General features: G+C 38.3%; 3 protein-coding genes and 2 long non-coding RNA genes across 9 annotated transcripts in view; all 5 read right to left on the bottom strand.

Moving 5' to 3' along the window:
- Positions 1-25,042, bottom strand: part of LOC112557061 (cubilin-like) — an 87,338-nt gene extending 62,296 nt beyond the window's left edge. The window contains exons 1-3 of the mRNA XM_025226686.1: positions 24,810-25,042; positions 24,254-24,337; positions 23,477-23,661 (exon numbers count right to left, since the gene is read on the bottom strand). Of these exons, the coding sequence (XP_025082471.1) occupies positions 23,477-23,661; positions 24,254-24,329 (261 nt within the window). The 5' untranslated portion in view covers positions 24,330-24,337; positions 24,810-25,042. The remainder of the gene's footprint in view (positions 1-23,476; positions 23,662-24,253; positions 24,338-24,809) is intronic.
- Positions 25,043-37,505: 12,463 nt separating this feature from the next.
- Positions 37,506-47,672, bottom strand: LOC112557909 (cubilin-like). Its single transcript, XM_025228043.1, has 7 exons — positions 47,423-47,672; positions 41,642-41,725; positions 40,909-41,090; positions 40,163-40,304; positions 39,301-39,523; positions 38,370-38,497; positions 37,506-37,783 (listed from the first exon to the last, which is right to left on the bottom strand). The coding sequence occupies exons 2-7, from the start codon at positions 41,703-41,705 to the stop codon at positions 37,506-37,508; spliced, it is 1,017 nt and encodes a 338-aa protein (XP_025083828.1). The 5' UTR covers positions 41,706-41,725; positions 47,423-47,672.
- Positions 47,673-64,623: 16,951 nt separating this feature from the next.
- On the bottom strand, positions 64,624-68,205 carry LOC112557077. 2 transcript variants are annotated; one of them, XR_003097886.1, is made up of 3 exons: positions 68,031-68,205; positions 65,264-65,347; positions 64,624-64,793 (listed from the first exon to the last, which is right to left on the bottom strand). It is a non-coding gene; the product is annotated as an uncharacterized LOC112557077 (long non-coding RNA). The 2 variants fall into 2 exon arrangements; XR_003097885.1 differs by lacking the exon at positions 68,031-68,205 and adding an exon at positions 65,595-65,664.
- An 8,104-nt stretch (positions 68,206-76,309) lies between these two features.
- Positions 76,310-78,256, bottom strand: LOC112557076. Its single transcript, XR_003097884.1, has 3 exons — positions 77,974-78,256; positions 77,361-77,563; positions 76,310-76,564 (listed from the first exon to the last, which is right to left on the bottom strand). It is a non-coding gene; the product is annotated as an uncharacterized LOC112557076 (long non-coding RNA).
- A 2,175-nt stretch (positions 78,257-80,431) lies between these two features.
- On the bottom strand, positions 80,432-130,303 carry LOC112557064 (cubilin-like). 4 transcript variants are annotated; one of them, XM_025226690.1, is made up of 17 exons: positions 129,176-130,303; positions 128,199-128,303; positions 127,490-127,598; positions 126,999-127,137; positions 126,608-126,691; positions 125,944-126,128; positions 124,648-124,789; positions 120,687-120,909; positions 120,043-120,161; positions 119,275-119,524; positions 118,891-119,036; positions 118,144-118,337; positions 115,450-115,600; positions 114,066-114,265; positions 82,570-82,747; positions 81,872-82,124; positions 80,432-81,215 (listed from the first exon to the last, which is right to left on the bottom strand). In XM_025226690.1, the coding sequence occupies exons 4-17, from the start codon at positions 127,012-127,014 to the stop codon at positions 81,026-81,028; spliced, it is 2,331 nt and encodes a 776-aa protein (XP_025082475.1). In that variant the 5' UTR covers positions 127,015-127,137; positions 127,490-127,598; positions 128,199-128,303; positions 129,176-130,303; the 3' UTR covers positions 80,432-81,025. The 4 variants fall into 4 exon arrangements, with proteins under 4 accessions (XP_025082475.1, XP_025082474.1, XP_025082476.1 ...); XM_025226689.1 differs by lacking the exon at positions 128,199-128,303; XM_025226692.1 differs by lacking the exons at positions 80,432-81,215; positions 81,872-82,124; positions 82,570-82,747; positions 128,199-128,303 and adding exons at positions 109,716-111,471; positions 112,126-112,378; positions 112,810-112,987 and having other exon boundaries at positions 129,176-130,302.
- Between the last annotated feature and the right edge of the window lie 2,156 nt (positions 130,304-132,459).

The raw sequence follows: 132,459 nt of genomic DNA, 5'->3' as shown, positions 1-132,459 counted from the left end.
GCGACCGTCCGTGGGCCGTTCTAGGAGCTCGACACACCAGCACGGCCGTTCTCCGGCGTGCTGCGGCGCCAAAAGGCCGTGAAGACCGTGGCGTTGGTCTAGTCGTGCCGTGTCTCGTCTCCGGCCAGTCCTGTGCGACCTTGCAGGCGTACCATTGGTTCCCGTAAGTCAATTCACTGAGACATGATGTACTCACCCGAACCATTGAAAGTGTAGTCGCCTCCATCCAACGTTTTTATGTGAGGGGTACCCCAGGTGAAAGCTGACGAACAGATTGGAAATGATTAGTGTCCCTACTTTAGAACATTGGATAAGTTTCTACTTTTTCCATAGTCTGATTTACTTTGTTGAGTTTGATATATAGTATAAATCGTTTTGGCCAGTTGACATATCAACCCTCAAAATTAGCGCTAAGACTGATTGTATTGTAAATTCAGTAAATAAACTTTAGAAAACAGATTTTATAAGCAATATGGCCGGAATAAATTCTTACAAAAGCTGAAACGGGCATCCTGCGTGGTGCATGTTCGTACATGGTCGAGCTCGTAGTACAGTTTGGCAGTACTCTGGTGAGCGTATGTTGTAGCAGCAAATGTCAAGTTGGGCCCTCCTGTCTTCTCGCTGTAGTCGGCGCGCAGTGACCTAGAAGACAGGGTCAGGAGCTACCTGCCGATGAAGCTGTACCGTTGGATGGACCAGTCCGCCCAGTCCACCCAGTTCCATCCCACCTGTACAGCACTCCTGTGGCCGGAGGTGGGGATGAGACTGGGCGTTAGTGCAAATGTAATCGGACAACGCACGATCCGGGGCTTATTTGGTGCGTGTTTGTTTTGGTGGTTTGTAGTTTCCTCCAGTCTTGGTATGCGTCGGTTGTTTCATGATCATATGTGGTTGTTTAGTATTACGCTTTTAATATAGAATATTAATTTTCTGTTTGCTTCTAAGGATGTCCTCTTTGTCTTTTAGTATTTTGATTAAATTTTTTAATAATTCTGTCTCATGTGGAGTATTTGTTCTACTGTTTTTAGTTATCGAATAATAGTGGTGTTTATGTCATAGTCAAGTTGAGTAGTTGGCGAAAATATAAGCATTTAGCTTTGAGGAGAAGAGATTTCGTTTTGCTGCTTGTTGATTAGTGTCGGATGAAGCAATTGATTGTAAACTATCGTTTGTTATTGCCTTGGAATGGCTATTGTTCTGTGTGTTAATTCGGTTTATTGTTTATATCTTATGTGGCGTTTGTACAAGGGAAATTCTATGGTATGGGGTGGTGCGTGCTTTAGCGCGGTGTAGTAGTTATCATACATCTTTGGACTTATTTTTTTTTCTTTGTGGCTATCATCAACACAACGCTGAGGCCTATATTCGAGTATATATAGGTGAGTTATCTTTATGGCTAAATATTGTTTTTAAATATGTCAGTATTTTATGATAGTTTTGTGCAATTATAGATTTTATTGGGATATATTGTTGACATGTTTTTGTTCCTATAAACAGACGAGCGCATTTCCAAAGCAAGTACTCACTAGGTAAGGCTCATTCAAAGTAACTGGAAGAGATCATACATTAACGGAATAGAAGAGACATGAAAACGCCTTTTATAATAAAAACTCGTCACAAACTTATAGAATGCTAACAATGGAATCATTTATATATTATTTTTTTTATTCCGTATCCTATTTAGTGGATGACATTCGGTATCGAAGACCGTGCCGAGATCATCCGTTTTTGCATTAATTACTTGTGATATTGTCCGTTGGAAGTTAGTTTGTATGACCTAGATCCATTTCCAGATAGAGTTCTCATATGGCGAGGGAACAACTGAGTAGTAGCGGCTTGAAGCCCTTTGGTGGCGCTCTGCGTTCCAGGGCGGTTGCGGGTCGTACAATCCCTGACAGACCCTGGTGTGTGCTGTATTCCTGTCCACCCAGCTGTCGTAGATTCTGCATGGCCGTACGACCTTGCACCCGGACCCCTTTTGTGAATCTATTTGTATTAACTTCATGGTACGGTCAGTATGGCAACACGAGCACATTATCATGATAGTACGTAGGGGGTGGTTGTTGTGGGACTTGACTTAAAGTTAGATGAGAGATGCTATCTCGGGGAATTGTCTCTAATGCAGTTGGGTAGCGTTTGGACTATAGTTTACTTATATTCACTACTTCTTAATTAAGATACGCGCAGAATCGGGACTTACATTTAAAACCTCACTCAGTAGGTGTATTTGCGATACTGTATTATATATTCACAGTTCTAGTCATTTGATACTGTGCTGTGGCGGATAGTATTATGTTTTATCGCTAGAGGACACTGGATGATTTATGCCTATTAGTTCTGGTTGAAGCTAGATGATTAATCTAATACTTTATGCTTTGGTTGAGATATCATGAAAGACAACATGTTTTCATCGATTATTTGTGTAGATGTCTGTCATTATCACATATGTCAATATTGTGACTGACAATCTTGTTTTTTGTACAGTTTTCTTCTTTATTGGGTAATCAACTTAATTCAACAGGGAAGGGAATGGTTAGTACTGAATGCTAAGGAACGCTGTCGTTTTTCGATGGTTTGTAGTTGCATGGTGCGGCCGCGCGTGAAGTCCGAGGTGGCCTCTTAGTTATTGGAATACGTGTGGCCGACAAAATGGCTTTCATCTGGGTGTCTGGTGTTTCCATTTGTTATCACCCCGATGATTAACTTGTTCCATTATTCCCGTGTTGTTCACTTCAGTTTGCCTCTCATTCTTGATAGATAGATTGACGTAGTCCTAAACGTCTCTGTCTGCCATTGTGATATTAATGGGGGTCGGACGTGGTGAAGTTGGCTTGGCTTGCTGCCTGAACGAAAAAGCACATCAACAAAGATGAATAAGAACAGGAACAATAATATTCAGATGAGGAATTGTGGAGTGTGTTACCTGCTTGCTAAGTGAGAGTGATGTGATCACTATGATATTCTCGGTAGATATATCGGACGTGAAGGTGTCTTTGTGTTGTCCGTGCTAAGTAGTTGTCATATACTATGTGAGTTGGCTTGACTGATAATGATTGATTAGTTATTATGTACAACATTAGTGTATGTCTTGGTAATGCGGAATCTCTGCATTTCTATAGGTGGTGGGACGACATATGATAGGCATATCAATGTCAAAACTTGACGAGTCTCTCGCACAGACCGAATGAGCAGAAGGGGGTACAGCTTGATTCTGCATTGATAGCAAGATAGAGGCCACTGGAGCGACTTGAGCTTGGAGGCTGTCGTCACGGAGAGAGGCCAGGTGAAGGCTGCTTGAGTTGTGGTGTACATGCGGTCATGAAGAAGTGAATAGCAGGCAGAAAGTACTTGTTTAAAAGCGACGCATATGACAGGGACACGGTAGTCGTCCTTTGCCATGTCGGTTATGTTTTAAGTTGACCAGAACTGTTAATTTTCTGCTTTGCATATGAGTTCTCAAGATGGCATCGGACTGTCCAGGCCTTGCCTTTTGAGTCCGTTCTGACATTTTTCATACTCTGCCTTCTGCAGGTGTGGACTGTCGCATTTTTTCTGAATTAAATGGACGTCGTTCCGAATGGACGCTATAGACAGGGGATATTAGGATGGGACTGTTGTGATCAGATTGCGTGGTGTATCGATATCGCATGACAGTCACTGTCATATCACAATAATTGGACCGATCTCTACAAGTCGTTTACATTGGCTTCCTAATACAGTAACGCATAGTAACGGCTTTGGTCTTTAACATCTTAACATTGTATTTTCGTTTCGAATATTTTTCATCACGCCCTTTTTGCAAAATTTCTTATTCTTATTTATGTGTTAACTGTCTACAGCGGAGGGCCAATGTTTATATAGCCGCGGTTCCAGTAAATTCGCGAATTCGTCGCCGCGCAAAATGCTTGATCACAACTGTTGACCACTATGGAGCATAGGGTGACAATGGCTATCTCAAAACACTTCCAGACAGCTGTCATGTTGTCATTAACAACAGTCCGTGCTTGACATTCATATCACTATCGGATTTAAGACATTTAAATGCTTGCTTATAACGTTCAAAGAGGTATTTACAGAAATGATCTTTTATAGATCAATAAACAGTAAAATAACTTGCAATGAATCAACGATGAGTGTCATCTTAGAATCAGGCGCCTGTCATTGTATCTCCGTATAACATACCTTACAATGCTACAATAGTTTATTCCGTAGTAAATCCCAAAAATTGACTCGTAGGGGTATTGAGTCAACACTAAACTGCGCGCGGATATATCAAAATGAAAGCAAATTAAGAACATTTCTTGAATGCAGTTTGAAATGAACACGTAACTTAAGAACACAAGACACTCAGGAACAGTAAGAGATTCAGAATTAGATCAAAGCAACTTTTATACTTACTTAAAATGTTTGCTGAAACGTTATTGATCATCCATAGTCTCTAACTATAAAAAATATTCAACAAATGAGCATAAGCATCAAGAGTTTCTTACAGTTGTTTCGCTTGTTCGTTGGAAAACTCCTTGCCACGGCGACGAGAACGAGGCTGGCTGTGTAGTCCTTGTATTGTGAGAATCTCTGACCTCAGCGCTGGCGCTTACCAGGACTGTGTTGTTGTTTGTTTTGGGTCAGACAGTTAAAACATCCGCTAGAACGAAGTTACGTACATGTGTCATAGGTGTTTGAGCCGTTGGTACAGAAGACGAAAGAGAACATTGAAGTATTTGATTAATTGAAGTAAAAGTAGTTAGATCAAGGCGCTTGCGATGAAAGATGAAGAGATAGAATTTGAATGGAGGGGTGAGTTGTCTCTTTATAAATGTGAAAATAGTTCTCATTAGAATATGCGTGTGGCTTGGAGCGTGTTGTTGTGTTTTCGCGTCCTTATTCTGAGGTTGGTTTACTGCAGTCGTGCCAGTGGAAACGCAGAATCTATATCTGTCTTCTTCAGTTCATCTGGTTCTTGGGCTTGTTCCGAAACTTAATCAGTTTTTGTTCCTTATTTTGCAGACACCGGTTCCGTCACGTAATAAGAAACTTATAAAAGTCAGTTTTGCTAAATGGATAATACATTTGTGACTGCTAAACGGTCGCCATCATTTAAAGTATACAACTTGTCAAACACAATTATTTTTTCATCTGTAAACCCTTACAAGCCATATGGCGATGCGATAAATAAATATAAAGCAAACGATAATCTACTCACAAGGCTTTAACTGAAGTGTTGAAAGGAAACCCTGTTTTGTAGAACTGGTGCAACACTGTCCTTTTCTTTTTCGATACTGTCTTCAACCATTGGCCTCCCCATAGTGGATACAGGATCTGTGTTCCACAACATTTACATATCGAATGAGAGCGAGTGAAGTGTTAGAAAGAAGAAGTGAGAGAGCATGACGGTCTGGAGAGTAAACAATTTAATAAACAGAAAGTTGCGGAGCCGAGCTTTTCTTTACAACTGGATATTGTACAGAGGCGCAGATGAGAGAGGAGATAAATAGGAAGCATGAGAAGCACGTCTATTTGAAGAACTACAGCACACACCCGCGAACACATGCTAAAGCACAGAAATAATAAAAGCAATTATCCCCACCGCTACCCCCCCCCCCCACACACACACACAAATAACAAGAATTACTCCGACGTAATCCTTGTAGGTCACACATGCTTCATTCAAAATCAAGTAGTACATACTTACCATAATTGTTCTTTTTGCTCGTCTGTAACAAATAAATGATCGTTGTTGATCGTATCACTTATTTTCTGTCAAATCTCGTGTAAACAATTACAACTACACTATGGATATTCTGTCAATAGTGGCAACATTTCAGTATCTTTAGTTGTATTGTTTACCGACTACACAGAAACTAGTATGTCACGATCTTTTGCACAATAGATGATATTGGTTTGCACTTTGTTTTGAACAAAATGTCAAAATGACTAAAATTCTATAACAACCTGAGTTCATGTTTTTTGTGAGTAAGCAGAAAAAGCCCTGATATATCACGATCCAGTCTGTGTGAAAGTACAACTGTCTGACATTGGTTTCTGTTGTGATGGCTGATGGATCGCTGAGCCGCAAAACCTGAAGTAGTCAATCACATGACATGAGCTTAGTAATTAGTAAAATTTGAAAAAAATCCTCAAAAATGATATCCCCGAAAGTCAACACTTTTACAAGGTGTATAAATGCAGCATATCAGTTTTCACCTATTCCGGATTTTCTAAGCAAGAAAATACTATTGTTATGTATGAATGTTTGCTTACGTGTTCAAAAGCTTGTCTCCGTCATAAACTTTGACCCAGTCCCAAGGACACCCTGTCCACCCTTCCAGCTGAAACGAGGTGAAGGTCAGAGTAACGACTTCGTTTGGCACACCCTTGATCAACCAGGTGCACTCCACGTTGTTAGGGTAGACGTTAGGAAAGTTAGGGCTTGTGACAACCCCTTGTTTCTCTGTCAGCGTTTTCGAAGGGCAAGCTATAAAAAGGTAAAAATATGTAATTAGCATGAAAGAAGTATGTTAATTTTATAAAACAATTAAAGAATCGCTCAGCAAACCCCCAAATCAGGATGATTGAGCCACAACAGTAATGAAACGTACACTACGCGTATATGATTTTAACAAGTTGCATTCAAAGGTGTCCATTGTGAACATCTGATCATGTTATTTCTAGCAATGGTAATACAAAATAACCCATATCTACTTATAAGAAACCAAATACGTTTCACCTACAAGGTGTGCCTATCTTGAAAGTTGCTCTGAAGCCTTTGTTGGTCGAGGATCCGTCGTGACAAACCGTATCCACATGAGCTTTGTGAGGACGTCAAGACAGGCGGTAATCTCCTCCACAGTACGTGATCGAGCAGCGGGAGTTCAAGGCCCCCATCTCGTACCTATAAATACAAATAGTGGTTTGGGCCAGTTCTTGGCAACCATTTGAGTGCGATAAGTTTTCTGTGGTTCTTTTGCAATAGAAATATTTACTTAATATAGCATGTACATAATACAAACCCCTCACCTCCACATAATTCTTTGCTGCAGCTGCCTCTGACGTCGCCAAGACTAAAGTTGGTGAACTCAAGCTCAACACTAGCGCTCCCTCTGTTCAATGAAGTAGTGCATTGTTGCGTCGTGGGTAACTGTTAGATACGATGGCGATTGGATGATTCCTTCTGTAGTTCTGTAATGTCTCCTCACAGACTATGTTTAAAAAAGGGAAATATAGAATGAAACTCATCTTTGAAGCCGCGGGAGCAATATGAGCAGGAAAGAGAATACGATTTCCTGAGATTAAGTGTCGATTATATAAGTGTGTTTGTTCTTTAACTTTGATTTGCCTAGTCTGGAAATAAATCTTGGCAATGCCCATGTGCTGTTTTGTTTTATCTTTAATGCTTTTCTTCATTTGTGTTTGATACATAATCTGTGCGAATATTTTTTGCAAAATTTGTGTCCAATTGATAGCGGCTTTAAACTATCATCACGACGTGAATTAATTTCAAAGCATTCGAAGAATGTCATTCGCAAAGTGAAAATTAATTTGCATAATATATTTCTGATAAGGAGAGTTTTGGCAAAGGAACCCATACTCAGGTTTTTTAAAAGTGGCAAAATAACCCAGCACAATCGTGACAGATAGTTTTAGTCATTGTGGTTAAAATAAAAAAATATGAACATTTACCATATATGTGAAATAAAAACATTTTAAGAAAAGCTGGAACCCAGAATACTAAGATTTCCATAACAATATAGTGTCAGGCGGCAGTGAGTCTGTAGTGAAGGTTCAAGTAGCACAAGCATCCATTTAAAACATCTACCTAAAGAACTAACTGCGAATCATGTCGTACGATCTTGAAGTTTATTTTCTTCCTGGCCCCTACTCAACAGAGAAACTCCTTCAGATGGGATCAAAATACAAACAAGTGTGTTAGTGATAGCAATAAAGTATATCAATGAATCACATTAACGCAATAAATATTATCGTTTCTAAATGTTCGTTAACAATTGCTTCAACTGAATATTTGAAATTAAATTTACAGTGTATTTCGAATTCTTTATAAACGATGTAGTGAAGATTGCAAAAAAAAATCTAACCTGATGTCCAAGATGCTTTGAATCCTCTATACGTCATTTCTCCATCTGGAACGAATCTGACTAACATTGTGTTGCCAGTCGACGTAACTTCCTAGTGAATTGCGTTCACCACACACTCTTCCAGGCGAGGGGAGTACAACGCTGCTCCATCTCGCATCTAAAAATAAAACAAGTACAAGTACTCTCCAGACATAGCACTCATTGTTGTTTAATTCTATTTTCTTTAATGAATTCTCGTATATGGATTTAACAGCAAAAAATATACAATAAATGTAGTTTTTAAATCCACTGACTACACAATATGCAAAAAAAAAAACAAACAGGTCTATCACGTATTTTCATTACCTATTGTTGATTCTGTAGGACTTTTTTTAAAAAAAGGTTAAAAAAAGGAAATCCATAAGCTTCCCAACAAAACTTCATAATCTGCATCTCTCTCTACAGAACAATATACTGTTAAAACTAATTATTTCCTCGGATATTTCAAGTAGAAGATTGCATTATTTCACGTTTTCTTCGAAGATCAATGATGATTATAAAGACTATTTGGCACTCACCTCTAGTGGAGTCAGTTGACACGACATGGTGTCCTGAAGGTGGAAGTCCATAAAGCACAGTCTGACCCTATCTCCCGTATCCCCGGTGATACCACTCGCACACAGCGTTAGCCGGGTAAAGGTCCGGGTATCTACGGGGAATTATTTCCCCGTTGTTCCATTCAGTTGTCCCCCACAGTCTCTAAAAGCTGAATTTTATAAAACCCATTGAAAGAGAAATATTCTTAATATAACTACCACGGTTGGCCAGTATTGCTAAAAAAAATTATGAATTACTAAACAGATAAATTAAGGAGTACTGAGAACCCCTTGTTAAATCCTCAAACCTTACACTAAGATATAAAAGCTAAGACAATATAAAGTCTTTAAAAGTAAGAAAGTAAACACAATAATAGAAATTAAGCCCGGTTCTGTTGTCTTCTGGGTTAATGAAAAAGTAGTAAACAGGTACGGAAAAGTGAAAGTGTGAAAGAAAAAGACGCGGAGCAAGTACAATGAAAATTCTCAAAACAACAAGATCTCCCCCAACTAAATAGTCTGTTGGAGTGGGAGTCGGTGAAAATGTGCCCATGTCCTGTCTGCCAATTTTGTCAAAGGGACATGATAAGGCCTGTGGAGAATATTCATAAAATCACATGTAACGATATTTAAAGAAGTCAAATATTGGAAACCTTTACATTACGTGAGTTGTCAAGGGCAACATTAATTCTCGATAGACAAAAAATAAACAGATAAGACGCAGCAAATCTTAGCTTAGGATAACCTCTCATACAGACCACAAGAGATCAATACTGCCGGGTCAATGCTAAAGTCGATATGTATGTTCGTTGAACCCAGTAGCATGATAGTTATAGTTATATCTGAAGATGAGGGTCAGCTCATTGCTGGTCGACGTGATAGGCTGGGGCGATGAGTACCCACAATATCTGTCAAAAGATGCAATGTGCATATTCTGTACATAATCGATACTATTTACTATTATAGTTCTAAAACACAAACACTATTCTTTAAATGGCATAACAATAAGCCGGGTATCCCTAAAATATCGATGATTAACAGACTGAGTACACTGCGTCAAGGCACACAGACTTAGACACAGGGAATGAAACGTGTTCGTTCTCTCCACATAAAACAAACTTCTGCCAGTAGAACTCCCATAATGAGTATTGAAAAGGGTTCTGGTCTTAAGCGGAGTTATCGCTTCTTTTATTTTGCTTATTTCCTTACTTTTGCTTGTTAAATATTTGCTTCATATAATGAAAACAGAACATGGTATTACCCCATACTCCACACGCACACACAACGTAGATAATGATAAGTCTCCCCTACAAGTAAGAAAATAATTTTAAAGCACAAGGATAGCTATGATACACGCTTCTCAGGTTCTAGGCCCTGTGGACCAAAGTCACAACACAGTGTTTTGTTTCATTCCGAGGATAAAAAGTTTTTTTTTTTGGTCCTTGGAATTGGGTCCGTAGTTTATTTCAATTTCTCAGTCAGTTGTGCGACACGCCGAGGAATTCTTCAACCAGCGAGGGTTACTTCTCCATTTCGTTGCTTTTTTTTTTTTTTGTTCTCCCGAGGAGTAACCTTCCGCCCTCGCCGAGGGTAGTCCACTGGGTACCTTGATACCCGATACTAGGAGATTCCTCACGAATCTTCTGATGTGCACACGACTGTCCACTAGCGTAGTCTCCTACGGCAGTTTGGAGTCAGCAGATGGTCTGAACAGGGAGAAAATCTTGTTACGAGACGATATCTTGATCCACCTCAAAGAGTTTCAGTGCCTCTCGCCAACATCCTGCACGCCTGGGCTGCAGAAATTTCACTTCCTTCCCCTAATTCCTAATTCATCTGTAATAATTCAATACATACTTTTTCCTTCTCGTTCTCTCTACACTCAGCTATCTCGATCTCACGCACCAGTTAACTTTGCCAACTACGTCTTATCGATTCACAGATTTCTTCACACATTAAATCGTTGAAAATGTCAAAAATAAAACATAGAAGTAGAATAAAATGAGTAGCGAATAGGTTTACGAATGTTACCTTGGATAAGCAAGGAATTATTTCTTAAACGCTGACTTGTGAACTTATAAACACACGTCAGCTTCCTTCAATTGTCGTCTGCTTCTTTTATTTCGCGAGAGTGATCTCCCCTTGAGCAATGTTTATTTCTACTTCCACGCTATATAACAGCATGCGCTCGCATACGCACCTAAACTGCATTCCTCGCAGAGTTAGACGCAAAAAAAACAAACCAAAAAACAAAAACGGAAAAATATGAATGCACACTTCCGTGTGGCAAAGTTTTCTAGAATTGTTTTGCTTTAAACCGTTGCCTAACTTGATAAACGCCCTCAATATTTGTCAGGTTAACAACTGCTTTAAGCTCAGAAACAACACGAGGCGTTCATAACGAGAACTGATAGCTGTGAATGGTTGTTTGACAGGGCGGCTACATGCAGTAAGTGTGCACACATTCAAGTAACACTGTTAATGATACACAACTAGATACATTGATGAGAATAATTGTGACAATTTTGTAATTTTCAAGGAAACATTAAAAACTGTAGCTAGCTCGTCCTTTGACTGGAATAAAATACTTGCTGGTGCCAAGAGACACTATAGGCCTGCCAGCTGCTTTCTCAAAAATACTATAAAGTCTGTATATTGTTTTGTATTTACTCTTCGTGAGCGTTAATCGGGAATTCCCAAAGCAACTTTTGTATAAATTATTGTCTGATCAACGGGAACTGAATTATTAAGTGGATATCATTGTATCATTGCATTGCTTTAGCACATTAACTTTTTACAGGATAGATAAGTTCAGTGTTTACAATCCTCCTCAACCATATTAGGTGATATGTTTATTAGTCATGCATTAACATTATTCTAAAAATAATACTTTTTATCAAATCAAATCAGACTTTATTGTCTGTCGAGGAGACCCAATACAGAAATGTTTCTTTTGCTCACAAGGGCAGGCATCCATACTCATACAGACATTTAACACACACAGTTATATTTGTTTATATTTACTTGACAGTCAAAACTCCACTGGTATCTGTATCATCGTCTGTTTACGAAAGAGATTAAAAATACTTACGTTCCAATCAAAACTGATCGTGATGAAATTCTATCATAGACTTCCAAGACACCTCCAGGAAACCACCAACAGTTACTTCCATTTACGTTTGCCAGATAGTCGCCCAAGAAAAATGACTGGAAGCTTAAAGTGATGTTGTTTCCAGGTTCTACCCGTATGGTAGTCGTACAGTTAAGATGTTCAGGAAATGTCCCTGGGTAGTTAGGACTAGTGACAAAACCTTTCTCTCCCATGTACAAGCTTGCGCCGCACCCTGGAATAAAAAATAAAATAATTAAATGTTTGCTTGATAGACTATAATCGATGTCGCCGCAACTGAAACTTCAGCTTGTCGAGGACAGGCAACAATTCTTGACTTCTTTTCTTAAATGGGCATGATGTTATATTCGTTTTATTGGTTTTTAAAGTCAACGATCTTGCGGCAAAAATTAACTGTAGTATAATCCAATCTGTTTCATGCAAAGCGGGGCAATATTACCCTCCATAAACTATTCTCGCCTCTTCCCAGACAATTGCTGGAGAGGTAATGGTGAGATAACTAGTCTAAGGTAGACACGTTTAATGAAATGCTCATGACTGTGTCATTTTCTGACATGATGAGTTAAAATTGTTTCTGTTTGATCTGTCTGTGAACTTTTGATATAAACGTCTAAGTTAATTAGTGTTTACTGTGATATGAACCTGACCGGAAATTTGTATTTCCTGCAATAAACAGAAAAATATTTTTACCAGCCATTGTCTGTATAAAGGAGATGTTGAAGCCACCCTTAGTTATACTGCCGTCCGTGACAAAGCGTAGGGTGGTTGGAAAGTAGGTGGTCAAGCTTTGCGCTGGTCCTCTTCCACAGAACTCTTTAGCGTCCGGAGGTATGAAGTATCCGGAGCTATAAGATGGAACTTGCACTAGCTTAAAATACAGTAGGTAGTTTTGGATCATCATCATCATCATCATCATCATCATCATCATCATCATCATCATCATCATCATCATCATCATCATCATCATCATCATCATCCGAATTTTAATAACAATCAACAAAAGAAGCCCTTAATGTCCCATGAGATCTTTTCCATCGCAAATGCCTGCAGCATATCTATTCCAACGTGACTGCAAACAATGTATCATGATTGTCAATTATTACAACAAGGTGCTTGATGGATCCCTCCTGTAGGCTACGCAAATGATTGAAGTCAACCTGGCAATGAAATCTCAGTTTGCACGTTATGGTATCCGCTGAGAGCTCGTGTCAGACAATGGACCTCAGTTCAGTGCAGAGTTCACCAAGTTCCCCAACGATTGGGGATTTCAGCACACGTTTTGCAGTCTAATGGCCTATCATAGCGTAGTATACAGAACATAAAAACATTTTGAAGAAACCAAAGGCGTCAGGCTAAGGCCTACACATTGCCATCCTACGTAAGTACCCCGCTACCAAACGATGTGTCACCAGCACAAATGCTGTCTCAGAACCAGACTGTCAGATAAAAACGTCTACCTAATACCAAGCATTTCCACAATCGTTGTAATCTTGACAAGATATTGATTGATTGGTTATTGTAAATTTTTATTTGTATGTTTTTTATTTTGTCCTTAAAAAGAAATATGTAATACTAATAGGTTATGATCAGAGTTAAGCTGAATTAATTAAAACTGACATAGCGGAACAATGTCACTCGCGCTGACCTAAGGGAGAAGACATTAAAAATATGGAAGCAAGATTAGAATAAAGAGGCTGACCTACAGTGGTGACCTCAGTGCGCCAAGAGCGACTTGCCCACTCTACAGACCACCAAGGGAGTGGTTAGCTCGAGTGGCATTGCCAATTTTCCTTCGCAGTGCGAAAAACGCACGGGGGCATGCCAGAGTTTGTTCTCGGCATCCGCGGCCATTGACAAAGGGACAAGTGGATACCGTTGGACCTAAGTCCCGCGAACTAACTTGATCCGGCTCGTCAAGATTTCAGTAAATCGATCATTTTTTTCGTTTATTGAAGTAAATAATAACATTAGCGTAAATTTTGAGGGAAACGCAAGTAAAGTCTATAATGGGATAAACAGGACACAAACAAGTATATATCGGGACATGCACACATGCTTCTAGTCGGATGTCCACGACCTATATATCGACGATTTTGGAGAATTATACATGCATGTGACCTTTACTCAAAGCCGAGGGTAGACAATTTCCAGTTTGATGTCGGCTGTAGATACGCGTAGCGTTCTTCGACCATGTCGGATCATACAGTAAGTATGTAACATGTGTGTAAACACTTTGTAAATGTCACGACATGGTATGCGTGTATTATTATTATTATTATTATTATTATTATTATTATTATTATTATTATTATCCATAGCCACAAAGAGAAAATTGTGCATTAGAAAAGAAAGGTTTTGTTACTCTATACTGCCTCTTCTGGAAACTTTATAATTGTAATCATATTTCAGATTCCAAACAGTTTCGTCACCGTGCCTTTCATGGTAATTTTTACGAACCGAACTACCAAAAGGCTGATTATAGTGATTTCAAGGACAGTAGTCTCAGGCAGGCTGGGATTATACACGGTGCAAGAGAATTAGAGAGCATGCTAATTTAAGTAAATAATTTATGTTACAAACATCATAATGGCCCTGAGAGGGTAAAAGTTTCCCACTCCTGGACTAAAGGAGGGACTTATGTAGATGAATGTGAATTTGATAATACTTTATTGATCAGAGACGGCAGTTTGAGGTAGCTCGATATACAAGTACAAAACAATACCAAAAACTATTCATATCCGCCAAACAAACTCATACATTCATGTTTCAGACAGCTACATTCATTTACACACACTAACATTCAGAAGTCGCACGGCCAAAACAACTAAAGACAGCCTCAGTCTGTTGTTCCTTCATACAGATATACAGAATAGGCGGCCTGATGTGAGATGGAAAAATAAAACCATATAATTGCTGTTGTAACCGTGTTGTCCGCTGACTGCGCACATGAATGAAAGAAATCCCCTGTGGACAGGGTGCGCACGTGCGAAGCGGCTCAAGGGTGAAAGATTGATGTAAGGCGAACTACCAGTAGAAGTTATCTACCTTTAAAACACCATCAGAAGGGTTTGACTTGTTGTCAACGAGGATATCTATGAGCTATCAACTGATCAAGTGGAGTGCTTCAGAATTTGCCATGAAACACCATGAAGTTTGCATTAGTCGATGGAGTGATCGAAGCGAAATAAATTCATATGTAACGCATGTATCGTGACATTGTAATGACATAGAAGTTAAAGTTTAAGTAATTATTACATAAATTTTATGAAGATTCAGCCTACTTGTCTTACCTCCAAATAATCGTATATGCAGGATCCTTTGGAATCAGGCTCTTGTAGGTCAAAGCTGTTGAAAGTGAAGGAAGTGAAGTAGCCAGCTTGGTAATTAGGTGTCTGTATGACATACGAACAGTTCAAATTGTTCGGGTACCCGGTAGGAAACCTTGGTGACTTAATCCAGCCGTTTGAAGTCTGCAGTATCATGTTACATGCTGGAATTATAAAAGGTGTCCACGAGTATTGTATCATATACTGACATGATAGCACAGCAACTATACTGAAGGCATGACACAGTTATATGAAAAGAGTTAAAATTTCACGAAATGTGTGCACCCTGTTCAAACTCTCCCTAATCTTTGGTCCTTCAATTTCTCTGCAAATTATAATATATATATATATGTGTATCAGCTGATATAATTAATAATAATAGAGTACTAAATGAGCAATAATTTCTAACTCAACTATCGCTATGTGAGATTTATTTTAAAATATGACGCCTTAGTAAAAAAATCAAATTTATAAAAACAATTAGAAACAAGTACAGTGGAACCTCGGTTAACGAACTTAATCCGTTCTGGAAAGCTGTTCGTTATCCGAAATGTTCGTTATCCGAAACAATTTTTTCCATAAGAAATAAAGGAAATAGATTTAATTGGTTCCCAGCCCCTGTTGACTCGCCAATATTTGAAAGTTACAGGCTATATAGGTAGGTTTTAATGAGAACAGTTATAATGAAATATAAATGGAATTAAATATACATAAAAAAAACATTAACGAAAGCATTTAAACATCAGAAAACTCGCCGTTTTGACGGCGTGGGTGGATGGAGGTGTGGGGAGGAAGGGGTGGAATTACTGATTCCACCTCCATGAGCACGTGACATTGTAAAATCGGGGGTAACCTTTTTCTGTAGCTTTGAGGTTAAAGGAAAAAAACTTGTCCAGTGTCTGTTCCTTCTGCCTTTTTTGTGAAACTCTTCGGTAATATGACAACTCATATCCGACAGACGCATGCCACCTTCATACTTTGAAATCATTTCCTTTTTCAATTCATTTGTTGGCCGCTTCCTTGTCATTACCTCAATACTATTAATTGCTCTTAATCTTCTCTGAAGCCATGATTGAGGATTATCTTATTAAAATAAAGCACAAAAATCCCTAAATAAGAAGAATGCGCACAGGTAAGGAACGACTGATCGTAACTTTGTCTCGAGCGCGAATGATGACATGCTGGTCGGTCACGTGTGGTTCACGTGGCTGTTCGTTATCCGAAATTTTGTTCGCTATCCGAGACAAATTTTTAACGAAATTTTTGTTCGTTAACCGGAAAATTCGCTATCCGAGGCGTTCGCTAACCGAGGTTCCACTGTATACCACAAACAGGTATTAGGTAAGTTTCAAAGAATAAAAATAAAAAAGCATTTATTCATTCTTTTAATATTTCTTGAGAAGTTATTTCGTGTTGTAATCCTCAATGCTACCAAATGTTGAGTAGCGTTTTTTTTAAAAACCTTTCTAACAAAATTATTTGCCTGCAATGATTAATAATGTATTGAAAATATTAATCAGGAACGGTGTTCGACTACCCTTAGCGGTATAAAATATGTTAATGATCAAAAATATGAATGTAATTGTAATGAATAACAGGTCTGATAAAAAAGTTACACTGGGCTATGTACACTGATCATACGTAACTCTACATTTTGTAAAACTTATTAATTAAAACTGCATAATAAGAAGTAAATGTATCGATTTTACGAAATAATAGACTAATAATGTAACAAGCAAACAATCCGATTTTATTCTCAGGATCAGCAAAGAAAGTGCCCCAACCGCATCTTTATTGTGAAGATTAGAATGTAGGCAAATTAAGCCTATTAGTGACCTACACAAAGTCACAGACTGACCTCTCTGTTGACAGGCCAGAACTTAAATGTTTGCATCTTTTAAAAGATAATTCAAAATGTGTCAGTAAATGTTACCTTTTCTCCACGACGCATTGAACCCTCGTCCATTATTCTCCCAGTCAGAGACAAATCATTCGTCAAACTGTTGTTTGTAGAATATATCGGAGGTCCACTGTAGTAGCCAAATATGTTCACATACTCGGCTAGTACGGGCCCTGTCTGTAGCCAAATGGGATATTCCCTGAATAGACGTAAAGAAAAATGAAAAACAATATAAATAATTCATTATTAATTTAATTTTTTTTTTTAGTGCTGAAGTGAGAGGTCTACCAAAATCACGATGACGACTTGGAGTTCAGTTTCGACACCTTTAACAGCAATGATCCTAAATATCATCATTGGAAATTGCAACGGCAACTACTGACTGTTGTGTAGATGAATTGTGTCGTGCTGCTGTGTGTAAGCGCCAACAACGGATTAATAATTTTATTAAAGAGTACATAAAAGCTTAAATATATTGGCGTTAAGTGGCAACGATAGCTCATAGAGAGATAGATAAATATAGGATAAATATAATATTGCCAGATATGTTTAAGATTCATGTAAATATCGCAGTTTCAATATAACATATACAACTAAGAGGTTTGTTCTCCTAGCGCATAGATTTCCGCTTGTCGATTGAGTAACGGATGTCAACGTCCTGATATATCTCTAATCATATTTGTCCAGTCTTCCTTCTCCTCTAACTCTGCCAGATGCTGACTCGCCCGCCGTGTTATATGTTACGTGTTGGATCGTAGTGAACGACACTGGTTACACCCTTGGTCCACTGGTGAAAGGTCCCGCACAATCCCTCAAATGTTGAGATATTTAGTCCTCTTTAAATTTTCTAATGTGTTTTAATTTTGACTATTTATGTCTATATACTTACAGAGTAGATTGACAGTTGCTCTTTTTGCTATGGGTATCTGCTGATCGTCTGTGTAGCAGGAAAACATAGTGGACTAATTTTTAGTCCACATTGTTCTTTGCCATAAGGTCGGTATGTGAAAACTATAAACAATCAATCTTTGGAAAGATTTCTTACTGGCAGAGTTATTAAGACTTGTAATGAGCTGTAAAAGAAGCATAAGTGAAGCCAACTTCTTCGTCGAGTGTCAGCACAACCACAAGGCGCCGGGTCTTAGATGTAATCAGGAACAGCGGATCATAACTGCAGGCTCTGCAGTTCGAACATTAATTGCTTTTGTTAAATATGCACAATTAATTGTGTGCGAGCACACACACAAACACTAACACTAACACATTATTTTTGTATAGCGAATACATGTAGTGATTTGCATTCTTTATTTTGCTAATAAAACTGATATAACCTTTCTTAACAAAACATTAATTTATTAAAAGAAATGAAATAAGCCTTAGGAATAATTGTTTCCATTCCACCTGAAATATTTAAGTCTAGAGATATGAATATTGAAAGTGTTCATAAACTCGTACCGAACAAGTAAACGGTCTTCCATTTGTGATCCATCGTAAATTTCTAGATAACTGCGGGCAGAGTCATTACATCGGAGTATTGCAAATTGGATGTAAAACTCTGTAACTTCGAGCTGAATGACTTCGCCCTCTTGAGCTTCAATAGTCCAGGCGCAGATTCCGTTCCTGTGGTATCCGTTGATGTTTGAAAGTCCATTTGTGTATAGATCGATGACGCCTTCCACAGAACTGTTATATGTCGCTGAACCACACGTGGCTGTGAAAGGAAATAAAATTAATTATATATATGCGCACTATTTAGGTCCACTAATGTGTTTTCATTTTCGCATTTATTAGGTAAAATTTAACTTTACAGCTGGTGCAGAGAAAGGCTTCAAACAATAAATATGATGTAGAGAACATTAGTTTGCAAAGTGTGACTGGAGCTTCTTTCCTTCATACTTCTGCAAACAAAACCGTGTACCATTCACACTGTGTAGAACTGTAGCTGATGTCTTCCGGTGGTATTTAAAGACGATTTTTGCAGCAAACAGTTAGCTTGATCATAGCTATCAGCAGGTCACACAAAATGTGAATAGCTTCATAGTTACAACACAAACATATGTATCCAAAAGGAAATAGCAATTGATCTCTGTAGTTCTTTGTAAGAAATACATACAGTTCTGTGTGCGGTTGTAAGCCATGAAAGCCACTGACACATAAAAATAAGAAGCTCCATTGGCAATGTACTCAATCAGTATGATGTTGGATGCCTCATCGATAGCAATCTCGTTGTATCTGGATTTACTTCAACAAGACAAATAAAATGTTTAACAGATTGTTTATTAAATAAATGGCTTTCTAAATATAATTTAAGGAAATTCGCTGGCAATAATTTCAGATTTTCATTTTGGTAAAATGTCTATGTCGTCCCTCAAAATCTGCGTAATGTATCAGGCTGTCATAATACAGCCCTGACCATATTTCTTAATCAAATAATTAATTATTTCTCTGTATTTTAAAATATTCCTTGACGACTTAGATTTAGCAATGACTTGAATAAGAGCCGTTCTCGGTATAAACGATAAACTAGTCTGTTCAGTTACTTTCAGGTTTGTCATTTCGGAGTTATTTTCGCTTTGTTGATCAATTACTCAGACTACAAGAACATAGTGTTAAGTGGCAGTTCTTGTAAGTTACATCTTATTACTTCATAAATGTTTCTATGTAGTCTTCGGTGAGCATGAACCTATTAAGACATCAACTCTTCTTTCTAAACACGGAAACTCTAATTGCAACTCACACTGTGATCAAAGAACTGTTATCTTTGGTTCTTCCTCTGTACATTTTAAATTGTTGATTTACGTTTATTTCATTGTAGCTGATGTAACCAATCATCAGGATGGACAGTCCCTGGTCTGCAGTTAGTGTCCATTCACATCTTCCTTGCACTGGCTCGTACTGTTCATAGTTCATTTGAAATGGACTATTCTCTTGCAGACGTATGTCTGTACTTCCACATTCTGGAAAATCAGAGTAAATGATGATGATGATGAAGAAGAGGAGGAGGAGGAGGATGTGCACTAATATAGAGGTCTGTCCCAGCCCTATGGGTATTCTCGTAGCGATTTACTCCTGTTAATGGTAATAATATATCAACGCTACAAAACTATTCTAGTCATAGAATAGATCATATAGGTGCGAGCCATTCTTTTCTTGTTTATAGTTGTGCAGATTGCTTCTTTGAAAAACTATAGTAAGTTCAGGAACCATAGAAACGGAAGCAGCTCAAAAACCCTTGATATAATTCTGTTGACAGAAAGTTGCAGATCCATCTAACTTATTAACTCTTTCCGTCTACGGCGGCGAAAATTCCTGCACTCAAAGCATAATCCTGACGCCAGAGTAAAAGCTACAAAGCCTGAAATTTCCAGGACACTTTTGACTCGGTTCCAGGATGACACCGATAAATTTAATCACAGGTTAGTAACAAGATAAGACCTGAATTCATCTCTTAGAATTTTTATCAAAGATGGCACATGGGGGAGGACCAAACAGAGACCAATGCTTACGTGTTCTAAAGAATCCTGTCTTGTGGATGTGTGGTTGCCGCTTACCAAACTTAGCCCAACGACAGTACATGATGAGTTACATTGAAACAAATGCAAATATTGTGTGTGTCGCGCCTCAGTAAAAAAAACGACCGCGCACCCTCTCCTCCTACTACAGATGAGGGGAAAATAACGAACAGTGCCCTTTACAACTGCAGACCCGAACTCCCTTAAAGACGATCTGGTCATGGAAAATGAACTCAAAGACCAGTGAGGAGGTTGATAAAGTCATCAATGGTAGAGAATGGGAAGTCTCCAATGGTCGGAAACGTCCCAGCACTGGTTGCTCAAGTGTGGTGGGGAAGAAACAGTAAAGGTAATTACTGATCTGTGTCGCAACATTTAGGAGACCATAAAGTGGCAGACAGAATAGACACAATCGCTGGTCACATCCCTGTCGAAAAAGACGTGACCGAGGAAGTTGCAGAACTACAGCACAATGCTAAGGGAAGTGCAGAATCGGCTCACACAAATGAGGTGAAGGAGCAATGTGGATTCCGGGCAGACAGAAGCGCTGCTGACAAAATATTCTACAGCCGCATTCAGATTGAAAAAAAAGCAACTTCAGTATAGTGAAGCTCTGTTCCCTAACTTATCTGACTTCAAGAAGGCTTTTGACACGAGTCTGGCACGCGGGGCTGTGGCACGTGATCGAAAAGTCAAAATACGTCTGTTCTTGGAGCTCTGTTATAAACTTCCTTATGTCAGTGGATGCCGTCAATATGCATTGGTATTCAATATTTAACTGGAAAGAATAATGTCCTATATGATATACTATATGAACACCACACCTGTGTGCCCATAGGAGAAATACCGTTAAGCATCCTTCGCTTTCCTGATGACACCGATCTGATGTCAGGCAGTAATTATGAGTTGCGGGATGTTACAGATAGACTTGTAATCAGTTTAGTGGACATCAGTGCACACAAGAGGTGAAAACCTTTTGATAAGAAAAGGAGATATTTATCTGAATGGAGTGCAACTTGAAAAGGTACAGAATTTAAGTACCCGTGGGCGACGCTCGGAAAGGCAGTTGCTGGCGGATTTTAGTCATAGAATCACAACAGCAACGTCAGCAATAGTGAAGCTGAAACAGGTGTGGGGCAGTAGGAGTATAAGCTTTGCAACTCAACCGCTGCTTACCAAGCGACTGGTCACAGTCAAGGAGAGAATATAAATAGTTTATTTTATTAGACATTTAGCCCGTTGAAAAAGATTGATATGGAACTTATTATAGGGAAAATATAAACTACGAAATAGATGAAGAATATTTTTAGCGTAGAAGAATATTTATCTCCTCTGTGGTTAGACACACAAACTTGTAAAGGTCACACATTATTAACATTTTGTTGACATCAGCATGAGTAGTTTAAAGTTATCAGATATACTGTAATACTATAACGAAATGAAACTTTTTCGTAGGTCAATCAGACACCGACAGTATAATAAAAAAGGAAAGTCATCTTCTTCATCGAAATGACACATTGGGCACGTCTTATATTATTGTCGGAATTTCTTAAGGCATGTGAAACAAATCCAAGTCTCATCAGTGCATTTCTAGCTAATGTAGTATGATCTAACTTAAAACTGTCCTTGTGTTCCCCATATTGTCAGATGACTTCCTAGCTACGCCATAATCGAGCATTAATAATGTTGATAAAGTACACCAACATCTCAAGGAGCCAAGTAGCACTGTTAATGCGAGACCTATGTAAACAATATTTTCTAATAGTCATTGAGTCTTGCTGAACAGACAGCATGCATTTTAAAGTGGTGCCCAGACCCTACTGGTGTTCTTACACCCCTGGGTCCCTAGTCACAAAGCAGTGTCAAAGATATCCTGAGGTAGAGAAACACAAAGTAGTGTCCGCAGGTTGTAGCAATCACAGTATAACTATGAAAACAAAACGTTTTGCTATGTTCCATGCGGAAACGACTTACTTTCTCTTTATAACTATAATCCCTGGTCACTAAACAGTTTGTCTTTAATAAAGAGAGGGTTTTGCTGTCTTGGGTTCAACTCTCGTCTCGGGCAACTGTTTTGTTTTTGTTTTTGTTTTTTTGTTTTTTGACATGAGGCATTTGCCTGAAGGCCTGGCTGCTTTACCGTGATATAACTTCAGTTGCTGGCTCTAAAAACTCTAATTCCCCTTCCTCCTCACTGACTTACAAAGCTCCCTGTACACTAATGTTCACTTACTTGCTACTTTGCTCACACGAGCCTGGAACCCAAAGCCTGCGGAGGCGTTTATGCTGGAGACAAAGCGAAGTGTGTAGATGTCTCTCAGTTCAGGAGGTGTCGAGTTGTAGCAATACCTTTGATACTGCGAATTGTTGTACACCTGAAATTAATTTCAGTAAAACCTTTAAACAAGTACTGGCATACGACTGTATACGCAAAGGATATGTCCTCAAACATAAAATCTGTTCAGGTATGATTTTAGGTGTCTGAAGATTTTTTTATTTGTTACGTGCTTAAAATAGAACACGAAACAAATCAAAACAAAACCAAACAAAAATACGGACACATACAAGGAGAGAGGTCACACACACACACACATTCACGTGCACACAACAGACATTCACGAACATATTCATGTATACATACAACACGCACCTACACAATATCTTATGAGCGTAAAACGCACTCAGGAACAAACAAGAATAAGCTGTCTTTTAAACTTGCAACTACAGTACAGAATATACTATTGTGACACAATTTATGCTGAATAGCAGATATCAGGTTTCTTTTGAGAAAACTGTTTCGTTGCCATTTTGACTTTCTCATCCTTGATCGAACTTATAAAAGGGAAACAATTGAACAGATGATTGAAAAATTATTTCCAGTTGGTCTCTAATTATCACAAGAGCCTGTCAATGTAATGCAGTTGTCCAGGGGAGACGTACCTGGATGTAATCACTGTCACATGATGTGTTCGGCAGGTGAAAGTAGGTGAAATTGATTTGCCAGGTGCTATAAGGACTCCAGGAATAGAAGGTGTACGAACAGTTCTGGTCCCCGTAGTATTCATTTGGAAATCCTGGCGACTCGATGGTCCCATTATAGCGTGATGATATTACTGTGTCGCACACTAAGTGCAGTTACAAGAAAATCAAATCATTTATTAGTGTAGATCAATCATGGGGAATCTGGCACTTTGTTTTGTTTTGTTTTGTTTTGTTTTGTTTTGTTGTAATGTTGAGATCACCTCAGAAATCATCTCTTTTAATTGGAAGCTTGAATATTTGGTTAACATAATCAACTGTCAATAATAAATTCATTTAAAATCTAAACAAAAATATAATTAATCAAATACCATCAACTAACACTAACTTTAAAATACATTTTGATATCAACAATACAACAAATTTAATGGAGCTGTTTTTCTTACTTAAATTTTAATATTTTGAAGTATGCTGTCAGATTTTCAGCGATCAAAGGACATGCCCTGAACAGTATATCGTTTTTCTCTGTTGTTTAGCAGCTCATTTTTGTTCCTTTTTAAGTGAAAAAATTCTATCCCGTAGACCGTAGGGGTCTAATGTCTTTGTCCACTCACAAAGGCAACAGATATAAGTTCGTGTGATAAGGAATGGAAGTTAACAACATAAATATAACTTTACACTTCATCCTGTTGCTGACTACAGAATAGGAAGAACACATGTCAACAAAGCACCACTTACTCTGGCTTGTGGACCTTGATACTATAGTCAGGTGAAGAAAGAAGAGGAACCAAAGGTTAGCCATTGGCTTCGCCATCCCTCCACCTAGTCATTAAAAAACAGAATAAGAAATGAGATATCTTCCATGTTTACCCGGGTTTTTCATCGGTGGAGTTTTGTTGCTTACTCTTCCAATTGGGAGCGTCTGATATGTTTCTTAATTGGACTCAGTCTTATTCATGAACCGCTGAGAGGTAGCCAAGTTTTGCCCAATAATAGGACAACAAAATGTCTTGTAAACATTTGCACGCAAGTAACTCCTGCTCGCTGTTACAGATTCGTCGTACTTTCATCGAAGTACTACTAATACTAGCATTTGTAAAGCGTATTTCTCCGTGTAGGTGCAAACTTAAAGCGCTGCACACGAACAGACATCAGACAATACATAAATTACAAGCCTCAGCAATAGGATGCCATCATGACAAACTAAGTGCACAAGTGCATGCACAGACACCATTATACTACACGAGGTAGCATACAATACATAACAACTATTATCAGTACAACAGTCTCTCACCCGCCAGAGGTCCCGTGATTTTCACGTAAAACCTTGTAACTTGTACAATGTGTGTAGAAATGTCGCCTCAATGTAAAGTCACTTTTGTGGGGAGTGCGATCACCTGTCTGGAGAGTACGATGTCTGGTAGAAGTGAGCTGTATTATCTAGTTTTTGTGTTAGGACTTGCAGTGACGTCCAATCAGTTCACATTTCACGGAGGCCTGACTGTAAATAGTACAGGTTATGCTATTGGTTACAGAAATGTTTTTCCTGCTTGCATACACCCACCTCCCACTCACCCTACCTTTATTACTTTCACGGAAAAAGAACTTTCGTCCTCAGGAATCGGTGTCCCAGTATCGTCCCTGGCATGCTGCCAGACACTCGAATTGCAATCTTGTTCACCCTACTCCGATCTCTGCAAGACCTTCTAAGTAATTGGATGCCAGTCCTTGACACGCCATGCCAGTTCTATTTGAATATTTTAATAGGACTGGGGTTACCCTCCCACAGGCTTTTCAATAAACATTTTAAAGCATATTATCCTACACCACACCCACAATACGATTTTGCTCTGTGCATGCAGAATTTTGACAACATACTGCTCTGTTGCTATCAACAAACAACACAAGAGGCATTAAACGCTGTAATGGTGTTAATGTTTCTTTTTCGCAAGCAAGAAGAGCTACCCCTTTGTCTTAGTTGATTTTGTTGTTGTTGTTGTTGTTATTGTTGTTGTTGTTGTTCATCTTGTTTTGACGAGTGGTGCATTTAAATTTGAATATTTTAAATAGCGCTGGAATTACCTTATCACGACGTTTTAAAAAAGAAACTTCCAGAGAATATTTTCTAGAGTATACCCATCATGCGATCTTTCTTAGTGCACGCAGATATCAACAAAAAGCCTGTTTCTAACAGACTGATCTGTTGCTATCAACAAAGAACAAAAGAGACATTTAACACTGCAGTGGTATTTATGTTCCTTTCACACAAACAAGTATGGCTACCCGTTGGTCTGGGTTGACTTTTCTCGCTTTTTTGTCCATCTGTGATTTATGACCAGTATTTTACATCCACTATTTCATTGGATTTAATCTTAGCTCAGTAAATGCGTGGTGTCAATCTTGTGAAACAGTGAATCTCATGTTCTCTTGCACTTACTGCAACTTTGATGTTCATTCTAGGCCTTATGAGCTGCCTCGTCTATCCATGAGCTTTACCAAGCGACAAGCACTAGTCAAGGGACAGATGACTGAGGCAGTCAGCGCTCATCGTCTCATGATCAGCACACACACACACAAACCATTTTAGCCAGGATCCGACAAATAATGTGAATTTTCTTAGGCAGCAGCCAGAACCAACAAACACACAAACACGTCTTCACACTTCGTCTTCAAACAAAGTAATGACAAAGTAGAGTGAGTTTTTTCCTGTAGTCCAAAAAATGTGCCAGTCGTGAGCAAAACTAGACAGTCACAACACACGATAAATGTACTTTAACTAGTTGAAAGCGTTACATGTGTCAAATGTATAGTGTTTATAAATTATCATAAGCCAAACTAAATGACGAAGTATTAAATTGTAAGATGCACGCACGAACATGCTGAAGACCGAGGTCGTGTTTGTGAATAAATTAATCTTGGGCTGTAGAAACAGTCGGCATCATCCGTGCTACACTTCAGGAGCTCTATGTCAGTGTGTATCTACACCTGATCACAGTCTGGCAGACCTACTTAGATATTCCAGGTGTTGAAGCTTTCCTTGGAACCGCTTTTGTCCTTTCAAGCGTGGTCTACACATTTCAGGCTGGATAGGAACAGTGTGTACACAATACTTACAGCGTATATTGGATCCGGCAGCTTGAATGCTTGAATAAAGGTCCCTGTTCAAACCGACAGCCCCATTGGGAATTGAATAGAATCCCTGCAAGAGGAATTTTCACTTCAGCACGATACATTGCACACCGCAACCAGGGTCATCTCTTGACCTCCAGGGAACAACCTTGATTTCCAAAGGTCTTGAGAAGGTTCAGGGTAAAGCTTTCATCCTTGTGCAGTGATATTTCAAAGGATTTAGAAGTTGTGAATTGCATTGAAGGTTCAACAAATCATGGTTTTGTGAATATTTGGAGACTGAGATATAATAACAGATTCAACTGAAAATTTTTAAAAAAGCAGATTATCTTTGTGTCCTTTTTGTTTCTTTAAATTCTGGTGAGAATTATTTTTGACATAAAAATAAAATCTAAATTAAATAAGTAGTTAACTAGAGGAAAGTTAAAAACAAAAACAACTTGCCAATACCTGTCTATCACTGTTTGCAATATAGTAATGTCTTATGTCATGGGAGAAAGTCTGCCTTGTGTCTTCCCTGGTCACAATGGCAATGACAGTGACAATGACCAGCTTTAAAAATCCCAGCCGGCAAATATTTTCGAAAAGTGTGCATAGATATAAAATGAATAAAACAATAAACAATTTTATATATCATGTAGTTTGTTTTCTCTTCTGTCTCACTGCTTTGTTTATTTTCATTATTGTGTTTTCCGTGAATTAAAACCTCAGTAAATTGCTTTGTAGGAAAGATAATTTTAAGCAGTAGAAGCCTTGTATTCTCTCTTCAATTGTATATCACCAGTCTCTGCCCCAAGGAATCTTGGAGGGTGTTGGTATCTTGTTCCAAACAACTTGCTAAACCTTTATGACCCACAATGGGTTGGAGCGGACAAAATTAATCGGAGCCAAGCAATTGGTGTGAGTGTGAGAGAGAGAGACAGTGGGAGAGAGAAATTTCTTAAGAGACAGCATACAACTTGGTAAAGTAAAAGTAGATCACCTGTAGCGTGTCCTGCACACCACCAGAGAGAAACAAACATTAGTAGCTAGGGACGCCTGAGCCAAGAGCTGGCTCATTAAAATGTCTTTAACGGTAGTCACCAGGAGTGAGATCATGACACGTGTTCTCTACACCAGCTTCACATACCCGCTTTCCATTAATTTCACTCAGGGTGGGAACCTTTTCTTTGACGAGGTTCATGTTTGATAGTTATAAAGTATTTCGAGTGCCATCCAAAATAATCAACTTAAAACTAAGATTGCAATATTTGGTAAAGCAGTAGTTTGTCCAAAATGTATTATATATAAATAACAAGGATGACAGTTCGTAAATATTTTTACCGCCCTATGGAGGGACGATACAGCATTCACACTGAACAAACAGAATGGCCAGCATCTCTGCGGTCTTTGAGTACCTCTCACTAACCCCTGGTGTGCAGTGGAGGCAGTTTAAACTTGTTTTTTATCTAAGCTTGGCATAGTCGTGTAGTCGAAAACTTGAAGTAGTTATTCCCTCCTGCTGGTTTTGAGGGTTAGTAAATGCAAATTAAATGTCTGTGAACATACCGCGTGATGTTTTCACACCTTCGTCACGTTAATGCATGTTTGAACCCGCGAGGAGTTCAGAGCCGACTGGGTGAGTAAATCTTGCCTGCGATTGAGAATGACAAGGTCGGGCTAAATAAACATAGAAAACCCTCCTAAACATTTTAGAATACACTACATCTAGGACAGTAATATTATGGAACTTCCTGAAGACTTGTTCCAGCGTGAAACCTGTTTCAGTGCACACAAACATGGCTGTCGAGAGGTCGCGTGAACACAAAGGCAGAGACAAAAAATTTAATGGAGCATGAAGTGGTTCGGCAATGCGGATGTCCAAGGATATGATCTCTGGCATCTAAAACTGGAGGGTTGCCAGGTTGGAATATCGTGTGGTGCAATGAGCTTACCATAGTCGACTCCTTGGACTCTGAGAGCTGGTGAAGGCTAGGCAGCGAGAGGGAGAGAAGGGTACTACCCTTCATCCCCAAACATAAAGGGTTGCTCCAAGAAAAACAGTCTTTAAGGCCTCACTCCTCAACAATCGAAAAAGCTTAGGGATTAATTTTATCCTGTACTGCTGCTTAAAGGAGGTTGGATATATTTTGTCTACGATAGGCACTTGCTGAAGTAGAGAATATATTAAGCAAAAACAATTTCTAATAGCGACACACTTCCAGCAAAGATATTTTATTGGGGATGTAGTCTATAAAATTAATTGCATTAATGCATTAATATTGTAAAGAGTGAAAATGGTAGTACTGTATTTTTTTTCTTTTTTAGCTTTTGCAACATGAGGTGTTCCACACTCTCGTAACAGCCTTATGTGAGAGCGATGCCCATCCCCTTTCACTCCCTTCCTTACGATAACCCAAAGTTCTGAAGGATAAGGTGCACAGTGCAGGCGAAATTCTTCCAGTATTTTAAAGACTAACCTGAATGCTTTGTGTTTTGTGCATATATCGGTAGATACAGGCGATATAAACCTAGCCTGTAAATTTCAGCCTCCTAAACCGATCCGTTAATTAATTATCCGCTTGCAAAGTAAGCGACTGGTACCTGCTATCAACGAGCGCCACTAACAGTGTAATACGTCACGTTCGTACACCATTCGCAACATTGCCAGCTGTCAACACCAATCACAGCGACAGTTCGGGTTATTCGGACGTTGTTAGTCTGCATTTCTTGTGCTAAAGTAACAGTTTTTTCAGAACCACGAGAAATGCAGACTGTCAGCATCCGAATAATCCAAACTGTCGCTAATTCTGTGTGTGTGTTTGGTGTTGACTGCAGGCAATGTTGTGAATGGTGTACTAACGTGACGTAGTACACTTTGTGGTGTTGACTGCTGGCAAGGTTGTGTATAGTGCACTATTGTAATGTAGTACAATGTTATCAGCGCTCATTTATCGCAGGTGCGAATCGTAGCAGATAATTGATTAACGGATCGCTTTCAGAGGCTGAAATTTACAGGTTAGGTTTACATCGCCTATATCTACTGATATCTGGAAAAAAAACCGCAAACGTTCCTGTTGGTCTTTAAATCAAGTCCAGTGGGAAGCAGTCGTGTTGTCCTTCACGCTTAATTAAATTGTGAGCAGATTGTTATTATTTTTTTTATCTCTGACTCTGTAGGAGAGGTTTTTGTTTTTAACTACATATGTGTACATGTTTGTACATCTATGACCGCTCAGAAGCCGAAAACATCCATCAGTCGTCGTACACCGATTAAAGGCCATTCCAGTAAACTAACAAGTTAAACATGATAGACACCGATGTGCTGAAATTGTTTCCCTTTCAAATTCCTATGCCTTAAGAAAACTGCTTATTTACAAAAGCTCTCGGCTAGAGGCTATCATGCTTTGTTGTTGGGCGACATCATCGATACCTTATGACACAGGTGTTCACTTTAATTCTCCTAAGGTCGGGTGTCAAAGCGCAGGCATCCTGGATTTGGAGGTCATGCAGTTAAATTTTGAATGAAAGTATCGATGAAAAGGTGAGCGAGTGAGAGAATACTGACAGGACAGAGGGTCGGGTACAGACAGTAACACAGAATTTCAATGTTGCCGCTGCATCCATCGTTATGACAGTCGTCGCCGTTCCCTATAAGTGAAAAAAAAATGCTATTCAGCAACATGAAATAGAGGAATGCCTCTTCCTTCTTCCACACCTTTTCGCTAGTCTGATAATAAAGGCAGGTAAAACTGACGTAGGTCAAATTATTAACATTTTTGAAAATTGCAATGTTACTTTTGTACCTTAAACATTTGGCTAGACTGGTCGTGGCCCATGTCCCCTGTCGGTATGTATTGGTAAATACCTTGTACATTACAACAATGGTAATTTGTTTTTCGGAAAAGGACTTCATGTGCTTTGACGGGGTATTTTTTCCTAACTAAATTTAACATGTAATAGCCTCATACATACGTTTTAATTAAAGTGGTGTTGCGAGACGTCCACTAAACACTCGTTGGCACACCTCTCTCACTGACATGTGATCTCCCGGATGTCTCGGGTTGTCCTCACACTGTAAAGCGAGGCTCCCGCTGGGTTGACAGGACCGTTTGAACCCCCTAGGTGATGACGTTGTGCGCTGGGGGTCACTGGGGGGTGATATCACATTACGAAGGTTCAGGACGAACCGAGGACCTAATCGGCACCGGGACAGGTGACAAAAACAGCATTGTTAATCAGATATAGCTGATGACCTCAGCCCGCTTTTTAAGGGATGGGGGTAGCGAATTTACTCCTCAAAACGAGAATTATATAGGGAACAGAAAAGAAATAAGTGCAGAGGTAAATGTCATTTTAAAACTTTGTATTTAACACCCTTTTCTGTCCTCGAAGGTCTAATCTTTCTAAGTAAAATGTTATGGATCTCTTTAGCCTCATTACGATGATATTCTTTCCTCCTGGACATAATTCTTTGAATATTTAGCCGTTCACAGGATGATTTCTAGGGTTACTGTAGTGTTGAAATTACAAAGGAATATAAAAGTCAGATTTAATTTTTACTTAATTCCTACTTGCCAAAAAGTAACTAGGTAAAAACTAAAAGAGATCACTCTTTGGATTAAATAGGTTTCGTACTAGCAAATTTACTGACAAACTTGTAACCAGCTCTACAAGAAGCTGTTTTTAAGCCAAAGTCTTTATCGAATGTCAACACAACCACAAGAGGCCGGATCTTAGATGTTACCGGGAGTAGGTCAGTACAACTACACGATCTGCATTGAGCATTTATTAGCTTTTGTAAAGGTATAACAACACACAGTCGCGTAACGCGATCAGGCGTCGCGAGACTTGCTCTCACAGGCACAGAGGCAGACTCTCACACGCGAGCAGCGAAGCCAATCGCTCCCCAGGGGAGAGATAAACACACACACGTAGGGACAGTACAAAATACAAGTTTATTTGCGGTCACAAGGTGGGACCCACCTGCTCAAAAGGAAAAAAGAAAGAAAAAAAGATTATAAATCAGATTAAAAAAAAAAGAAAACCCCTCGGCCAGTGAAAATGTTAAAGAACACACATACAAGTAAATACTCCAGCAAAACAAATAAACTAATGGGTGTCCACGTAGTCCGGCACCGCACACGGGACTTAACTAAACTCAGCAGAAGACAACCGCCCTCCCAGGCACCACACTGTTGGCCGGAACACTGAGTCACAGAATCAGACAACCGTCCATCGTCTTCTGTGGTCAGCAGCAGAAAGAAGAGTCCGGCGAAAGCGAAGTCCGTCCTGTCAAGTGTGTCCTTACAAAGTCCCGCTAGCAGCGTCGTCTTCTACGACTGACACAAAACTCTGTGTGGACACAGCAATCTCCCTAACACCCTCAAGCTTAGTCACTAACATCAATCATCACATTAAAATTCAAAACCCCACATCACAAAAATTTAACAACTAAGTCTCTCACCGCTCTGTACAGACATATTGTTAACTTCTTTTTTTATCACAGCTGTTCTCTTGCCTTTTTACCAAAAGATTCATCAGAAGACAAAAAGCAAACCATAAAAGAAACTCCTCCTCGTATAGAGGGCCTGTAGGCCGGCGTTTCTTGTTAGTTTTTAGCGGGGCCGGCGGATGATTGTTGTTGTTGTTGTTGGCGGTACCTGCTGAACCATCACGAAAGAGAATACTCGGCAGTGAGTGCCTGGGGTTAAAGCTGCTAATTGCCCAGGTCGTATAGGAGCATCGCTGGAAATTGAGCCTTCCGTGAGGTATGTAAAGGTAGAGCTGAGACGAAACGAGAGAGCAGCCGTGGCCATTGTACAAGCCCGTGTATTAAAGGGTCGCACACCTGCTGACTGTTCCTGCCTTTGTTCGAGTGTGTGAAGGTTGTTGTCGTCACATCACAACCCCCACCACTCGGCTACACTCGATTGCTTTTTTCACACAAGGTGTAAATATTTAAGTAAACGTACAGATATGAGAAGCGCCGTACCGGATAAGCAAACTGTTTCAGTTTGTGATCCATCGTAAACCTCCAGATAACTGTGTGGGTATTCGTTACAACAGGTACTTTCAATTTGGATTTTAAATTCTTTAATGACGAGATGAATAATTTCGCCCTCTTTAAGCTGCAATAATGCAGGTGCAGATTCCATTCCTGCAGTACCTGTTGATGTAATTAGCGCCGTCTGTGCTGACTGATGTCTTTTCCGGTTCTGGCATTTGTTGCTGAACCTCATGCGTCTGTGAAAACAAACATATATATTTTATGGCTGTTGATACATGCACTTTTGCTCACTATATAAAATAATTAATTGTTCTTTTGATATTTTAATAAGTGAATTTTAACTCTATAGATTAATAATTTATGTTTAATAATTCTTTAAGTCAATTTCTAATATTTATTGAGAAGATTCTATACAATTTTATGTTTGGTGAAACGTTCGGGGATTTTATATATCTATAGTCCCTTAAAACCTGATTACTTTAAAAACTAAATCAACTTATTTTTGGTTTTTTATAATACGGTCCTTGTCGTATATGTTATAAAAATAAATCACTTTTTTTGGTTACGATAATTCTTGTAATTAACAGAAACAAACATAATGCAGAAATGCAAAACACAACCATTCATCTTCAATATACTAATGAGATTGGGAAGTCGTAGCGATACTAATATGTTGAGTCATTCAAGAGACATTTCAGCAGACGAGTGACTCTAGTGTACCCGTGTTAATGCATGAAAACGGGTGAAGACGACAGGTAGACACATGGTTGTCCAAGTGTGGCGATCTCATAAACTGCTGGTAGATGTGTCACATCATCAGTCAACACCAGTGCAACACAGTCCACAAGGTATCTGAATGTTTCAGTCTACACTGATGATACACGTGGATCCAAGGTACACGTTTTGTTACAATAAAGAAGATATATTCAGTTCACATAGAAATTAGTTCACTTTAGGATTTCATGTAGAAAAGTATGATTAATTTAGTTCCAAAGCAATGAGCCATATGCAAATTCCTACCACAAACCCTTCCAGTGCCATGTACCAAAATATTTAATTAATGCTGAAAGAAATATTCTTCAACTGATTGGTGGATTTCCTTCGTTGACAGCCATGGCAGCCTCGGCTCTCCAATTGCCGACCTGAAACTAAAATCTTTCAGTAGTGAAACATTACAATTTAATGTGTGAGTTCATAAGCAGCATAGTGTGCGATATTAAGCATTTAACTCTTCCAAGATTAAGTAGTGGGCTTTTAATTTTTTTGAAAATGGGACGAAAAATATCTTCATCATCCTCATCATGATCCTCCTCTTCCTCCTCTTCATCATCATCATTGAAAAATTCTACTACTTCAGTAAACAGTGTAATTACGTCCCCTTAATGTCTCTTAACCCTAATTTTGTATCGATACAAAGAAAGTGTATTTGCATTTCAGAAAAAAAACTTGGTTCTGCGGGAAAGGTGGGGGAATACCCTCAGTGTCACTTCCTGGATGTCATGAACACCTCTGATTGCCACCTGGTGGCGCTCGGCTGTAGGTAATTGTCTACCCCTCTGGGCTGGCACATACTCCCCACCCCCTTCTTGCGGTCCTTGGCTAGACAACAAGCCACACTAGACCCTAGGTGGGACATTGTACGTCCCTTTTAATGTGACTATAATTATGTGCCTTCTGCTGAAATAAGGGGTCGCCTTTATTAATACTTTATTTAGATGGACTTTTATGATAACATCGGGAAAAAACGTAACCTGAGCGCTTTTGTCTGTGGAATACATTCACAATTATTGGAATGTTGCGGTCGCTGATACATGTCATTATATGTACAACTTATATTTTGCTTCTAGAAATATTTATACATAGAATTGATACATGTTTTATTCTGACAAAACGGTAAACTTACCAGTTTTACATATAAATAAATGCACTTTATATTTCTACGCAGTAAAGATATTGTCGTGTCAAAGCAATAAACCATAAGTAAATTTCCACAATACTCACTTTTGATTGCCTTTTACTGAAGTATTCTCTAAATACTGAAAAGAAAAGAGGTTTTACCTGATTGGTAGATTACCTTCTTTCACAGCGATGGCAACCTCGGCTCTCGTATTTCAGACCTGAAGCTAAAATCTTTCAGAAATAAAACATCAATGTTTAATTGGATAACCAGATTCGAACACTATATCATTAATTAAACTCTTCATATATTAAGTAATCATTTTTATTTCTTTTAAAATGGCACAACAAAGTTAAAACTTATGAAAACTAATGTTAATGAAAAAGCATAGTAATTGAATAAAATATATACATATCTAGCTCCTCTAAACAAACTCGTTGAACTATTTTTAATATTTGGATGAATACAGTCGAGATGCAGTGGTGTTTAAAAAAAAATACTTGTTCTTTTAACTTCCCAACATTTGAACTTCCAGAGAGTTGAATCAAATATTTTGTTAGACTTAATTACTTAGTCAAATTAAACATCAAGTGACAAATCGTAAAACATATTGAACTTCATTCTTCACTTTCAAAAGTATCACAGCTTCCTGCCACTTAATAATGCAACGAGAAATCTTAAACGTGTGTAAGTAAATAGTCAAAATGATATATCTTAACAAGAAATAATACGATAAAACAAGAAGTTGATGATAAACACCGAAACCGTAAGACGATGAAGCGAAGAAAATAAAAAAGATATTAATCCTTCAAAACAATGAAATCATAACCAGTTTTAATCATATATATATAAAAGAGAGAGGTATGCTTAGTAACAGAACACATTGTAATTGAAACAATAAGAGAACAAGTAAAACACACTTACTCATATTTACACAGACATACCCGTATGAAAAAGCGTAAACGCGTATAAAAGTAATCGTTTAATACTTTCAATGTAAGCCTTTGGCGTATTTATAAATATACATATTTGAAAGTATTTAATCATATATGTGTGTGCACACCTATTGAACATATTCAGATCATGCATGCAAATAAGCAGCATAATTGTTTACAAAAAAATTAAACATGTATAATTGCTCAATGTAAATTGAAAGATATTCATACACGGACATCCACAAATAATCATGAATATATTCAGCCCATATCTGTGTAGTACATCTATAGCATTCTATAGATAGACATGGTTATGGGTAGCACATTGACAGTGGCTCACATTCACACCAAATATTTCACTTTCAATAATAATGAGAGACGGTGAGGTTGAGGCTATTCTCTGTCATCTGGTCTGTTGGTGGGAAGCTAGTATTTCTGAAGTTCTCTTGCCTGGGTCAGATGTACAATATAACTAATATGGCTACAATCACATCTCGTCAAGGTATCGTAAGGGAGATTATTGATATTGTTGTCTGTTGTTTTGCCATAGATACGCATATTTCGGTTAGAATCCGGTTCATAGCAGTCATCTGTAAATAATAACAACACCACAAGAAGAAAGAGATAAAACAATTCGCTAAATACTAACCATAATAGTGACAAGTAGTCGATCTACAGAGTACACATAACAAAGCTGTCACTGTGCGAAGTTGATTTTGTGTTACTAGACCCTACATGGGGGCATAATATTCTAAAACAATAATAGACGACAATATATATTGAATTGTTTCTAAATGATTTATAGTGGGAAATCTTACCTCAGTGTGAGCGCAATGTCTCCATGAACTGCCTGAATTTGGACCGTGAATACAAGATCGCTGACACTCGTTCATAAACCGCGATTTCTTGATTACTCAAAGATGGTGGTTGCCTCAAGCGATACCAAATTCATAATAATACCGTAAGCAACCTCTACTCTAGATGACAATAGAATTTGATGACGTTACTGCCATGAAGGATATGACATTTACAGAAAGAAGATATAAAACATGTGTTCATTACAATGAAGGATATGACATTTACAGACAGATATAAAACATGTATTCATTATTTAGCGTGATTACACACCAACATATATTTATGGTTTTAAGTGTTATCGATGTATTTTTTTCGTTAACTGCTCTTTCTTTTGCCTTTGCTAATGTCGTGTTTGCCGTAGATGAAAAAAGTGCATGAAAGAGAGCAATATAAAAAATATAAAACAAACGAAACAGTTATAAAAAGTAGAAAAAGAAAATAACTAAACAAATGAGTCAAACATCCTTTTAAATTTTGGCAGCTGTTCTAAAAACTGTATTTTTGCGTTTGAGTAATGTTCATTTCCAAATCTAAAATGTTTTGAAGGTATGGATATCGCTAGCTTCATTACGGTGATAGTCCTTGTGCTTGGAGATAATTATATTAATTTTTAGTATTCACGTGATAATTTCAAGATATTTGTTTTTGTAAAGAGATCTGCTTTTGAAGAAGACACATAGCATTTAAGCTTAAATTTGACTTACTTTGGTCCTTACCTTAAATTCACAATGGGAAAGCCCACTACAAACAATCACTTTTTAAATAAAAAGGGTTCCTTACTGGCAGTTTTATTGACAGACTTGTAACGAGCTGTAAACCAAGCCGTAGTAAAGCCGAACTCTTCGTCGAGTGTCAGCACAACCACAAGACGTCGGGTCGTAGATGTTACAGGGAGCAGCGCATCAAGACTGCATTCTCTGCAGACATTTCATTGTTTTTGTCAACTAATAAAGGTCGTCCCATGACTTTTTAATGTCGTTAGGGTTCAACTTTAAATTAGGGCAGTGCCCATCTCTTCACCCCAGTTGCCTTATCTTTCCCAACCCTCTAATGAGTCAGCTGCTATAACTATCACCTCTCTTACCAGAAGACCCGTTGAAAAACATAAAAAAAAAACCCTCAGGCATAATCACCTGTTTTCTTAAAAGTGTATGTACTGAAGTAAATCTATAGATACGAGTATTATGTTTTTATAAGTTTGTACCGAACAAGTAAGCTGCTGGCTGCTTGTGATCCATCGTAAATCTCCAGATAACTCCGGGCCGAGTCGTTACATCCGGGTATTTCAGTTAGGATTCTAAACTCTGTAACGACGAGCTGAATGACTTCGTTCTCTTCAGCTTCAATAGTCCACGCGCAGATTCTGTTCCTGTACATTCCTTCAATGTATTGAAGTTCATTTGCAATCAAACCGATGTCTCCTTCTCCATTTTCGGCATATATCTCTGAACCACATGTTGCTGTAAAAGCAAAAAAAAAAAAAAAAAAGGAAAAAAAAAGAAAAGAAACAAATCCATTATTTCCATTATATATATAGAGAGAGCCGTATGTGTATCAATACACGATTACTATTTAAGTCCATTTTTCATTTTAACTTTTAATAAGTGCGTTTTAACTTTACAGCTGCTGCAGAGAGAAAAGAATCAAGCTATAGATGTGATGTAGAGAACATTAGTTTGCACACCGGGATAGGAGCTTATTTTCCTCCAAACTACAGCAAACATTGTCTAGAGCCGCAGCTTGTGTATTTCGTTGATATTTAAATAGTTTTTTTCTGGCAAAAAGTAATAATTGTATCATAAGCAACCATTAGTTAAAACAAAAATGTAAATAGTTGCATAGTCACAACAGGATTCGTTTACACATTTGCACTTTCATGTGTAAAAGTATTTATATATATATTCCTTTCTTACGTGGTGACATGTCCAACTTTCTGAATAATTTCCGTTAGGTTATATTAAAATTGTTAGTGTGTGTGTATATATATATATACAAAAAGAGATGAATACCAGCTGATTACTGTAGGATCCTGTCTGGAGTACTTACAGTTCTGTGAGGCTTTGTACGCCCTGAACGTCACTCTCAACTCGAAGTAAAAAGTGACGTCGGCGATGTACTCGATGAGTATGGTGTTGGATGCCTCATCTACAGCAAACTCGTTGTTTTTGGTCTGACTTTAATCAATCACAAAAAAATTACTCCAATCAGGCAATCGTTAAGTCGAACAAAATACGAATCTTATAAATCAACATATGAATTGACTCGATATTTTCATCATCACTGTGACATGGTTTAGACAGCAAGCATGTGTGTGGATCCAACTCCAGTGGGGAACTGCCTGAAATTATTTCCCAGCCCTACATGGTGGGAGGGCGCTTTTGTTATAATCTATAGATTATTACTACACAGTACCGTTCTTTTACAACTTCTTTATCGTTCGAACATACGTCTTTTGAATTTGTACAGGTCTCTTTGCCGGGTCCCTGCGCCTGCTATGAATCTGTAGACTCCCAATGTGTGTCAAGAAAGAAGTTACAACCTCTGCCTTTCTATTATAATTTCATAGCCTGCTGTATTACAGCAACACGCTTAAAAAAAAACCAAAACAAAACAAAAAAACCCCACTATTTGGAGATAATAATGTGTAAGTCTCAACCAGACACTGTAAAAATATCAGAAATGCTGCCCACTTTGCGATTCTTTTAGTCCGATTCGCAGCCAACTCACAGAAGAGATCGACCTTATGACCAGTTAGTATAGTCAGACGATGTTTCTCAAGATCTCCCGTCAGACTACTACTGCATACTGATTGAAAATTCTTGTCATCGGCGCCAGTTTTTAAACCCATTACCTCTTTATGCAATACTGATATACTAACACTCAAAGCACAACTGCACAGATTGCTCCATCCTTCGGTAAGTTAAAACTAATATATTATCTTTTCTCGCTATAAACAGTAACTTTGACTGCAACTCACAAATTGATCAAAGAACTTTGGTCTTTGGTTGTTCCTTTGTAAATTTTAAATTTCGATTTTATGAACTCGTAGTCATTGGAGTTTGTGTTGCCTATCATCATGATGGACAGCCCCTGGTCTGCCGTTACTCTCCATTCACACCTTCCTTCCACTGGCTCGAGGTAATTATAGTACAAGAATAATGGAATATTTTCTTGGAGACGTATGTCTGTCATTCCACATTCTGCAAAAAAGGAGACCAAACAATCATAATAATTGACAATAATATCAATAACAAGGTACACTTACATAACACTGTATTCCAATGGTAAAAGATGGTTTGAACCAGGAATCTTTTGACCGGTCGCACATTTTCTTTTCCAAAAGGAAGATTATACAAGGACCCTATTTGAGCCTTTTGATTGGCCACCTGGCTCAAGGACTTAAGCTTGCATCCAGGAAGAGTCGCCGCTGCTGCTGAGCTTCTGTTGCGGTTCAGTAAAGGGGACTAACTCTGTAGACGTGCATCAGAGATAATAAAACTGCAATTTCCTTGATCACAATTATGCAACGCTTGTTCCTCAGTGTGCGCTTAATTATCTATTTTGTACAGATATGGATGAAACAGAGCCTCATTTAATGTTTATATATTCCAGGTATACTGTTCTTTGTGAGAAATATATACCTTTGAAATTTTATAGACATCCTTTACGTTTAAATGATAGTTGCTACTCAGCAGCAGTAGTAGGACAATAATTTGTAATTGTGCGCTCTACATCTGTAAGGCTTGAGAAATCCGAAATAATTCTTTGCAATTATATGGAAGTTTATAAAAATATTATGTCTATTTTTTGTATGTGTTTAAACACTAGGGCTCACTTACCTAGCGCCATGCTCACACGAGCCTGGAACCCATAGCCTGCGGACGCGTTAAAGCTGGAAACGAACCGAAACTGGTAGATGTTTGTCAGGTTAGGGGGCGGCGAGTTGTGACAATACCTTTGCTGAGACAAATTATAGTCCACCTGAAATCAATTTAAAGAACAGCTTTCAAAGGTATTCACAAACGATTAAATGCAAAAATCGTCCCAAAACTTCAAGAAAAGAAGATTAAATCTTTTTCTCTGTGATTTTACGTGCCTGTGGATTTTTCTTTGTTGCATAAAGATAATTCTTTTTAACACATTTGTCTGCACAAATGAAATATCAATGCGTTTAAAATATAACACGGAGCTAACAAAGGGTCAGACACATACATTCACGAACAAAACACACACACACACACACAAACACACAAAAAACACACACACCACAGACATACACATGAAAGCACACAACACGAACGCAAGTCACGCAGAAAAGGGAAGTGGTAAAAGGAGTTGTGTTTTATTATTTAACCTACTATAAATATTTTTGAAAAAACCTAAACAATATTATAAATCTATTTTCCCTGTCTGCATATCTCATGATACCGGTTAGTTTTGACAAAACTGTTTATCCACTATTGTTTTATCATTCTGATCGTAAATCCAATTGTTAAAAGGCAATATTTCATAAAGCAATTAAAATAACATTTCCAATTTACTCCTTGTATTTACAGGTGTCTGTCAATGGAATGCAATCGTCTACCTCCAAGTAGTCAGTGTCACATGATGTGTTTGGAAGGTTAAAGAAGGTGAAGTTGATGTGCCAGATGCCCAGAGAACTGAACTGCAAACTGTACGAGCAGTTCTGGTCCCCATAGTATTCATCTGGAAATCCTGGCGACTCGATGGTCCCATTGTAGTTGATTGGGATGGATATGTCACACGCTAATCAGTTTAAAAACAAATGATCACGTGTGGGATTTCTGGCCACAGAGTTTTACTTTCTGTGTAATTCTAAAAGCACCAAGAAAACTTCTTTCAGTTGTAAACTTGAATAGTTGATAAACCATGTGAAGGGTAAAACAAATATATTCGCAAAAGTCCAGAAAAGATCATTTTAAAACCAAATACCATGTAGTGAGGATAAATTAAGTAAAAAACACATTTTGATGTCAACAATATAACGAATCAATATTTTCTGCAATTTCATTTTAATCTTGATATTTTGCACTCTGATCGGTTTTGTGATAAAAGTAGGTGCCTTTAACATTGATTTCTTCATTTCATTGCTACTCATTTAGTTTTTAATTAAAAATGTCTTTTATCCTGTTGACCCTTAAGCTTTCTTGTCTTCTGAACTTTGTTCCCTACTCCATATAACCACTCTGAGTTATTTGTTAGATTATTATTAAATTACAGCAATAACCCAGCTATGACTATACACCTTGTCCTGTCTCTGACTATAGAAGTAGGAAATCCGTCTATGTGCCACTTACTGGTACTTGTAGTCCTGGATACAGCAGTGAGGAGAAGTAGCAGGAAGAAACAAAGGTTAGCCATTGGTTTGGTGACCCTTCCACCTAGTCAACAAATACAGAAAGCAATTATCAGGTGTGTTTTTATGGGTTATTTATGTAACTAATTAGGATGTCAGGCTTCACCTGGATTGATTTCTGCCGCTAAACTCTTCCAGTTGTGATGTTGCTGTCAAAATTTGATCAAACTCTTTGATTCAAACTTATACACGCACCACTGAGAGGTTGTCATCGTGTATTCGGTAACAGGACAACAAAGTTCAAAACAACAGAGATAGAGGTTGTTGTAGCGCCATCCGCACGCAAATCTTTCTCTCTCTCTTCGGTACCATTGCAAATTTTCTTTTTCTCATAGTACAGTTTTGGGTAGTACAGGTATGTCGCATTTTCTTCGGTTTAACACGTTTAACCGGTAAAATTTTTAAACGGATAAAAACAAACATAAAAAATTAATGATTGCCATGGAGCAACTTACAGCTTTCGTCTGGGTCATAATTGAAACCAGTTTTCCTGACAAGATTTTATTAGGTTTTAATTGCCATCCACCCACCATATACATTGACAGGCACTGTTTCATTTATAAAATGTCATAGACAAAAAAGTTATAAAGACTTTTGTAAAAATTCAGGATGTACTGGCAAGAGGGAAAAAGTCTTAAAAACCCAGACAGCGTTTGATGTTACAGAACTCTGTTAGAAATCATTTTTAAACAATAACATTCTGCACTTTCTTTGCAATAGGCTTTTGAAAAACGTGGACAGGCTATAACATCGAATACTTTTGTCATTTTAAATGGTGAATGACTTACAAGTTTTTTTCTCTTGGTTATCTTATTTCTAAACACACTTGACTTTAATTGAGAGAAATGATAATATTAATAGAATTTGTAAATCGCATTTCTCCGTGTAGATGAATGCACACAAAAGAATGCAAACCGAGAGTTGGAAGAATCAGTAATGTACGATCACCTTTGATAAAGAAAGTACGAAGATGTGTGCACACACCATCATGCTACACTAAGGTAAAAACTGTTGTCACAGTATCTCACTGCTACAGGTCACATAAACTCCACACCAAAGCTTGAAACTCATTCATATTCACTGAATATTGCTATCGTTGGTGATGGTTGGTTTATTTAGTAGGAAAGTCCTTCCACTTCAGGTGATTTCGTATATGTAGGAGAGGGCATGGAGAGGAAACCGAGTACCAGAAAAAGCCAGACAAGTGTCAGTACAGAGTGTCCCCAAACGAGATTTGAACCCTGCATTTCTCACTAAAAAGCGATGACAAGCGAATGTTTTAACTCTTTGGCTGCGTAAGGTTTCTACTAGGTCTTTTACCCTATGCGCATGTAAATTGACCACTTTCAAAAAATCATAAAAAAAAAACTATAATAGATAGAACAAAATGTTAATGATAATAAGAGATAAACTTAGTAAAAAAAAATATTCCTACTGAATGCTGCATGAATAAGTCACTTTTTAGGTAATCCCAAGCAAATCAGGTAGTGAAATTGAATTTTTAAAAAAATTTTACCACAGGTTGGTACAGGTTCATCATGCTGGCACAAGTTACACATCAGGAATCACATTTTGATGACTGAATATCAAGTTGAAATGAACAAACATTGTTCTTGTTGAAGAAAAAGTCAGATTGTGCATGTAAAGGCTCCAGAATAATGAAACCATGGTTGCAAATTCTGCTCACTGTCGGGATGTGTATACTCTCATGGGTAGGCTTGCAAACTCATAATCTCAAAACTGAGCAAAATAATATTGTGTAATGATCATACTATGTTAGCAAATGATTTACTTTTTATATTCTTACATAACTGTTGCTTTAGGTCTCAGTATAGGAATATATCAACACTTGTTCACATTGTTTACACTACACCACAGAGTTTGCAACCCAAGTGACCTCACTAAAACATCAGGTACTTGCAGTTACATTTCCTGAAGTAAAAGAAGTAAGACATCCCCTTGACATCACATAGGCTGCCAGATACATTTTGCACTGCACACTGAGAAGTCATAGGCATGTCATGGGGAGGTCAACGTTTGACCTCGGAATTTTGTCTGCATCCAGGAGATGCACCTGCAACACTTATCAAAACATACTGTTAAAAACTGCCACTTGATAAATTATTGAAGCATTTACATAGCATGTAAAGTTTATTTATACTTTTTTTTTTTACTTTTTGTTTTTTTTTACTTTTTTTTTTTTGTTACTTTTTGTTTTTTTTTTACTTTTTTTTTTTTTAATATATAAACACACTACCACATAAAACAATTTGGATGAATAAATCAAATACAAGTATCCTGGCAATGGGTAAATTTATACTTACGTCCTGTGGGGTTCAGAGTACTTCTTCTTTGTATGGTAGACCTCCATGCAGGGAATTGCACACAATGGCTTCTTTTTTTCTGCACAGCTTGCATCATACTTGTCTTCTTGGTATGCCCCCTTCTGTACTTGGCATCTGTACCTTGTTCTTTCAGCCGTTCATAGCAAACAAGACATTGTTTTCTGCCTTTAAGGAGACCCAGAAAATGCCTGCCACTGTCATATAGACGAAGTTGTTCAGGTTGCTGGGGTACAGCAGCTCCTGTTAGTTTGCCATTTTCTGGAATGCTCATCAAATCTGTACCAACAGAAATCACAAAATCTTCAAAAGACATACCTGGCTTACCAATCATTTTTCTGACTTTTAAATATAGACAGTGCGATTGCACCATGGTAAGTGACAGAAGATGAAATGCAAGCTTCTTCCACCACTTCATCGTTTTCCTATGAAAAGGATTGTATGAAATCATCTGATCGCTATGATCAACGCCACCCATGTGCTTGCTGTACTCCATGATAGCTGTGGGCTTCTTCTTTTCTCCACGGAAAGTCGGTACAGTTCCCATCTGGGGCTTATGAATGGTGGAAATGACAGAGACTTCCTTCTTGTCCCTCCACCGGAGTACCATCAGGTTCTTGTGGCGCCTAAAGTCGCTTCACCGATGTCCAACTTCTTTTGCATGAATTCCTTTGGCAGGCCCACTCTATTGCACATCACTGTTCCTGTGAAGCCGGTGTTGCAGGAGGCCAGGTCCTCAGCAAGGGCTACACTCGTATAATATCTGTCTGTGTACACGCAGTAGCCGAGAGACTTCAGGGGCTCCAGAAGGCGTTGAACAACATCGTAGGGTCTGTTGCTCAGGCCAGGCTTGCCGCAGAGGACTTCAAATCGCCAGACATACCCAGACCGGCTTTCACATAGCTCGTACAGCTTTAGCCCCCACTTTGTTGGCTTGTCCTTCATGTAGACCTTGAAGCCCAGCTACCTTCCATGGACACATGGCTCGTCAATGCTTAGGTGTTGCTCTGGGATGTATGTTGTCTGAAAAATCTGAAGAATAAGTGTTATTGGTTATTTATACAGTGCTAAATGGGGGGGGCGTGGCACTCTTGTATTCTAAATGCAAACCACTTCAAAATCAAAACAGCTGTTATTTACTACTTAGTAGTGCTTTTGAAAGTTATTTATATATTGTGTAAAATTGTTAATTTTATAATTTTATATATGATAATAAATAATACAACATGTACACTTACAATGACAATAAGTGGGCGTGGCATGTATTTATCAACACAACCATATTTGTCTCTTCAATAAAAATATAAAGAACATAACTGTACCTAAAACATGTATATCACATGACATTACTATCATAAAAGTATGTAAACAAATAAAAATAAATAAGTTTTCTCAACTACTTACATGGTTCAAATGGTCAACAAAGGGTCTCACTTTATGCAGTGGATCAAAACCAGATTCCCCCCTTGGCACTGCTGAAGAATTGTCATTTAGATGGAAAAAGGCTAAAATATTAGTAAACCTCTCTCGCTTCATAAGCTTTGAAGCAAATGTTGTTTGTAAGATGGGGTGTTTTGCCCAGTAATCCTGGATTTTGGGCTTCTTGACAAGACTCATGTGTATGATTATTGCTAAAAAGTTCTCTATTTCCTTTATTGTTACACCTTTCCATTTGTTTATCATAGACCTAGCTGGAATATTAGCATTCGACCTTTTGTACTTATTTATTTTCTCAGTAGCATATGCATTTGTTTCTGCTTTCATCTTTCGTATCTGTTCTTTAGTAATAAAAAGCCTAAAGAAATCAATGGGCTTACAATCTGCCCAGGGGGGGAGATTGAGTGGGCCCTGCAAACCTGGCGTGGCGATGAAGTCTGGCTTCATCGGAAAATCTTGAAGGTTCTTGCACCATACTTCGTTGAAATCCAGGTTGTCTGAACCAGAAATATCCTCCAGCAGGTTGTTGTTGCTGGTATTTTCTGCCTCCGAAGTAAGAGGCGCAGGATGGCTCTCGATTTCGTCGTCGTCGTCGTCACTTCCCACCATGTGGTTGTCATCTAATGTCTCATTGTCAGTGTTCATTACATACGTGTCGTCACCTTCCTCGTTCGTTGCCTCGTATTCTATGTCACAGTCGTCACTGTCGTCACTGTCGTCACTTACCACCTCCATTTCATCTTCCGAGCTGTCCATGACAAAGTCGCAGGCCTCGCGCACCGTGAACCACCTCGCCATGTTTCCGAACGGAAAAGAACGGGCAGTATGGGAAATCTCTGGGAATTCCCGTAAACGCACTTCCTTTCACATGAAAGGGAGATAATTTTGTTCAGAAATGATTATTCTAGCTGAATTATGCGTTTTTTCTCGTAAATTATGAGTTGTACATGTCTTTAAAAAATACAACAATGCGTGTACCACCTGTGGGCGACGCGCAAGCCTAAGGAGCCGTTTGTGCGCCCACCGCTGGGCGACGCGAAGAGAATGTCTTAACCGCTACACTACCGGGTTCCCCTGTTATTGTTTGCAAAATAATATCATGCCTAAAATATATATAGTTTTTTATTTTAGAACTTGCAGAGTGACGAGTCCTACCACTACACATGTTACATAGCTCTTATAGTGAAAAAGTAGATGTTTTGCAAATATCTAATACAGCACAACACCGTTTTTTTTTTTTTTTTTTTTTGTTTGCTCCAACACCGCCAGGATTTTTCCCATAATGCTTTGGGGGAAGATGTCAAGATGTCCTTGAGAATAAGTAAACAGTTTCGTCTGTGGAATGTTTCCTGACCCCTAGCCATTGATAGTATTGTTTACCTTTCTCTGCTCTCTGCAATACTAGAAAATTTTCCCCCAAAAAATTTAAGTAAATAACAAGCCAGACCTTTTGAATGCCTGGCTGTTTTTAAATGCCGTGGCACTTAAATGTGAAAGCAATGAGGCTAAGGTTACCTTCTCACATCCTTGTAAGACACTTTCAAAGGATGTTTTCCATAGCCTATTCCCTATGCGATCTTGTTTTGCACGCAGGATGTTATCGAAAGGACTGCTGTGCCTAAACTAAATTTGCAAAACTAAATTCTCTCTCATGGGTTAATCAAAGTTGTAAATATTCCTGGTCTCAACTTTAACAATATCTTAAGCAAAGAGGTCAATGAATTCATTAACATTTACAGGCAAGCAACTTCTAAACACTCTACTTTCATTCCCTTGTTCTACCACCAAAGCGATTTCGTAAAGAAAACGAGTCATGTCTGTAACCTGAGCTTCCTTTGTTTCAACTGATATGTGTGGTCATCATGCAATCATGAGCAGCATAATGTCAGAGTTGAGACTAAGCGACCATGGCAGTAGATTTTACAAAAGGTAATTTTACTTACAGAAGGTCACAGGTACTTTAGGTGTAGGCTCGAGCTTCCTGTTCAGTACACGGCAAAGTGGAAAAGAAAGGTGAAAAATGCTTTGGCAGGCCCCACTCGCTGACGACTGATCTGATGTAGGTCTCAGTTCGCTGTCACACGGGTAGACGTGACTCCCATTGGGTGGGGAGGATCCTTAAAATGCGCCAAATGTTGATAGGGTACCCTGGGGTCGCTGAAGGTAACGTACCCGACGTAGACAGAAAATCCACTTTCTATTGTTGACGACCGTGGCAGGTGACAAAGAGAACGTTGTCGAATCAGAACGGAGGACACGCAGGCGAACTCCACTCGGAGTCATTGAGACTAGTTATAAATAGTAATCTATAGATAATTATAAATAGCGGCGAGGAGCACGAGGAACCTGAAACACATTGCGATTTAGTAAACAATTCTGTCGTTCTTAAGCTACACTCGTCCCATACGAGCATGAAGCTAATGACCACAAAGTTTCATGTTCTTAACTATGAGGTTAAAACATTTTTACAGAACGGAAATGATCGAGTATGTCTTTTAAGTTAATACAAATGTTATCTGACAAACCATACATAATCACAACTCTCATCCACGCCTCTCTACGGAACAATACAATTCGTTTACCTTGATTAGATGATCTACCCACCTTAGTCCACGACCAGTCTTTGCCTGATTCATAAGCAGTGGATTACAAAGCACAGTAATTAACTGATCAGCTTGCAGTTAAAGAAATGCACTGAATTAAACTGATTAGTGTGTATTGGCAGAAACCTACACCAATTAACTGATGATTATAGTGTGCATTGGAAAAAACGATAGTCATTAACTAATTAGTGTACAGTGCAAGTAAACCAAAATAATAAAATGCGTCATTTCTCTTTAGTTAGTACCAATGTTAACCCTACTGAAAAGGAAGAAAATAAGAAATATTTTCATTATTTTCGTTGGGAGACTTTATCTCTGCTCACTTGACTACTTACTTATGAGACAACTTAACTCTAACCTGTATGAGGCGGTTTGCCCATCAACCTCCATGAGGTGCCGTGAGTGCTCTTGCTCTAACCACTCCCATAAAGACTCTGAGACAGCTTGGCCACCAATCTATGAGACAACCCGATCACTAACCTAAGAGACTGACCATTCACCTATAAAAGAGCCTAACTGTCAGTTTATGAGACAATCTGACCAGTAATTTAGCCTCACTGCTAGACGTGACTGACCTTTGCGTCTCGTGGTCAGCACACGTTTTAGCCAGGATCCGACAAACTAGTTTGCATAATGGAAACTGGACTTCTTTTTCTCCATACTGGTGTAAACAAAAATCTTTTCTTTTTCTTTTCATTGTCTAGAACTGTAGCATATGCATTCCCTTAGCAAATAACAACGATTTTTGTACCATACTAATAATTTTTTTTGCTAGCTTATCATTAGCTCAAACAATCAATAAATATAGTTAGATGTATCAGGACTCTTTAAGACAATTTCATTGTCACGTGTAGAAGACAAAGCATTCCCTCGTTACATTTAAAAATATTTTCCTTAATAATTTCTATTTTATTTATATGAAATGCAGCTATACATCGAGAACTGAATAGCTAATGATTTCTATAGTATCCTGTCTGGAATACTTACAGTTCTGTGTAGCCAGGAACGTCATTGAGAGAGAAAAGTTAGATGTGTAGTTGGCGATGTATTCGATGAGCATGGTGTTGGATGCCTCATCTACTGCAATCTTGTTATATTTGGATTTACTTCAATCAGAATATTGAAATGTTTAACAGAATAATAAATCTAAAAATTAAATTTAGAATAAAGTTTAAGAAGATTCCTTGACAGTAATGACTGATTTTAGTAAAATTGCTAACATGTTCGGGAATTGTTTATATGTACTAGTAGTCTCCCAAATATGCCCAATGAGAACGAAATCAACTTAGCGATATGTATAAGGGTCTTCAAATATAGTCCTGACCAAAGATTTCAGACAAATAATTAATTTTTTCTATCTTTTAATGTTAACATATTTCACAATCACTACTGACCTTTAAAGTTTGTGTCTTCATTGCAGTGTGCCTTTGAGTAAGAGACGCTTCCGGTATGAACGAACTAGTTATTCTATTCAATTATTGTCAGGCTTGTCATTTTGCAGTTACTTTCCCTTTTTTATCAATCACTGAGACTACAAGAGAATACTCTTCAATTTCAGTACCTGCAGGTTACATCTGATTATTTTGTATTTAGTTTTAGGTAAGAATAAAAACTGTTGAAGTATCAGTTCTTCTTGCTAAAAATAGAAACTCTGATTGCAACTCACACTGCGATCAAAGAACTTTGATCTTTAGTTGTTCCTTTGTACATTTTAAATTGTTGATTTATCTGTTCGTAGTCATCACAGCAAAAGTAACCCATCATCATGATGGCTAGTCCCTGGTCTGCAGTCAACGCCCATTCACACCTTCCTTGCATTGTCTGATAGTGTTGAAAGTTGAAGGAATATGGAATATTTTCTTGGAGGCGTATGCTTGTATTTCCACAGTCTACAAAAGCAGAGCAGATGATGATGATGGTGATGATCATATCGATATAAAGAGTGCGCCGTTTTCCAACTTTATGGGTAAGAACATTAACAGTAGGTTAGAATAAATATAGTAGTTGTATGTGTACATTATGTATGTGTAAATTATGTAAATAAGTCTATGCCTTTGAATCTATTTACCTGTGTGAACGTGTCAGTCCGAACGAATGCTAGCATGTCGTACCTATGTCCTCGTCGTGTGAAATAAATGAACGTGTATCACTAGCGCGAGAGATTTGTGTTGTCCGTGTAGTTGTGATACAGAAGCAGCGAGAATGCACACTATTATAACTCTACACTTCATCCCGTCACCATCTGTAAATACAATAAAGCACTACTTACTCTGGCTTGTAGTCACTGCTAAACCAGTGAGGTGAAGCAGCAAGAGGAAACAAAGATTAGCCATTGGTTTCACCATCCTTTCACCTAGTCATTAAAAATAAATATAAAAAATAATTAGATTTTCTTTCAACGAGCTATCTAACTAGCCAGCAGACCTCCATCACCTGGGTTGATGTTTGCCACTAACTCTTGCAGATGTGATGCTGTTGCTTTATTTGCTGTTGGTTTATTTCTCACCTAGTCTTAAGTCAAGCGTTTCATACGCCACTAAGAATATGTCTGGTAATACACTGTAGTAGCACAAAATAGTGTAGGTTCTAGAAGGGGCGTATTTATCAAGAACGAGCGTTGAAAGGATTGAATTCTTCTATTGACTTATCATTGGCCGTTAGGGGAAGAGGAGAATAAGAAAGAAGTTGTCGGAAGTGTATGACAATAAGATGTACTACATGGAAGTTATAAAAAAAACTAACCTTTTAGAGCCAAACTTGACTCTAGCAAGTAGGGGTTCCTGATACCCAAAGAGTTTGGCAACCATACTTTCTTTTTAAATCCTTGCCATCTGACCTCCGCCAATCCCCAAAACAGACACTTTTCCAGCCAACTTCGCTGGAATGGTGTCATGTGCAGACGTTTCACGTACCAGTAGATGTTCCTTTTCACAATTTTGTACATGATTTTGTTCCCGTAGAACTTTTTTGTATCCCCTGCCGGAATGATGAGCGGTTGCTGTTGCTCCGGGCCTCAACTAATCCAGAATTATTTTATTTTGCGGCAAAAGGCGCTTGCCTTGTCGCTAGGCTTGCATATTTGGAGGCACCCATCTTCTTCTCCAAGTGAGCCGATAGGCTGGACTGGTGGCTGGTACTAGATCCTGTCCAGTAAATTCAGTAACCAACTGCGATCAGTCCCAATTTTCTACAGAAGACCGATGAAATTCAAACGCATTTACCGTATCCCTGTAAGAGCCCCGTCAGAATATACCTTACCAGAGTACCCGGAGTCTGTATAAAGTCTGTAATTACTAATTCCAATATTAATCAAAGGATCTGTCTTCAAAAGGGTATGAGTAAGCAAATCAAGTCGTTGAACCTGTCGTTGTCCAATAAGCAGTTGCAGTTTAGTGCTCTTGACTAGTACAATGGGGACCGTGCGTCCTCAGAGTTTTCTTGCTCTTTCTCGTCACGTGGTGTCCATTTTTGAAGTCAGATGTTTTCATGTAATTTAGCGTTAGTTGTTATTTCGACGTGAAACAGAAATTCCCCACCACCTTACTGCCAATATCTTTTAAGTAAAAACTTCTTCGTAAGAATTTTGGTGGGAGGAGTGGAGAGTGTTGCTGGCGATTTCCCAAGATTTACGATGACTGGTACAAACGTAGTCTTTCAAAGCAATCGGGACGTTAAGACCAGACTGGTTGAACAAATCTTGCTTGGCCTGGTGGCGCAACGGCTAACACCAATACAGTGGAGATTGGCTGTCCTGGGCTCAGCTCTCGTCTCGGTCACTCTGTTCTTTTATGCATAGGGCGCTGAAAAACGCTAGACAACGTGGAAGTAAACAGTGAAGCACTGGAAAAGAATATACTGTAGTCAATAACAGCGACAGGCGGTAAGACAAAAACGCATAGGACGGGGAGAACAAGGAGAACTGTCAACTTGAAGCCATTGAGACAAAGGGACATCACTCTTGATATCATGTGAAAAGCAAACCCCAACACAGCCTCATAAACCAGATTCTCAATCTAGCTACATGTCCGAGCAGGCCTTGAATCAGCAAATGATTCACAGTCGACTGAACTAGCCAATAGACGACGCGCCTTCCCTGATGTAGAAGTTTTGACTTCCAGTGGGACAACTACAATGATCCTGGTCCTTATGGGAGCTTTTCTCACAGTATGATGAACCAGTGCAAGGCTTCACTCCTACTTTGTTAACAAAGAGCATTAACAGTTCACTTAAAACTGCTTCCGCAAAGTGATGTTGAAGTGTTTAGAGCACAAACATTTAGAAGAGCGCGCTTGATGCAGGATGGCGCGATGAGCTTACCACAGTGGAACCGGTATTTCGAAGAGTCAGTGAAGCTTACCAGTGAGAGAGGCGTATAGATGGCTCCAACATAGATTAAAGAGCTCACTGTTCAATGACCAAAAAGAAGTCATTTATCTTCTACTGTTGCTTCGAATAAAGGACTTACAGATTCTTTCTCAGGGACAAACATGTAGTTGTTGCAGAGAACATTTAAAACAACGACAGTTTAATCAAAGGCATAATAACGACACACCTCCACAAAAATAACGGTTTGAAATTGGAAAGATGTATGTGTATCTCCTTTCACTTCTTTCCTTTTGATTACCAAAAGCTTCAGGGGAGAAGACACTGGGGAAAGTGTACTGAGCCGTCTGCCAATTTTGTAACCACTCTGCTACTCGCTTTGTAATTTACAATTTTTTATCTTTAGATTCCCAGAGCTGAAATTCATTTTTGTTAAGAGGCTGAAAGGTCAAATTCGTTTGGCACTGAACTATCGGAACTGAATAAAAAAGAAAATAACAACACGTCTCTGAGGATTTCAGAACTGGTTAAGAGGCAATAAATGCTGATTTACAATAAATATGGACCTGTACATCTGTGATGGGTCCCTCAGTCATTCCACGACGATTAAAGAGCATTCGACTTAACTGGCAGGTTGGATTAAAATGATAGATACCGACTTGGTGAAACTAATTCCATTTCAAAGTTCTGTTTACTTATGGTTTCGTCTAAAACACATCTCTAGGCCATTTCCTAGAGCAGGGGTGTCAAACTCAATTACCCAGCGGGCCAAATCTCACATCACACACAAGGTGGCGGGCCGAAGGTTATTATTTAAGTCCGATAACTTTTTATTGAACACTAAAAAATTGAACTTTTTGTTATTAATTTTGTGTAAACAAAATCATACAAACCGAGGCTTATCAGTTTTTCTTTTTTAATTTATTTTGTCAGAAGTGGACGTTTCACATCTTTTCTTGACAACGAGTTTGTTTATGTTTACACTTTCTTTAGCTTCTGTTTTGCATTCAGGCTTTTCAGCTTGTCCTGATGTTTAGTCTCGTAATGCCGTCTAAGATTGTATTCTGTGGTTACAGCTATTGTATCTCCACAAAGTGGACACACTGGTTTACCGCTGATATTAGTAAACATGTAGTCAGCCTCCCATTGGCTTTGAAAGACTGTTTTCAAAATCAACTTTTCTCTTGGCCTTTTAACGGCTAGCTTTAATTTGAAATTGATTGGTATTGAAATTACAAAAGTCCCTCACTACACAGTGTAATGTTCTCGATCTTTATTAAGTAATTAACATTAAGTAAAGTCTTTAGAAAAGTCAAAACACGTGCTTAGCTCTGATCATCTGCCTTTGTTCCCCGCCAGATGGCTCACCAGTACATACGACTAGCGTTAAGTTCGCACACTACACACAGCTTTCAATTAATTCAAATAAACAATCGCGTGATCTGCTCTGCTCAGTACGGTTTGCTATGACATGTGATGTTATTGCATCAGTATATGTATGTAAAAGAAGATATAATTAGGCAAAAAAGACACAAATCATCAAAACACAAGCAGCAATTATTTCTACACCGTGGCTTGCTATTTATACTCGGATACTTAACTCTTTGGCGGCAGTCTTTCCCTCTTGACGACGCAGGAACTGGACAGTCAGTATTCCACAGTTGGCACTTTATATCATCCACAGACCACGTGTTTAATTCACAGTTCACACTTATTATGCACAGTTCGCACATATAATTCCAGATATATATATATAAGTCCTTGGAGACGCTATACTCCCACCAACTTGATCTTCACAAGTTTGCTTCTCACAACTTAACGTCTCATCGAGACGACTTTCCGCTCGCCAGCCGCAGGAGTCAGACAGTGATGAGTTTCTACTAGTCTGAGGATGAGCTTGCCTCATCATACACGTGGGTTTGCCCTAGTCACCTTTTGATCTCGACCGATTCAGGGAAGTTAACAGGTACTAAAAATCTTCGACCCGCGTCCGTGTTCAGGCCAGCGTGTCGCGTGTCAAGGTCAATTTATGGGCCGCTGCACCTCTCCTTCTGGTCATAACAGGAGCGGTGGTCACTTGACCAGTGCACTGTTGGTGGTCTGTACAAACTTCACTAAACTCATCTCATCGCTTGCTGTCCTCAACGGGAAATTTTCTGTTGTTTGCCTTCTACTTGTCGCCGGGCCATTAACAACGATTTACTAAAATTCATTCGCGGGCCAGGAAAAATTTCCTGGCGGGCCGGATGTGGCCCGCGGGCCGGGTGTTTGACACCCCTGTCCTAGAGGATGCTGCAGCATCAGTACCTTGCAGACAGGTGATCACTTTCATTCTTTTAAGTGTGGGAAAGGTACAGGTTGTCGCATGTCACTTGCTTCTTTGGGGGTCAAGGTAAGGGGGACTGGTGTAGGTCGCCCGGGGGCTGGTGTAGCCAGCTCTCTTAATCTGGCCAGAGGGAGGGGCCAGCACGTGGCACGTCTCTCAACTGCGGCGGAGCATGAGGTAATAGACCCACCAGGGGAGGGACTCTCCTCCGGTAGGTTTACTTGTAAATTTGATGTATAATGCTTGATGTAATGTTTGTTTTCTTTTCCTTTTAAGTTGGCGAGTCGTAGTTTGGGGACCGCCAATTAACTTACGTGTTGTATTGTCCCCTCGTGCACGTGTTTTGTGTCCACTGAGGAGTGGTTTGGTTCGTTGCTCGCGTCGGGCACGCGTGTCTGTGTGACTGTGAGTGTGTCTGTGAGAGAGCGAGTCTTGCGACGCCCGACTGCGTTACGCGACACAGGTAGCGATGAAAAAATGAACAAGCTAGAGAATGTTGGCATGACAGAGGTTCGGGTTACAAACAGTAACTCAGATTTTCCATTCTGCAGCTCAATTTTTGGATATAGTTATCGTTGCCGTTCACATCAAGCAAGTGGAAGGGACAAAAATCCAGAAACATGAAGTGCCTGTGGGGAATTATTGTTGCAGCAATTATTCGAGTTGTAGTGCCTCTCTTACTCCCATAATGAAATTGTTATATGCAGCGTATGGTACATCGTCACGCCTTTCTTCTTCTCTTTGCACAACACATTCCTTCTTGTTTTTCAGACGATGAAGGCAGGCAAGACAGATGTAGGTCACACTAGCAATACTCGTTGATATTTGCTGTATTAAGTCTCTACATTTAACGTTTAATGCAGAACGAGAGCCACTGGTTAGACCGCTTGTTTACCCGTGTGCACTGTCAAGGGCAAAAGTGTTTTCTCCGCACTGGAGTTGTTGTACTGATCAATGGAGGGTAGCCTCACACGATACACGATACAGTCTTTCCAACCACGAAGCCAAGAGTACAAATATTCTGTACGCTACACTAACGCTTCTAGTTTTATCGGAGAATGAGTTTATGTATTTTAATGAGGCATTTATTCTGACTAAAACAGATTAGCTTTTAGAAGTGTGACTGTGTCACACCTCTCTCACTGACCTGGTATCTCCCGGGTATCTCAGGCTGCCGTCACACAGGAAAGTGAGGCTCCCACTGGGTTGAATGGATTCTGCTAAATGTTGACTGTGCACCCTGGGTGACTAAAGGTGATATCACCTGACATAAGATGAGGACTAACACAGGACCTGGTGAAGACCGGTACAGGTGACAAACAGAGCGTCGAACCAAAGCAGAGCTGAACACATCTACCCGCTCTCCAAGGCACTCGGGTAGTGAATCTACTTCCGGAAAGGAAATTTCTATGTGAGTCCTATTGGAGCCTGATGATTGGCCACCGTTTTAGTCTCGTGTCTAACGGACTAGCTGATGGTCATGGGAGTCTGCTACATTTCAATAAAGGTAAATGTAGCTGACACATCGGATTGCTCAGATCTGAGGCTACGATTGAATTATGCAAGTTGATAAATTTTCTAACGACATTCTTGCACTTTAATGAACATCATTGATACCCTGAGCAAATTTTAGATTGTCGTAGTTATTTTTGCTGATTTTGTTAGTTGAACAAACATTTAAATTTTCTTAATTTGATTCAGAAATGCAAGGAGCTACATTTGATAACAGGAAGTAAAGCATCGACGTGTCGTGATCATCGTAAATGACTGTAAACTCATAAACTGATTTTTATTTTTTATCAGTCGTCAACAAAACGCTAGTACAATCATGATAACATTTTAAAGGCAGAAATGTGAGTTAAAAGCAGGTTTTATTATCTCAAAGCTCGTATAATTCAAACACTCTTGGAGGTTATAAATCAAATGATCTTAAAATGTAAGGTGTTCGGTGTCGTCAGTATTATTAGTATTCATGGTTTAACATTTAAAAAATTTCTGTTGTACAGTATACAGTATACATGTGATAGCTTATTCAATCGCAGCTGGATTTCTACAGGTTCAAAATTATGTGATGTAAGTGTTAATACTGTGACTGACATTAAGCGATTGATAGCAGTTTACGGCTCTAAATCAGATAATAATGGGAAGGTAATGATGCTACAGGAAAAAATAATGTTCAGTAAAATTTATTTTGGAAATATCAAAAAGAAAAATTCAGCATGAAGTGTCTAACGACTTGATGTCTAGAGAAAACTGTGTTATAATGTTACTGTTAGAATATTGAATTAAAACGATAAACATTGAGCTTCCCTACTGAAACATCAGGTTCCAATGCATGTGGAAAGGGTAAAGCAAAGAAGTAAATCCACCCGGCGCTCATCTTTGTGGAAATCGTCTTTCCCAGTCATCTTATCAGACATCAGGCCAGAAGCCAGAAGCTGGTGAAGACGAAGCGACAATTCCGTTCCCCAGTGAGTATGGTCTGTGGGTGTGGCCGCAACTAGTGGACATCTTGGGAGCGGTGCGCCGGGTGCTTGCAGACCAGCCACCAGAATCTGGGCGTGTACAGTAGTCTGAAGGCGACAAAGGGTGCACCCGACTAGTTAGTGTTTTACTCACCCTATCAGACAACAAACTTTCAAACTGGCTAAAAATACTGAATAAAATAAACACAAGAGAAAGAAACCCCATTTCTAATACTGATTTGTCGTAATCGCTGACAATATCAGATTTCATAAAAAGCATTTAATGAAAAGCCATACATGCGAAGTATATTAACCCCATTGCGATGCGTAAAATGTCGTGACATATGCAAGGAGAGTATCGAGCACGAAAGTCAAAAGATACTAAAAATATCTACACCAAGTATCTTTAAAAAAAAAGTGTAAGATATCAGGCATTATCCTTTCGTCCCATGAATGGATCTGTGAAAATGAAGGACTGGCCAATCAACAGCGGAGGAGAAAAGAACTTAAAGCTCTGCACATAGAAAAAAAAATATGCAAATGTTGCGGAAATAATGCCAGTACTCCGTGTTCCTGAATAAATACTGCACTGTCGGCATTTGGCACACACCAAGACAAGCGCATAGAAAATTTTTAGTGAATCCTAATAACAATGGCAAAAAGGTCGAATTAAATGGATAAAGTCAGGGATGCCCAACCTACGGCGACGCGGTGCCATCCGGCCCGCGAAACTTCTGCCCACAGTGCAGGAAATCGGCATGTAGTAATAAAAAAAAAAAAATGAAAAAAGGGAAGAAGAAGTATTTATCCCCACGTAGGGGCGTTTCTCAATCTTTTTTTCGATGGACGAACATTTCGATTCAGTGCTCCGACTTGGTGTCTCTACGATGAGGCGGACATTCAGAAGTTGGTTTCGGGAAAACAACTTCAAATATTCCACTAATTACTACATAATTAATGGTAAGTGCAACTTGTTTATAATAAAAAATGGTATCTGCTCTATGTTTTTTTCCTTTTTGTATTTTTGCGGTGAAGTGGCCCGCGACACGGCTGTCCGAAATGGATTTGGCCCGCAGGCCGAAAAAGGTTGGGCATCACTGGTCTATGCGATTGACAAGAAAGCGGACGAGAGATAAAAACAAGAATATAAAAAGATATAAATAAAACGAAAAAATCAGCAAAGGAAAACAGAAAGAAAAGGAAATAACCAAACAAAGGAGTAAACATAATTTTAAACCATCATAGCTGTCTACAGAAATGAACATTTTTGTATTTTGACTAATTTAATGAGCATCTTTTTAAGTAAAGCTTTAAAATATGGATATATTTATCCTCTTCTTGATGTTCCTTCACACTTACATAATCAATATAATATTTTTGTATTTAACAAGATAATTTATAGTTTCTTTTTTGTTCTTTAAAATGTGACTTTAAAAGGAGCACAACTTTTTTTATATTTTTTTATTTTACTTACATTGTTTTTTGTAAGGTAACTATGTGAAAACCACAAGCAATTCCTCTTTGAACAAAAACTTACTGGCAGATGTATTGAAAGACTTGTAACGAGCTTTAAAAGAAGCCCAAGTGAAGCCAAAGTCTTCGTCAAGGGTCAGCACAACCACAAGACGCCGGGTGGTAGATGTTACAAGGTTATAACTAAGTAGTTCACCAGCACTGCACGCTCTGCAGTGGAAACATTTACTTGCTTTTGTCAAGTACAAACGCTAAATGCACTCATGCACACACACACGCAAAAAGTTATTTACTTCTTATTAAAATCTATCACAGCTGTTTTAATTATCTCCTTTAATACTAGATGATTTACTCAAACCTTTATAGAAACCCCTCAGACATAATCACTTGTTTACTTCGCACAAATTTTTAATATAAATATAAGTATTTAATTTTTCACAAACTCGTACCGCAAAAGTAAGTTGCTGTCTATTTGTGATCCATCGTAAATCTCCAGATAACTGGTGGCCGAGTCGTTACATCCGGGTATTGCACTTAGTATGTTTAGTTCTCTAATGAGTAGCTCAATGATTCCGTTCTCTTCAATGTCAATACACCAGACGCAGATATAGTTCCTGTAGTATCCGTTGATGGAATGAGATGAATATGTGCTAAGATCGATGTCTCCAGCGCTGGCATTTGTCACTGAACCACACGTGGCTGTAGAAAGCAAGAAATAAAAGATGGATAGATATCCCAGAAGACAAGCATAAATCCTCACTATTGCCTTTTATTTCAATTTTTAACTTTCCTGAGATAAAGGCGGCGCTAAAAGTAGCTACAAAATGATGCAAAGAACATTAGTTTCCATATTTAAATTTGGCTTCTTTTTCCTCCTCCATACTACTGCAAACGAAAATGTGTCTGTCTTGGATTGTCTAGAACTGCAGCTTATATATTTTGTAAGAATGTAAAAAAAATCTTTGTAGCTAACTAATAATTTTATTATGAATTTACTATTAGTTCACACAAAAGTATGAGTAGTTGCATAGATATAACATGACCATTTAACATAATTTTACTATAGTGTATAACAAACAATGCATTCCTTTCTATTAAAAAAATTACAAATTTCCTGAATAATTTCTAGTTTATTTATATAAAATGCGAAACCAAAATTGTATACATATCTGGTAAATAGCGGTTGATTTCTGTAGTATCCTGTCTGTAATACTTACAGTTCTCTGTAGCCAGGAACGCCATTGAGACATCGAAGTAAGATGTGAAGTTGGCGATGTATTCGATGAGTATGTTGTTGGATGCCTCATCGACGGCAATCATGTTGTATCTGGATTTACTTCAATCAGACAACACGTTGAACTGAATAATTATTGTAAAAATTAATTTCTGAATGAAGTTTTAGAAGATTAGTTTAAAATAAATATTCATTTTGAGTAAATTTGAAAAAATGTTCAGGGATTTTGTATATATATCTAGTCCCTCAAAATTTGCACAGTGATAACAAAATAAATTTACGTATTCTCATGCATCTGGCCAGCCAAATGTTTCATGTAAATAATTCAACTTGTCTATATTTTAATGCTAAAATGCTTCAGAATCATTAGAGACTTTTAAGGTTTGTGTCACTATCGGAGTGTGCCTTTAAATGAAAACTACTTATTCTATTCAGTTATTGTTAGTGTTGTCATTTCGCAACTACTTTCCCTTTCTTTACCAATTACTGAGGCTACCAGAGAATACTTGCATCTTATCAATTAATTAAACATGTGTATGTAGTTTTAGAATAAAACCTATTAATGAGTTCTTCTTGCAGAAAACAGAAGCGCTGATAGCAACTCACACTGTGATCAAAGAACTTTCGTCTTTGATTGGTCCTCTGTACATTTTAACATGTCGATTTATCGGCTCGTAGTCATTGCAGCAAAAGGAACCTAGCATCATGATGGCCAGTCCCTGGTCTGCAATTATCTCCCATTCACACCTTCCTTGTATTGGGTAATTATGTCCAAAGCTCAAGGAATATGAAATATTTTCTTGGAGCCGTATGTTTGGATTTCCACATTCTAAAAACAACAGAGTAGATAATAATAATTATTAGAAAAATAGTGTACACTTACATAGCGTTATATTCCAGCCACACGTTTAAATTTATGTCGCTTTAAAAAGAATAATAATAAAAATAATAATAGTAATATTAATTTAAAAAACTGTAAATGCTACTATTGAAACCATTGTTGCAATCATAGAACAGATGACATAGGTGAGAACCACTTATGTTTAGCTGCTCATAGGTCTACTGAATGTTTCTTTGAAAACCCTAATGAGTTAAGAAGGGAGGCAGCACATTCCATCATCATCCTTCATGTCTTCAGATCCAGCTGTTTCCCTCTGTCGTTTCGGTCCAGTGCTTTACGAATCGTCAACTCACTGCTATAATTTCTGCAGAAAATGATATTAGGGAAAACAGATTTCTATTTCTTTAGTTCATCTCCAGAGCCCGAAAAGGTTAATGCTGTGAGGTAGCAGCTTTTCAAGGATTGGCTAGTAGTTAGATTTCTACAAAAGAAAAAAAAAAGAAAAGAAAAGAAAAGAAAAAAATGAAAAAGAAAAGAAAAGAAAAGAAAAGAAAGAAAAGAAAGAAAGAAAAAAAAGAAAAAGAAAAGAAAAGAGAAAAGAAAAGAGAAAAGAAAAGAAAAAAGAAAAGAAAAAAGAAAAGAAAAAAGAAAAGAGAAAAGAAAAGAAAGAAAAGAAAAGAAAGAACAGAAAGTACTTCAATTGCTACTCAGAAGAATTTTGTGCATAACTCAATACATCCTAAGAATCTATTTTATAACTAAGAAAAAATATTTTACACTGCACCAACTGTGTGCACAGAGAAACCGCTGTGGCATTAGAAGTTAACAGAATGACAAAGAAGTGTGTATCAAGTACTGGGTGAGACAGAACAGGTAAGCGTATGATAAATAACACATCTCTTTATACTTCTAGTAAGGCGAATGTACATCAGTCTAGTCAGGGTTCGAACACATTCTTCTTCTTGTTCATATTCGTCCCCTGTAGAGCATAGCGCCTCCCCTGTGGGTTCCAGCTCAGACCTTGTCCTGTTAAATTGTCGGCTGGCTTTCGCAAGGTGTGACCAATCCAGCCCCGCTTCCACTTCTTGATGTCTTGGCAGGCAGGCTTTTGGTTGGCTCTCTCCCACAGGTCTGTATTGGAGATCTTCTCAGGCCATCGTATGTTAAGGATGTGGCGCAGACATCTGTTGACGAATGTCTATATCTTGTTAGTGATGGCATTTGTCACTCGCCGTGTCTCAGATCCATACAGAAGGATTACCTTTACATTTGTGTTAAAGATGTGGATCTTGATGTGTACAGATAAAGCCTTGGAGTTCCAGATAGGTCGTAGCGTGTGCAATGCAAGCCTGGCTTTGTTTATTCGGCTTCTTACATCTTCATCTGTGCCTCCATCTTTGGTGACTATGCTGCCAAGGTAGGTGAAACGGTCAGACTCTGTAATACATTCTCCATGTAGTTGAATAGTTGTAGTAGGGCTTCTTGCTTGTTGTTGACCAGCATTACCTCCGTCTTCTTGATGTTGATGGTCATGCCAGTCATTGCTGCTTCTTCTGCGAGCCGAATGAGCTTTGTCTGTGCGTGTTGTTGCTTGTGGGACACCAGGCTGATGTCATCCGCAAAGTCAAGATCCTCAAGCTGCCTGGCGAAGGTCCACTGAACGCCCGTGTCGCTGTCAGAGGTTGTTCTTCTCATGATCCAGTCTATGACGATCAGGAAGATAGTCGGTGAGAGCAGACAACCTTGCCTTACTCCAGTCCTCACTGCAAAGGGGTCAGTCAGCTTTCCGTTGTGGATCTCTTGGCATGGATGATGGCAATGAACTTTGGTGGAAATCCGTAGTTCTGCATCAGTTTCCAGATGGTTTTCCAGTCTACGGAGTCAAGGCCTTTTCAAAAACCACAAAGCTATGTAGGGGCGGGCTGCCGTTCGATGGACTATTCGATAATATTTCGTAGAGTACGATTTGGTCTGTGCATGATTTTTCCTGCCGAAAGCTTGCCTGTTCTTGCCTCAGTCTCTTGTCTAGAGCATTCTTTAGTCTCTCCAGGATCATTCTGGTCAGCACCTTGCTAGGAATGGACAACAGCCTAGTCCCACGCCAATTGCTGCACTGTGTCAGGTCGTAGTTTGGGTTAACTTTACTAGGAAGCCAAGCTTCCAGTCTGCTGGAACTTGCTTCTGTTCCCAGCTGCGGCTGTTGGGTCTGCCTTGAGTGCCTCTGCAGGAATGCCATCTGGGCCTGCCGCCTTGCCAGAATTCAAGGACTTGATGACTTTGATGATTTCAGCCTTCGTTGGTGGGTTGGTGTTTACTCGAACAGATTAGAAGAACAATCATCATACAATTGTTTGTCTACATTATAAGTTAAATACTTTGCTGATTTATAACCTCCATAGCTGAGACAAATTTCTCTTAAAAATTGACTTTTCCTGTAGATGTATAATAAATCCAGTCTTCTTCAGTTGTACACTATTCACAGCTGTTCACATAGCTGTCTTGACTGATGCACGGTCACTCAGCTGTCTGTTCAGTTACTCCTAGAAATGGCGCTCGTGTAGCTTTCATATTAACAGTTCTGTCTAGCTGCTTGAAAAGTCAACAGGTCACTGACGTTCATTTATGTACATCATTTAAATAGCTTTGACATAGAAACCAGCTTAAGGCCTATTCTCGCGCTGTAATGTTCTTGTACAAAAACTTGCATACAAGGCAGCTTTGTGACAATAGGGCTTTAGTGACACTAACTTACATGGCTCCCTGCACACTAAGCTCTGTAAGCTAAATCTCACTAAGCTCTGTACACTAAAGCTCACTAAGCTCTGTACACTAAAGCTCACTTACCTAGCACCATACTGACATTAGCTTGAAACCCAAAGCCGGCGGACGAGTTCAAGCTGGAATAAAACAGAATTTCGCGGACACCTGTCAGGTCAGGAGGCGTCGAGTTCTGACAAAACCTTTGGGTTGGTGAATTAGAGTAGACCTGAAATTAATTTCAAGGAAAACTTTGAAAGACATAACTGGACAACTGCATATAAAACTGGTCCCGTTTGACAATTCAGCAGAAAGAAATATTGTCAAACTGTTTCAGGTATGATTTTACTTGATGTAGAGTATTCTTTGTTATACACATTCTTCCGTACAAAAGAAAAACCAGTTCGCTTTAAACCGAATAGAAAACTGACAAAGATTTTTAAAAAAAGCTACAAGGAGAGACTACAAACAACACACCTGTACACACACATTTATACATACACGCACGTATACACCAGCTCACTAAATCTTCTAACGGTTTTGAGGGTAACTGCTCTCCTTTTTAGTCATCTCTTGTCTTCTTTCTTACTGTTATTATTTTGATGTTGTGTTCATGCTCGTGTGCAGAATTTTCTTCTTTTATTTTATTTTGTATTTCTGTTGTCACAATCTCTCTGTATAATTCTTTGTAAATAAGTTTGGTTTGTGTTTAAACTTCATTATTTGTTTGAATCTGTAAGCTACAGTTAATTTTTTTTCTAAAGCCCGTTTGAGAAAAACGCTATATAAAAGTTCTTTAATAATAATAACAATAACAACAACAATAATAACAATAAGTAATCTAAAGAACGTCAAGCACAACCAGGAGCAGTAACGGGTGGTAGAATTTGTCTGTCTTTTAACTACAATAAACATTTTGTTGTTGTTGAAAGAATATAAGCAATCATGTAAATCTGTTTTCACTGCCTGCAAATCTCGTGATACAGGTTAGTGTATTGAAAGTTTATGAAGTGAAAAAAGAAGCAACTAGCTAAAAATCATTTCCAAATCACTCCCTATGATGACCAAGGCCTATCAGTGGGGTGCAGTTGTCCAGGGGAGACGTACCTCGATGAAGTCACTGTCACATGATGTGTTCGGGAGGTTAAAGTAGGTGAAATTGATTCTCCAGGTGCTGAAGGTATTTGGAAGAGAAAAGGAGTACAAGCAATTTTGGTTCCCGTAGTATTCCTGTGGAAATCCTGGCGACTCGATAGTCCCATTATAGTCCCATGGGATATCTGTGCGGCACACTAAGTGCAGTTAAAAAAAACAAATCATTTATTAGTGTAGATCACAAGCGGGGTTTCTGGCACTCACTGTCACATCCTATATAATGCTAAGAGCACAACAGAAAACATCTCTTCTGGGAAACTTTAACTTTTGAGTAAATTAGTGATGGTATGAAAATTATTTCATACAAAATTGAGAAAACATGATTTAACAAATATCATTTAATAAAGAAAAATAACTTGAAAATAAAATATAGCATTGTATATCGACATAATACAGAGTCGAGCTTTTTTGCACTTGCATTTAATGCTACAATTTTAAAGTGTTCTCTTCATTTTTCTGTGAAACAAGTAGATAACTTGAATAAAACATTGTTTTCATTTTGTTGACCTTCCATTTCTTTTTCTTTTTCCCTTGGAATTACACTTTATAAATAACTCAGGTCACTGCAGTCACTAATTGCAAAACACGACAACAAAGCACTACTTACACTGGCTTGTGGTCACTGATACACCAGTGAGGTGAAGCAGCAGGAGGAACCAAAGATTAGCCATGGGTCTACCCACTCCTCCACCTAGTCATTGAAGACAGATATGAAAAATAATCAGATGTTCTTCGAACGGGCTGTCTAACCAGCCAGTTCACCTGCTTCAACTGGGTTGATGTTTGCCACTACCAACTCTTCCAAACTGCTGTTGCTTTATTTGGTGTTGGTTATTTTATGACTTCGCTGAAGTCAAACATTTTTAAATTCCACTAAGAATCTGCTGGCTTAGGTTTGTGATGGTATCATAAAGTTAAAGAAAGGTATATATATATACCTTTTCGTAATGTCATTTGCAGGAAAACAACTCTCTCAGCTGCTCCTTTCTTCAGTCTCTCTCTCTCTGTCTAAGATAGCGGTCCGGTGGAGCAACGGTTAGCGCCTGTCACCAATACAGTGAAGGTTGGCTGCCCTGAGTTCATTTCTCGTCTCGGGCACGCTGATCTTTCTCTGCACGTGGCATCTGTTTACAGGGCTGGCTGCTTGCCGTAATATAGCCTTAGCTGCTGACACGGCGTAAAACACCAATTTCCCCCCCCCCCTCTGTCTAAGATACTTCAGTATAGTAGGGGTGTGTCTCAATTTCTTCTTGATGTCATGTCTATGCATGAAGCAGCTGGGAAAGATTTAGTAGGGAGATATAAGCATTAAAAATAATCATGCTTCGGAGCAAGTTGAAGCCTACGACCAACCTTCAACTAAAACGAGTGACAAAACTGGCTAGGAAGTTTTTTTTTCTCTTGGTTATCTTATTTCTAAACACACTTGACTTTAATTGAGAGAAATGATAATATTAATAGAATTTTTCCCATAATGCTTTGGGGGAAGATGTCAAGATGTCCTTGAGAATAAGTAAACAATTTCGTCTGTGGAATGTTTCCTGACCCCTAGCCATTGATAGTATTGTTTACCTTTCTCTGCTCTCTGCAATACTAGAAAACTTTCCCCCAAAAAATTCAGTAAATAACAAGCCAGACCTTTTGAACGCCGGGCTGTTTTTAAATGCCGTGGCACTTAAATGTGAAAGAAATGAGGCTAAGGCAGACCTGGGCAAACGCCGGCCCGCGGGCCGGATCCGGCCCGCCTCCTGTCTCTGACCGGCCCGCCCGCTGGCCGCCCACCAGTAAATATACTATATATACAGTATTGGGTAAAACTGAGTTAACTATATTAGTCCGGCCCTCTAGAACCATCCCAGTTTCTCATCCGGCCCTCTAGAACCATTCCAGTTTCTCATCCGGCCCTCTAGAACCATCCCAGTTTCTCATCCGGCCCTCTAGAACCATTCCAGTTTCTCATCCGGCCCCTTGGGAAAATTAATTGCCCACCCCTGGGCTAAGGTTACCTTCTCACATCCTTGTAAGACACACTTTCAAAGGATGTTTTCCATAGCCTATTCCCTATGCGATCTTGTTTTGCACGCAGGATGTTATCGAAAGGACTGCTGTGCCTCTACCAACAACCAACGAAAGAGATATTCAGCACAGCTTGATAAACAGTATTTATGTTTCTTTTAGGCAACCCGGCTTATTCCGGGTTGATTGTTCTCCTGTGATTTATTATCAGTTTTAGCATTGACAATTTCAGCGCTTCAGAGTTAAACTTAGTCAATGAAGGAGGTGACTTGCTTGGTGTCAGTAAGATACATTTCTACTTTTAAATTTGCTGCAACTTTTGGTGTCTCTTTATAGACTTGCTTCTTTGAGCTCTGTCGTGACCACTCATTAAGATCTTTATCCTTCTTTCTCACTGTTCGTCCTGTTCGGCCTAATGAAAAGACAACGGATCTATAACATGTCCAGTAAATGAGAGGTATGGTTGAGTTGTGAAATGTACGAGCGAAGATGTATAGTGCAGAGAGAGGTTTTTCTCACTGTTCGGCCTAATGAAAAGACAACGGATCTATAACATGCCCAGTGAATGAGAGGTATGGTTGAGTTGTACGAGCGAAGATGCATAAAGCAGAGAGAGGTTTTGCAAGATTCAAATGTTAGGCTTTATAAGCAGCAGACATCATCAGCGTTTACACTTTGTGAGCTCAGCATCAGTAACTCTTGTTCTGTCTGGCAGACATATGAAGGTATGCGAGGTATGAAGGAAGATGTACCTGGAATCACTTCATCCTATCAAGCCACACGGGGTGGCTGTAAATCCGCCTTACACCAATGGAAATGGAACTGTGACGGTTGTGGAGGGTTTAACGCATTATATTCTACAGAAAAAAATGTTGAACTGCACAGGTGGTCACCCTGTTTATTATCCTACTCTCGTCTTATTTCAGCACACATTTTAAACATAATATCAAATACACTCAGTTTGGAAACATTATTGAAAGAATGGATAAGCACCTTTCGAAAGGGGAGCGAGGTAAAACGAATAAAATTTTAAATACACACAAATTGCAAAACTAAATTCTCTCTCATGTGTTAATCAAAGTTGTAAATATTCCTGGTTTCAACTTTAACAATATCTTAAGCAAAGAGGTCAATGAATTCATTAACATTTACAGGCAAGCAACTTCTAAACACTCTACTTTCATTCCCTTGTTCTACCACCAAAGCGATTTAGTAAAGAAAATGAGTCATGTCTGTAACTAAACCTTCCTTTGTTTCAACTGATATGTGTGGTCATCATGCAATCATGAGCAGCAAGATGTCAGAGTTGAGACTAAGCGACCATGGCATTAGATTTTACAAAAGGTAATTTTACTTACAGAAGGTCACAGGTACTTTAGGTGTAGGCTCGAGCTTCCTGTTCAGTACACGGCAAAGTGGAGAAGAAAGGTGAAAAATGCTTTGGCAGGCCCCACTCGCTGACGACTGATCTGATGTAGGTCTCAGTTCGCTGTCACATGGGTAGACGTGACTCCCATTGGGTGGGGAGGATCCTTAAAATGTTGATAGGGTACCCTGGGGTAGCTGAAGGTAACGTACCCGACGTAGACAAAAAATCCACTTTCTATTGTTGACGACCGGGGCAGGTGACAAAGAGAACGTTGTCGAATCAGAACGGAGGACTTACTCTCTGGGACACGCAGGCGAACTCCACTCGGAGTCATTAAGACTAGTTATAAATAGTAATATATAGATAATTATAAATAGCGGCGAGGAGCATGAGGAACCTGAAACACATTGCGATTTAGTAAACAATTCTGTCGTTCTCAAACTACACTCGTCCCACACGAGCATGAAGCTAATGACCACAAAGTCTCCTGTTCATAACTATGAGGCTAAAACATTTTTACAGAACGGAAATGAGCGAGTATGTCCTTAAAGTTAATACAAATGTTATCTTACAAACCATACATAATCACAACTCTCATCCACGCCTCTCTACGGAACAATACAATTCGTTTACCTTGATTAGATGATCTACCCACCTTAGTCCACGACCAGTCTTTGCCTGATTCATAAGCAGTGGATTACAAATCACAGTAATTAACTGATCAGCTTGCAGTTAAAGAAATGCACTGAATTATACTGAATAGTGTGTATTGGCAGAAACCTACACCAATTAAATGATGATTAGTGTGCATTGGAAAAAACGATAGTCATTAACTAATTAGTGTACAGTGCAAGTAAACCAAAATAATAAAATGCGTCATTTCTCTTTAGTTAGTACCAATGTTAACTCTACTGAAAAGGAAGAAAATAAGAAATATTTTCATTATTTTCGTTGGGAGACTTTATCTCTGCTCACTTGACTACTTACTTATGAGACAACTGAACTCCAACCTGTATGAGGCGGTTTGCCCATCAACCTCCATGAGGTACCGTGAGTGCTCTTGCTCTAGCCACTCCCATAAAGACTCTGAGACAGCTTGGCCACCAATCTCTGAGACAACCCGATCACTAACCTAAGAGGCTGACCATTCACCTATAAAAGAGCCTAACTGTCAGTTTATGAGACAATCTGACCAGTAATTTAGCCTCACTGCTAGACGTGACTGACCTTTGCGTCTCGTGGTCAGCACACATTTTGGCCGGGATCCGACAAACGATGTGAATTTTCGTAGGCAGCAGCCAGAACCAAAACAACCAAACAAATAAACACACTTCACCTTCAAACAAAGTAATGACAAATTAGCTTGAATTTTTTTTCTGTAGTCCACAAATGGGCCATTCGTGAGCAAAACTAGACAAAATCGCAACCCACGTGTGATGTACTTTAAGTAGTTGAATATAAATTATCATTATCATATGGACAGATATCAGTAGATATAGGCGATATAAACCTAACCTGTAAATTTCAGCCATCAAAACCGATCCGTTATCTCGTACTTCCCATCAACGAGCACCGCTAACAGTGTACTACGTCACGTTGGTACACCATTCACAACACTGCCATCCGTCAACACCGATCAGAGCGACAGGTCGGGTTATTCGGACGTTGAAAGTCTGTATTTCTCTTGCTAAAGTAACAGTTTTCCGAACCACGAGAAATGCAGACTCTCAGCGTCCGAATAGTCCCAACTGTCGCAAGTTCTCTCTCTCTCTCTCATTGCGTGTTTGGTGTTGACTGTTGGCAATGTTGTTAATAGTGCACTAGTGTGACGTAGCACATTGCTATCAGTGCTCGTCAATCGCAGGTCCCAATCGTACCGGATAATTAATGGATGGGTGTCGAAGGCTGAAATTTACAGGTTAGGATTATATCGCCATATATCTACTGATATCTGAAAAAAGCGCAAACCGTTCAGGTTGGTCTTTAAATCAAGTCCAGTGGGAAGCAACCGTGTCGTGGTTCACGCTTAATTAAATTGTGACCATATAGTTAATTTTTCCTCTCTGAGGATGTAGGAGAGGTTTTTACTTTTAACTACATATGTGTACATGTTTGTACATCTATGGTCGCTCATAAGACGAAAACATCCATCAGTCGTCGTACACCGATTAAAGGCCATTCCAGTAAACTAACAAGTTAAACATGATATATAACGATGTGCTGAAATTGTTTCCCTTTGAAATTCCTATGCTTTAAGAAAACTGCTTATTTACAAAAGCTCTCGGCTAGAGGCTACCATGCTTTGTTGTTGGGCGACATCATCGATACCTTATGACAGAGGTGTTCACTTTAATTCTCCTAAGTGCGGGTGTCAAAGCACAGGCATCCTGGATTTGGAGGTCATGCAGTAAAATTTTGAATGAAAGTATCAATAAAACGTTAGCGAGTGAGAGAATACTGACAGGACAGAGGGTCGGGCTACAGACAGTAACACAGAATTTCAATGTTGCTGCTGACTGCATCGTTATTACAGTCGTCGTCGTTCCCTTTAAGAGAAAGAAAAGGCCATACAGCAACATGAAATTGAGAAATGCCTCTTCCTTCTTCCACACCTTCCTTAACTAGCTCTTTCACGTTAGTCGGATGATAACGGCAGGCAAAACGGACGTAGGTCACACTATTCACATTTTTGAAAATTGCATTCGCACTTATCTACCTTGAACAATTCGTTAGACTGGTCGTGGCCCATGTCCCGTCAGTGAATACTGGAAAATACCTTGTACGTCACAATAATGTTAATTTGTTTATTTTGATTTGTTTTGTTTTGTTTTTTGGAAAAGGAGTTCATGTACTTTGACGTGGTATTTAAAAAAATTAGTTTAATATGTCATAGCCTCTTAGATACTTTTTGCTTCCAGTAGTGTCACGAGACGTCCACTAAACACTCGTTGGCACACCTCTCTCACTGACATGTGATCTCCCGGATGTCTCAGGTTGCCGTCACACAGTAACACGAGGCTCCCGCTGGGCTGACAGGACCGTTTGAACCCGCCAGATGATGACGTTGCGCGCTGAGGGTCACTGAGGGTGATATCCCCTGACGATTGAAAATCTTTTTAAAAAAAACTTGCAACCAACTCAAAAAGAAGCTCATTTAAAGAAAACACACACACACACACACACACACACTTTTTCTTATAAGGAACAGTGTTTTTTTTTTTGTTTTTGTTAAGTGTTTGGGTGAATGTGTAAAGCACCCCAAAAGCGAACCCTCTTTTTGACGGGAAAGCAAAGTGGTGGAGAAGGCATCTGTTAAAAGCCCTTGCTCCTAAATGTGACAAGTGACGGCTAAGGGTATGTAGTGACGAAAACGATAATATGTTGTTAAGTGACTTCACCCGTCCTACCCATCTACCCCCCCACGTATTCTCAACCCCACCCACCCCAAGTACTACTGCATACATTGAGGGGGAAAAAAATTATAGTGAAACAAGGGGGGGCTCGGTATCTTTGTCATGAAAGGCCTCAGACCTCGGGACACAAGAAGATTCCCTTGGTGGGACTTACAGTTACTTTCGGATGAGAAAACACCAACAAAAATCTGAATTTAACAAATAAATGTAGGCAGGGCTTCTGATTACGCAAAAAATTGCGTACAGTACGCATTGAAAGTTCGGAGGACCCCTTCAATTTTCGCCAATGGGGTCCCAGGGGACCCTTTCAAATTTGGGGCGAAGAACAGATACAAAATTGGGTAGGTGTAGTGTCTGACGTCGTAGAGTCGTAGACCAACCTATTGTTGTCGTCTGCTGCAAGGCGAGAGTAACTTCCCTTGCACTGAGTTTGTTTTCCCTTACCAAGAAGAGTTCCACTAAAGGCCGATATCTTCCCACCGGGGGGAAATGAAGGGTATCGTCCGTGCGAGGGAAGGTAGGAGTACACGAGGTGCGGACTGCCATCGGCCAGTCGTCTTCAATTACTACCCGGACAAAAGGCGGGGTGGACATCACAGGCACTGCCGACTAGCATGGCAATAAATCGTCTCCCTCACCCAGTACTTGCGGTAGGGTCTGAGCGCTGATGCGAAACGACTTCTATCTGAACATTCTGTCGGGGTTAGGACTGACTGTGTTCTCCACAAACAAACAAAACTAGAATTTATAAAGGAAAGAAGAATGCACAGCGCAAATGACACAAACATAAAAACAACTGAATTGTTGAATTGATCGCATAATGGTCGGGTTAGATAAGCGAAGAAAGACACAGTGGGGGCACTATGTTGCAGTCGTGAATTGTTGGCCATTTGTAAAAGTTCAAAGATTGGACTCAAACCGAGGTGTACTTTAGGTCAGTCATCAGGAGGAATGAACTGAAAGTCTTAAATATTATTATCCCCTCTTATGAGTAAAGAAAGATGTAAGGAAAGACAGTATGTTCAGATAGAAGCCGTTTCGCTTCACTTTTCTTAGATCCTACAGCAAGTACTAGTCGGCCGAGAAAGGCGTTTTATTGCTAAATATAGTTTGCAACTGAAACTCTTTTAATTCATTTGTACACCTTCGATCCCCCTTCATCTCATGATTTACGTAACATTCAGAATCCCCTGAATGTCACTGAGCTGAGGGCGCCATGTCTTGCAGAGGTTCGCTTTTCTACCTTGCGCCAGGTTTTTTTATCCCAACTGTTATACTTTTAGCAACGTGCCACCTCTCGTTGATGTTTCTTACAACTCTAGTTCTCACTAACTTATTAATTGCCAGGTTACGGTCGAGAACTTCCTTTTGAATGATGGCATCTGAGGCATTCATACTTTCATACATCCTCTCCCATCCACCACCAGGTGCAGCTTATTTAACTTATTTCAGAGAAGTCGTTGACAGCGTGGTTAAATTCATTGCCTTAGAATGGAAAGAAAGTGAGCACCCCAAGTACAGTGAGCATAAGCTCATCACAGATGCTTGCACAGACATCATGGCACAGAAATCTCGCCGCTTCTGACTCGAAATTACAGTTCTTTGTGTGCCTGAAAGGCAGTTGAACAAAGTAGTTGATTTGTTGATTTTTTTTTTTTCACATTGTAAAGGGACCCCTTAGAGTTAGCCTGGGACCCCTTAGAAATCTGAAGAAGGGGTCCCTGGGACCCCAAAGAATTTAGCCTTAGCAGAAGCCCTGTGTAGTATCGAAAAGTCTACAAAATCCACCGGCGGAGCTTCAAAAGATGGAGCATGTCAAGAACACAGACGCAAATCATTTTCCGGTTGCTGCATCTCTAGAAGCCCAGGATGCAGCACACCATCTTACCAAGAACACAAACGTCGACATGAAAAATACAGTCTTTAAAATCTAGTAATCATTCAGCTTAAACCTACTTTACTGCTAATCAAATATTCCTCAATTGATAATGAAAGACTGGCCAATCAACAGAGGAGGCGAAAAGAACTTAAAGCTCTGAAAAGAGAAAAAAAAAACTATGCAAATGTTGCAAAAATAATGTCAATACTCCGTGTTCCTGAATAAATACTGTCGGCATTTGGCACACATCAAGACAAACGCATGCAAAACTTTTAGTGAATCCTAATAACAATGGCAAAAAGGTCGAATTAAATGGATAAAGTTAATGATATGATTATTACTTTCAACATAGCCCGCAACATCCAAACTTACAACGCACATGTATGCACGCCACTGAAATGATTACTACCCCGTGTAAAGCATTGTTGTAATCTCTCTGTGCGCAAATGAATACATAAGGGAGGCAAGTACTGGAACCTTTAGAAGTTCTTCAACTATAGATTACTTCCCTTCAAAGGCTGAACAAGATCACCAATCAGGCATTTTGTTATGCTGTGTTTAAGCGCCATCTTAAATTCGTTTACCGGATACTCAATTCAACCTGGATTTGTACTCAGCTGAATACAAGAAGAAAACAGTAAGTAGTATTTAAATTCAAATGTATATTGTAATAAACTATGTGTTTGTTTGGTACTTTATGTTTGTTTATATCGAGTAAATAATTTTTTTGATAATTTATAACGGTTGACCTACTTTCCAATGTGTGAATTCTCTGTCGCATACAGTTACAATCTTTCATTTGACTTTACTACCAGTAAGCAAAACTAATATTTCTTAAAATTTACTCCACGTAGATGTTTTAAAAATGCTCTTTAAAACCGAGTATCACCGGTAATTGTCAACACTGAAGTTTACTAGATAAACAAATTTTAAAATACCATTCGAAATTTTATTTTAACTTCGCCAGCTGGTAGCAGCGTGCACTTTCTCCCTATGTAGCCAATGAGCTAGCTAATAGACAATAAGGAGAATGACATGAGCAAATATTGACCTTTTCGTAATGAGGTGCGCGAAAAGATATGCGCAGACGTAAGTATGGACCGCTACTTCCTGTTCAAGTATTTCGAAGATGGTTGAAACGCAAACGTCAAACACCTCTTTAGATTACTGTCGAAATTTGCAGCGTGTTGCTAATATTTCGTTCGGAAATATCGAGGCATTTAGTTCCAGAGGCTCGGCAAAACGCGACCATGACAGTGGATACATCTATTTTGCCGAGAAATATTTATTCAACGTGCTGGGTAAGTAGAAAAGCCAGGTTGTGAATGTGCGATTGTGATCGCAGCTTATTGTCTGAATCTGCGATTGACTATATTAGTCTTATACAATATAATTGCAAAAAATAAGTATATTCTTATATAAATATATTATAACATATACTGAGGTAGATCTTGATGAGAGAGCAAAACAATTTTAAGTAGTGGAGGTGAAAACTTGCATTGTTTACATTTTCGGTAACTGCATCTATCCAGGTATTTACGTGCTTTCTTTTGTTTTTATATGAGGTATATTATTGTTTGTATCTGATCCTGTGATGCTTTTCTGTTTTACTATGCACATTTATTACATTAAAAAAAAAATAGTTGCACCGAATCCATACGACGATGGTTGCCGAACAACATCTCGGTGCTACAGATCGTACACGAAATCAGGAATTCCCCACACACTTGAAGTTAGTGACGGATTACATTTTCTTCTCACCAAAATAAGCTAAAATTATTGTTGAAAAGGCATAGTGAAAATATAAAGTTAATAGAGGGGGGAGAGAGTATAATCATTCTTTTCCCAGTGCAGAATTTTTTTGTTATGTAGTCGTGCAATGAAGTTACATTTATAATAATGATAATCATGAATATTTAGTACACACATACCTCCTACTGATAGAGGAACTCATGAAATTTGCAAAGTATCTACACGCAAAAAAGAGACATTCAACATTTATTTATTCCTGAAAGGGCATGCAAAAGATAAATTTCTTTATTTGCATATTCCACAAGAAATGGTTTTAGAGCAGATTGTTCCATTTGGAGTAGAATGAGCAGTAAATATCAAGTGGATACCACTGTGCTTTCAAGACAAATTATTCTTGTTCATCAAGTAATAAATAACATCTTTTAAAATTTAATGTTGTCATGATTATTACAACATTGTAGTCCACAGCATTATTTCCATTTGCCTTAAGCAAGAAGCAGACTTCCATGGTATTAACAAAATATGGAAAATATCGAAGGGGAAGGGCTCATCAACAGAAACTGCACGATAACTTTGTCATAAATATAAATGAATCAGAGGCATTTCCTGAATCAGATTGTCATGTCAGGAGAAATTCCTTCTTTATCAGAAGAAAAGAAGGACCTTTTCAACTCACTCAAAGTTTGTTTTCCAAATTGTCATGTATTATTTATTATTAGATACACTTTATTTTAAAAGTGGAAAGTACATTCAACATGTGTACAGTCATCTTTATTTATCACATTTTCTTTTATATACTCATAGATACAGTTTATGATGAAACCCTTTTGAGGGAAAGTTTTGGCAACAAACCAAATACCCTTTTGCCCTAGAGCACAGTTTTGGCTGTCCTTTTTATGTGACTCATGGATTTAAAAAGTTGCATGTTGATATTAAACAATAATTTTGTAGGATCATCATTAGCATTTATATGGGTAAGGGTGGTGTCATAAACAATGGAGAATGTGTGCCTGCTTTAAAAGATTTTTTTTCTTTTTAATTACTATTGTATATTCTCTTTTAAAGTGGTAGGTATAGCCCAAGATCCACATGTGCATTTATTCTTTATGGAGTTCAATTTTTTTTTGCAGATCACTCAGAAAGAATCTTTTCAGATAGAAAGGGACACAAGGCTGCGCAGCCAAATATTTTTAATGTGTTATAATTTGGAAATCTGGTATAAAACTCTATTTTTCCATCATCTTGTGAAAAACGTTCTAACCCAAAGTTTTCGATTTTTCTGCTGCTCTCCATTTGCAAATGATGTTCTAATTGTTGTATCCTCTCTTGAAGAACTTTTTTACTTTATTCTCTTCTTTTGCCAAGGAGAGCTGCTCTTCAACAGAAGGGTTGTCTGCTGTTACAGACTCTGCAGCTGCTGTTGCCGGCTCTGTCTCTGCCGTTGCAGGCTCTGTTGTGGGCTTAGCATCCCCATTTTTGCTGATAAGAAAAACATTTTACCACATGAAATGGCTGATTTGGCACAGCTCACTTAACATTGACAGGGATTAACCCCTTTTGCTATTTGAGGGTTTGATGTGACAAAAAGAGGTTAACTGAAAATATGTTTTGACACCTGTCGATAGTCAAAGTGTCTAAATAATAATGACACAATTGATGTTCTTGTTCTTTGTTTATGTTATTAAATATTTTTAGCAATGAAAAAATTAATTTGATAATAAAAGTCACTTTGCATTTATCTTTGTATTTCTATATGTGATTTGAACAATGATCTCCACGCACTACACATCTGATCCTATTATGCATACATCTTGAAAATACACATTCTGATGTAGTGTAACGAGAATAGGTAATAATGAATGGACTGAAAAGACAACAAAATTCTGACAATTGTGGCAAAGTTGTATGCTAAAATAAAAAAAAAAGACCCAGAAGGAAAAGCAATTAACAAAGATCTCACAAAGTAAATTAGTAAAATGACACAAATGTGGTGATGCCTGGCCCTAAATGCTCTAAAATGATGCATCACATGAACAGCTTGTGAGAGGAAAGTCAAAGCTGAAAGTTCTCAACTAATTTTATTTCTAACTGAACAGGATCAGAATGTGCTTAAAAGAACCATTACTTCTATCTAAAGTTATGTTTGACCAACTATAATTTGTTGACATTTCTTATGCTCAACACAATATCCTCTATAAAGAAAAAATTATTACTTAATCATACTCTGTTTTTATTGAGATCATCCACTAATACAATGCAACTAAAGTGAGTTTACCTCTGATTGGTGTTGATATTTGCTAGTGACAGGGGATGGCTAACTGCCAGCTGCTTTCTCTCTTTCCCAAGCTGAAAGTTGTTTAATGTAAACAAGCTTGGTACAGCATCTGGCTTTAGTCTCCTTTGCTTTCCTTTTAAGGGTAAAAGGCGAAAATCTTCTGGCACAAAGTGCCTGCTACACACCTTTGTCCACCTTCCTATCTGAGAAAAAAATTAATGAATTGTTATTTTCATAAACATTTACCAAAACACATGTAAGTGCATTGCACTTATGATTTTGCCTTTCTTATAGCAATATGCAGAAGTTTACTTTAACTTAATACAAATAATATTGGTAATATATGTTCACCTTTCTCAGCATTTCAATATAACAGTACTTTAATAATATGTACTCCCTTAGAAAATGTATGTTGGTATGCGCGATAACGTTTTCGGTAATACAAAATAGCTATGCCCATATGCAGTAAGTTAAGATTACGAAAACAACAATTATTCTAAAATGAGAACTTTAAATCTTTAGACTGGCTAACGATGGTTAAAATGGAATGAAGAAAAGTGATACAGCGAGTGAAGAAAACGATTAATAGTGATTAGAATTTGATCACGCTTACCCGAAAGAGGGGTCCTTCGTCTCTTCAAATTCTTACAAGCCAAAGCTTCTTCATTTGCTCATCCTTTGAAATTTCATGGAAGGACAATGTTGGACATTTATAGGCCTTAACTGTACATTGAGGTACACAGCAAATTCGATTATCATTTTTATTTGTAAGAGCTCTCATGCTTGAAGAATGCTACGAGTATAAACAGCAGACAGCAAAACCGGAAGTAGCCTCACATACTTGCTGGGTGAAGGTCGTAACGTTCTGGGTGAAGGTCGTATGCATGCATAATTCTCCGAAATAGCGGATAGACTTAGGGTGAATTGTAAGGATCCCCATTTAAAACAGAACGACACTGCATGACGCGAGAGAGTAAAGGGCATTATTAACTAAACAAATATGAATGAACCAGGTTTGGAAAGTGTTACTTTTTCCTGCAGGAAAACAAGAAATGCACACTAATTGTATTTGGGATATTAATAAATACACCAGATCTTCTTGCCTTGATCATTTTTGTCCCCACAAAATCTGTCCACCAGTCCACGATATGCCAGTGGTAAATCTTCTGTTCGTGAGTGAAATCCAAGATGTTTGGACATGCGAAAGTGTAAAATCTGCAGCTAAGAAGAAAATATGTCAAAAATATAACTATAGGGACCATTAATATAACAAAGTTGGTTTAGGAGTGAAAACAATCCTGAAAAGAATCAGGCAGAGGAAAGAAATCAGAAAGCACAGTTCACATCAAAATCGACCAAAAATCACTAACAGCAGCAGAAAGGAGAAGGACAAAAAAAAGGAGAGCCTAAGCTCTTAGGAGAAGAAACCTAACTCACATCAAGATACGAATGATTTTTATATACAACTCACATTCTGCTCTCACATTTTACTTTATACATCGACTTGACACAGAGTTTCTAATAATAAAACGGAAGACTTGAGTTATATAGAAACAAGTGTATGTTATGGTTGGCTGTAGAAATGGCAGGAGTCATTTAGAGCTAAAGCAATAAACCATGCTTCATTTTCTATCATCATCACTATTGATAGTCTTCTTGCAAAATATTTACTCTATACTATTTATTACTAATTACTCAATAATGAAAGAAAATATTTTCAAACGACTGGCAGATTTCCTTCCTTGAGTCATGGTAACCTCGGCTCTCCAATTACTGACCTGAAACTAAAATCTTTCAGCAGTGAAACATATTACAATTTAATTAAAAAACAAAATAGAGTACTATATATGCATGCACCTCTTCAAAGATTAAACAATCGAGAACTTATTTTTTTGAAAATGGAACAAATATAAACTATTAATATGAAATGTCTAGGTTGTCGAAATATGAAAAGCTATGTTGCAGTAAAACAGATTTAGTCAAAATAATACATTTATTAATAACAAAGATATATTAAGAATAAACACTCAGACTGCACAGCAATATTGGAAAAAAAGAGAAAAATAATCAGTCAACGACGAAATCTTTTAACCTGTTTAATTTTATATGCACATAACAAATATGCTTAGTAGTAAACGCATGTACCCGTATAAAACCTGCTGTTTAATGCTTTGTTCAGAAACATTCCACATATTTATAAACATATTTAATCCATCGATGTGTGTGCACACGTTTAAATCATAGACATCAGATGCAAATAAGCAAAGCAAATGTCTACATAAACTCTATAAACATGTATAATTGCTCAATATAAATTAAAAATACTCATGCACTTATATACACTCTTAATTATAATCATAATAGCACGTAGAACGTCTGTGTAGGACTTCAGTAGCATCCTTCAGCTCGACATAGAGGTTGGTAGCACTACATAGCGGGTCCTACTCACACAGGGTATTTCACTTGAAACAAAAGGTCAGGCTGTGATGTTGGAAGCCATCCGGTCATCTGGCTCTCTTGAGAGGCAGCTTGGTATTTCTGGAGTTCTCTAGACTAGTAATAACAAACCATAGTCACTTATGGTCCAGGTATCATCAGATAGGGAGCTAATGCCATTGTTAGCTGTGTTGTCACAAACACGCACGCACTTTGATCAAAGAAATAGTTCCGGAGAGAATCTGGCTGATTCCAGTAGTCTGTAAACAATAATTATAATAACAATGAAAAAAAGAGATTGAACAAATTGAATTACTAACCATGATAGACATGTGGTGAGTAGTCATTCTACAGAGGTTTTAACACGTTATTTACACTGTCACTGTGTCAAAGATGAATTTATTTGAAGTTGCTTTCCTCTTGTCACCGTTTGATTGGCATAATAATCTAAGACAATAAAATATATATGACAATCTATACAAACCGTTATTTTAGCTAAATTATTTATAAAATGAAATCTCACCTGTATGTAAGTGCAGTGTCTCTCTGATTAGCAAAAATTCGGGCAGTGCCTTCAGGACCACCGACACTCGCTAATAATCTCGTGATCTCTCGACCAATGGTGGTTGCCTCAAGCGTTGATACGTTTTAGGTGCACAACTCATTTGAATAGGCTGATTAGCCTTTTCTCTAGATTACAAGATAACTATCTTACTTGACGACCTAAAGCTATCACATGTCCAGATAGAGATTTGTTCGTCACTTAGATGACATGATTATGCACAAACATATGTTATTTATAAATGTATCAAAAGCAAAAATGTTTACACATCTAATTACCAAAGCAATCATATACAGAAGAAGGATATTGTAAAAGTTCCGATATATATATAATATGAATACTGAAATCCAGCACAATCACAAAAAATGAAACAGTAATTTTTTTGACTCTGCAGTCATTACTGGACCAGTTGTTATCGCATTTCAGCTTTGACACTATTATTTGCTGTTTCATCAAAGACACAAATACCATGTTATGAACAACATGAATCGCTCGGCATGATGGAAAGGATTTGTCTGCGTGATGATTTACTGACAAAGTCCTCCTCCCTACATTTGTCTACTTAAGAAGTAAACGTGGACTAACTTTCAACAACACAGCAACAGACATTTGGAGAGCTTTTTAAATGAATGAGCATAACTTCCTGTACACCATACAACAACTGCTTCTATACTATCAATATTGTTTCCCCAAATGTCTCACAGATCAAGAGAGTGCAATACTTGCCAGTCAATGAGGAAGTCGATACGTATGTTGCGTTGAACCCAGTAGCATAATAGTTATTGTTGGATGTGAAGATGAGGCTCAGCTCATTGCTGGTGGACGTGATAGGTTGGGGCGATGTATACCCACAGTATCTGATACGTTGTGAATATTCTTTATATAATCTATTTCCTTATACTTTTTAAAATACAAAGAACATTAACTAACAACAAGGCGATGAAAAGGACTAGAGTAACAAGGTAAATGATTATTAAATGAAGGAACAGACGTGGAGATGAGCATTTAAAACAGAAGGAAATTACGCAGAAGAAAAGTACGTGATGTGAGAGAGTAAAGTATATAATTAACCAAAAATTATGAAGAAATATTTCACGACGTATGACACATTATACATAACCGCCAAGTTACAACATTTTGCAAACATTCAAAATCATCCATATTTGTGCCAATAGATGTTTCCATTTGCTTTGGTTCCAGCGGCACATTTTACACCGTCTCCATCATGGAGCTTGGCGACAGAGAGCATGGTTGTTGTTGATCTGGGCCTCAACAAATACACTTGGAATCGCTCATTTCTACTCCAAGTAAACCACAGCCGGTGTGCCAGCTTGGTCATAAACATGTAGCAATGTCTAATATGTAATGTGCTCACGTCATTTCTTTTTTCTTCTTTGGTTATATTACTTACAATGCCAGCTTATAGTGGCCCATATTCTCAGCACTGACCATCGAGTTTGGCCGGTGTAGCTTACATTTGTTCTTTATGTAACACATCTGAAAGAAGACTTACCTCCCGATCCAAGCTGATCCTGTCGGAAGACTGTCGTAGATGTCCAGGGAAGGTTCATACCACCACAAGCACTCTTGTCCGTTGTCTGGCTGCAGGAAGTCACTCAAGAAAAATGACGTGAAGGTCAAAATGATTTTGTGTCCAGGTTCTACTCGTATGGTAGTGTTACATCGAAGGGATTGAGGAAATGTCCCTGGGTAGTTAGGACTTGTGATGAAACCTTTTTCTCCGACAAGTAGACTTTCACCGCACCCTATAACACATTTTTTTAAAAAATCAAAATGCATCTACCCATATTTCTCAACTGGGAACGAACTAACATCATTTCTTTGTCTACTAGCTCACTAACCCTTTCTCAATCTCCTCATCCCTAGTCCTTCATTGCACATATCTTACCTTCAATTGGATATTCTACTAAGTATTTCCGTAGAAGACATTACGACCTACTTTTTCATCTCGCCACCCGAAATCATTTTCAGTAGCTCTGCCATAACTAATTTCTTTAGGGTTATCTAACTCACAAATCTCCAAACTAGTCTAAATAAAAAAAAAATTGATGATTTTTTTTTTATCCATGACATGAATTAGTTTTGTTTGACTTGTCTCCAAATTTTAAATGCAAAATGTACAGTTCAATTCACGATATGAACATGACCGGAAGTGCTCTCCGTGCAATAAACAAATAAATATCACTTTACCAGCCATTGTCGACACAAACGAAATGTTGAAGCCACCCTTTGTTATATTGCCGTCTGTGACAAAGTGTAGGGTGGTTGGAAAATAGGTGGTCAAGCTTTCCGTTGCTCCTTTTCCACAGAACTTCTTAGCCTCTGGAGGTACGAAGTATCCCGGGTTATAGGCTGGAACTTGCAGGATCTAGAATGACAATCCGTAGTTTTGCAATCATCATCATCATCATCATCATCACCATCATCATTAGTAGCAGTAGCAGTGCCAAATACTGCAATGGTATTCTATGCAAAAGATATCTCCATTCTTTCCTATTCCTAAAGCAGTAGTTTTTATTGTTTTATTGCCAGATTTCTATGACCGAAAGTCACTACATCAATCAGGCCATGCTTGTATCTTTTAGCTGAGCAGTCTAACAAAATGTCGTCTATAGCATTTTAACTTCCTGTGCCACACCAATTTTTCTCTTTATCCAGTCTCATCATGTTTCTCATCAATTCTCATCAATCCTATGCTTATCACACATTTGTACTGCTAACTCTAACACGTCCAAAGCCTGTATTAGTGATGTGACAGATTGAAAGACACAGAATAAACAAACTTAACGGTGATAAAACGGACACCATGTTTTACGTAATGGTCAGTTTGGTTAATCGCAAAAATCGCTGATTGGTGCACACCTGTGATTGAAATCCCTCACCTGCCCAGCAATTACTCATTGACTCACCTAGACATGGTGAGACCCGTTTACTTGTGTGGTCCTAGAATCCGCTTATGAAGCCCAGTGAGGCTGATCTCCTCCTTACCTGTACTAGACTTTAAACCGGTGCTGCAGGTGAGGAGCTGAAAGTTTTGATGAGAGGAAAAATGGATGAACTAAAAGCCTAAAAGGAAACTAGCATGATAAGGGTTTGAACTGTTGTCGAAAAGGACGTCTACGAGCTGTCGAGCTGTCAACCCACAGTGCTAATGAATTATCCATGAACTACCCTGTACTTTGCCCCACGTCTCACCTCCAAATAATCGTATATGCAGGATTCGTTGGAATCAGGCTCTTGTAGATCAAAGGTTTCGAAAGTGAAGATATAAGAGAAGCCAGGTCGGTAAGTATTTGTCCCTACAAAATACGAACAGCTCAGATTGTCCAGGTAGGTGGCGGGGAACCGTAGCGACTGTATCCAGCCGCTGGAAGTCTCCAGTGGCAAGTCACATGCTAGAATAAAAGAGGTGTCCAGAAATATTATGGTAAAAACTGATATCATAGTAACAATGCTGAAGATATAACATAAGTTAATTTGATAAAAGTTAACATTTCACTAGCGCAGTTGTGCATTGTGGTAAACTTTCCCCAAGTCTATTAGTCCTACGCATTCTGAAGATATGTTCCCCTCATAAGTTTCTAAGCAAAGATATAAAACGCATTATAATTTATACTTCAACCATGGCTATGTTTGTGTCAAACAAGTTCCAACATTTCAAAAGTAAATAGATGATGTTTTAACTAAAAATGTATATAGATTTACGAGAGCAATTAAAGTTAAAAAGCATTTTTAAAGTTTTTAAATGTATGTTTATTTTGCTCTTCGTTTCCTGTCTTAATCCTCATGGAGTTGCTAATAAGTATTGAGTACAATTATATTAATTTTAAATACCTTTCTGCAACAGCTGCTTATTTCACACAGTCGTCTTTATTATTGTTAGCCAATTTATGCATCAAAACACTATATTACCAACCTTTGGTTGTATAAAATATAAAGAAATGTGTTAATGTATTTTTTAAAATAAATAACAGGTCTAATAAACAGCAATGGAGCATTAATCCTACCGAACGCTACACGCTGAACTCGTATAATCCATTAGCAAAAACGTCTTGAGAAGAAGTTGAAGTATATTTAGGTTTGTTCTATTAGGCAGAACCAGCATACAACAGTTAATTAACTATCGGATTGACTTAAAACTCCTTTTCGAAGTAGAATTCAAGGGAGCGTTTCATAGAAAATGTGTAAACGAACATCATACTCTCTAAACGCTTACGATATTTGACCGAAGCTGAATTTAATCTACAATTCAAAGACAGCTATTTGCTGTTGTGTAAATATACCGTGGACATTATGAATATACAATAAATTCAAATTATTTGTCTGAAATAGATGAGACATATATAAAAAATTGTTGCAGCATTCAATCAGATTATGAAACATTTAACAAATAAATATGTTTACAAGGTTAAAGACTATTCCTAGTATCGCCTATCTCCTGATGATAGGATTTAGTTCATTTACTAGATAATATTGTATAAGTACAATCCAAACATTCCCTATTTATGTACAATTGCTCAAACATCTTATACAGCTTCATTAAGTCTATTTAAACTATTTAAGTGAATCATACCTCTTCTCCACGATGCATTAAACCCTCGTCCATTATTCTCCCAGTCAGAGACAAACCTCATCGTCAAGTTGTTGCTCGCAGAATATATCACAAGTCCATTGATGCTTCCACATAATCGGTAGACCTTCCCTGTGGGGTATGCACCTGTGATCTAAACATACAGCACATTTCTCCATATTAAAATAGTTTCAATGCCCTTACAAAAGATATGTAAATATACAAACATAGATGTAAAAGAAACCTAGCATAGACAAAAGCATAACAAACTTTATTAAGAGACCATAGTGCTCAGCATCAAAGAAAAGAAACAAGACCTTGATGTCAAGGCGTGACACTTGTTTTGAAGCTGTTTTGATTGAACTCCCTGGTTCTCAGTTTTCAGCACCAAGGATAGAGGCATCAGTAAACAGAGAAGTCTATAAATGATGGCACAAGACACTTATTATCTGGGTTTCAGTCCATGTCACTGATATTCTCAGACCATTGCAAAATGTCGCTAAATCAGAAAAACTTAAATCGGCTTTGAAATGGAGAACAGCGAAAAGGTTCAGGAAAAAAGATAGATAATAGAGAATTTAGTTTTACCTAGGTGGGTGATATGGAAAGGGAGAAAGTTCCATTGTTTTTCTGGAAAATAACCAAAAATCTTGAGACCATATGATGTTGGTATGATGACAGGAATAATTAGGACGAAGAGTGTATTTGGCTGGCTGGGAAGTGGGATACGAGAAGTTCAGATGTATACTATATAGGTATTTAAGCCTTTGTAAGAACAATGGTCGCCACCCTCAAAAGTACCCCTTCTTTTCTGGTTGTTTGGTTTTTCCAGTTCGGTCATGTGTCTAAAACCGTCCTTCCGGGTACCTTGAAGGGGAGGGGGGTCTATTTGAAGAATTGGACCAGTCGTTCTATATCGATATTGCTCACCACTGCTCAAGACATGTCATTGTAGCGAGATTTGCTAGCAGCTGAACTATCTAGCTGTTCCCCAGCGACTTCCAGTGGCTGCTTACCGTAAATGTGGTTCACTGTATCAAGAGCACTGCATGCGAATAACAAAGCCCATCTTTTCTCTTCAACTACCTTCACCCTTCATGATAAATCGGGTTCCGAGGAATTTTAAGGATCATGCGATCCAAAATACGTTCTTACCAGTAAAGAATCTCCATGACACCCGTAATAAGAGGGCCTAATGTCAAGGTCATGTATGTCCATCCTAATGTTGAACAAATCTTCCACTGTGATCCTCCACTCGCACTCTCGCAGGTTGTCGTAGTTAGCCGGGTAGTTTGGAGACGACACAACACCCTGGTCACCAGAAATGTCCCCGCCACAGTCTCTCAGAACTGGAAAACATATTTAGTTAATTTGAACATTTATTTTGAACTTACAGAGAAGGATGGAATTAGTTTTATTAGTGTAATCGATGACATTTTCAATTTATTGTTATTTCTGTCGTCTCTACTTCTGTCGTCTATGCGATAAACAGAAAGCGGACGAGAGATAAAAACAAGAATATAAAAATATATAAATAAAACAAAAAAATCAGCAAAGAAAAACAGAAAGAAAAGGAAATAACCAAACAAAGGAGTAAACATAATTTTAAGCCATCGTAGCTGTCTACAGAAATAAACATTTTTGTACTTTGAGTAATTTAATGAGCATCTTTTTTAGTAAAGTTTTAAAATATGGATATATTTATCCTCTTCTTGATGTTCCTTCACACTTACATAATCAATATAATATTTTTGTATTTCACAAGATAATTTATATCTTCTTTTTTGTTCTTTAAAATGTGACTTTAAAAGGAACACAACTTTTTTTTACTTACATTGTTTTTTGTAAGGTAACTATGTGAAAACCACTAGCAAATCCTCTTTGAACGAAAACTTACATGCAGATTCATTGAAAGACTTGTAACGAGCTGTAAAATAAGCCTGAGTGAAGCCAAACTCTTCGTCAAGCGTCAGCACAACCACAAGACGCCGGGTGGTAGATGTTACCGGGTTATAACCGGGTAGTTCATAAGCACTGCACGCTCTGCAGTTTCAAATAGTGGAAACATTTATTTGCTTTTGTCAAGTACAAACGCTAAATTCACACACCCACACGCGCAAAAAGTTATTTACTTCTTATTAAAATCTATTACAGCTGTTTTAATTATTTCCTTTATTACTAGATGATTTACTCAAACCGTTATAGAAACCCCTCCGACATAATCACGTGTTTACTTTGCACAAATTTTTAATATAAATATAAGTATTTTAATTTATCACAAACTCGTACCGCAAAAGTAAACTGTTGTTTGTTTGTGATCCATCGTAAATCTCCACATAACTGCGGGCCGAGTCGTTACATCCGGGTATTTCACGTTGTATGTTTAATTCTGTAATGAGTAGCTGAATGACTTCATCCTCTTCAGCTTCAATAGTCCAGACGCAGATTCCGTTCCTGTGGTATCTGTTGTAGTAATGAGATGAATATGCGCTAAGATCGATGTCTCCAGCGCTGGCATTTGTCACTGAACCACACGTGGCTGTAGAAAGCAAGAAATAAAAGATGGATAGATATCCCAGAAGACAAGCATAAATGCTCACTATTACCTTTTATTTAAATTTGTAACTTTTCTGAGATAAAAGCAGCGCTAAAAGTAGCTATAAAATGATGCAAAGAACATTAGTTTCCATATTTAAATTGGGCTTCTTTTTCCTCCTCCATACCACTGCAAACGAAAATGTGTCTGTCTTGAATTGTCTACAACTGCAGCTTGTATATTTCGTAAGAATGTAAAAAAATCTTTGTAGATAACTAATAATTTTATTATTAATTTACTATTAGTTCACACAAAAATAGAAGTAGTTGCATAGATATAACAGGACCATTTAACATAATTCCACTATGGCGTCTAGCAAACAATGCATTCCTTTCTTTAAAAAAAATTACAAATTTCCTGAATAATTTCTATTTCATATACATAAAATGCGAAACCAAAATTGTATACATATCTGGTATAAAGCAGTTGATTTCTGCAGTATCCTGTCTGGAATACTTACAGTTCTCTGTAGCCAAGAACGTCATTGAGAGAAAAAAGTCAGATGTGTAGTTGGCGATGTATTCGATGAGTATGCTGTTGGATGCCTCATCGACGGCAATCATGTTGTATGTGGATTTACTTCAATCAGACAACACGTTGAACTGAATAATTATTATAAAAATTAATTTCTGAATGAAGTTTTAGAAGATTAGTTTAAAATAATTATTCATTTTGAGTAAATTTGAAAAAATGTTCAGGGATTTTGTCAATATATATATCTAGTCCCTCAAAATCTGCACAGTGATAACGAAATAAATTTACGTCTTCTCATGCATCTGGCCAGCCAAATGTTTCATGTAAATAATTCAATGTATCTATGTTTTAATGCTAAAATGCTTCAGAATCATTAGAGACCTTTAAGGTTTGTGTCACTATCGGAGTGTGCCCTTAAATGAAAACTACTTATTCTATTCAGTCATTGTTAGTGTTGTCATTTCGCAACTACTTTCCCTTTCTTTACCAATTACTGAGGCTACAAGAGAATACTCTCTAATTCCAGCAAAGCTTTCATCTTATTATTTAATTAAACATGTGTTTGTAGTTTTAGAATAAAACCTATTAATGAGCTCTTCTTGCAGAAAACAGAAGCGCTGATAGCAACTCACATTGTGATCAAAGAACTTTCGTTTTTGATTGGTCCTCTGTACATTTTAACATTTCGATTTATCGGCTCGTAGTCTCTGTACCAAAAGTAACCTATCATCGTGATGGCCAGTCCCTGGTCTGCAGTTACCTCCCATTCACATCTTCCTTGCATTGGGTAATTATGTCCAAAGCTCAAGGAATATGAACTATTTTCTTGGAGTCGTATGTTTGGATTTCCACATTCTACAAACAACAGAGCAGATAATAATAATTATTAGAAAAATAATGTACACTTACATAGCGTTATATTCCAGCCATATGTTTAAATTTATGCCGCTTTAAAAAGAATAATAATAATAAAATAATAGTAATGTTAATTAAAAAACTGCAAATGCTACTATTCACACCATTGTTGCAATCATAGAACAGATCACATAGGTGAGAACCACTTTTGTTTAGCTGCTCATAGGTTTACTGAATGATTCTTTGAAAACTCTAATGAGTTTAGAAGGGAGGCAGCACAACTCATCGTCATCCTTCGTGTTTTCAGATCCATCTGTTTCCCTTTCGGTCCAGTGCTTTACGAATCGTCAACTCACTGCTGATATTAGGGAAAACAAATTTCTATTTCTTTAGTTCATCTCCATAGCCCGAAAAGGTTAATGCAGGGATGTAGCAGCTTTTCAAGGATTGGCTAGTAATTAGATTTCTACAAAACAAAACAAAACAAAACAAAACAAAACAAAACAAAACAAAACAAAACAAAAGAAAAGTACTTCAATTGCTACTCAGAAGACTTTTGTGCATAACTCAATACATCATAAGAATCTATTTTATAACTAAGAAAAATTATTTTACACTGCACCAACTGTGTGCACACAGAAACCCCTTTGGCATTAGAAGTTAGCACAATGACAAAGAAGTGTGTATCAAGTACTAGGTGCGACAGAACAACTAAAAGAATGATAAATACCACATCTCTTTATACTTCTAGCAAGGCGAATGTACATCAGTCTTGTCAGGGTTCGAACAGATTCTTCTTCTTGTTCATATTCGTCCCCAGTAGAGCATAGCGCCTCTCCTGTGGGTTCCAGCTCAGACCTTGTCCTGTTAAATTGTCGGCTGGCTTTCGCAAGGTGTGACCAATCCAGCCCCACTTCCGCTTCTTGATGTCTTGGCAGGCAGGCTTTTGGTTGGCTCTCTCCCACAGGTCTGTATTGGAGATCTGCCGTTTGATAGACTTTTCGATAATATTTCGTAGAGTAGCGATTTGGTCTGTGCATGATTTTCTCTGCCGAAAGCCTGCCTGTTCTTGCCTCAGTCTTTTGTCTAGAGCAGTGATGCCCAACCTTTTTCGGCCTGCGGGCCATACACATTTCCGACATGCGTGTCACGGGCCGCTTCACCGCAAAAATACCACCAAAAAAAAAAAAAAATAGAGCAGATACCATTTTTATTAGAAACAAGCTGTACTTACCATTAATTATGTAGTAATTAGTGGATATTTTAAGTTGTTTACCCAAAACCAACTTCTGAATGTCCGGCTGCATAGTAGAGACACCAAGTCGGAGCACTGAATCGAAATGTTCGTCCATCGAAAAAAAGTTTGAGAGACGCCCCTACGTAGGGATAAATACTTCTTCTTCCTTTTTTTTTCGTTTTTTAGGTCTTTTTTTATTACTAACATGCCGATTTTCTGCACTGTGGACAGAAGTTTCGCGGGCCGGATATGGTCCCCGGGCCGTAGGTTGGGCATCCCTGGTCTAGAGCATTCTTTAGTCTCTCCAGGATGATTCTGGTCAGCACCTTGCTAGGAATGGATAACAGCGTAATCCCTCGCCAATTGCTGCACTGTGTCAGGTCGCCTTTTTTGGGTAACTTTACTGGGTAGCCAAGCTTCCAGTATGCTGGAACTTACTTATGTTCCAAAAATTTCTGCAGTAGGAGATGTGGCATCTCTGCTGCGACTGTTGGGTCTGCCTTGAGTGCTTCTGCAGGAATGCCATCTGGGCCAGAATTCAAGGACTTGATGACTTTGATGATTTCTGCCTTGGTTGGTGGGTTGCTGTTTACTCGTGAGTTGGTATTTACTCGAACAGATTAGAAGAACAATCGTCATACAATTGTTTGTCCACATTATAAGTGAAATACTTTGCTGGTTTAGAGCCTCAATAGCTGAGACAGATTTCTCTTAAAAATTGACTTTTCCTGTAGATGTATAATAAATCAGTCTTCTTCAGTTGTACACTATTCACAGCTGTTCACATAGCTGTCTGAAAGTAACACTCCCATAGCTGTCTGTTGACTGATGCACGCTCACTCAGCTGTCTGTTCAGTTACTCCTAGAAATGGCGCTCGTGTAGCTCTCATATAAACAGTTCTGTCTAGCTGCTTGAAAAGGAGCGAACACCTGTCAACAGGTCACTGACGTTCATGTATGTACATCATTTAAATAGCTTTGACATAGCAACCAGCTTAAGGCCTATTCCCACGCTGCAATGTTCTTGTACAAAAACTTGCATACAAGGCAGCTTAGCGCCATCGTCCTATTCCCACGTAGCTAGGCAACGCAAGTGTCTCGCGAGCTGACGTCATCCGCGCAGCGCATTATGGGTAGTCAACAATATAGCAGACGATATCTACGACGAGATCTTTTTGGAAGCAACTGCGGCTACAATAGTGATAGTGCATAATGTAGCACAGAGAGAGAGAGAAGAAGAAAGAAAAAAGGATGTGAAGGAGATAGTGGATAACGCGAAGGAGTCGCTTAGGTCCATAGTCATGTCTTCTAAAGGAAATATCTTCGGACGATTCACGAGAGTGTAGACGATTCTTGCGAATGTCTTCTTTCACTTTTAATGAACTGCTTCATTTAATGGAGCCCGCATTTCGGTTAATGTAATCTATGTGCAGTGTCAAACAGACACGAATAATTCTCCCAGAGAGAAATCATGAAAACACAGCTCTCCTTCGAACACATGGCCATTATTTATAATGTGCCTACTGTGTTCAAGCATTCCGATTGGAATGTAGGTCGGCCTAGCGAGAAATTAGAAACACGCGCTATATCTCGAAACCCAGCCGGAGTACATCTAAGCTTTCTGACCCACCGACAAGGCCTCTCTGTGTGCCGTGTGCACAACTCACTAAGGCCTTGCAGGGCTGCCAACCCCGCTAAGTGCGGAACATTGCAGCGTGACACTAGGGCTTTAGTGACACTAACTTACATGGCTCCCTGCACACTAAGCTCTGTAAGCTAAATCTCACTAAGCTCTGTACACTAAAGCTCACTAAGCTCTGTACACTAAAGCACACTAAGCTCTGTACACTAAATCTCACTAAGCTCTGTACACTAAATCTCACTAAGCTCTGTACACTAAAGCTAACTTACCGAGCACCATGCTGACATTAGCTTGAAACCCAAAGCCGGCGGACGCGTTCAAGTCGGAATAAAAATGAACGCGGCGGACACCTGTCAGGTCAGGAGGCTTCGAATTCTGACAAAACCTTTGGGATGGTGAATTAGAGTAGACCTGAAAGGGAAACTTTGAAAGGCATAACTGGACAACTGCATATAAAACTGGTCCAGTTTGACAATTCAGCAGAAAGAAATATTGTCAAACTGTTTCAGGTATGATTTTACTTGATGTAGAGTATTCTTTGTTATGCACATTCTCTTCCGTACAAAAGAAAAACCAGTTCGCTTAAAACAGAATAGAAAACTGACAAAGATTTAAAAAAAAAAGCTACAAGGAGAGACTACAAACAACACACCTGTACACACACATTTATACATACACGCACGTATACACCAGCTCACTAAAGCTTCTAACGGTTTTGATGGTAACTGCTCTCCTTTTTGTCATCTCTTGTCTTCTTTCTTACTGTTATTATTTTGATGTTGTGTTCATGCTCGTGTGCAGCATTTTCTTGTTTGTTTTACTTTGTATTTCTGTTGTCACAATCTCTCTGTATAATTGTTTGTCAATAAGTTTGTTTTGTGTTGAAACGTCATTATTTGTTTGAATCTGTAAGTTACAGTTTTTTTTCTAAAGCCCGTTTGAGAAAAGAGCTATATAAATGTTCTTTAATAATAATTATTATAACAACAATAACAACAATAACAACAACAGCAACAACAACAACAATAAATAATCTAAAGAACGTCAAGCACAACCAGGAACAGTAACGAGCGGTAGAATTTGTCTCAGTCTTTTAACCACAATAAACCTTTTTTTTTTTTTGAAAGAATATAAGCAATCATGTAAATCTATTTTTACTGCAAATCTCGTGATACAGGTTAGTGTACTGAAAGTTTATAAAGTGAAAAAAGAAGCAACTAGCTAAAAATTATTTCCAAATCACTCCCTATGATGACCAGGGCCTATCAGTGGGGTGCAGTTGTCCAGGGGAGACATACCACGATGTAATCCCTGTTGCATGATGTGTTCGGGAGGTTAAAGTAGGTGAAGCTGATTCTCCAGCTGCTCAATGTATTCGGAAGAGAAAAGGAGTACAAGCAATTTTGGTTCCCGTAGTATTCATGTGGAAATCCTGGCGACGTGATGGTTCCATTATAGTCCCATGGGATTACTGTGTCGCACCCTAAGTACAGTTAATATAAAAACAAATCATTTATTAGTGTGGATCACACGCGGGGTTTCTGGCACTTAGTTTCACATCCTATATAATTCTAAAAGCACAACAGAAAACATCTCTTTTTGGAAACTTTAACTTTTGGGTAAATTAGTGATGGTATGAAAATTATTTCATACAAAATTGAGAAAACATGATTTATCAAATATCATTTAATACAGAAAAATAACTTGAAAATAAAATGTATCATTGTATATTGACATACAGTGGAACCTCGGTTAGCGAACGCCTCGGATAGCGAATATTTCGGATAACGAACAAAAATTTCGTTAAAAGTTTGTCTCGGATAGCGAACAAAATTTCGGATAACGAACAGCCACGTGAACCACACGTGACCGACCAGCAGGGATGGGCAAGCTACTTTTAATTTGTAGCCGGCTACGCTACAGCTACTTTTTTTCAAAACGTAGCCAGCTACACTTCAGCTACAATTTTCCAAAACGTAGCCAGCTACTTTGGGCTACTTTTAAAATGTAGCCAGCTTCTTTTAGCTTCTTTTGGCTACTTTGAAAAGCGTGATGTTATAACAAGTTAGCTGTAGTCAGCTGGCTGTAGCAACATACACAAACATCAAACATACACACAAAACACTATTACTTGCTAACACAAGAACTGGTTTTTATATACATTGACCTTTATTCTGATCTGAGACCACCAAAAAACTCCATATTAACAACAAAATGCAAAGGTATAAAACAACTTTTGACTTAGTGCTGATAATTTGTGAATACTGTTAAAACAAATCTACATGCTTTCAGTCCTCCATGGAATTGAACTTGACAGAACTTTGGCCTCGAAGTTGCTGTCTGTCACCTAGTGCGCAGCTTTGTCATGATAAGTCCTGCCAGACTGAACTATCTCTCAACCGCAGCACTGCTTGGCAAGAACGGTGTTGGTGCGCAGAGAGAGTTGTTTGACCGTGGGCTATTTGTCCACTTCATTGACATTCTGCGACAATCCAGACATCAGGAAGGTAGTTGTCTCAGGGGTGCCGGTAACTTCTTCATAAATGATGAAGTCTGCCTGTTCAGCTGAGCACTTGGTTGGGGATTGGACTGGCGTGTCCATCAATGCTGCTCTGCAGTCAAGAGGGATCTGCATTTCTCACGCAGGGTTTGGTCCCCAGTCCACATCAACTTGCACCTGAAACAATAATATGCACAATAATTAATGCTTTGTTTAATTTCGTTAAATTTTTTCTTATTGTTGTTTTTTAATTAATTTTATAAAATGTACTGGTTTTATGTACTTATTTTGATTTGTAGGCAAGTGTCAAAAGACCAGTGACAGTGAATATTATGTTTTGTTTTTTTAATCAACAGCCCCCCTCCCCCCACCTCCGTCAAAAGTTTATTTTTTAATTTATTTACGGATATTTGTATAGGGCTTATCTCGTGTAATCTGAGCTCTAACGCTTCACATTCTTCTCATTCTCAAAAGAACAGTGACAGAGAGTAGCTTATAAATGAAAAAAATACACTGAAATAACGAAAACTCTCCCTCACCTTGGGTTCGACACAGTTGCAAGCAGGGTGTCTTGGTCCTTATAGGCATCAGCAAATCTGGTCTCCAACCCATTCAGCAGTAGCTAGGGGACCACGGATTTCTAGCTTGGACTTCTGGGCTCCGGTGCATAGGCGGTCTTAACTCGAGTTAAGACCGCAGTTAAGCCAAGCACGCTGTCTTAACCTAAGACGCCTGCTAAGCGCGGTGCATGGGCGATCTCAACTCGCTAAGCAAGCGGTCTCAGTCTTAAAATTTGAGACTGGTCCCCCCCAGGCTTAACTCCTTGCTTAGCCGCGACACGCTGCTTACGCATGACCGTACGGCGGCTGTCGTAGTAACAGTGGCGCTTGATGGTGTTGTTTACTGAGTTGCCCTGCGTATACCATTGACAAGATACAGATTTGTCACTACTTCAGCGATCCATCAAATCCATTTGAAATGTATGACGTCGATTTGTTTCATTGTTTTCGATTTCGTCGAGCGAACATAACAGTGGAAAATGATTTCGACCATCATTTTCAACGAAAAGGCTCTACTCCGCCTTTGTTGCAGGTAAGACTATAGTCACCACAACTATATAAATATATAATTAATAACAGTGTAATTGACAGCATTACGTTAAAAATATTTAATAATGTTAGAAGGACATCAAAATATAGTTACACAATAAAACAATGGCGTAGAACTTAAGACGGTGTTGACAGTGGGTGATGTTTGTTGTTATTATTGCTGCTCTCAGGTAAACATGAGACCACAAAACTTATATATATTTGGAAAGGAAAAAACTTGAATTTTGCAATAAAAGTAATGAAAATTTTCTACTTTCACTCTGGTGACAGCAATAATCCAAAAAAAATTCAGTTTGCTATACTTGGGTGATATGAGCAGACGCACAATTCTGGCCCATCCACTGTGCTTTAAGTGTTGTTTTAGAGTATGTAAACATTATTTAAAAAATTGATGGCATTGTATTTAAGTAAAACAACACAGAATAAAGTAGCAGAGCACCCAGAATCTCTTATATAGTTTGATTTAATACATGTTTATCAATTTGACAGGCAGTTCATTGCAGTATGTCTCAAGTTGTAAACATATGGCTCAAGAGATAGATAATCATAATAGGTTAATGTTCACATCGTCCTTTTTAACTAAAAATGAACAGTTTTGTTTAGATGTGAATACTAAAATATATAAATCATTGAGGTCAATAATATTTCCTATGTCTTTTGCAGGTGATGGTGGCATCACAATTTTATGCTACAAGCACAATGCAAGTTGTAGTGGCATTGACATGGGATGAATATGGGAGACAGTGGCTACCCGCTGAGGGACTGGCTTAGTTTCCCTTTTTTTTAAATGCAGACAAGGAAAAGAACTCTTCCCCTTTAATATCATATGCTTCAGAATATATTGTGTGACTTCAGATACATCCCTGCCAAAGCAGCAAAAATCATCATGTGTTCCATTGTGCTGTCATAATTTCTAACTGAATGGTCACATTATTTATTATTCAATTTGACTTTGGCTGAATAGCAACATCCACCCCAATCAGTTGGTGAACACTTTCAGCAGCTGGCATTACCAATTCATTTTCCATCTGTTTTTCTGTCTAGTATTTGTTACCTCAGCCTGTGCCAGATTTATTTTGATTTTCATGAATTGCAATTCTTTTTTAACAAGATTCAAGTTCACTGTCCAGGAGCTACAAAGTTTTTTGTTCTCTTATCTTTGTTGTGCATTCTTTTGTATCATCAGGTATTTTGCTTTCTTCGGGTGACCCAGTTGACGGATGGAATTCTGGCTGCTTGGTACATCACCTTGTGTGTTTTATCTGACAGTCAAAAAGATTTTTTCAGAAATGTGCAGCTGTCTAGGCCTAAGCCCTCTTTGATGGCTTTGAATATTGCTGTGTGGCTCTCTGTGTGGTCTTGATGCTGCACGAAAGAAATGTTTCTTAGAACAATTGATTCATGACACTTCTACTTGGGAGCACTGAGTACTTACCATCGCATTAGGTTATGTAAAGGTATTGCTTGAATTACTCTTCTGTGTAAGGTTTCTATATAAATAGATTATTGTGTTGCTTGTTATTCTTTGTGATGCCAAGTAACTAGTAAAAAGCAGTTATGTTGATATTTACTACATGCTGCTAGTAGGATTGTGAAGGACATGTTTCTCTCTTTAGAGTTAATATTTAGCACTTTTCACTGGACTCAGGTGTAGCCATTTCAGAACTTCATAACATCTTATTTGCAACTGTTTAAGAATGTAGACACTGCAAATCTGTGTCATTCAGAAGCTGAGTGTCTACTGGAATCTAAACTGTAGAACACTGGTACTGTAACATGTATTAGACTTGTAGTTAAAACTTGTTAAATGTCCAAACTGACTGTAAAGACAAACCTGCTGTGTACATCTCCCAAATTATGTCATAGTCTGTGTTTGGCACTTGAATTAAACAATTTATAATTTTAAGCCAGCTGTGGAAAATTATATGTAGCTGCCCTCTCTAAAGTACAAAAACCTTGGTGGCTTTTCCTTAATATTTCATGTTTTGTTCAAAAATACCATCAGGAATATCTGTGATATAAAGTACATTTTTAAAATTTCCCATTTGAAAACATCATCATCTGAAATGTTCAATTCATTGTTGTTTGTTATGCATGAAAATAATAAATCTGCATATACTTCTAACAAAAGCATTTCCATTGTTGAATTAGAAGATTGAACTGGAGTGTTCTATATTGCACCTCCTATATATGTCAATATTATTATTTTATTACTCTCCCCTATCATGAAAGACTTCTGGAGGAACCAGCGTAAATGATTCACCACCTGTAACAAAAACTAAATCAGAAATGTATCTAGTTGTTTTAAATAAATGTATTTCGGATGGAAATACTTATTTTCAAACTGGCTGTTGTGTGCTGACTATCGGCTTTGCATTTGCATTCTCTCGGTATCTAGAGCTTTTTCTGCGGATGACACAGACGTAAAAAAAAATCTACACAATTAAACAAAATTACTAACCTTCGATGTTTGTGCCTTCCATCAGTTCTCTGAAATCATCTACCAAAATATTTATCACTTTCTTCATTCATCACGGGTGTTTCTGGTGGCCCCCCTGTCCGTGGGTGGATGTTTTTGACGACTGAGAAAGGAAATTATGGAAGATCTTAAATCCGCTCATTTCTTTCTTATTTCATCTTTTTCTTTTTTCTGGTAAAGCCTCTTCTTCTCCCTGGTAACCTCCTCGATTAAGACTAATAGTTCGCTGTCGCACATCTCTCCTTCGTTTCAACCATGGTGCGCAGACGAATTTCGCGGCTCAGCACCATCGCTGTAGCGCAGTTTTCATTGGTGGAATATACGGTTGGCAAGGCCGCTCCCGGACGAATTTATTTATATCGCTGACCTCGACCGCCGCGCTGACCTGACCCGTTTCTCAGCTAAGCAAGGGGCTGAGATCGCTCATGCAACAGGCTTGAGACCGCGAACTTAGCCAAGACGAAAAGCGAGTTAAGCAAGGCATCTTAAGACGAAAAGTTAAGACCGCCTATGCACCGGAGCCCTGTTGCTCGATGCGGGTCTTGAGGGTGTTGAGCTGAGGCAGGAGGTGTCCCAAGCCCACGCACTTCTCGCCCTGCAAGTAGTCGAGGCACATGAAATTTGAGTTCTGTGACCAAGAACAAAAGATATTAATTGTGGATACATCACCCTACTTAAAATAAAACTAGTAAAACAAACAAAAAGGAAGAAAAAACAAAATAGTAAAACTTACCTCCAACATTTGGTTCGCCGTTTTCCTGCTCATTAACTGCGTTTCCTGGCCAGTGAGTCTGGACACGAACTTTGAAAACTTCTCGTTCTCCAGTATGAAGAAGGACAGGTTGCATTCCAACAGGTAATCAAGGACGGCGGAATTGACGTCTGCTTTGCTGACGGTACTCTCGTGTTCCACTTTGAAGAGCTTCGAGACAGAGGGTTGGTCGTCGTCTTCCCTTTTCCGCTTTCGTGACGTTTCCAAGTCTTGAGTCAACTGCCTGGCAAGCAGTGGATGTTTCCTCTAAAATAAACACATGAAAATGAAACAAAATTTTAGAAGTCCATTCAACCTTTCCACAATCTTTACAACATGTACACTCCTCTATTCCAAAAGCAGAAAAGCAAGAACATGAAGAATGAAGATCGATGAAAATCTCAACGAACTTACCTGCAAGTGCGTTCTCAAATTAAACGCCGACGTCTTGTTCGTTGAGTACTTGTTCGTGCACCCATTCTTGCATTTGAAACTATATCCACATTTTGTGGCTTCGCAAAATGTAAAAAATTTCAAATAAGGCTGGAAATTGATGGGTACGTCCATCTTCGTTTTTCAAATCGCTCCCGGTACTTCCGGTTACTGAGTGTGTCAACACACCGAGCAGTGAGAGCAGTGTACGTCTGTCGTCGTCTTGCTGACACGCTGTCGACGAATGGTCGTGTAACCAACACGTCAAATGGCTAAGTACAGTGGGCTGTCGTACCAGAAATATCACAGAGATGGAATTCCACACTGAAGTTTTCTTTAATTCAGTATCTTTTTCTCAGCAGCTGGCCTAACTTCTCTCTCTCTCCAATTCACAAAGAGGTCCCACACCACTGTCAGTCCTGTTATTTATTCTCCCTCCCCTCGAACATTCTAGCACAGACATTCTATTTCGTCGCAATAAAGACATTTTTGAACATCGCTACATTGTTGAACATCATTTCCTCCCTCGCACAAAGACATTCTATCTTTTACATTGCTGCCGTGCTGAACATTCTGGAATATAGATGCAAATCTACAACCCAAAGACATATACTTTGTACATTACTAGAGTGCTACAGTCGTGAAAGTAGCCAACCTGTAGCCAAGCTACAGCTACTTTCTAAAATGTAGCTACGGCTAAAAGCTACTTTTTTTTAATTTGTAGCCGGCTAAGCTACAAGCTACAAAATTTGTAGCCAGCTACAGTAGCTGTAGCTAGGCTACAGCTACTCCCCATCCCTGCCGACCAGCCTGTCATCATTCGCCCTCGCGACAGTTACGATCAGTCGTTCCTTATCTATGCACATCCTTCTTATTTAGTGATTTTTGTGCTTTATTTTAATAAGATAATCCTCAATCATGGCTACAAAGAAGATTAAGAGCAATTAATAGTAGTGAGGTAATGACAAGGAAGCGGCCAACAAATGAATTGAAAAAGGAAATGATTTCAAAGTATGAAGGTGGCATGCGTCTGTCGGATCTGTGATGTCGTATTACCGAAGAGTTTTACAAAAAAAAGGCAGAAGGAACAGACACTGGACAAGTTTTGTCCTTTAACCTCAAAGCTACAGAAAAGGGAAGTCACCCCCGATTTTATAATGTCACGTGTGCTCATGGATGGGGAATCCAAGCAGTAATTCCACCCCTTCCTCCCCACACCTGCTTCCAACCACGCCGTCAAAACGGCAAGTTTTCTGATGTTTAAATGCTTTGGTTAATGTTTTTATGTTTAGTTAACTCCATTTATATTGCATTATAACTGTTCTCATTAAAACAAATACCTATATATATATAGCCTGTAACTTTCAAATATTAGCGAGTCAACAGGGGGTGGGAACCAATTAAATCTATTTCCTTTATTTCTTATGGAAAAAATTGTTTCGGATAACGAACATTTCGGATAACGAACAGCTTTCCAGAACGGATTAAGTTCGTTAACCGAGGTTCCACTGTAATAGAGAGTCGAGCTTTTTTGCACTTGCATTTAATGCTACAATTTTATAGTGCTCAATCTTCTGTGATACAAGTAGATAACTTAAATAAAACATTGTTTTCATTTTGTTGACCTTCCATTTCTTTTTCTTTTTCCCGTGGAATTACACTATTATAACTTAGGTCCATCCAATCACTAATTACAAAACACGACAACAAAGCATTACTTACGCTGGCTTGTAGTCACTGATACACCAGTGAGGTGAAGCAGCAAGAGGAACCAAAGATTAGCCATGGGTCTACCCACTCCTTCACATAGTCATTGAAGACAGATATGAGAAATAATCAGATGTTCTTCGAACGGGCTATCTGTCTAACCATCCAGTTCACCTGCTTCAACTGGGTTGATGTTTGCCACTACCAACTCTTATAAACTGCTGTTTCGTTATTTGGTTTTGGTTAATTTATGACTTTGCTTAAGTCAAACATTTTTATATGCCACTAAGAATCTGCTGGCTTAGGTTTGTGATGGCATCATAAAGTTAAAGAAAGGGATATATATATATATATACCTTTTTGTAATGTCATTTGCAGGAAAACTACTCTCTCTGCTGGTCCTTTCTTCTCTCTCTCTCTGTCTAAGATACTTCAGTATAGTAGGGGTATGTCGCAATTTCTTCTTGATGTCATGTCTATGCATGAAGCAGCTGGGAAAGATTTAGTAGGGTTAGTAAGCATTAAAAATAATCATGCTTCGGAGCAAGTTGAAGCCTACGACCAACCTTCAACCAAAACGAGTGACAAAGCTGGTGGAGATAAGACAAGCGCTGGGGGTGTTATAAAGTTTATAACTGCCATAAACATCGACACACTCCGCTTTAATTATGTCATAAACAGTGTGCTACGAACATGTCTAGTAAAATACAGGTTGTTTCTCTAAAAGAGAATGGTCTCAAAACTGGTGTCACAAAGCTGTGTATGAGACCATTTGAGTTAAACATCTTCACACAATAACAATCTGTTCCAGGGCTTCTGCTAAGCTAAATTCTTTGGGGTCCCAGGGACCCCTTCTTCAGTATTCTAAGGGGTCCCAGGCAAACTCTAAGGGGTCCCTTTACAATGTAGAAAAAAATCAACAAATCAATATACTTTGTTCAACTGCCTTTCAGACACACAAAGCACTGTCATGTCTAGTCAGAAACGGCGAGATTTCTGTGCCATGAAGTCTGTGCAAGCATCTGTGATGACATTATGCTCACTGTACTTGGGCTGCTCACTTTCTTTCGATTCTGAGACGATGATTTTAACCATGCTGTCCATGTTGGAACTCTTTCCGGTCAGGGCGAAAAAAAAACCAAAAAAACTGAGTGCAAGGGAAGTAACTCTCACCTTGTAGCAGACGACAATAGATTGGGCTACGATGTCAGATAATACACTTACCCAATTTTTGTATCTGTTCTTCGCCCAAATTTGAAGGGGTCCCCTGGGACCCCATTGACGAAAATTGAAGGGGTCCTCCCAACTTTTAATGCGTACTGTACGCAATTTTTTGCGTAAGCGGAAGCCCTGCAGTGTTCTTTCCTTTTCAGTGATTTTCTGCAGAGTGAATACGTGAATATGCATCAATAATTTTATGATTAAAAATTATAAATAAACTAAAAATTGTTTTCTTTTAGAGTTGCACCACTTTACATTTTGGCACACATGATACCAAAGTGGAAAAAGAAGACATAAGAAGTCATAAAAATAGTGGAGATGATAATGATGATTATGATGATAGAGTTTGCAAAGCACATTTTTCTCGAGTAAAAGCGATCCAGATGCGCTGCACACACAAGACTATAAACAAACCGATCCTACATGAAACACAAGTATCAGCAAATGGACGACACTATGACAAACATGAAGCACGTGCACACATTTACGAACAGACACCAAAATATTAAACATAAAAGTCGTAAAACCCCTTTTCACAGTATCAATAAAACAATCTCTCACCCTCTAGATTGCGCATGCTTTACACGTCAAAGCTTGACACTCGTAAAGACCGCGTCTGTGCCTTTGCTAGAGAGCATTGGTTGGTAAAAGTAATATAATTTATGATACAGTACTTTATTTTAGGAGTTGGCAGTGTATAAGCCCAATCAGGGCATCGTTACGCTACGGAGGCTTTTCGCGGTTGCTAATAGTCGCTTACGGAGCGGCGAAAGCACGCGAATATAATTTTTACCTGTATTTTTAAAACTTTATATCTAATAAGCTACAATAAAGACAACTATCTGTGATACTTCGATCAAAAGCACCCGGTCCACGCCTTCTCAACTGAGCGCTGCCGTGGTATCGAGGTCCAGCTCAACAGACAACGGTCCCGCGCCTTCGTTCATCAGTGGCCGTAACGTACGCAATGTTTTACTGTAAAATAGTAGATAGTATATATATATAGTAGGTTTCTTTTGCGTCCTTCCACCTACTAACACCTTTCATGTACTACTTTAGACAAAAATGACATTCCTTTTTTTTCAAAAAGGGTGTACAGTTTCGTCTCTAGTGTGCTGATGGACCCATCCACTCAAACGTAATCATACACACCCTGCTTTGCTCTTTCCCTTTATGATATAGTTGGCGATCAGTGACAAACTACAATGTCAACACGCTTCAGTAACTATTGTGCCTACGATACAGACTGAGTCTTGAAATGTCCAACATTGAGGTGATTGTACAGTTGGGAAAAACTTGGCAGTCTTCTGTTATTAGACGACCATCTTGATTTGGTTTCCGACATAAAATTATTCTACACAATTAGTCGGAGGTGTTTCCACCAGGTGTAATGGAAGATGTCGCACCTCTTCCTTGAGTATCACTTCTAGCACACTCCAATTCAACCTTCCTCTTTTCCGCTAATTACTACTTTCCTACTCGTTTTCCTCTCCAGAATCACGATATTCTCAGCTCTTGTTAGTTAGTTCCTCTTTGCCTTTTCTATTTTTGTCTTCTCTTTGCCGTCAGCACTGTTATTTATTCTTCTATGCCTTGTATGTAGTCTATGTCACTCTCCAAAAACCAAGAAAGGTTATAGAGTGACCTTCATCTTCTACCCTTCTTCGACTAAGGACGAGCAGATGTTGTCTCAGTGACTGGCATGTACTTATTGTAGAGAACATTTCGAATAACAACTTTTAGTAAGATAAATAGCAACGACAAACGTCCAGCAATGACAGAAGATGTGCTCTAGAAAATTTATTGTCCTGATAACGTAAAAGGTGAAAATGTAATGCTGTAGAGTTTCAGTTGCTGTCTCATGAGATGTTCAATAACACATTGTCTCGAGACAGATTTATGTGAGATTTATGTCCATCTCTTCTTACTTCCTGGATCACGATAACTTAATGGTGTAGATGTTCAAGACACTGATGGTGTTAAACACACACCCAGAGTCACTCGCGTGTTTTTACCACAAAGTACAAACAATTGCCTATATGCTGTCCAAACATATTATTTCTGGACCCAAGACAAATATTAACACATATGCACTACTCAAAATTTTAGGGTCACAACAGTCTAGATAGCACAAAGCAAAGATATATCAACACGTGAACACCAAGCTATTTTAAATGCATTACATATTAAGATATATATCTATATTTAAAAGAAGAAAAACTTTCATATACCCAGTTAAAAATCCATTGAGGTCCTCACAGCCCCCTTTGGAGACGGTGTATGGGAAATTAAACACAGTATACAGCAGCCTGGTATCCAGCAGACTCCAAACAGTCGTTTCACACAGCAGTTAAATTAGCAAAGTACCACAGTCACATCTAATGAGTTGCAGAAGGTGAAATCAGAACACGAAAAACACAGTCTCTTCTCATTCGCTTCTCTTGTCTGCCTTCTCCTCTCCTTTTCTTTTCTCCTTCCTTTTTCTTTCTCCCTCACCACTGTCACGCCTATTGACCTTTCTGTTATAAAAGTTTATGACATAATCATAAGGGGAGAAAACTACCACCTATTTACGTTAGCTACTTCCATTCTCTTGTCACTGCACCCCACGTAAACATTGTACCCACTCGTCTGCTAGCCTTGTCGTTAGTTATCTGTTAGGAACATCGCTTGTGAGTCTGAGCTTGCTTTGCTGCAGACATTGTTGGCTACACAGATCAGGTCTCCATCTTCTGCTCTGTAGCTGATGCAGTGAGAGCCTGTTGCATGGCTACCAAACATCAGGCTACTGGATGTATACCCATCTCTTGCAATCCAGTCAACGAGCAAGTTGGACACACATAGCAGATATCGACAAACTACAATATTTTTTTAGTTAGTATTTAAATTTTCTGGGTTTTAAAAGAAGTTTATTTACAATCACGTCCAACACACAGTTATTTGCGGTTTCACAGATGTTTTGCAGCATGGTCAATACCTTCCGACACAATGGTCTACTTTCACCATACATTTTAAACACAACCAGTGTGGAAATATCATGAGAAGGATGGATGAGCGCCTTTTAAAATGAAATTTTCTTGGGTGTTAGCCAAAATTGTATAACTTTGGTTTCAACTTCTAAAATAGCTAGCGGTTGCCTCAGCTTGCTTGCTTTGGTTCTCTTTCTCTTTTCAAAAATGTTTCTTTTGGGTCACTACATTGCAAGCACTCCAAATTTCTGTTCTTACAGGGCTTGCTATACGATCAGGCGAGATTCACAAAAGCAACAACAAACTGTTGTCCATATTTTATTTACATGATTTATTATAAACAATTCTGTCTATACACAAGTGCTAATTGCCTGTGTAAGTTATAAACATAATATCTTACAAATAAAAATAGAAATATTATTAAATTGAGCATTTATATCATTAACTAATCAATGAACTTATAATAACAGATTTCCAGACAAAAGTCAAACCTGCCATTGTTAAAATTACACATGATAGATTCCCGTATACGAAATCTGCTTCTGGACATAACACTGCTGAGTTCTATTGAGTTTACGAGCATACTGATAAAACCACTAGGACTATGTACAAATATGAAAACTGAAAGTCTGATGAAAACATAATAAAACTATGTTAACATAATTATTGGAAGGATAAGCTAGCATGTAAATTTCAACCATTAAGATTAGCAAAGACAACTATCTATATACATTTTACCAGTATCATATGATCATTAAGGACCGGATTGACTTGTTACAAGCTACAATATATCTGGTGCAGGTCTTGTGGTATACTCTCTTGTGAACTAATCTATTTTTTTATTTAAAAATATTCTTTCCAGCGCCATGGTATGATAATATGTTTTGTGTTTTTGTATGTATAGTGTTTAGACACTTGATAGTGTATTCTTTTTCTTGGAAGAATGCAGCAGCCTGAAAACCAGCTGATCTATAGCAAAGTAAACACTAGAAAACAATATAAAGCATTTACAAGTTTCATGATATAACCAGATACGAGATAATCCGTTAACAAGTTGCTAGATAAAGATTCTAGTTGGGTTCCTATAAGATCTTACTTTGTGATAAGAAAATTCACTAAAATACCATAATCTAGTGATCTAGCACTTCATTAAGATTTCAATAAGAAAACTTAGGTGCCGCTTTTCTACATGGAAAAATAGAAAATCCTGATCACAGTTATACACCCTAAACAACTAGATTTTTAAGAATTACTGACAGTAGAGAATCTTAAGAAGAATGACAGTCGTGGTCCGTTGCCGATTGATGGTGAGAGTGTGTTGTCCTCTCGGCCGCCATCTTCCTGTTCAATGTAACGACAATTACCTGTATAAACCACATGTACTAAACTTTACACTAAACTACATACTAAACCATATAAAAACTTTTCTAAATAAAAATGTAAACACGAGAATCAAAAATAAGCCTTGATACATGGTTTTGTTATAATGAAACGGGAGACTTACTCAATTCATATCAAAATTATAAAAAAATGGCATTTTGAGCAAAAGCAATGAACAATGTGTCAGTTTTTATCATAATCACTATTGATAGTCTTCTTTTAGTATATTTACTCAAGCTGATTTGCTCATTACAAAGTGCTCATTGTTAAAAGAAAATATTTTTTCAGCTGGTTGATTTCCATCGTTGACAGTCGCGGTATCCTCGGTTTTTCAACCGTTCATCTGAAACTAAAATCCTTCAGCAGTGAATCATATTATAATGTAATTAGTGTGCATTGATAAACGGCATAAAGTACTATATCATACATTGAACTCGTGAAAAGATTGAATAATATTTATCTTATTTCTTTGAAAATGAAACGACAAAGACAAAGATAAAACTTCGGAATAAGCTATTAATAAGAAATCCCAAAATAATAATGATTTAGACACGAACAATAAAATCAGTTAACCCATTTTAAAGTCACAACTAGTTTTTGCATAAAGAGATTATTTTTATAAAAAGAATGGATATAACGGAATATCACTTGCAATTTAATTCAAACATACGAAGAAAAACATATCATACTCACTTACACATTTGCTCAAGCTTATATCCAAACGCGTGTACTCGTAGAAAATTACCGTTTAATGTTTCGTAGACAAAAACTCTATACATTCATATGCATATATTACAGTACTGAAACTATAAATGTGTTCACCTGTATAAACATCACATATTCAAAAATGCGGCGTAAATGTCTACATAATCCATATAAACGTGTATAACTGTTCAACGTTAATTGGAAAATACTCAAGCACTTACATACAAAACTATAAATATAGCAGCAGTTTTATGTATAACATCTACATCATCCTACAACTTGGCATGGTGGTGGGTATCAGATTGAAAGGGAATCACATTTACAAGTATTTCACTTACAACAAAAGGTCAGACTGTGAGGTTTGTGGGGGATATTTGATCATCTTACTCTCTAGGAGGGCAGCTATGTTTTCTGAAATCCTCTTGCCTTCCTAGGATGCACTTTATTTCTATTAGTATTATAGTCACTGCCGGTCCAGGTATCGTCAGAAAGGAAACAGATGCTGTTATCTTCTCTATCGTCGTAGACACGCACACGTCGTGACCGAATAAACAGCTCCGGAAAAATCTTGTTGATTTGCAATAGTCTGTAAAAAATAGCATGACCATGAAAAGAAAGTGAGAAAACGACTCACAGAATAAAGATATAAAACATTTTTAATAATTTAAACAACAATAACGTTAACAATAAAAAAACAAATATTATTCATAAACCTGTAAAAAAAGCAAAACTTTTATATGTAAATATATTTAAAAAAAAGGACTCATTTACAAACAAGAATTTTGCAAAAGTAACTGTATGTTGTACAGAGCTAAATGCATTTTTATTCCGAAAAAGACATGGACTTATTTCCAACAATACATGAAAATGCATTTTGTGGTTTTTTTTTTTTTTAAATGAATGAATACATAAGGGAGACAAGTACTGGAACCTTAAGAAGTTGTTCAATTATAGATTACTTCCCTTCAAAGGCTGAACAAGACCACCAATCAGGCATTTTGTTATGCTCGAAAGTAGGCAAAGATTCTGTGTTTAAGCGCCATCTTAAATTCGTTTACCGGATACTCAATTGAACCTGGATTTGTATTCAACTGAATATAAGAAGAAAACAGTAAGTAAAATTTAAATTCAAATGTATAATGCAATAAACTATGTGTTTGTTTGATACTTTATATTTGTTTATATCGTGTAAATAATTTGTTAATTTCTAACGGTTGACCTACTTTCCAATGTGTGAATTCTCTGTCGCATACAGTTACAAATCTTTCACTTGACTTTACTACCAGTAAGCAAAACCTATATTTATTAAAATTTACTCCACGTAGATGTTTTAAAAATGCTCTTTAAAACCGAGTATCACCGGTAATTGTCAACATTGACGCTTACTAGATAAACTAATTTTAAAATACCAGTCGAAATTTTACTTTTACTTCGCCAGCTGGTAGCAACGTGCGAGTTCTCCCTATGTAGCCAATGAGCTAGCTAATAGACAATAAGGAGAATGACATGAGCAAATATAGACTTAGGATGAATTGTAAGGATGCCCATTTAAAACAGAACGACAATGCATGAAGTGAGAGAGTGAAGGGCATTACTAACTGAAAAAATATGAATGAACCAGGCTTGGAAAATTGTACTTTCTCCTGCGAAAAAACAAAGGATGCACACTAATTGTATTTTGGATATTAATAAATATAGCAGATCTTCTTGCCTTGATCCATTTTTGTCCCCGATATGCCAGTGGTAAATCTTCAGTTCGTGAGTGAAATCCAAGATGTTTGGACATGCAAACGTGTAAAATCAGCAGCTAAGAAGAAAATATGACAAAAATATAACTTTAGGGACCATTAATATAACAAAGTTGATTTAGGAGGGAAAATAGTCCTGAAAAGAATCAGGCAGTGGAAAGAAATAAAAAAGCACAGTTCACATCAAAATTGACCAAAAATCACTAACAGCAGCAGAAAGGAGGACAAAAAAAAAAAAAAAAGGAGAGCCTAAACTCTTAGGTGAAGAAACCTAACTCACATCAAGATACGAACGATTTTTATATACAACTCACATTCTGCTCTCACATATTTCCTTTATACATCGACTTGACACAGAGTTTCTAATAATAAAACGGAAGACTTAAGTGATATAGAAACAAGTGTATGTTATGGTTTGCTGTAGAAATTGCATGAGTCATTTAGAGCCAAAGCAATAAACCATGTTTCATTTTTTATCATAATCACTATTGATAGTCTTCTTGCAAAATATTTACTCTATACTACCTATTCATTACTAATTACTCAATACTGAAAGAAAATATTTTCAAATGATTGGCAGATTTCCTTCGTTGACAGTCATGGTAACCTCGGCTCTCCAATTACTGACCTGAAACTAAAATGTTTCAAAAGTGAAACATATTACAATTTAATTAAAAAAAACAAAATAGAGTATTGTGTATATATGTACCTCTTCAAAGATTAAACAATCGGGAAATTTTTTTTGTTTTGAAAATGGAACAACAAAGATAAAGATAAAGCTTAAAAATAAGACTATTAATATGAAATGTCTTGGTTGTCAAAATACGAAAAGCTATGTTGCAGTAAAACAGATTTAGTCAAAATAATACATTTATTAAGAACAAAGATATATTAAGAATAAACACTCAGACTGCACAACAATATTGGAAAAAAAGAGAAAAATAATCAGTCAACGATGAAATCAGTTAATCTCTTTAATTTTATATGCACATAACAAATATGCTTAGTAGTAAATGCATGAACCCGTATAAAAGCTGCCGTTTAATGCTTTGTTCACAAACATTCCATATATTTATAAACATATTTGAAAGTATTTAATCCATCGATGTGTGTGCACACGTTTCAAGCATAGACATCAGATATGCAAATAAGCAAAGCAAATGTCTATATAAACTCTATAAACATGTATAATTGCTCAATATAAATTAAAAAATACTCATGCCCTTATATACACTCTTAATTATAATCATAATAGCACGTAGAGCGTCAGTGTAGGACTTCAGTAGCATCCTTCAGCTCAACATGGGGGCTGGTAGCACTTCATAGCGGGTTTTATACTCACACTGAGTATTTCACTTAAAACAAAAGGTCAGGCAGTGATGTTGGAAGCCAACCGGTCATCTGGCTCTCTTGGCAGCTTTGTATTTCTGGAGTTTTCTAGACTAGTAATAAGAACCCATAGTCACTTCCGGTCCAGGTATCATCAGAGAGGGAGCTAATGCCATTGTTTGCTGTGTTGTCCTAAACACATATGCCCTTTGATAAATAGTTCCGGAGAGAATCTGGTTGATTCCATTAGTCTGTAAACAATAATTATAATAACAATGAAAAAAAGATATTAAACAAACTGAATAACTAACCATGATAGACATGTGGTGAGTAGTCTTCTAAAGAGGTTATAACACGTTATTTACACTGTCACTGTGTCAAAGATAAATTTTTTTCAAGTTGCTTTCCTGTTGTCACCGTTTGATTGGCATAATAATCTAAAACAATAAAATATAGATGACAGTCTATACAAACCGTTTTTTGTAGCTAAATGATTTATAAAATGAAATCTCACCTGTATGTAAGTGCAGTGTCTCTGGTTTGCAAAAATTCAGGCAGTCGCTAATAATCTCGCGATCTCTCGACTAATGGTGGTTGCTTCAAGCGTTGATACATTTTAGGTGCCAACTTATTTTAATAGGGTGATTAGCCTTTTTTCTAGATTACAGGATAATTATCTTACTTGATGACCTAAACTTATCACATGTCCACAAAGAGATTTGTTCGTCACTTAGATGACATGATTATACACAAACATATGTTATTTATAAATGTATCAAAAGCAAAAATGTTTACACATCTAATTACCATAACAATCATATACAGAAGAAGGATATTGTAAAAGTTCTGATATATATGTATAATATGAATACTAAAATACAGCACAACCACAAAAAATGAAACAGTAATTTTTTTGACTCTGCAGTCATTACTGGACCAGTTGTTATCGCATTTCAGCTTTGACACTATTATTTGCTGTTTCATCAAAGACATAGGTACCACGTTATGAGCAACATGAATCGCTCGGCATGATGGAAAGGATTTGTCTGCGTGATGATTTACTGACAAAGTCCTCCTCCCTACATTTGTCTACTCAAGAAGTAAACGTGGACTAACTTTCAACAACACAGCAACAGGCATTTGGAGAGCTTTTTAAATGAATGAGCATAACTTCCTGTACACCATACGACAACTGTTTCTATACTATCAATATTGTTTCCCCAAATGTCTCCGAGATCAAGAGAGTTCAATACTTGCCAGTCGATGAGGAAGTCGATACGTATGTTGCGTTGAACCCAGTAGCATAATAGTTATTGTTGGATGTGAAGATGAGGGTCAGCTCATTGCTGGTGGACGTGATAGGTTGGGGCGATGTATACCCACAGTATCTGATACGATGTGAATATTCTTTGTATAATCTTGCCTTATACTTTTTAAAATACAAAGAACATTAACTAACAGACAAGGCGACGAAAAGGACTAGAATAACAAGGTAAATGATTATTAAATGGAGGAACAGACGTGGAGATGAGCATTTAAAACAGAAGGAAATTACGCAGAAGAAAAGTACGTGATGTGAGAGAGTAAAGTATATAATTAACCAAAAATTATGGACAAATATTTCACGACGTACGACACATTATACATAACCGCCAAGTTACAACTTTTTTGCAACCATTCAAAATCATCCATATTTGTCCCAATAGATGTTTCCATTTGCTTTGGTTCCAGCGGCATATTTTACGCCGTCTCCATCCTGGAGCTTGGCAACAGAGAGCATGGTTGTTGTTGATGAAGGCCTCAACCAATACACTTGGAATCTCTTATCTGTACTTCAAGTAAACCACAGCCGGTTGGCCAGCTTGGCTATAAACATGTTGCAATGTCTAATATGTAATGTGCTAGCGCCGTTTCCTTTTTCTTCTTTGGCCATATTTCTTACAATGCCAGCTTATAGTCGCCCATATTCTCAGCACTGACCATCGAGTTTTTCCAGTGTAGCGTACTTGTTCTTTATGTAACACATCTGAAAGAATACTTACGTCCCGATCCAGGCTGATCCCGTAGAAAGACTTTCGTAGATGTCCAGGAAAGCTTCAGTCCGCCTCCAGCACTCTTGTCCGTTATCTGGCTGCAAGTTTTCACTCAAGAAAAATGAGGTGAAGATCAAAATGATTTTGTGTCCAGGTTGTACTCTTATGGTAGTGGTACATCGAAGGAATTGGGGAAATATCCCTGGGTAGTTAGGACTTGTGATGAAACCTTTTTCTCCTACAAGTAGACTTTCGCCGCACCCTATAACACATTCTTCATAATCAAAATGCGTCTACCCATATTTCTAAACTGTGAACGAACATAATTTCTTTGTCTACTAGCTCACAATCCTTTCCAAATTTCATTATCCCTAGTCCTCCATCATATCTATCTTACCTTCAATTGGATCGTCTACTAGGTATTTCCGTAGAAGACATTACGATCTACTTTTTCATCTCGCCAGCCGAAATTTTTTCAATGGCTGTGCCAGAACTAATTTCCTTAGGGCTATCTAACTCACAAATCTCCAAACTAGTCTCAATCAAAAGTGTTTGATGAATTATTTTATCCACGAAAGAAATTAGTTTTTTTCTTTGTCTCTAAATTTTAAATGCAAAATTTACAGTTAAATTCAGGATATGAACATAACCGGAAGTGTACTCTGTGCAATAAACAGAAAAATATCACTTTACCAGCCATTGTCGACAAAAACGAAATGTTGAAACCACCCTTTGTTATGTTGCCGTCTGTGACAAAGTGTAGGGTGGTTGGAAAATAGGTTCTTAAGTTTTCCGTTGGTCCTTTTCCACAGACCTTCTTTGCCTCTGGAGGTACGAAGTATCCCGGGTTATAGGATGGAACTTGCAGGATCTAGAATCAATCCATAGTTTTGCCATCATCATCATCATCATCATCATCCATTCTTTCCTGTTCCTAAAGCAGTAGTTTTTATTGTTTTATTGTCAGATTTCTATGAGCGAAAGTGACTACATCAATCAGGCCATGCTTGTATCTTTTAGCTGAGCAGTCTAACAAAATGTCGTCTATAGCATTTTAACTTCTGTGTCACACCAATTTTTCTCTTTATCCAGTCTCGTCATGTTTCTCATCAATTCTCATCAATCCAATGCTTATCACACATTTGTACTGCTAACTCTTAACACCTCCAAAGCCTGTATTAGTGCTGTGACAGATTGAATGACACAGAACAAACTTAACGGTGATAAAACGGACGCCATCTTTTGCTCATCAGTCCACGCAAGTACATCAAGGTGAGCGACACCAACATCAACTTCAAGTCGTCTGTCTGAAATCTCGGATTCATTATTACTGCAGAGATGAACCTTGACAGACTTGCACTCACCGCTGAGTAAATGGCGGCTATGAATAAAGACTGTCGTTGTGACTGCTTTGCTGCACCATAGTTAAAATATGGTGATCATATTAAAGAACGGGTGGGGGTGAAACGAAGGGTATTCTTTCTCTAGATCAGTTTCCCTGATGAGCGTTAGCCGTTTAGCGTTCTCCCTGGATAATTCATTACCTGCATTCCCTTAGTGACGAGGCAAAGGAGCCTAATGGTCAGTTTGGTTAATTGCAAAAGTCGCTGATTCAAGCCTGGTGCACACTGTGATTGGAACCCCTCACCTGCCCAGCAATTACTCATTGCCCTAGATATGGTGAGACCCGTTTACTTGTGTGGTCATAGAATCCGCTTATGCAACCCTTTGAGGCTGGTCTCCTCCTTACATGTACTAGACTTTAAACTGTTGCTGCAGGTGAGTAGCTGAAAGTTTTGATGATAGGAAAAATGGAAAAATTAAAGGCCCAAAAGGAAAATAGCATGAGAAGGGTTTGACCTGTTGTCAACGAGGATGTCTACGAGCTGTCAACCCACGGTGCTAATGAATTATCCATGAAATACCCTGTACTTTGCCCCACGTCTCACCTCCAAGTAATCGTATATGCAAGATCCGTTGGAATCAGGTTCTTGTAGATCAAAGGTTTCGAAAGTGAAGGTATAAGAGATGCCAGGTTGATAAGTATTTGTCCCTATAAAATACGAACAGCTCAGATTGTCCAGGTAGGTGGCTGGGAATCGTAGCGACTGTATCCAGCCGCTGGAAGTCTGCAGTGACAACTCACATGCTAGAATAAATGAGGTGTCCAGAAATATTATGGTCAAAACTGATATCATAGTAACTATGCTGAAGATATAACATAAAGTTAATTTAATTAAAGTTAAAATTTCACTAGCGCATTTGTGCACTGTGGTAAACTTTCCCAAAGTCTATTAGTCCTACGCATTCTGAAGACATGTTCCCATCATAACTTTCTAAGCAAAGATATAAAACGCATTATAATTTATACTTCAACCATGGCTATGTTTGTGTCAAACAAGTTCAAACATTTCAAAAGTAAATAAATGATGTTTTAACTAAAAATGTATATAGATTTAAGAGAGCAATTAAAGTTAAAAAGCATTTTTAAAGTTTTTAAATGTATGTTTATTGGGCTCTTCGTTTCCTGTCTTCATCTTCATGGAGTTGCTAATAAGTATTGAGTACAATTATATTAGTTTTAAAGACCTTTCTGCAGCAGCTGCTTATTGCACATAGTCGTCTTTATTATTGTTAGCCAATTTATGCATCAAAACACTATATTACCAACTTTTGGTTGTATAAAATATAAAGAAATATGTTAATGAATTTTTAAAATAAATAACAGGTCTAATAAACAGCAATGGAGCATTAATCATACCGAATGCTACACGCTGAACTCGAATAATCCATTAGCAAAAACGTCTTGAGAAGAAGTTGAAGTATATTTAGGTTTGTTCTTTTAGGCAGAACCAGCACAAAACAGTTAATTAGCTAACAGATTTGGCTTAAAAATCATTTTCGAAGTAGAATTCAAGGGAGCGTTTCATATAAAATGTGTAAACGAACATCATGCTCTCTAAACGCTTACGATATTTGACCGAAGCTGAATTTAGTCTACAATTCTCAGACAGCTATTTGCTGTTGTAAATATACCGTGGACATTATGAATATACAATAACTTCAAATTATTTGTCTGAAATAGATGAGACATATAGCATTCAATGAGACATATTGCAGCATTCAATCATATTATGAAACATTTAACAAATAAATATGTTCACAAGGTTAAAGACTATTCCTAGTATCGCATATCTCCTGATGATAGGATTTAGGTTATTTACTAGATAATATTGTATAAGTACAATCCAAACATTCCCTATTTATGTACAATTGCTCAAACATCTTATACAGCTTCAATAAGTCTATTTAAACTATTTAAGGGAATCATACCTTTTCTCCACGATGCATTAAACCCTCGTCCATTATTCTCCCAGTCAGAGACAAACCTCATCGTCAAGTTGTTGCTCGCTGAATATATCACAAGTCCATTGATGCTTCCACATAATCGGTGGATCTGCCCTGTGGGGTATGCACCTGTGATCTAAACATACAGCACATTTCTCCAAATTAAAATAGTTTGAATGCCCTTACAAAAAGATATGTAAATATACAAGCATAGATGTAAAAGAAACATAGCATAGACAAAAGCATAACAAACTACATTAAGAGACCATAGTGCTCAGCATCAAAGAAAAACAAGACCTCGAGGTCAAGGCGTGACACTTGTTTTGAAGCTGTTTTGATTGAACTCCCTGGTTCTCAGTTTTCAGCACAAAGGATAGAGGCATCAGTAAACAAAGAAGTCTATCAATGATGGCACAAAACACTTATTATCGGGGGTTCAGTCGATGTCACTGATATTCTCAGACCATTGCAAAATGTCGGTAAATCAGAAAAACGTAAATCGGCTTTGAAATGGAGAACAGCGAAAAGGTTCAGGAAAAAAGATAGATAATAGAGAATTTAATTTTACCTAGGTGGGTTATATGAAAAGGTAGAAAGTTCCATTGTTTTTCTGGAAAATAACCAAAAATCTTGAGACCATATGATGTTGGTATGATGACAGGAATAATTAGGACGAAGAGTGCATTTGGCTGGCTGGGAAGTGGAATACGAGAAGTTCAGATGTATACTATATAGGTATTTAAGCCTTTGAAAGAACACTGGTCACCACCCTCAAAAGTACGCCTTCTTTTCTGGTTGTTTGTGTCGCGTGGTTCCCTCTCCCCTTGAGTTAGACCGGCCCCTTTGTATTGGAAGTCCGGGATCGGACCGGAGTCAGATCGAAGAGCTTTGGTACGGGAAGGCGTTGGTGTACCAGCGAGGCTGTGTGCTTTGTCCTGGGATGAGAAGTGTCCTCGCTGAGGTTTCTTTTCTCCGGCATTTTCTGCGGGTGGCAGAGCTGGTACGTCACGAGCCGAGTGGGTGAGTACAGAAAACTTCCTGTCGCCATTTTCCAAGCTAGTGGCTGGCCGGCCGGTGTGCAAGTGTGCGAGGTCTTTGTATAGATGTATATGGGTTGTGGACGGGCTTATGTGTTGAGTCTGTATTCTGGGGGATTTTTATTTGTGTTATAATGATATGTGTTTAGCGTCCAGGATTGTATTAGGGGGCTTCTCTATGTAGATAGGGTTTTGTTTCTGTCATAGCATACGACGTTGTTGAGATAATGTTACCAGAGACGCATAAGAGACCGGCTTTGTGATTATGTATGTGTATGGCCAAAGAATGTGTCTTTCACGTGGATGGCTTTGTACAGGCTCCGAAGAACGCGCTGAACAGGGAGACGGCAGGTGTAAGCAAAGGCATCCTTCTCAAAGCTCAGAAGGGTACGCTTGGACTACCGACCAGCGGTCAAATTCCAAGACACCAGAACTGTGTGAATCGTCAGGCCACAGGACAGTAAGCGGCAGTGTGACGTGGTCACTGGACGTGGTGACGTCAGCTTTGCATCGCCTCTGGCAGAAGTCAGGGAGGCGGATAAACTGTTGTTACAGTGAACACTGGACGTCGCGCGGGACCTTTAGTTTGTTCAGGGGGTGTACTTCACTGTTTGCGTTTTTTTTTCCGGAAGGGGGGGGGGAATCTCTCCTTCGGTCGGGTTACTTTGTAGTTTTCATTTCATGCCTGTTTCGTTGTTTGTTTTTTGTTTTTTTTTTTCTTTTTTCTTTCCCGTCCTTTGAAGTTGGCGAGTCGTAGTTTGGGTACCGCCAATAAACTTGCGTGTTGTATTGTCCTCTCATGTATGCGTTTTGTGTCCACTGAGAAGTGATTGGCTTCGTTTCTCTCTTCGGGCGCGTGGAAGTCTGCAGGGTTGTCCATGGGACATATTTTTCTATCCCGTCCCATCCCGTCCCATGGCAATTTATGCCTGTCCCATCCCGTCCCATCCCACGGGATGTTTCCCATGGGATTCCCATGGTATTAAAGATCCTATGGACAACACTGAAAACCACTTTTCGGCTTTTGTTCTATAATTCCTGCTACTTCACATACAATAGATGATTCAGAGGAAAGATTTAAATCCTTGATGAATGAAATAACAGTAAATTTATTTTGCAATATCAAGTATCGACTACCATGGGAAATACAAATGTGTGCTGTCCCATCCCATCCCATCCCATGGGACGTTTCCCATGGGATTCCCATGGGATTCCCATTCCTATGGACAACACTGGAAGTCTGTGTGTGTGGTTGTGAGTGTGTCTGTGAGAGTGCGAGTCCTGCGGTGCCGAATGCGATACGCGACAGTTTGCTTTTTCCAGTTCAGTCATGTGTCTAAAACCGTCCTTCCGGGTACCTTGAAGGGGAGGGGGGTCTATTTGATTGGACTAGTCGTTCTGTATCGATATTGCTCACCACTGCTCAAGACATGTCATTGTGGCGAGATTTGCTAGCAGCTGAACTATCTAGCTGTTCCCCATCGAGTTCCAGTGGCAGCTTACCGTAAATGTGGTTCACTGTATCAAGAGCACTGCATGCGAATAACAGAGCCCATCTTTTCTCTTCAACTACCTTCACCCTTCCTGATAAATCGGGTACCGAGGAATTTTAAGGTTCATGCGATCCAAAATACGTTCTTACCAGTAAAGAATCTCCATGACACCCGTAATTAGAGGGCCTGATGTCAAGGTCATGTATATCAATCCTAATGGTGAACGAATCTTCCAATGTGATCCTCCACTCGCACACTCGCAGGTTGTCGTAGTTCGCCGGGTAGTTTGGAGATGACACTACACCCTGGTCACCAGAAATGTCCCCGCCACAATCCCTCAGAACTGAAAAACATATTTAGTTAATTTGAACATTTATTTTGAACGTACAGAGAAGGATGGAATGAGTTTTATTGGAGTGATCGATGACATTTTCAATTTATTGTTATTTCTATCGTCTCTACTTCTGTCGTCTATGCGATTGACAAAAAGCGGATGAGAGATAAAAACAAGAACATAAAAATATATAAATAAAACAAAAAAATCAGCAAAGAAAAACAGAAAGAAAAGGAAATAACCAAACAAAGGAGTAAACATAATTTTAAGCCATCGTAGCTGTCTACAGAAACGAACATTTATGTACTTTGACTAATTTAATGAACATCTTTTTAAGTAAAGCTTTAAAATATGGATATATTTATCCTCTTCGTGATGTTCCTTCACACTTACATAATCAATATAATATTTTTGTATTTCACAATATAATTTATAGTTTCTTTTTTGTTCTTTAAAATGTGACTTTAAAAGAGACACAATTTTTTATTGTACTTACATTGCTAAACGTCAGAAGGTAACTATGTGAAAACCACATGCAAATCCTCTTTGAACAAAAACTTACATGCAGATTCATTGAAAGACTTGTAACGAGCTGTAAAATAAGCCTGAGTGAAGCCAAGTTCTTCGTCAAGCGTCAGCACAACCACAAGACGCCGGGTTGTAGATGTTACCGGGTTATAACCGGGTAGTTCATAAGCACTGCACGCTCTGCAGTGGAAACATTTACTTGCTTTTGTCAAGTACAAACGCTAAATTCACACACACACACACACACAAAATGTTATTTATTTCTTATTAAAATCTATTACAGCTGTTTTAATTATCTCCTTTATTACTAGATAATTTACTCAAACCGTTATAGAAACCCCTCAGAGATAATCACGTGTTTACTTCGCACAAATTTTTAATATAAATATAAGTATTTTAATTTTTCACGAACTCGTACCGGACAAGTAAACTGTTGTCTGTTTGTGATCCATCGTAAATCTCCAGATAACTGCGGGCCAAGTCGTTACATCCGGGTATTTCACTTTGTATGTATAATTCTGTAATGAGTAGCTGAATAACTTCATCCTCTTCAGCTTCGATAGTCCAGACGCAGATTGCGTTCCTTTGGTATCCGTTGATGGAATGAGATGGATATGCGCTAAAATAGATGTCTCCAGCGCTGGCATTTGTCACTGAACCACATGTAGCTGTAGAAAGCAAGAAATAAAAGATGAATAGATATCCCAGAAGACAAGCATAAATGCTCACTATTACTTTTTATTTAAATTTTTAACTTTTCTGAGATAAAAGCGACGCCAAAAGTAGCTACAAAATGATGCAAGGAACATTAGTTTCCATATTTAAATTGGGATTTTTCCTCCTCCATACTACTGCAAACGAAAATGTGTCTGTCTTGAATTGTCTACAACTGCAGCTTGTATATTTCGTAAGAATGTAAATAAATGTTTGTAGATAACTAATAATTTTATTATTAATTTACTATTAGTTCACACAAAAATATAAGTAGTTGCATAGATATAACAGGACCATTTAACATAATATATTCTACTATAGTGTATAGCAAACAATGCATTCCTTTCTATTAAAAAAATTACAAATTTCCTGAATAATTTCTACTTTATTTATATAAAATGTGAAACCAAAATTGTATACCTATGTGGTAAATAGCAGTTAATTTCTGCAGTATCCGGTCTGGAATACTTACAGTTCTCTGAAGCCTGCAACGCCATTAAGATTTCGAAGTAAGACGAGTAGTTGGCGATGTATTCGATGAGTATGCTGTTGGATGCCTCGTCGACGGCAACCATGTTGTAACTGGATTTACTTCAATCAGACAACACGTTGAACTGAATAATTATTCTAAAAATTAATTTCTGAATGAAGTTTTAGAAGATTAGTTTAAAATAATTATTCATTTTGAGTAAATTTGAAAAAATGTTCAGGGATTTTGTAAATATATATATAGTCTTTCAAAATTTGCAGAGTGATAACGAAATAAATTTACGACTTCTCGTGCATCTGGCCAGCCAAATGTTTCATGTAAATAATTCAATGTGTCTATGTTTTAATGCTAAAATGCTTCAGAATCATTAGAGACTTTTAAAGTTTGTGTCACTATGGGAGTGTGCCTTTAAATGAGAACTACTTATTATGTTCAGTCATTGTTAGTGTTGTCATTTCGCAACTACTTTCCCTTTCTTTACCAATTACTGAGGCTACAAGAGAATACTCTCTAATTCCAGCAAAGCTTGCATCTTATTAATTAATTAAACATGTGTTTGTAGTTTTAGAATAAAACCTTATAATGAGCTCTTCTTGCAGAAAACAGAAGCGCTGATAGCAACTCACATTGTGATCAAAGAACTTTCGTCTTTGATTGGTCCTCTGTACATTTTAACATGTCGATTTATCGGCTGGTAGTCACTGTACCACAAATAACCTATCATCATGATGGCCAGTCCCTGGTCTGCAGTTACCTCCCATTCACATCTTCCTGGCATTGGGTAATCCTGTCTAAATCTCAAGGAATATGAAATATTTTCTTGGAGCCGTATGTTTGGATTTCCACATTCTAAAAACAACAGAGCAGATAATAATAATTATTAGAAAAATAGTGTACACTTACATAGCGTTATATTCCAGCAATATGTTTAAATTTATGCCGCTTTAAAAAGAATAATAATAAAAATAATAATAGTAATATTAATTAAAAAACTGTAAATGCTACTATTCAAACCATTGTTGCAATCATAGAACAGATCACATAGGTGAGAACCACTTATGTTTAGCTGCTCATAGGTTTACTGAATGTTTCTTTGAAAACCCTAATGAGTTTAGAAGGGAGGCAGCACATCTCATCATCATCATCCTTCATGTTTTCAGATCCAGCTGTTTCCCTCTGTCGTTTCGGTCCAGTGCTTTACAAATCGTCAACTCACTGCTATAATTTCTGCAGAAAATGATATTAGCGAAAACAGATTTCTATTTCTTTAGTTCATCTCCAGAGCCCGAAAAGGTTAATGCTGTGATGTAGCAGCTTTTCAAGGATTGGCTAGTAGTTAGATTTCTACAAAAGAAAAGAAAAGAAAAGAAAAGAAAGAAAAAAGAAAAGAAAAGAAAAGAAAAGAAAAGAAAAGAAAAGAAAAGAACTTCAATTGCTACTCAGAAGACTTTTGTGCATAACTCAATACATCATAAGAATCTATTTTATAACTAAGAAAAAATATTTCACACAGCACCAACTGTGTGCACAGAGAAACCGCTATGGCATTAGAAGTTAGCAGAATGACACAGAAGTGTGTATCAAGTACTAGGTGCGACAGAACAGGTCAACGTATGATAAATACCACATCTCTTTATACTTCTAGTAAGGCGAATGTACATCAGTCTAGTCAGGGTTTGAACAGATTCTTCTTCTTGTTCATATTCGTCCCCTGTAGAGCATAGCGCCTCCCCTGTGGGTTCCAGCTCAGAGCTTGTCCTGTTAAATTGTCGGCTGGCTTTCGCAAGGTGTGACCAATCCAGCCCCGCTTCCACTTCTTGATGTCTTGGCTGGCAGGCTTTTGGTTGGCTCTCTCTCACAGGTCTGTACTGGAGATCTTCTCAGACCATCTGATGTTAAGGATGTGGCGCAGACATTTATTGATAAATGTCTGTATCTTGTTGGTGATGGCATTTGTCGCCATGTCTCAGATCCATACAGAAAGATTACCTTTACATTTGTGTTAAAGATGTGGATCTTGATGTGTACAGATAAAGCTTTGGAGTGCCAGATAGGTCGTAGCGTGTGCAATGCAAGCCTGGCTTTGTTATTCGGCTTCTGACATCTTCATCTGTACCTCCATCTTTGGTGACTATGCTGCCAAGGTAGGTGAAACGGTCAGACTCTGTATATATACATTCTCCATATAGTTGAATAGTTGTAGTAGGGCTTCTTGCTTGTTGTTGACCAGCATTACCTCCGTCTTCTTGATGTTGATGGTCATGCCAGTCATCGCTGCTTCTTCTGCGAGCCGAGTGAGCTTTGTCTGTGCGTGTTGTTACCTGTGGGACAACAGGCTGATGTCATCCGCAAAGTCAAGATCCTCAAGTTGCCTGGCGAAGGTCCACTGAACGCCCGTGTTGCTGTCAGAGGTTGTTCTTCTCATTATCCAGTCTATGACGATCAGGAAGATTGTCGGTGAGAGCATACAACCTTGCCTTACTCCAGTCCTCACTGCAGAGGGGTCAGTCAGCTTTCCGTTGTGGATCACTTGGCATGGATGATGGCAATGAACTTTGGTGGAAATCCGTAGTTCTGCATCAGTTTCCAGATGGTTTTCCAGTCTACGGAGTCAAAGGCCTTTTCAAAAACCACAAAAGCTATGTATAGGGGCGGCTGCCGTTCGATGGACTGTTCGATAATATTTCGTAGAGTAGCGATTTGGTCTGTACATGATTTTTCCTGCCGAAAGCTTGCTTGTTCTTGCCTCAGTCTCTTGTCTAGAGCATTCTTCAGTCTCTCCACGATGATTCTGGTCAGCACCTTGCTAGGAATGGACAACAGCCTAATCCCACGCCAATTGCTGCACTGTGTCAGGTCGTAGTTTGGGGTAACTTTACTAGGTAGCCAAGCTTCCAGTCTGCTGGAACTTGCTTCTGTTCCCAGCTGCGGCTGTTGGGTCTGCCTTGAGTGCCTCTGCAGGAATGCCATTTGGGCCTGCCGCCTTGCCAAAATTCAAGGACTTGATGACTTTGATGATTTCAGCCTTTGTTGGTGGGTTGGTGTTTACTCGTGGGTTGGTATTTACTCGAACAGATTAGAAGAACAATCATCATACAATTGTTTGTCTACATTATAAGTTAAATACTTTGCTGATTTATAACCTCCATAGCTGAGACAAATTTCTCTTAAAAATTGACTTTTCCTGTAGATGTATAATAAATCCAGTCTTCTTCAGTTGTACACTATTCACAGCTGTTCACATAGCTGTCTGTTAAGTAACACTCATATAGCTGTCTTGACTGATGCACGGTCACTCCGCTGTCTGTTCAGTTACTCCTAGAAATGGCGCTCGTGTAGCTTTCATATTAACAGTTCTGTCTAGCTGCTTGAAAAGTCAACAGGTCACTGACGCTCATTTATGTACATCAGTGATGCCCAACCTTTTTCGGCCTGCGGGCCATATCCATTTCGGACAGCCGTGTCGGACACCATTTTTTATTAGAAACAAGTTGTACTTACCATTAATTATGTAGTAATTAGTGGGATATTTGAAGTTGTTTTCCCGAAACCAACTTCTGAATGTCCGGCCTCATCGTAGAGACACCAAGTCGGAGTGCTGAATCGAAATGTTCGTCCATCGAAAAAAAGATTGGGAAACGCCCCTACGGGTGGATAAATACTTCTTCTTCCTTTTTTTTAGTTTTTTTAAGGTCTTCTTTTATTACTAACATGCCGATTTCTTGCACTGTGGGCAGAAGCTTCGCGGGCCGGATATGGCCCGCGGGCCGTAGGTTGTGCATCCCTGATGTACATCATTTAAATAGCTTTGACATAGAAACCAGCTTAAGGCCTATTCCCACGCTGCAATGTTCATGTACAAAAATTTGCATACAAGGCAGCTTAGCACCATCGTCCTATTCCCACGTAGCTAGGCCACGCAAGTGTCTCGCGAGCTGACGTCATCCACGCAGAGCATTATGGGTAGTCAATAATATGGCAGACGACGAGTGCGACGAGTAACTGCGGCTATGATAGTGATATTGCATAATGTAGCGGAGAGAGAGAAAAGAAGAAAGAAAAAGAGGATGTGGATGAGGTAGTGGATAACGCGAAGGAGTCGCTTAGGGGCATAGTCATGTCTTCTAAAGGAAATATCTTCTGAAGATTCACGAGCGCGTAGACGATTCTTGGGAATGTCTTCTTCCACTTTTAATGAACTGCTTCATTTAATCGAGCCTGCATTTCGGTTAATGTAATCTATGTGCAGTGTCAAACAGACACGGATAATTCTCCCAGAGAGAAATCATGAAAACATAGCTCTCCTTCGAACACATGGCTTTTATGTACAATGCGGGGGTAAAAGGGAGCCTACTGTGTTCAAGCATTCCGACTGGAATGTAGGTCGGCCTAGCGAGAAAATAGAAACACGAGCTATATCTTGTAACCTAGCGACAAGGCCTCTCTGCGTGCCGTGTGCACAACTCACTAAGGCCTTGTGGGGCTTCCAACCCCGCTATGTGCCCAACATTGTGACAATAGGGCTTTAGTGACACTAACTTACATGGCTCCTTGCACACTAAGCTATGTACACTAAAGCTCACTTACCGAACACCATGCTGACATTAGCTTGAAACCCAAAGCCGGCGGACGAGTTCAAGCTGGAATAAAACAGAATTCCGCGGACACCTGTCAGGTCAGGAGGCGTCGAGTTCTGACAAAACCTTTGGATTGGTGAGTAACCGTAGACCTGAAATTAATTTCAAGTAAAACTTTGAAAGGCTTAACTGGACAACTGCATATAAAACTGGTCCCGTTTGACAATTCAGCAGAAAGAAATATTGTCAAACTGTTTCAGGTATGATTTTACTTGATGTAGAGTATTTTTTGTTATACACATTCTTCCGTACAAAAGAAAAACCAGTTCACTTACGAAAGAACAGAAAACTGACAAAGATTTTAAAAAAAGCTACAAGGAGAGACTACAAACAACACACCTGTACACACACATTTATACATACACGTATACACCAGCTCACTAAAGCTTCAAACGGTTTTGAGGGTAACTGCTCTCCTTTTTTGTCATCTCTTGTCTTCTTTCTCTCCTTAAAGGTGATTTTTGTTGATTGCGATGTCGACTGTTCATCTGAGTTTTTGTTCTTCTGCCAGGTTTGCTACATTTTGGAGTCTTTGTCTACGTGTATCAGCAAATCTTCTTTGCTCGACTTTTGTGCTGATGCTTAGTTTCTGCCATCAACCTGTGTGCACGCTGGACATGGGGAGCCACTTGTCCTCGTCACTGTTTGGACATTCATCAATGTCTGGGTGTCTTGAGTTGTGACATTCGTCGAATGGTTTAGCACACAGCTTTGAACTCCACCTCACCACGACTTTCTTACTGTTATTATTTTGATGTCGTGTTCATGCTCGAGTGCAGCATTTTCTTCTTTGTTTTACTTTGTCTTTCTGTTGTCACAATCTCTCTGTATAATTCTTTGTCAATAAGTTTGTTTTGTGTTTAAACTTCATTATTTGTTTGAATCTGTAAGTTACAGTTATTTTTTTTTCTAAAGCCCGTTTGAGAAAAGTTATATAAATGTTCTTTAATAATAACAACAACAACAAACAATAAGAATAAATAATCTAAAGAACGTCAAGCACAACCAGGAACAGCAATGGGCGGTAGAATTTGTCTCAGTCTTTTAACTACAATAAACATTTTTTGAAAGAATATAAGCAATCATGTAAATCTGTTTTCACTGCCTGCAAATCTCGTGATACAGGTTAGTGTGTTGAAAGTTTATAAAGTGAAAAAAGAAGCAACTAGCTAAAAATCATTTCCAAATCACTCCCTATGATGACCAGTGCCTATCAGTGGGGTGCTGGTGTCCAGGGGAGACGTACCTCGATGTAATCTCTGTCACATGATGTGTTCGGGAGGTTAAAGTAGGTGAAGCTGATTCTCCAGTTGCTGAATGTATTCGGAAGAGAAAAGGAGTACCAGCAATGTTGGTTCCCGTAGTTTTCATGTGGAAATCCTGGCGACTCGATAGTCCCATTATAGTCCCATGGGATTTCTGGGACGCACACTAAGTACAGTTAATATAAAAACAAAACATTTATTAGTGTAGATCACACGCGGGGTTTCTGGCACTCAGTTTCACATCCTATATAATGCTAAGAGCACAACAGAAAACATCTCTTTTTGGAAACTTTAACTTTTGGGTAAATTAGTGACGGTATGAAAATTATTTCACACAAAATTGAGAAAACATGATATATCAAATATCTTTTAATAAAGAAAAATAACTTGAAAATAAAATGTAGCATTGTATATCGAGATAATAGAGAGTCGAACTTTTTTGCACTTGCATTTAATGCTACAATTTTAAAGTGTTCTCTTTAATTTTCTGTGATACAAGTAGATAACTTGAATAAAACATTGTTTTAATTTTGTTGACCTTCCATTTCTTTTTCTTTTTCCCGTGGAATTACACTACATGTATTATAAATAACTTAGGTCCATCCAGTCACTAATTGCAAAACACGACAACAAAGCACTACTTACGCTGGCTTGTGGTCACTGATACACCAGTGAGGTGAAGCAGCAAGAGGAACCAAAGATTAGCCATGGGTCTACCCATTCCTCCACCTCGTCATTGAAGACAGATATGAAAAATAATCAGATGTTCTTCGAACGAGCTATCTGTCTAACCACCCAGTTCACCTGCTTTATAGCCTTAGTTGCTGGCATGGCATAAAACACCAATAAACAAACAAAGTTCACCTGCTTCTACTGGGTTGATGTTTGCCACTACCAACTCTTCCAAACTGCTGTTGCTTTATTTGGTGTTGGTTACTTTATGACTTCGCTGAAGTCAAGCATTTTTAAATTCCACTAATAATCTGCTGGCTTAGGTTTGTGATGGTATCATAAAGTCAAAGAAAGGGATATATACCTTTTCGTAATGTCATTTGCAGGAAAACAACTCTCTCAGCTGCTCCTTTCTTCAGTCTCTCTCTCTCTGTCTAAGATACTTCAGTATAGTAGTGGTATGTCTCAATTTCTTCTTGATTTCATGTCTATGCATGAAGCAGCTGGGAAAGATTTAGTAGGGAGATATAAGTATTAAAAATAATCATGCTTCGGAGCAAGTTGAAGCCTACGACCAACCTTCAACTAAAACGAGTGACAAAACTGGCTAGGAAGATTTTTTCTCTTGGTTATCTTATTTCTAAACACACTTGACTTTAATTGAGAGAAATGATAATATTAATAGAATTTGTAAATCGCATTTCTCCGTGTAGATGAATTGCACACAAAAGAATGCAAACCGAGAGTTGGGAAGACATCAGTAAATGTACGACACCTTGATAAAGAAAGTGCGAAGATGTGTGCACAGACACCGTCATGCTACACTAGGTAAAAACTGTTGTCACAGTATCTCACCTGCTACAGGTCACATAAACTCCACACCAAAGCTTGAAACTCATTCATATTCACTGAATAGTGCTATCGTTGGTGATGGTTGGTTTATTTAGTAGGAAAGTCCTTCCACCTTCAGGTGATTTCGTAGTATGTAGGAGAGGGGATGGAGGAGGAAACCGGAGTACCCAGAAAAAAGCCAAACAAGTGTCACGTACAGAGTGTCCCGAGACGAGATTTGAACCCTGCATTTCTCACTAAAAGCAATGACAAGCGAATGTTTTAACCGCTACACTACCGAGTTCCCCTGTTATTGTTTGCAAAATAATATCATGCCTAATACATATATAGCTTTTTATTTCAGAACTTGCAGAGTGACGTGTCCCACCACTACATATGTTACATAGCTCTTATAGTGAAATAGTAGATATTATACAAATATCTAAAACAGCACAACACCGTTTCTTTTGTTTGCTCCAACACCGCCAGGATTTTTCCCATAATGCTTTGGGGGAAGATGTCAAGATGTGCTTGAGAATAAGTAAACAGTTTTGCCTCTGGAATGTTTCCTGACCCCTAGCCATTGATAGTATTGTATACCATCCTCTGCTCTCTGCAATACTAGAAAACTCCCCCCAAAAAATTCACTAAATAACAAGCCAGACCTTTTGAATGCCTGGCTGGTTTTAAATGCCGTGGCACTTAAATGTGAAAGCAGTGAGGCTAAGGTTACCTTCTCACATCCTTGTAAGACACTTTCAAAGGATGTTTTCCATAGCCTATTCCCTATGCGATCTTGTTTTGCACGCAGGATGTTATCGAAAGGACTGCTGTGCCTCTACCAACAACCAACGAAAGAGACATTCAGCACAGCTTGATCAACAGTATTTATGTTTCTTTTAGGCAACCTGGCTTATTGCGGGTTGATTGTTCTCCTGTGATTTATTATCAGTTTTAGCATTGACAATTTCAGCGTGCTTAGTCAATGAAGGAAGGGAATTGCTTGGTGTCAGTAAGATGCATTTCTACTTTTAAATTTGCTGCAACTTTTGATGTCTCTTTATAGACTTGCTTCTTTGAGCTCTGTCGTGACCACTCATTAAGATCTTTATCCTTCTTTCTCACTGTTCGTCCCGTTCGGCCTAATGAGAAGACACCAATTTTAAATGGAACTGTGACGGTTGTGGAGGGTTTAACGCATTATGTTCTACAGAAAAAAATGTTGAACTGCACAAGTGGTCACCCTGTTTATTATCCTACTCTCGTCTTATTTCAGCACACATTTTAAACATAATATCAAATACACCCAGTTTGGAAACATTATTGAACGAATGGATAAGCACCTTTCGAAAGGGGAGCGAGGTAAAACGAATAAAATTTTAAATACACACAAATTGCAAAACTAAATTCTCTCTCATGGGTTAATCAAAGTTGTTAATATTCCTGGTCTCAACTGTAACAATATCTTAAGCAAAGAGGTCAATGAATTCATTAACATTTACAGGCAAGCAACTAATCTAAACACTCTACTTTCATTCCCTTGTTCTACCACCAAAGCGATTTCGTTAAGAAAATGAGTCAGGTCTGTAACTTGACCTTCCTTTGTTTCAACTGACATGTGTGGTCATCATGCAATCATGAGCAGCAAGATGTCAGAGTTGGGACTAAGTGTCAAGGGCAGTAGATTTTACAAAAGGTAATTTTACTTACAGAAGGTCACAGGTACTTTAGGTGTAGGCTCGAGCTTCCTGTTCAGTACACGGCAAAGTGGAGAAGAAAGGTGAAAAATGCTTTGGCAGGCCCCACTCGCTGACGACTGATCTGATGTAGGTCTCAGTTCGCTGTCACACGGGTATACGTGGCTCCCATTGGGCGGGGAGGATCCTTAAAATGCGCCAAATGTTGATAGGGTACCCTGGGGTCTCTGAAGGTGACGTACCCGACGTAGACAAAAAATCCACTTTCTATTGTTGACGACCGGGGCAGGTGACAAAGAGAACGTTGTCGAATCAGAACGGAGGACTTACTCTCCGGGACACGCAGGCGAACTCCACTCGGAGTCATTAAGACTAGTTATAAATAGTAATATATAGATAATTATAAATAGCGGCGAGGAGCATGAGGAACCTGAAACACATTGCGATTTAGTAAACAATTCTGTCGTTCTCAAACTACACTCGTCCCACACGAGCATGAAGCTAATGACCACAAAGTTTCCTGTTCATAACTATGAGGTTAAAACATTTTTACAGAACGGAAATGAGCGAGTATGTCTTTTAAGTTAATACAAATGTTATCTCACAAACCATACATAATCACAACTCTCATCCACGCCTCTCTACGGAACAATACAATTCGTTTACCTTGATTAGATGATCTACCCACCTTAGTCCACGACCAGTCTTTGTCTGATTCATAAGCAGTGGATTACAAAGCACAGTAATTAACTGATCAGCTTGCAGTTAAAGAAATGCACTGAATTAAACTGATTAGTGTGTATTGGCAGAAACCTACACCAATTAAATGATGATTAGTGTGCATTGGAAAAAACGATAGTCATTAACTAATTAGTGTACAGTGCAAGTAAACCAAAATAATAAAATGCGTCATTTCTCTTTAGTTAGTACCAATGTTAACCCTACTGAAAAGGAAGAAAATAAGAAATATTTTCATTATTTTCGTTGGGAGACTTTATCTCTGCTCACTTGACTACTTACTTATGAGACAACTGAACTCCAACCTGTATGAGGCGGTTTGCCCATCAACCTCCACTAAACACTCGTTGGCACACCTCTCTCACTGACATGTGATCTCCCGGATGTCTCAGGTTGCCGTCACACAGTAACACGAGGCTCCCGACAGGACCGTTTGAACCCGCCAGATGATGACGTTGCGCGCTGAGGGTCACTGAGGGTGATATACCCTGACGATTGAAAATCTTTTTTAAAAAAAACTTGCAACCAACTCAAAAAGAAGCTCATTTAAAGAAAAAAGAAAAAAAAAACACACACACACACACTTTTTCTTATAAGGAACAGTGTTTTTTTTTTGTTTTTGTTAAGTGTTTGGGTGAATGTGTAAAGCACCCCAAAAGCGAACCCTCTTTTTGACGGGAAAGCAAAGTGGTGGAGAAGGCATCTGTTAAAAGCCCTTGCTCCTAAATGTGACAAGTGACGGCTAAGGGTATGTAGTGACGAAAACGATAATATGTTGTTAAGTGACTTCACCCGTCCTACCCATCTACCCCCCCACGTATTCTCAACCCACCCACCCCAAGTACTACTGCATACATTGAGGGGGAAAAAAATTATAGTGAACAAGGTGGGGCTCGGTATCTTTGTCATGAAAGGCCTCAGACCTCTGGACACAAGAAGATTCTCTTGGTGTGACTTACAGTTACTTTCGGATGAGAAAACACCAACAAAAATCTGAATTTAACAAATAAATGTAGTATCGAAAAGTCTACAAAATCCACCGGCGGAGCTTCAAAAGATGGAGCATGTCAAGAACACAGACGCAAATCATTTTCCGGTTGCTGCATCTCTAGAAGCCCAGGATGCAGCACACCATCATACCAAGAACACAAACGTTGACATGAAAAATACAGTCTTTAAAATCTAGTAATCATTCAGCTTAAACCTACTTTACTGCTAATCAAATATTCCTCAATTGATAATGAAAGACTGGCCAATCAACAGAGGAGGCGAAAAGAACTTAAAGCTCTGAAAAGAGAAAAAAAAAACTATGCAAATGTTGCAAAAATAATGTCAATACTCCGTGTTCCTGAATAAATACTGTCGGCATTTGGCACACATCAAGACAAACGCATGCAAAACTTTTAGTGAATCCTAATAACAATGGCAAAAAGGTCGAATTAAATGGATAAAGTTAATGATATGATTATTACTTTCAACATAGCCCGCAACATCCAAACTTACAACGCACATGTATGCACGCCACTGCAACGATTACTACCCCGTGTGAAGCATTGTTGTCATCTCTCTGTGCGTAAATGAGTACATAAGGGAGGCAAGTACTGGAACCTTTAGAAGTTCTTCAACTATAGATTACTTCCCTTCAAAGGCTGAACAAGATCACCAATCAGGCATTTTGTTATGCTGTGTTTAAGCGCCATCTTAAATTCGTTTACCGATACTCAATTCAACCTGGATTTGTACTCAGCTGAATACAAGAAGAAAACAGTAAGTAGTATTTAAATTCAAATGTATATTGTAATAAACTATGTGTTTGTTTGGTACTGTATGTTTGTTTATATCGAGTAAATAATTTTTTTGATAATTTATAACGGTTGACCTACTTTTCGATGTGTGAATTCTGTCGCATACAGTTACAATCTTTCATTTGACTTTACTACCAGTAAGCAAAACTAATATTTCTTAAAATTTACTCCACGTAGATGTTTTAAAAATGCTCTTTAAAACCGAGTATCACCGGTAATTGTCAACACTGAAGTTTACTAGATAAACAAATTTTAAAATACCATTCGAAATTTTATTTTAACTTCGCCAGCTGGTAGCAGCGTGCACTTTCTCCCTATGTAGCCAATGAGCTAGCTAATAGACAATAAGGAGAATGACATGAGCAATATTTGACCTTTTCGTAATGAGGTGCGCGAAAAGATATGCGCAGAGACGTAAGTATGGACCGCTACTTCCTGTTCAAGTATTTCGAAGATGGTTGAAACGCAAACGTCAAACACCTCTTTAGATTACTGTCGAAATTTGCAGCGTGTTGCTAATATTTCGTTCGGAAATATCGAGGCATTTAGTTCCAGAGGCTCGGCAAAACGCGACCATGACAGTGGATACATCTATTTGCCGAGAAATATTTATTCAACGTGCTGGTAAGTAGAAAAGCCAGGTTGTGAATGTGCGATTGTGATCGCAGCTTATTGTCTGAATCTGCGATTGACTATATTAGTCTTATACAATATAATTGCAAAAAATAAGTATATTCTTATATAAATATATTAT

Source organism: Pomacea canaliculata, linkage group LG2 (genome assembly GCF_003073045.1).
Source record: "Pomacea canaliculata isolate SZHN2017 linkage group LG2, ASM307304v1, whole genome shotgun sequence".
NCBI lineage: Eukaryota > Metazoa > Mollusca > Gastropoda > Architaenioglossa > Ampullariidae > Pomacea > Pomacea canaliculata.
Note: the sequence above shows the minus strand (reverse complement) of the source record. Positions and strands in the feature narration are given on the sequence as shown.

Bases quoted from the DNA above. Each gene is read 5' to 3' on its own strand.
- LOC112557909 (XM_025228043.1), bottom strand. From the start codon at position 41,705: ATGGCTAACCTTTGTTTCTTCCTGCTACTTCTCCTCACTGCTGTATCC. The intron at 39,524-40,162 runs GTAAGTGAGCCC...CCTTTTTTGCAG, and splicing joins TCGTGTGAGCATGGCGCTAG to AATGTGGAATGACAGACATA. The intron at 38,498-39,300 runs GTGAGTTGCAGT...GATTGATTAAAG, and splicing joins CAAAGTTCTTTGATCAATTT to TCAGACCAAAAACAACGAGT.
- LOC112557064 (XM_025226690.1), bottom strand. The intron at 119,525-120,042 runs GTAAGTATTCCA...TGCTTTCTACAG, and splicing joins GTTGCAGGCTTCAGAGAACT to CTACATGTGGTTCAGTGACA. The intron at 82,125-82,569 runs GTAAAGTGATAT...AATGTGTTATAG, and splicing joins GTTTGTGTCGACAATGGCTG to GGTGCGGTGAAAGTCTACTT.